Here is a 117,518-nt window from a genome sequence, read left to right on the forward strand (position 1 = left end):
AAAAATGACTTAATCAAATCGGTTTCCTAGAAATATCCATGACGTTAAGGTGTGGAAATGGCGGTATGCATGTCTAGGATTGGATCCGAAGGGAGCTTGGTACTTAAACAGTCCGATGGACTCACCACCTCTTTTCCGGTTTCCTACCTGGTGCACAGCTTCCATTCACTTTAACCCTTAATGAATTAATCTTTTGAACATCAAGTACGATTTTCTAGACTGAGAATGGAATTTTTTTTAACGTTTTTGATGTGGCATGCCGGATCCGGCCATAACTTCTGGGCCGGGTTTGGGGTGCTACATTTAGTGGTATCAGAGCCTAGGTTGCAACAACTCGGCTGTGGAATGGGTTTACAAAAACAAAGATTTTCGAAAGTGAAAATTTTATAAAGAATGCGAAAAACTCGATTTTCAAAATTTAGATCTTTAGAAGGTGGCATTCCGAATCTCCGGCTCAAGTCTGTAAGTATTACTCTGAACTTTTTTTAGTATTTTCTTGAATTATCTGTCTGTACTGAAACCCTACTAGGACACTCTAGATAGGATGATACTGAAAGTATAGGAAAATCTGATAAGAGACTGAAACTGTAGCTAGACTTCGTTTCTGCGAAAACAAACAATAAACTACTGTTTGATTCATAAAACATCTGTAATAAACACTGGAATATTAATTGATGCATAAAAATTCGTAATCAAGATAATACGATATGAGTACAAGAGGCCGTGGACGGAGCCGAGGAAGTGCTCGAGCGAGATCTTCGTCTTCGAGACATATGCCGGCGGTGGATGCACCGGTACCACCGGCAACAGAGGTAGAGTCTCATGACCGCGGTGCCGAGGATAATGCCCTATCACAGGTAATGCTTCGTGTTCTGAAAAGGGTTGCTGGAGCAAGTTCGGGCAATGAAATTCAGGGATCTATTTCTGAATGACTTCGGGACTAACGAAACGGAGATCTTTAAGGGCATGTCTGGTATAGCCTCGAATGTGGCGGAATATTGGTTGGAGGCCACAGAACTGATTATGGATGACTTGGACTGCTCTGAGGAGATTGTGAGTGGGGTATCTGTACTAAGTCCCTTGGGTCACTCGGTTAGGGTAGACAAAGCGTATAGGAATGTACCCTTAGAAACTCAAGGCAATGTTTTTCTGAAGATCGATGGAGTTACTGTTCGGAGAGTTTGACCTCATTCTAGGAATGGATTGGCTTGTTAAGCATAAAGGCGACTCGGATTGTGCTTCTAAGCGAATGGTGTTAAGAACTACAAAGGATGAGGAGGTTATGGTGATAGGTGAGAGAAGGGATTATTTGTCCAATGTGGTGTCGGCATTAAGAGCCGAAAAGTGGATTCGAAAAGGTTGTGAGGCCTAATTGGTATTTGTAAGTCGATCGGAAGAGGAGGGATGACGGTGGATAAGGTTAGGACCGAAAAGGAGTTCCAAGATGTTTTTCCGAGGAGCTTCGAGATTGCCTCTGAATCGAGAAGTTGAGTTTGGAATAGACTTGTTGCACGGAATGGCGCTGTGTCTATCGCACCGTATAGGATGGCACCGAAGGAGTTAATAGAGTTAAATGCTCAAATTCAAGAGTTGTTGGATAGGGGCTTTATTAGGCCAAGCGTGTCTCCATGGGGAGCACCAGTGCTATTCGTGAAAAAGAAGGATGGTACGATGCGAATGTGCATTGATTATCGCCAGTTGAACAAACTGACGATTAAGAATAAGTATCCACTGCCAAGGATTGACGATCTATTCGACCAACTTAGAGGAGCTTCTGTATTTTCCAAGATCGACCTTCGATCTGGATATCATTAGTTAAGGGTTAAGGAGGCAGACATCCAAAAGACGACATTCAGGACTCGGTATGGTCATTACGAGTTTCTGGTTATGCCATTTGGACTAACGAACGCTCCTGCAGCGTTTATGGATCTGATGAATCATGTGTTCCAACCATTTTTAGATCAATTCGTAGTCGTCTTTATTGACGATATCTTGGTATATTCTGAAACTAAAATGAAACATGATGAGCATCTCCGTATAGTGCTGTAAGTATTAAGGGAGAAGGAACTCTTTGTGAAGTTCAGCAAGTGTGCATTTTGGTTGAGGGAGGTAACTTTCTTAGGACATGTGGTCTCTGCTGAGGGGATTAAGGTGGACCCTCGGAAAATTGAAGCGATTTTGGAGTGGAAGCCGCCTAGGTCGAGGTCGAAATACGGAGTTTTCTAGGGCGGCATGATACTCTGAAGGTTTGTGGAAGGTTTTTACGTGATGGCAGCACCTCGACAAAACACATAAGGAAAGGAGTACCGTTTGTATGGACTAAGAAACAGCAGGAAGCTTTTGAGAAGTTGAAGAAAGTTCTGACTGAAGCACTTGTGTTAATTCAGTTGGAGTCTGGGAATGATTTTCTCGTATGCGATGAACGCATCACACGTGAGTTTGGGCTGCGTGTTAATGCAAGAGGGTAAGGTGGTTGCATATGCATCATGATAGCTTAAGCCTCATGAGGAAAACTATTTTACTCATGATTTAGAGTTGGCGGCGATGATATTTGCACTTAAGATTTGGAGACATTACTTGTGCGGAGAAAGGTGTATTATATACACCGACCATAAGAGTCTTAAGTATTTATTGACTCGAAGGAGCTGAACCTTAGGCAAAGGAAATGGATTGAGTTGCTTAAGGATTATGGCTGTTCGATCCAGTATCACCCAAGCAAGGCTAATGTGGTAGCCGATGCTCTAAGTCGTAGAGTTGTATCTGATCTGAGAGCAATGTTTGCTCGTCTGAGTCTGTATGATGATGGAAGTCTGTTGGCTGAGTTGCAAGTGAGGCCAACCTGGGTGGATCAGATTAAGGAAAAATAGTTGAACGATGAGTCTTTGGTCGCTCGTTTTCAACAAGTTAAGGAAGGGGAAACTTCTGAGTTTGAGAGCCAGAAGAGACGTTGCAATAGCAATACCCTCATCTGTTTGGATTACGTAAATTTCGAGGACGAAATTTCTTTAATGAGGGTAGAGTTGTAACACCCCAATTTTCTGGAATCCTGTGAATGTTGGCATAGGTTTAATTATGTTAGTGGGCCTCTAGAAAGCCTAAGCTTAAGATAGAACCCGATAATTTTAGTTAATTTTTGTTCCATAAGAAAAAAGGGGTGAAATTATGAAATAGGACCTATGTGAAAATGTTTGAAAATGCTATAGGCTAAATTGAAGTGGCCAAATAAATAGGAGTGCAAAATAGGAGGATTTGCATGACAAACCTCCCATTTTACATGAAGTGGCTAGCCATCATGTTGTTGTAGACAAAATGAACACTTGATATCCATAATTTATGGTACAAATTGATACAAATTGATAATAGGTTAGGTAAATGTTTCATGATAATAGGTTAGGTAAGTGTTCCATGATAATAGGTTAGGTAAATGTTCCATGATAATAGGTTAGGTAAATGTTCCATGATAATGGGTTAGGTAAATGTTTCATGATAATGGGTTAGGTAAATGTTTCATGATAAGAATTTCATGTCTTTTGTATTAAAGAATTAAATGGATGAAATATGAAGTTTTATTAAAAGAAAAAGGGTGAAAAGAACAAAGTTTTGTCCATCTTTGTTCATCATAGCTGAAAGTTAGAGAAGAGAAAAGAGAGAGAAAGCTCTTGAGTATTTGGTCATTAGGAGGAGGAAAATTGAAGGTAAGTTCTTGGTACCTTGCTTCTATCTTAAGGTTCATGAGTTCTTCTTGATTCTACCTTAACTCTTGAAGTATATTTTGATTTTTAGTTGTGTTGTGAGCATTTAGTCATGAATTAAAATGAAGGAAATGATTGCTGTTTCATGTTCTTTTGATGAAAAATGGAAGATAGGTGAAGTTGAGCCAAACAAATGAGCATGCATGTGCCTTAGATGTTAAAGGGAAAAATCAGCTAACATGTTGTGCTTTAAAATGATGAAATGGAGATTATACTTAAGTAAAATCATAGATATGTGATTATTGATCGGTGATATACATGTTTAAATAACAAGCATGCAAGTTAGGCGTGAAAGAATGATTTGGTAATAAATCTGCTTGGGACAGCAGCAGCAGTAACGTGACTTTGGAAAATCAACATAAATTGTGGGAGATGAGTTAGAAGATGCATAAATTATGTAATTAAAGCTTAATGAGTTTAGTTTCAAATGGAATAAATGAGAACATATTTTGAATTCTGTACAATGAGAAATTTGATTCAGATCTTGAAGAGTGGTCGATTAGTCAAACAGTGAAACATGGGAAAGTTTGAGAAAAATCTGGTATTGATTGGCTAAACCAAAATTCTGAAACTTTTATGGATAGAAGATATATGAGTCTATTTTCAGGAAAATTAACAGAACTTGATTTGGAGTTTCGTAGCTCAGTTATAAATAATTTAGTGACTGTTGCTCAGGAAGACAACTTGCAGTGAAATTATGATTATGTGGTAAACATTGACAAAATTTGTTAATGAGTTGCTTATTGATTTCTTATAAGCTTACTATGATCTGTAGGGTGGTTGGCGAATATTATAAGGGGTTAATCGTAGTTCGTATTTGAATAGTTAGATTAATGTGTTAGTAATCCAATTGTAGGCGGTTCGTGTGTGGATCTCGTCAGCATATCGTCGCAAACAGGTGTGTAACTAACACCCTCTTTCTTAGTTTGGATCGGCAAAAGTCGAAAAGCCTAAATGCCGAAAACCGGTATTTTGTAGATTTACGAGTGTGTGAATGCTCGTGAGGTAAATCGATTAAGGGTTTTGGTAAGCTGCAAAATTTGGGCTGCAAAGTGCATGATTTCTGTGCCTTAGATATTTTTGGGCTTAATGGGCCAAAATTGGAATGGTGGGCCAACGGGCCCAATTCAGTAAGAACCCTCGGTACGTGATTCTGTTAGTACGTGAAAAGTAGGAATTTGCATGAAAAACCCTAAAATAGATAAATTACTGAAATACCTTTAAAAGTGGAAAATTTATAGTTTTACCCCTAGTAGATAAATTATCGAAATACCCCTAGGGTTAAATTGACCTAAATGCATGTTTGGCTGTTGTTATTTACTGTATGCCATGTTCTTATTATCTGATGCATGGGACTGGGATATTGATGGAGGAAGTACTGAAAGTGGCTTGTCCACGTCTTGGAGGCTTTGCCTTAATTTACTATTAACTGAGCGACAAAGCTGCAATCAGGAGTGTTAAAATGGGGTGGGTTGAGCTATTCCCACATGGAGTGTATGGCTGGTACGGGTGGAGTGTAGTGGTTGGTGGGCTGAGTAGTCTCCCAAATGGGCTTGCATATGTTATTGATGTTGCATGTATTTTGAAATGGGCCTATGGGCCATCTTTTATCTGAATAAGGGCTAAGGCCCGGTTTATTGTAATCTGAAAAGGGCTCGCCCAGACCATTGTTACTGAATGGGCTTAGGCCCAATAGGCTTGAGTGACTTGGGCTTTGAATGGGTTTTCCTTACACACCGAGTTTCCCAAACTCACCCCTTTTATTTTTTCATCCACGCAGAAATCCCCAACCATAGTGGGCTTGGAGTGAGGGAATTCTTGAGTGGCCACCGCTCGAAAGTTTGATTTTCTTCGGTGAATGGACATCCTTTTATTTACGTTTGAAGTTTTGGGTTTTAAATGTAATAAGGCCGCTTAATTATTTTTTATGGTTTTAATATGTATTACTAAGATAGGTATTACTTATTTTAACTATTGAAATTGGATAGCTTTAGGGCGCGTTTTCAAAAAAACAACAATTGATTTCAAAATAACACGACAACAAGCAAAGCTTCTGCAGTGAAAGTATTTTCCAAAATTAATCACTTTTTCCTAAAAATGACTTAATCAAATCGGTTTCCTAGAAATATCCATGATGTTAAGGTGTGGAAATGGCGGTATGCATGTCTAGGATTGGATCCGAAGGGAGCTTGGTACTTAAGCAGTCTGATGGACTCACCACCTCTTTTCCGGTTTCCTACCTGGTGCACAGTTTCCATTCACTTTAACCCTTAATGAATTAATCTTTTGAACATCAAGTACGATTTTCTGGACTTAGAATGGAAATTTTTTTTAACGTTTTTGATGTGGCATGCCGGATCCGGCCATAACTTCTGGGCCGGGTTTGGGGTGCTACACCTCAAGGCTACTTGTGCCCTTTTGTATTACTCTTTTAGATCATCTCGATCTTCCTCCATCTTTCTTTTTTCTTTCCTCTCTTTCTCGACTTTCATCATTTGAACATCAAACTCAAGTACATCTTTTCTTCCTCGAGCTTTGCTACCCTCCTCTCGAATTCCAAGCTTTGTCTCTCGAACTCCTGCTTTATAATTTCTAACTCTGAGGGCCTTACTTGCAAATATTCTTCCATTGGTCGAGCTCCTTCCATACTTGGCTTAGGGATATTATCATTAACCCTTCTACCTCTCTATTTTACGTATTCTGGTGTCGTAGCGGGGCTAATAGCTACTCCTCTCAATCGACAAGTCTTCTTCCAAGCACTAGAAACTTCACTAACCCTCCTCTTGTAATCGGCTCCTCTATATACAAACTCACTTTGAGCCAACCCCTGAGTCGCTGGTATGAACTGTCTCAATCCATGCTGCCTCAGTACGAGCAAAGGGGCATAGCCAATGGCACCCCAAATTCCCAATAGGGGTACCCAATCAAAACTACCGCATCGGTAAAGAACCTCATCAGGCGTCATCCACGGAGCCTTCCACTCGACATCTTTCGACTGAAGGTTCTGAAGTAGCACTGTCCAATTCTCTTTTGGAACATCAACTCTCCTGGTTGAAGCTACTATATCTTTCAACGGTGAGTAATCCTCAAAGAAAACTCGACAAACCACCCTATCTATCAACCGGAAATGACTGTAGAACCAAGCCAAAAGCAATTGAACATACCCTATGAACCTGCCAGCACCAGCCCTCCTACATGCACCTAAAGACCTAAATGTTTCCGCCAAAATTGCAGGGACAGAAGTGACCTTTTTACTGAGTCGATGAAAAAGATCTGTGGTTGCCTCATCCACATATCCCAAAGCCCTAGGGAAAACCATCAATCCATATAAACTTAAGGTAAAAACATCTACCTTCTTTGTCTCATCAGGGTGTGTCAGAATCAAATCTTTTAAAGCGTCCCACGAAATGTACTTGCACTCACCCTTTTCTTTAATTCGGGCTGTGGCCCACTGCTCGCTCATCCCCGTAATAATCATCAATTTCTTCCAAAAGGTAGGGACACAAGGAGCTCGGCAATAGATCGTATCATTCTGAAACCGGAGACAACGAAGTAAAGCAATGTACTCTTCCATAGTAGGTACCATGTCTACTTCCCCAAAAGTGAAGCAACTGTACGCCGGGTTCCAAAACTGAGCAAGGGCTCGGAATAAGTGCTCGTCTATCTGAACATCAAGCAAGTAAGGTAAGTCTCCATAGTTACCGTAGAATAATTGCTTGGTCCCATTGCCCCACTGATCCTAAATTTCCTTAAGCTCTTGGAGATTATTCTGCGTGACGCTAATACGAGTGTAATCTAACAACTCCGATATGTATCCCTTAGCTATACTATCTCCCTTTTCTAGTTGAGTTTGTTCGGACCATCTATGGACGTTAACATTGCCTTCCACTCTATCAAGAAGTCCGTTCTCCATAATAAAACTTCCTAACTTAGAAACTGACCGTGAATTGATACCTTTATAAATGTAAAATGACATGCAAGCGAAAGAAAAAAAAATAGTCAGTATCACATGATATCAATAAATTTCAACGATAACTTATAAGGGTAATGTCTAAAGTTTAAACCTAACTAAATTGGGCTTATACGGTCCTTCAACATGGGGTGGGTTCTAAAGTTTGAAGTACCCGAACCAGCAGATTCCTCAATTCTCACCCATTATAGGCTCATTTGAATCGAGTTCGGTTCAGGGGAATACATTTCCCTATGGCTACACGGAGATGAAAATCTCACGAAACCATAGGTACGGATGTATCCCGAAAGTGATCCACTATCCTGCAGGGAGGCGAAAACCTCACAAAGGCATAGCTTCTCACTCCCACTTAAGGGTGTGACTACAACGGTCATGCAAATGCAATGCGTATCAAGATATAGCAAAACATGCAATAATACAAACAAATGTAATGCAAAGGGAATTAAATTTTAAAATTTTTAATTTTTGACATTAAGACAAGAGATAATCATTTACACGGCTTGACTCTCTTATTAGTCCCCAGTGGAGTCGCCATGCTGTCTAAACCATTTTTAAATCGAGTTTTAGGAAAATGGGAATCGACTTTAAAAAACAAAAACGGGAGTCGCCACCAATCTTTTTAGGTGTGATTGGATCACCTTTAAAACATTTGTTTTAAAATCATTAGTTTTGGCCCACAAAATGAAAGAACGGGTTCGGGAGTCGGTTACGTACGAGGAAGGATTAGCACCCCCGTAACGTCCAAAAATTGGTACCTAATTGATTATCAAATGTCTTTAATGTCGAAAATTTAAAAATTTTTAAGATGTAGTCCTCTTTAAAATATTTTAACTTTGAAAATTGGGATTCACTCGCGTCAAAGTATTGACATTAAGTTAACCTTTTTTGAAATTCCTATCTCGAAACAGCAAAACGCTATATCCAATAAGTTGGGACATATTGCTTTGAAATTCCAAGATAGTGGCTTGCATTTAGAAAACCTTTTAAAAAAAACTTAGAAGGGTATTTAATTATTCGAATTCAACGAGAAAAGTGGCAACCCAATAAGTTAGGGCACTACTTTCTCGAAATTTTTGAACACCAAGCATTGCCTTATTTGCAAAAAAAAATCTTATCTCGAGGTAATAAGATGTCATATCCAGTGAGTTAGGACACAACACCTCAAACATCAGAGAGTAAGTATTTTATTTAACACTCGTATCATGATTTAAGAGAATATGCCGTTATTCAGGTTAAACGCGAAAAAAAATCGAAACCCAGTAAGTTAGGGTATGATTGTCTCGAATTACCAAATACGGAATATTCATTTTTGTGAAAGAATTACTATCGGGTTGGATAAAACCTAAATTCGTAATGAAACTAGATAATAAAGAATGCATAACAAATAAAAATCGATAACCATAACAGGATAAACATAAACACAAATGAGAATGATAACGATAAAAACGAAGATAAAATAAATCGTCAAACGAATAATAAGAAAGGAAATAATAAATAAGCTAAATGTTAGAGATTATTTTTAAAAAAACTATAAATCGAATAGATGATGAAATAATAATAAGAGTAAATGATATATAAATAAAATAAATGTGCTAAAATACATATATATTAAATTAGTTAATGTAAAAAAATAATAACTTAGAGTAAATAAAAAAGGAAAATATAATAATAATAAAGAGGTATTATAATATAATAATAATAATGATGATAATAGTGATATTAATAATAATAATAAAAGTAAAATGGAAAAAGCATTGTGGGTACCAAATTTTGCCCGGGCCCATTTACCTTTAAAGCCCAAATTTTTTAAACCAAAAATAAACCCCCAAAGATCAAAAATAAAACTAAAATTAAATTAAAAACAAAATGAAAACAGATCCAATTTTGAAGCCCAAATACTTAACCCTAACCCACAAACCCCAAAACGTCTTCAGCCAAGACCCTAGCCTCCAACTGCCTCCATGCTTCTATTACCCACGTTCTCCACCACCAAGCACGACCCACGTCCGTTATACCTGTGACTTGAGCAAAGAGATAAGAAGAAACTGTTTGTATTTTGGCTATAAAGCCTTCATTTTTTTGTAACCGGGGGGGGGGGAACTTTTTTTTTGGATATACAAAAAGAAACACACAATCAGTGAGAATAACTAGAAGATTTTTTTTTTGAAGGTGAGTTTTTGCTGTAATTTATTTCTGTTTTTTTCCTTGAAAAATAGAAGATAAAAACAATATCAACACATACAAAGAGATATAGCAACGATTTTTGTTGAAGGTGATTAAAAGCCTCATTTTTCTTTTGATTTTATTTGCCCTTTTCTTCGATTTTTTTTCCCTATTGTACATAAATAATAAGAGAAAGGAGGAGAAGCTTACCGGAGTCACTGTCGGAGGCTTTGCTGGACGCGAGCGGAAGGCCGGGGTGCTAGTATTTCGGCGAGGAAGCAAGGGGAGAATGAGAGATTGGAGAGCATGAGGTTTTTTTAAGAAAAAACAAAAAAAAAAAAACAAATGGGTTTCAAGATAGTTTTTTTTAGAGTAGTAAATGTTAAACAGTAGCATTGGGAAGGGAAAAGTCAGTGGCTAGCTTGGTCCACGCGCATTTGCTTTTTAAATGGGGAATTTGTACTTTTAATCCCTCTCCTTTGAGTCCACTCCTAAATTGGCCTAATTCATATTTTATTGTCTTTTAAAATTTTTCCTAAAATTTGCATACTGTTTTAATTTGGCTCGTGCATGGGTGAAGTGTTTTGGAGCATGGTTTATTTGCTTTTTCAGTCCTTATGAATTTACGCGCTCTACATTTGGATCCTGATTTTGGCTTCAACTGCTTATTTTGTTTATTAATTGTCCCTTTTATTTTATTTTATTTTAATTATTTTGTTATTATTATATGTATAATTTAGTATTTCTTTAATTTATTTAGCATTCAACTTTTAAAATTTATTTAAACATATGTTTTGGATTACTTCATTGTGATTATTATTATTATTATTATTATTATTTATTTTATTTATTTTATTTATTTGTTTCAATTGTAAAGAATATTTAAAAAATTCTATTTTATGTAGTATTATTCTAAATTTTTGTATAATATTTAATTAAAATATTTTATATATTATTTTTGTACATTATTATTATTTTGGGTTTTTATTATCTTTATATGATATTCATTTTTTATCTATTTTATTGAAAGTTAATTATTTTAAATATAGTTTATTATACTCATTATTATTTATTATTTATCATTATTGTTAGCTTAGCATCGTTATTATTTTAATTTTACTATTGTTACTATATTTAGTAATACTATTGATATATTGCTATTATTGTCATGTTTATTATATTATCATATTTATGACTATTGTTGTTTCCATTTTAATTTTTTTGATTAATATAGGATTAGCATGATTCTCATATTATCATTTTATGTCATCCATCATTATTTATCATTTTTTTCTCCCCAAATTTTAATCGTTTTAGTTCTTTTATTCCATAATGTATTCTCAACTTGTTTTAACATAAAACAATTTTCTATATTAATCGTTTTAAAAAACGAGCCCTACCTTATTGGGTTCGTTTTTTTATTCGATTTAAGTATTTTATTCAACGTCTTATTCCCAAATAGTTTTTAATAAAGGCAATTTTCTATACTTAATCGTTTTAAAAAACGTGCCCTACCGTACTGGGTTTCGTTTTTTTATTCGATTTAAGTATTCGAATATCCTTCTTAATCAATTTATTCTTTAAATTTTCTCCTAAAAAATGGTAATTTTCGATATTTGGAAGCTCGGAAAATTGTACCCTACCGTATTGGGTCTCGATTTTTGTTCGATTCAAATATTCGAATATCCTTCTTATTAAATTTCTACAAGTTTTGAAAAGTGGAGGCAGTGTTCTGTAAAATTCGAAAAATTATGCCCCACCATACTGGGTTGTGGCTTTACGTTTGATTTAAATATCCGAATACCCCTTTTTAAAAAAAATAAAAGTGCTCGAATTTTTAAATAAAAGACAAGCTCATAATCGAAGGTCAAAAACGATATGTCCTACTGTACTAAATGTGATGTTTTACCTTGAAGCGAGATGGTCTTTAACTCATGTTTAATTTACTCAAATATTTCAAAAAGGATTATCGTACTTTAAAATATTTTCAAATCTTTAATTTTCGACATTAAGACATAAATTAATCAATGAAGTACCGATTTTGGGCGTATTGGGAGTGCTAATCCTTCCCCATACGTAACTGACTCCCGAGCCTTTTTTCTCAAAATTCGTAGACCAAAATGTTTATAAGGTGGCCCAATCACACCACAAAAAGGATTGGTGGCGACTCCGAATTTTCGTTTTCAAAAGTCGATTAATCGTTTTAAAAAAATGGTTTCGACAGCTTAGCGACTCCACTGGGGACATATAAAGAGAGTCGAGCTGTAAATTGATTATTTTCTGTCATCTTGTCGAAATTTGAAGTTTGTTTTTCTAAAATTCCACGATTTTTGCATTGCATCTTCTGTGTCCTTGTTGATTTTACTTTTGATATGCTTTCGCACCATATTGCATGACCGTTGGGATCGCACCTCTTAAGTGGGAGTGAGAAACTACGCCTTCGTGAGGTTTTCACCTCCGCATGGGCTAAGGGATCGCTTTCGGAATACATCCGTACCTATGTCTTCGTGAGGTTTTCACCTCCGCATGGTCATAGGGAAATGTATTCCCCTGAACTGAACTTGGTCCGTATGAGCCTATAATGGGTGAGGATCAAGGAATCTGTGGGTTCAGGTACCTTTATTCTAGAACCAACCCACATATAGTATGCCTTAGGAGCCTGCCTTAGGTAGAACTACACCGAGATATAGCGGTTGCCGAAGTAGGTGCTTGATTGCTTTGATTTTTATATACATGATTCTGACCTGTTTTTTATTTTTATTTTTATTTTTTAACAGTGATTGCATATCATTTTCACCATAAAAGAAGGTGTCGATTTACGATTCAGTTACTAAATAGAAAGTTTTGCCATGGAGAGCGGATTCTCTGATAAAGTGGAATATAATGCGTTTACCCAGAAATGGTCAGAGAATATACAATTAGAGAAGGGTGACAGTTTGGCGGAGGGGTATACATCAGAGTTTTGGGACTTTACCCATATTAGTGTAGCACAAAATGATCTTAGAGAGCTGAAAGAGATATAGAGTCATTGGGATGGTGAGATGAAGCAGTTATTCTATCATAATAATGGTGATATGTCTTATCTTCTTGATATTAAGGTAGATAAGCATTTGTTCCGAGCCATGGCTCAATTCTGGAATTCTGCTTACAGCTGTTTTACTTTTGGAAAGGTGGATTTAACACCAACTATAGAAGAATATACGGCTTTGCTGCGATGTCTGAAGTTTCAAACCGACAAGATTTATTCTAGAATCGTAAATATAAATATCCCGACTTTCGTCAAGAGATTGATAAATATTACCGGGATGAGTGAGCAGTGGGTTGTGGCTCGAGTCCAGTAGAAGGGGGATGGGAAGTGTATCCCTTGGGTAAGTTTGAGAGAGCTGATTCTGACGCATCCTGATATGAAGAGAAGAGTTGACGTCTTTGCTTTGAGTGTTTATGGGTTGGTGGTTTTCCCTAAGGCTTTAAGGCATATAGACGAAGCAGTTACCAATTTATTTGACCAACTTGGTAAAGGGATCACACCTGTTCCTGCAATATTAGCTGAGACTTTCAGATCCTTGAATGCATGCCGAAGAGCGGGCGAAGGCAGATTTATTGGATGTGCACAGCTTTTATTAGTTTGGTTCAATAGCCATTTCTGGAAGGCGGAGAAGGTCTCTTATCAACCCTTCCTCCAAAATTTCTCTCATTTGAAGGAAATTGCGGCTACGTTGAGGAGGGACGATATATCAGAGGAGAGATGGATGGCGATACTGCAAAATCTTCAAGAGGAGGACATCGAGTGGAGAGCCCCTTGGATGGTTCCCGGTAAGATTCTTTTTAGGTATGGAGATTATGATTGGGTTTATTTGTTAGGGATTTGGGGGGCATTGGTTATGCCCCTCTCCTCGTATTGAGGCAATACAGGTCGAGGCAATTCATACCTGCAACACAGGGGCTGGCTCAGAGCGAGTTTTGTTATAAAGGGGATAATTACAAGAAAAAGGTTAGAGAGATTTGTAACACCTAGAACCGAACCTACCAGATGGAAGGAGTTGCTGTAAACCCGATGGTGACCCTTGAGTATAACGGGTGGCGGAGAAGAAGGGTTAATGATAACATTCTGAGGCCAAACCTAGAAGATGCTGGACCGTTAGAGGAATATCTACGAGTGGTTCCCTCTGAGTTGGAAATTATAAGGCAAGACTTCAAAAAGAAAAGTTCAGAGTTAGAAAAGAAAATAGAACGGTTGGAGCAGGAAAAGGTATACTTGAAGTTAGATGTTGATGTCCAGAAGTCGGAGGCCGAGAATTTAAGAAAAGAAAAGAGAAAAGTTGAAGAGGATCTTGCTAGCTTGAAGGAATATTACAAGAAGTATCGAGCTTCAATAAAAAACGCTGGTTTAGGTAAGACATCTGAACAGTGGAGGCAAGAAATTCAAGAAGAAAAGGCTAAAACTGATCAGTGGAAGAAGAAGTTCCATGATACTAAGGCACGAGAGGCTGGGTTAGAGAAGAGCTTGGATGATAGTCAAAGTGAAAAGGAGGTGTTAAGGGCCCGGGTAGCTGAGTTAGAGAAAACACTACACCAGCATCGAAGTCGTAACTCGGTGATTGAATTAAAGGCCAGTTTAAGCAAGATCGAGGATCTGAAAAGAAAAGTAGAAGAGCTTGAGTCTACACTTCAGAATTGTGAGCTCCGAATTGAACGACTGGAGGCAAATAACGGTCAATTAAGCGAGCAGCTTCATTGATCTCAAGATCAGGTTCGGGATAGAGATTACCTAATGGGCGAAGCTATAATCCAAATACAAGAAGTGGCTGATTACTTACAGACTCTGGCAGTTCAGGCAGATGTGCTGAGTACCAAATATGAGTTAGTGTCAGAACGAGGGCAGGAGTTAGCCTCCCTTCTTAGGAAAGTGAAGACTTTGAGCATTAGGGCTAAGCCATATATGTAATCCGTTTTATGTAAGGGATTTTGTTTTCTGAAGTAAAGTTTTCTAAATGGAATTGAATCAGAATTGACGTCTTCTTTTTGCATTCATCTCATGCATTTGCATTTACACCATATCATATGCATTAGCTTTCATAAAAAGATCTCTAATTGATTAAAATTTATTTTAGTTAATCTGGAAACTAGCGAAAGTTCACCGATTAAGCACCACTATAATACGCGAAGGAAAACGAGAGCTATGGACCAAAGATTAGAGAAATTGGAACAGATACAGAAGGAAATACGAGAGCAACTACATATACAGATGCAAGAGCAGTTAGCTAAAATACAACAAGACATGAGAGATCAGATGTTAGAATCCCAGGAAAACATGATGAGCCAATTTGCACAAATGTTGGCTGGAGCTTCGAATAAAGGAAAGAGTCCTATAATTGGAACCGGAAACAATGATGAGGACCCTTCTATTCCCCCAGGCTTTACCCCGGTGTGCATTCAAACGCCACAACCTAGGGTATCTATTAACATTAAACCTCCATGTCAAACTGGTACTTCAGCCCCTATAAATTTCCCAATAGGCTCAAGCTCTAACACCGAGGATAATTTGGTGAATCCTAGGGTCCCCGATTTCGATGAGGCAGTAGAAGTGGAAAAGGCGAGAATGGAGATCCCAAAGCAGCTAGAGGACCGTTGCAAGTGGCTTGAGGAGAAGTTCAAAGTATTAGAGAATGCTGATTATCACGGTGGGATTGATGCTAAGGATCTGAGCCTGGTCCCAGACCTAGTACTTCCTTCAAAGTTCAAGATGCCGGAGTTTGAGAAATACAACGGGACCAGTTGTCCTGAGTCTCACATTACAATGTTCTGTCGAAGGATGACAGGATATATCCATAATGATCAGTTATTAGTCCATCGCTTCCAAGATAGCTTTGGTGGGCAAATGCCAAATGGTATAACCAATTGAATCGAGGCCAAATTAGTTCATGGAAAGACTTGGCACAAGCTTTTATGAAGCAATATGGTCACGTGACGGATATAGCACCTGATAGAATCACTTTACAAAGTATGGAAAAGAAGCCGAACGAAAGTTTCAGGTAATATGCCCAAAGATGGAGAGAAGTCGCTATGCAGGTTCAACCGCCACTGCTTGAGAAGGAAACGACTATGTTGTTTATCAATACCCTGAAAGCACCTTTCATCAATCACTTGCTAGGAGGCACAACCAAGAGTTTTTCGGATATAGTAATATCCGGTGAGATGATAGAAAATGCAATAAGGTGTGGAAAGATAGAAGCGGGGGAGAGCACCAAGAAGTCAGTCCCACGAAAGAGAGAAAATGAAGTAAACAATGTAAGTAGGAGTTATGCAACACCGATCACTGTGAATCAACCGAGAATAGTAAACGCGAGTCAGCAAGCCTCATCAAAGCAAGAGTCTGATACAAAGCGGAATACAGAAAAACTCCAGTTTACGTCCATTCCAGTGTCGTATAAGGAGTTATATCAAACTTTATTTAATGCATATGTTGTATCCCCGGTTTATCTGAAACCGATGCAACCTCCGTATCCCAAGTGGTACAACGAAAATGTCCAATGCGAATACCATGCGGGAATCACAGGACATGCGATAGAAAATTTCACCACATTTAAGAGGTTAGTGGAAAAGCTCCTTGAAATGGGCATCATAAAATTTGATGAATCATCTAGCGGGGAAAATCCGTTACCCAATCATGCCTACAAGGGGGTAAATGAAGTAATTGAGAATACCGGGAAGAGATTTAGAATGACTGTGGCTGAAGTAAGAACACCATTGAGAGAGGTTTGGAAGGAAATAATGAAGAGAGGGTTAATCACGCAGAGTTCGGGAAATAGATCTCAGAAAATGGGGAACTATTGTGAGTTCCATGATGAGAAGGATCATGAGATCCAAGAATGTGATGAATTTAGGGCCCTAATACAGGAACTAATGGACAACAAAGAGTTGGAATTCTTTAAATATGTATAAGAGAGAGATGTATGCACCTCGGAAGGAGGGTCGTTAGGAAAAGACTGTGAGATTAATCGGCCAAAAGTAATTATTTCACAGCCAAAGATTAATGAAGTTGGATTGAAAATGGCACCAAGAATAGTGATACAGAAACCCGTTGCTTTCCCTTATAAGAATAGCAAGAGGGTACCTTGGAGCTATAATTGTAATGTGACAATCCCGGGAGGGAAGAACCAGGTCAACACGCAAGGGGAAGCCCAGAATGTAGGTTTCTATACTAAAGCCGATTTAGTAAAAGGGAAATCTTTATTGAAGCAAGGGGATGAGCTACCTGTTAAGGAGCCAATAGCTGAGAATGAGGCAAAGGAATTTTTGAAATTCCTAAAATACAGTGAATATAGTGTCGTGGAGCAGCTACACAAACAGCCAGCTCGCATCTCGGTACTAACCTTGCTTTTAAGCTCAGAGATACACCGGAACGCATTAATGAAGGTGTTAAATGAGACCTATGTTGCGAATGACATCACATTAAACAAGCTAGACCGTCTTATCAATAACATAAGCGCAGACAACTTCATCTCATTCAGCGACGATGAAATACCATCGGGGGGTAGGAGATCTACTAAGGCCTTACACATCACTACCCGTTGTAAGGGGTATACTGTGCTGGGGGTTCTAATTGATAATGGGTCAGCGCTGAATGTTTTACCCTTTTCTACATTGAATAGGCTACCAATAGACAACTCTCACATGAAGATGTGTCAGAACATGGTGAGAGCATTTGACGGGACTGAAAGAAAGGTGATGGGAAGGATCGGAGTACCTCTTTTAATTGGTCTGAATACATACGAGGTAGATTTCCTAGTAATGGACATTAAACCCTCCTATAATTGCCTGTTAGGGAGGCCTTGGATTCATGCAAAGGGAGCGACCGTCATCATTGCATCAAAAGTTGAAATTGATAATGGAGGGTCGATTGATAACAATAAATGCTGAAGAAGATATTATTGCGTCTGTTACCAGTGATGCACCATACATTGAGAAGGATGATGAGGCGTTGGAGTGTTCTTTTCATTCGTTGGAGTTTGTGAATGCCACTTTTATTATGTAGGGAAGTAAGATCTTGATACCCAAAGTGTCCAGTGCTACGAAAATGGGTTTACAACTGATGGTTGGAAGTAGAGCATTGCCTGGAAGAGGACTCGGAAAGTATCTACATGGACGGGTCGAGGTACCAGTCTTGACTGATAAGTGGGATTGCTTTGGCTTGGGATATAAGCCGGATGCAAAACAAAAAAGGAAGGAAGCAGAGAAGAGACAAGAGAGACGAAGAGCACGTTTAAGTGGGGCAGAAATCAAATGGGAGCCGATGAGCTTTCCCCACATATCCGAAACTTTTGTGTCAGGAGGAATGATTTATCTGGAGAGCGGGATGACAAGGGAAGAATATTTTAAAGACATGTTCGATAGCCTGAGCATTAATGCTATATTTGGAGAGAACGTGGAAGAAGGAAATTTACTAGGTATTTGCCCTTACGTGCCTGGAAATGTGCTGAACAATTGGACTGCAGAAGAGATTTCTGTAATTTTTAAAGCAAATTCAAAGTAATGTTCAGAACATACTTATTGTTTTGGCCTAGAGCAATAAGAATTTTTCGTGAAATAGGCTCATGTTTAAACATTGTTATTTCAATAGAGAAATCCATTTTCATCACTCTTTGAGCAAATATCTGGTTCTATTTTTCATTCATTGTCGTGTTACAAATAAACTATTCTTAGATTCATTTTTGGACATTCTTTCATATTTGTAACAGGTCCCCAAATATCAATGACACGAGTAGTATTGATATGGACCCTGAATCTCTTTTTGAGCAAGGGTTGTACTTAGAGGGATCTCTGGATTTTGAAGATGACGAGGATTATAGTTTATCTCCAGACTTGTTGAGGATGGTAGAGCGGGAAGAGGAACAGATTCTGCCTTACCAGGAGACAATTGGAAGCGTGACCTTGGAAGAAGGAAAGGAGGTGAAAATTGGCATTTGCATCAATGAGAAAACAAGACAGGATCTTATCGAATTATTGCGAAAGTTCAAAGATGTCTTCGCATGGACGTATCAAGATATGCCAGGTTTAAACCCCGATATTGCGGTACACCGTGTCCCTATAAAAGAGAAGTGTAAGCCCGTACAGCAGAAGCTCTGAAGGATGAGACCCTATGGCAGTGAAAATAAGGGAAGAGGTCAAGAAACAATTTGATGCTGGCTTCTTACGAGCGGTTAATTACCCAGAATGGGTAGCTAATGTTGTCCCCGTCCCTAAAAAGGATGGAAAAGTGCGGATGTGTGTGGATTACAGAGATCTAAACAAAGCTAGTCCAAAGGATAACTTCCTTTTGCCTCACATTGATACCCTAGTAGATAATACGGCAGGCTACTCACTATTCTCTTTTATGGATAGATTCTCGGGGTATAATCAGATTAAGATGCATCCTGAAGACATGGAAAAGACTACGTTCATAACCCTGTGGGGAACGTTTTGTTACAAGGTGATGCCATTCGGTTTGAAGAACGCAGGAGCAACGTATCAAAGGGCTATGGTAACCCTCTTTCATGACATGATGCATAAAGAGATTGAGGTTTACGTTGCCGACATGATTGCAAAGTCTCGAACAGAAAATGAGCACTTACAAGTCTTAAAGAGGTTATTTCTGAGGTTCAGGAAATTTCAACTTAAACTCAATCTGACGAAATGTACTTTTAGAGCCAGGTCAGGAAAATTACTGGGTTTCGTTGTCAGTGGAAAGGGAATTATAGTTGACCCGGACAAAGTCAGAGCTATACAAGAACTGCCTCCACCCCATACTCAAAAAGAAGTTCGTGGTTTCCTAGGAAGATTAAACTACATTGCCCGGTTCATTTCACAACTAACAGAGAAATGTGACCCTATATTTCGTCTCCTTAAGAAACACAATCCAGGTATATGGGATGATGAGTGCCAAAAAGCTTTCGACAAAGTTAAACATTATTTGTCCAACCCTCCAGTGCTGACGCCGCCTAGTCTTAATAGGCCACTGATATTGTATTTAACAGTATTTGACAGTTCAATGGGATGTGTGCTTGGGCAACATGATGAGACCGGAAGGAAGGAAAAGGTGATATATTACCTCAGTAAAAAATTCACTGAGTGTGAAATGAGATACTCGTCAATTGAAAATTTATGTTGCACTTTGGTTTGGACCACTCGGAGATTAAGACAGTACATGTTGTACCATACGACGTGGTTAATTTCGAAGTTAGATCCTTTAAGGTACATGATGGAATCAACTGCGTTGAGTGGAAGGATGGCCCGATGGAAAATTCTGCTTTCTGAGTTTGACATAGTCTACGTGAACCAGAAGGCTATTAAAGGAAGTGCCATAGTAGATTTTCTGGCTAGTAGAGCCCTAAAAGATTATGAGCCTCTGAGCCTTGATTTTCCCAATGAAGATTTAATGTATGTGGCAACTACCGAGGAAGACACATCCGAAAATTCTTCTTGGAAACTGAATTTTGATGGAGCATCAAATGCAGTTGGCAATGGAATTGGGGCAGTTCTGATATCCCCAAATGGAGATCATTATCCGTTTACTTGCAGGTTGGATTTTGACTGCACAAATAATATGGCAGAGTACGAGGCATGTATCATGGGAATTCGTACGGCCATAGATCGTAAAATCAAGGTGCTCGAGGTATATGGAGACTTTGCATTGGTGATCTATCAGCTCAAAGGGGAATGGAAGACGAGAGATCCCAAATTGATCAGTTATCGAAAGTTAGTTTTGGAATTAATTGAGCAGTTTGATGATGTCACTTTCTTTTGTCTCTCACGTGATGAGAATCAGATGGCCGATGCCCTGGCTACATTAGCTTCTATGATCAGAATAAATAAACAAGATGATATGAAGCCAATTCAGATGAGTATTTGTGATGCTCCAGCTCATTGCTGCAATATAGACGAAGAAGAGGAGAGAGATAACCATCCTTGGTATCATGACATTCTGCGATATGTGAAGAATCGTGAATACCCCGATCAGGCTACTGAAAATGACAAGAGAATGTTGAGAAGGCTCGCTAATGATTATATCTTAGATGGAGAGATCCTGTATAAAAGGAGGAAAGATCAGATATTGTTAAGGTGCGTTGACGCTATGGAAGCGAAGAAGATTCTGGAAGAAGTCCATGAAGGTGTTTGTGGAACGCACGCCAATGGGTTTACAATGGCTAGGCAGATCATGAGATTTGGGTACTACTGGTCTACGATGAAGGGAGATTGCATCAGTTACACCAAGAAGTGCCATAAGTGCCAAATTTATGGAGATAAAATCCATGTGCCTCATTCCCCGCTTCATGTTATGATTTCCCCATGGCCTTTTTCAATGTAGGGCATGGATGTCATTGGACCAATCTCGCCAAAAGCCTCTAACGGTCATCGGTTCATTTTTGTGGTCATTGATTATTTCACCAAATGGGTAGAGGCTGCTTCATACGTCAATGTCACAAAGTCAACAGTTAGCAGGTTCTTAAAGAAGGAGATTATATGTCGATATGGCATGCCAGAAAGGATCATATCGGACAACGTGTTGAATTTGAATAATAGCATGATAGCAAGGGTCTGCAGTCAGTTCAGAATTAAGTATCATAACTCATCGCCGTATCGCCCGAAGATGAATGGTGCAGTTGAGACAGCTAATAAAAATATAAAGAAGATTGTGGGGAAATGGTTGAGACTTATCGGGATTGGTATGAAAAATTACCATTTGCTCTTTTTGCTTATCGTACATCTGTCAGAACTTCTACTGGGGCAACGCCTTTTTCATTGGTTTATGGAATGGAGGCAATTTTGCCTATTGAGGTTGAAATCCCCTCCCTTCGAGTGTTGTCGGAGTTAAAATTGGATGAAGCAGAATGGGTCCAATCCAGATATGATCAGTTGAATTTGATCGAGGAAAAGAGGCTAAAAGCCATACATCATGGACAAGTGTATCAGAAGCGAATGATGCGAGCTTACAATAAGAAGGTTCGTCCTAGAGTGTTCCATGAGGGGGACTTGGTGTTAAAAAAGATTCTTCCTATACAAAAGGATTTTAGAGGGAAATGGATGCCAAACTGGGAGGGACCGTATGTGGTAAAAAAGGCCTTTTCTGGAGGAGCGTTGATATTAGCTGAGATGGATGGCGGGAACTTACCTAACCCAGTCAATGCAGATTCAGTTAAGAAGTACTTCGCTTAAAAAAAAAAAAGAGAAAAGAAAAGGGGGAGAGGCCAAGGTGAAAACCCGCAAAGGGCACCTTGTGACCAATGAGGTTTTGAATTGAAAACTCGAAAAGGGCAATTCAAATTTTGATCGAAGGTAAAGGCAGATGGTATTTTCGCTATGCTTGAATTGTCAGAGAAGAGGTATGCTACATCTTGGGGCATCGATAAAGTACCCTAGATCTCCTAGACACATGCTGAGTTCAAAATAGGCCTCAAGGTGTCCGTATAGAGAAGCTCAGACTGTGATATCTAGGGCACCTAGTTTCATATCTTACCCATGCTGTATTTATTTTTTGACTCTATTTTTCCTGAGATATGGTCTCAATAAATTTTCTTCTTATGATATTTGCCATATTGGATTAACATTTTTTTTTGGAGCTATGTTCCTAAACAATTTTCTATTAGCCTATTATTTTTTTCTTTTGAGCATTTTTTGCATTGAAATGACGATTAATAGACTAATAATACTCTCTCAAAATAGATTTTGTATATTATTTTGGAAGCTTCTAATGTTACAAGAACCGGAAACAGGACTATTGTTCAGAACTCTCCAAGCCTAAGTACGGGGAATATGGATAGGAGGGGTCTAAGTTAGTACACTTCTCAGGATTTTGTTTATCAGAGGTACCTCGATGAATAACGAGCAATGTCAACCCAAGTTTGAAGAGGGGCTTATTCTCGAGAGAAAAATGATATTCAGCGTCCATACAAATATCAGACCTACACATCTGAACATGACACCCAAGAAATGGTGTGACAAATCAAATTAATGGAGGAAGATTCAGATCTTATACCCTTAAATTGCGAGGGGAATGGTTGAAGAGGAATCATATTATATTCCCCTGAGTTGCAGTGAGAGAGTTTGAAGATGGTGCCAGCCAGAAGTATGATGGACTAGACCTTGAAGTTATATTGGGGTAAGCCAGTTGAAAAAATGGGATTGTTTCTACGAGTTCTCTATCGTAAAGTATCAGCTGAACGAGAAGACCCATGTCAGTGAAGTGATAGCCTTAACAGACAACGAGTAATGTCAGCCCAAACGTGTAAAAAGGGATCATTCTCATAACATTCTGCATTCATACAAATGTCATTCATAATACATTTAGTTAGGAGCATTTGATTTATATTAATCATGACATCCTAATCATTTGACTTAAGCATACCCTAGGAAATCAATTCTACAGACAGATTCCCCAATGGACAATTTAGCAAAATTGAAAACTACAAATCGATCTTATTTGAGAGGAGCGGAGCAGATCAAATTTTGGTAGATTTTATCTTCATTGAAAGCGAGAGCGGAGCAGATCAAATTTTAGCAGATCTCATCGCGCTGGCAGGAGTGGAACAGATTAAATTTCGGTAGATCCTATCTCCCTAAGCAGCAGTGGAGCAGATCGAAGACGATGAGCCTTAATCTCCTAAGCAGTAGGGTAATAGGCGAGAAAATGACAGATCTTTATCTCCCTAAGCAATAGTGGAGCAGATCAAAGATGGTGAGTCTTAAACCCTAGGCAGTAGGGTAACTGACTGAAAATACAGATCCTATTTCCCTAAGCAATAGTGGAGCAGATCGAAAATGGTAAGCTTTATCTCCCTGAGCAGCAGTGGAGCAAGCTGAAGATTACAGATCTTATCTCCCTAAGCAGCAGTGGAGCAGATCGAAGATGATGAGCAGGCTTTAACTCCCTAAGTAGTAGGGTAAAAAGCTGGAGGATTACAAGATCTTGTCTCCCTAAGCAGTAGTGGAGCAGATCGAAGATGGCAAACCTTATCTCTCTGAAGTTGCAGAGAGCAGGTTGAAGTTACAAGTCTTATCTCCCTAAGTAGTAGTGGAGCAGATCGAAGATGGCAAACCTTATCTCTCTGAAGTTGCAAAGAGCAGGTTGAAGTTTCAAGTCTTATCTCCCTAAGCAGTAGTGGAGCAGATCGAAAATACCAAAACTTGTTTCTCTGAAGTTGCAGAGAGCAAGTTGAAGATACAAACCTTGTGTCCCTAAGCAGTAGTGGAACAGGTTGAAGTGACTTGTTATTATCTTTTTCATGTGTCAGTAGAGTAGATTGAAGATACAAATCTCTTCTCTCTGAAACTTATTGGAGTATATCGAAAATGTTAATTCCTATACCCCTGAAGATGCAGTGGGATGGAATATGGCTACTTGAGCAAGATGAACAACAAGGAGTTAGGAATCAGCAAGATCGGGCAAAATTGGCTCCTTAATGTCTTTGCTTCGTTCTTGTTACACAAACAACGAGCAAAGAGGGGTAGCTGTGGGTACCAAATTTTGCCCGAGCCCATTTACCTTTAAAGCCCGAATTTTTTAAACCAAAAATAAACCCCTAAAGATCAAAAGTAGAACCAAAATTAAATTAAAAACAAAATGAAAACGATCCAATTTTGAAGCCCAAATACTTAACCCTAACCCACAAACCCCAAAACATCTTCAGCCAAGACCCTAGCCTCCAACTGCCTCCATGCTTTTATTACCCATGTTCTCCACCACCAAGCACGACCCACGTCCGTTATACCTGCGACTTGAGCAAAGAGATAAGAAGAAACTGTTTGTATTTTGGCTATAAAGCCTTCATTTTTTTGTAACGGGAGGGGGGGAACTTTTTTTTTTGGATATACAAAAAGAAACACAAAATCAGTGAGAATAACTAGAAGATTTTTTTTTTTGAAGGTGAGTTTTTGCTGTAATTTATTTCTGTTTTTTTTCCTTGAAAAATAGAAGATAAAAACAATATCAACACATACAAAGAGATATAGCAACGATTTTTGTTGAAGGTGATTAAAAGCCTCATTTTTCTTTTGATTTTATTTGCCCTTTTCTTCGATTTTTTTCCCTATTGTACATAAATAATAAGAGAAAGGAGGAGAAGCTTACGGAGTCCTTGTCGGAGGCTTTCTTTGACGCGAGCGGAGGGCCGGGGTGCTAGTATTTCATGAGGAAGCAAGGGAGAATGAGAGATTGGAGAGCATGAGGTTTTTAAGAAAAAAAAAAAACAAATGGGTTTCAAGATAGTTTTTTTTTAGAGTAGTAAATGTTAATCAGTAGCATTGGGAAGGGAAAAGTTAGTGGCTAGCTTGGTCCACGCGCATTTGCTTTTTAAATGGGGAATTTGCACTTTTAATCCCCCTCCTTTGAGTCCACTCCTAAATTGGCCTAATTCATATTTTATTGTCTTTTAAAAATTTTCCTAAAATTTGCATCTTTTTTAATTTGGCTGTGCATGGGTGAAGTGTTTTGGAGCATGGTTTATTTGCTTTTTCAGTCCTTACAATTTCGCGCTCTACATTTGAATCTGATTTTGGCTTCAACTGCTTATTTTGTTTATTAATTGTCCTTTTATTTTATTTTTATTTTAATTATTTTGTTATTATTATATGTATAATTCAAGATTTCTTTAATTTATTTAGCATTCAACTTTTAAAATTTATTTAAACATATGTTTTGGATTACTTCATTGTGATTATTATTATTATTATTATTATTATTATTTATTTTATTTATTTGTTTCAATTGTAAAGAATATTTAAAAAAATTCTATTTTATGTAGTATTATTCTAAATTCTTGTATAATATTTAATTAAAATATTTTTATATATTATTTTGTACATTATTATTATTTTGGGTTTTTATTATCTTTATATGATATTCATTTTTTATCTATTTTATTGAAAGTTAATTATTTTAAATATAGTTTATTATACTCATTATTATTTATTATTTATCATTATTGTTAGCTTAGCATCGTTATTATTTTAATTTTACTATTGTTACTATATTTAGTAATACTATTGATATATTGCTATTATTGTCATGTTTATTATATTATCATATTTATGACTATTGTTGTTTCCATTTTAATTTTTTTATTAATATAGGGTTAGCATGATTCTCATATTATCATTTTTATGTCATCCATCATTATTTATCATTTTTTTTCTCCCAAATTTTAATCGTTTTAGTTCTTTTATTCCATAATATATTCTCAACTTGTTTTAACATAAAATAATTTTCTATACTTAATCGTTTTAAAAAAACGAGCCCTACCGTATTGGGTTCATTTTTTTATTCGATTTAAGTATTTTATTCAACGTCTTATTCCCAAATAGTTTTTAATAAAGGCAATTTTCTATACTTAATCGTTTTACAAAACGTGCCCTACCGTACTGGGTTTCGTTTTTTTATTCGATTTAAGTATTTGAATATCCTTCTTAATCAATTTATTCTTTAAATTTTCTCCTAAAAAATGGTAATTTTCGATATTTGGAAGCTTGGACCTGATTGAAACGAAAATAAAGTGAAAAGGATAATTTACAAGCAAATAAAACTACAAAACATCATTAAGGACCACAATAAAAAGTGCGCAAACATACAAGGATTAAAACCATAAATAACCCAAATCCCCAAAACACGGTGCTTCAATACGGACTAAAATGCAACTGGTACAAAATTCCTGGGCAAAATGTTTAAAAAGTAAAAAAAAAGGGATAAACAGGGTCTAAATGAACAGTAGCACAAATGAAGAGGGTTGGTCACTTTAGGCTGAAATGCACAAACCCTACCCCTTTTACCCAAACGGTGCCGTTTAAACAAGTTTATGTAAACCAGATTTTTTTTTAAAACTCATTTCTGCACCCTTTTTTTTAAAAAACAATCAGAGAGCTTTTTGCTCTCTCCCTTACCCTTTCTATTTCCTTTGCTTGGCCAACTCAAGGGCCTCATCGGCGTCCCGCGCGCCTCCACGCATCGTGGCTCATGGCTCGGGAATGATGAGAACAAAAGGCGTCCCTTGGCCCGATATGCACGCCGGAGAAAGGAGGCTCCGATGACGGAAAGGTACTTTTTTTTTCCTTTTTTATTTATTTTGTTTAACAGATTTAAAAAATGAAAATAAGAAACAATAATATCAAATATAAAATGAAATAACAAAAAGACTAGGAAACAATAGAAAACGAAAACAAGAAATCGATCTCAACCTTTTTACTTGTATATTGTTTTTTTGATTGCTTAACATGCGTTTCAATCTCCTTTTTTTTCAAGAAAAAGAAAAAAAAGACCCCCCTTTTACACAAATGATAGATTCGGGCTTTTTAAAGCCGATCTACCAAACATTCATTCTATATTTTTTGTTTTTTGTTCCTTTGTTTATTTTTTTCCCATCATTCGCATGCTTTCTCTTGCCCTTGTATTTGTTTCTGTTGCAGGTGCCATGCGACGCGTGGAAGAGGCGACGGTTAGGGGCGTGGTGGCCGAGGCGGCATGCGTGGGAAGGCCAATGGTGGAAGCGGTGGCTAAAGAAGGGGGAGCGGCTGGAGGCTTGGGGCTTGCTGAAAATTTTTAAGATTAGCTGGGTTAGGGTTTAGTTTTAGGCCTATTGGGTTTGGGCTTGTAAAATTATTTGTTGGGCTGTTATATTTTATTTGTTTATGGGCCCGGGCAACATTGGGCTTGTACATTTTTAATCTAATTTTTTTAATTCAATTTAATTTTAGTTAAAACGTTTAAAAACATTTATTTAATCTAATTTCTTTAATATATTAAATAAATTGGATTAGAGAATATATTGAATATGGATGAATCTTGTATCATATTAATTTTATTTCTCTAAAAATTAATAAGGTGTCATTATTTTATTGGTGCTTAAAATTTAAAATTTTAGAATCATCCTAATATAAGTTATTCTCTTAATAATAATATTTGGTACTTTCACGAGCAAGTTCAATGATTGACATATATCCTATAAAAGTATAGTAAAATATTAAAAATATATATTATTTAGTGATTTAGTTTTTAAGAACATTTGATAATTCATAAAGAAAACAAATAATAATTTTTTCAATAAAAAGGTGTGAAAATGATAAGTAACAACTTATCACTTATAGTATGTTTGGATTAAATAGAAGAAAAACGAGGAAAGATTAAGTAAAATGATGGAAAGAAAATTCGGCTTCTTTGTTTAAGTTGAGTAAAGTTGTTTATTTTTATCGTATCATTAGATTTTATATTTTAGATTATTATCTCTTCTTTTTAAACTTGTAAAAATCTTATTTTTATTTTGTATTTTTAGATTACTAGAAATATTTAATTTTAAATTTGTTTGATATATATTTTTTGAATTATTAGATCTCAATATTTATTTTAAAAATTTTAACAATATTTTTATTAACTATTTTGTTAAATTATTAGGAATCCTTCATTTATAATTTGGTTAATTAAGATTTTTTTTTTTACTTTCATCAATGTAACAACATCGATTGCACTGTATTATACATAATCGACATAAACTAATTATAATAGCCAACATTCTATTGATCGAAGAGGGTATCTCAAGGTATTACCATCACTAATGAAAGCATTAATACCTATAAATAAACTATAGCATACAACTAAACTGGCTCATTTCTCGAATTCATCATATAAAAAAAGGATAACACCAACCTCTTGAGATAGATTTAGAAAGACTGTACTTATACGGACAAAACCACCATAATCTCTCTTGAATCATGCACTCGTTGTAACGCCCCAATTTTCGAGAATCTTGTGAATGTTGGCATAGGTTTAATTATGTTAGTGGGCCTCTAGAAGGCCCAAGCTTAAGATAGAACCCGATAATTTTAGTTAATTTTTGTTCCATAAGAAAAAAGGAGTGAAATTATGAAATAGGACCTATGTGAAAATGTTTGAAAATGCTATAGGCTAAATTGAAGTGGCCAAATATATAGGAGTGTAAAATAGGAGGATTTGCATGACAAACCTCTCATTTTACATGAAGTGGCCAGCCATCATGTTGTTGTAGACAAAATGTACACTTGATATCCATAATTTATGGTACAAATTGATACAAATTGATAATAGGTTAGGTAAATGTTCCATGATAATAGGTTAGGTAAATGTTCCATGATAATGAGTTAGGTAAATGTTTCATGATAATGGGTTAGGTAAATGTTTCATGATAAGAATTTCATGTCTTTTGTATTAAAGAATTAAATGGATGAAATATGAAGTTTTATTAAAAGAAAAATGGGTGAAAAGAACAAAGTTTTGTCCATCTTTGTTCATCATAGCCTAAAGTTAGAGAAGAGAAAGGAGAGGAGAAAGCTCTTGAATGTTCGGTCACTTGGGGAAGAAAATTGAAGGTAAGTTCATGGTAGTTTGCTTCTATCTTGATGTTCATGAGTTCTTCTTGATTCTATCTTAACTCTTGAAGCATATTTTGGTTTTTGGTTGTGTTGTGAGCATTTGGTCATGAATTAAAATGAAGAAAATGGTTGTTATTTCATGTTCTTTTGATGAAAAATGGAAGATAGGTGAAGTTGAGCCAAACAAATGAACATGCATGTGCCTTAGATGCTAAAGGGAAAAATCGGCTAACATGTTGTGCTTTAAAATGATGAAATGGAGATTATACTTAAGTAAAATCATAGATATGTGATGATTGATTGGTGATATACATGTTTAAATAACATGCATGCAAGTTATGTGTGAAAGAGTGATTTGGTAATAAATCTGCTTGGGATAGCAGCAGTAATGTGACTTTGGAAAATCACCATAAATTGTGGGAGATGAGTTAAATGCTGCATAAATTATGTAATTAAATCTTAATGAGTCTAGTTTCAAATGGATAAACGAGAACATATTTTGAATTCTGTACAATGAGAAATTTGATTCGTAATGAAGAGTGGTCAGATTAGTCAAACAGTGAAACATGGGAAACTTTGAGAAAAATATGGTATTGATTCGCTAAACCAAAAATTCTGAAAATTTTATGGATAGAAGATATATGAGTCTATTTTCAGGGAAAATTAACGGCACTTGATTTGGAGTTTCGTAGATCCAGTTATAAATGATTTAGTGACTGTTGCTCAGGAAGACAGCTTGCAGTGAAATTTTGATTATGTGGTAAACATTGACAAAAAAATTGTTAATGAGTTGCTTATTGATTTCTTATAAGCTTACTATGATCTGTAGGTGTGGTTGGCCGAACATTGTAAGGGGTTAATACGTAGTTCATATTTGAATAGTTAGATTAACGTGTTAGTAATCCAATTGTAGGCGGTTCGTGTGTGGATCTCACGAAGATATCGTCATAAACAGTGTGTAACTAACACCCTCTTTCTTAGTCCGGATCGGCAAAAGCCGGAAAGCCAAAATGCTGAAAACCAGTATTTTGTAGATTTGCGAGTGTGTGAATGCTCGTAAGGTAAATCGATTAATGTTTTTGGTAAGCTGCAATATTTGGACTGCAAAGTGCATGATTTTTGTGCCCTCGATATTTTTGGGCTTAATGGGCCAAAATTGGAATGATGGGCCAACGGGCCCAATTCGGTAAGAACCCTCGGTAGTGATTCTATTAGTACGTGAAAGGTAGGAATATGCATGAAAAACCCTAAAATAGATAAATTACTGAAATACCTTTAAAAGTAGAAAATTTACAGTTTTACCCCTAGGAGATAAATTATAGAAATACCCCTAGGGTTAAATTGACCTAAATGCATGTTTGACTGTTGTTATTTACTGCATGCCATGTTGTTATTATCGATGCATGGACCGGGATATTGACGAGGAAGTCTTGAAAGTGGCTTGTCCACGATTGGAGGCTTTGCCTCAATTCTATGATAATCGAGCAGCAAAGGTCAAAGCTGTGGAGTGTTAAATGGGTGGGTTGAGCTATTCCCACATGGAGTGTATGGCTGGTACGGTGGAGTGTAGTGGTTGGTGGGTTGAGTAGTCTCCCAAATGGGCTTGCATATGTTTACTGATGTTGCATGTATTTTGAAATGGGCCTATGGGCCATCTTGTTATCTGAATAAGGGCTAAGGCCCGGTTTATTGTAATCTGAAAAGGGCTCGCCCAGTACCACTTTATACTGAATGGGCTTAGGCCCAATGGGCTTGAGCCGACTTGGGCTTTGAATGGGTTTTCCTTACACACCGAGTTTCCCAAACTCACCCCTTTTATTTTCATCCACGCAGAAATCCCCAACCATAGTGGGCTTGGAGTCGTGAGGAATTGAGTGGCCACCCGCTCGAAAGTTTGATTTTCTTCCGTGAACTGGACATCATTTTATTTACGTTTGAAGTTTTTGGGCTTTTAAATGTAATATGGCCACTTAATTATTTTTGATGGTTTTAATATGTATTACTAAGATAGGTAATACTTATTTTAACTGTTGAAATTGGATAGCTTTATGGCGCGTTTTCAAAAACAACAATTGATTTCAAAATAACACGACAACAAGCAAAGCTTCCGCAATGAAAGTATTTTCCAAAATTAATCACTTTTCCTAAAAATGACTTAATCAAATCGGTTTCCTAGAAATATCCATGACGTTAAGGTGTGGCAATGGCGGTATGCATGTCTAGGATTGGATCCGAAGGGAGCTTGGTACTTAAGCAGTCCGATGGACTCACCACCTCTTTTCCGGTTTCCTACCTGGTTTCACTTTAACCTTTAATGAATTAATATTTTGAACATCAAGTACGATTTTCTGGACTTAGAATTGAATTTTTTTTTTACGTTTTTGATGTGCCATGCCGGATCTGGCCATAACTTCTGGGCCGGGTTTGGGGTGCTACACTCGTCGAAAGCAGCTCTCACCCATAATAATGCCGTCATCTTGGAATGAAAGATCAGCGTACCCATTGACAACACTTTCTTTTTAAACACCATCTCATTCCTTGCAAACTAAATAGACCAACAAGACGCCTCAATTGCAATCAACCACAAACTCTTGCAAGAACCAACAAACTTCACTTTGAAACATGACGAGTAAAATTCTTCAAAGTTGTTCACCACTTTCCATCCAACGTCCCACCAATTAAAAATCCTCCTCTAAAACCCATCAATAAAATTACAATTAAAAACAAATGGTCCGCCCTCTTGAGTTCCGAATTACATCAAGGACACGCATTCAATATGGCTTGTATTTTTACCCCTCTCTTTATAAAGAAATCCTTTGTAGGTACTCTATCAAAAGCTAGCAACCAAAGAAAGTTACGCACTCTAGGAGGGACTTTTAATTTCCATATTTTATCAAAGGCAAAAATGGAATCATCCCCATCTCCCTCAAGCAGTAGTTTAGATACTTGCTTCACTGAGAACTCACCTTTAATATCGTGCGCCCATAATATCTAGTCCTCCACCTCCGGAATCAAGACCTCACAACTCACCTTTTCAATGAGACGACAAAGAATCTTCAATTCCCAATCCAACAGAAATCGTACAAATAGCTCTTCCCATTTAACATTACAAAAACCATTATTGAACGAGTAATCAAAAACCAAACCATTTTTTATTTTAGGTAAATGAAAAAGTCTAGGGAAATCCTATTTTAAAGGAACATTACCACACCATTTATCCACCCAAAACAACGTAGCCTTTCCATTTTCTATCTTCCAACTAAAATCTTTATCCCCCATCCATGTAGCCACCCTAGCATCCAACGAATTCTCCACTATCCCTCTCCAAATCGTCGACATTTCTTTCAATTTACTCTCACTAAATCGCCATTGTTTCACATTAGTGCCATACTTAGCTAAAATTACTTTTCTTCACAAAGCCTTTTTATCAACCGCAAGACGCCATCTCCATTTTGCTAACAAGGCTTTGTTCTTTATTACAAGATTAACCACTCCGGCTCCACCATTTTCTTTTGGGTTGCATATCTATTTCCAACTAACTTTCTCCATTTTTCGTTTGCCATCAAAGCTACCCTGCAGAAAGCTTCTCCTTATTTTATCTATTTTTTTAATTACTGACACCAGTGCCTGAAATAGTGACATGAAGTAGATGGGCAGAGTTGATAACACTGCATTTATCAATACTATCCTAGCAGGCCACGACATAGCTCTACATTTCCAACCTGACAATTTCTTTCTAAATCTATCAACCACAACCTCCCAAGTAGCAACTCTCCTCGGATCTGCTCCTAACAGTATACCCAAATAACGAATAGGTAATACCCCAATCTTGCATTTGCAAATAGCTGCCATGCGATAAAGAAATTCCTCATTCACACCAAACCCATAATACACGATTTTTTGAAATTTATACTCAAACCCGAAAATATCTCAAAACAACGAAGAATAAATTTCATATTTTCCACCACCTTTTCCTCCGCCTTTAAAAACAAAATCGTATCATCTGCAAATTGTAAATGCTAAATCATTTGATCCGGATTAACACCTTGAACACCTACAATAAGCCCCAACATCTCTGCTTTTTCCAGCAATAAGTGTAGTACCTCCGTTACTAGAATGAAAAGGAATGGTGATCAATGATCTCCTTGATGCAACACTCTGCCAAAATTAAATTCATTTGTAGACTATCCATTTACAAGGATAGCAGTTCTCGCTGTAAAAACACACTCCATTGACCATCCAATCCATCGATCCCCAAACCCATCTTTCGTAACACTAATTCTAAAAAATCCCAACAACGCCTTGGAGAAATCTAGTTTGGAAATCAAATTTCCCCCAATTCCTTCCATTTTCTTTATCGAATGTATCACTTCATTAGCAATTAGGATACCATCAAAAATCTGCCTCCCTCTAATAAAGGCGCATTGTGTCTCACTCACCAATTCTCCTATAACCACCATTAATCTACTAGAGAGAACTTTTGAAAAATTTTATAAAGAGAACTAACCAAACAGATTGGACGAAAATCAGCTATCTCACTCGGATTTTTCATTTTAGGAATTAAAGCAATAAACGAATTATTGATGGATCTTTCAAGCTTCCTAGACCTATAGAAATCTGACATCATTCTAAACAGATCATCTTTAATAGTATTCCAACATTTTTTGAAAAAACACATGTTAAACCCATCCGGACCAAGAGCTTCCGATTCCTCACAACTCCAAATTGCCTCTCTAATCTCCTCTCTTGAAAAAGGTTCCTCTAGCTTCTCTACTTTAGTGTCCTTTAAGCTCTTAAAATTAAGCTCCATCTCCATCCTCCAATTCCTCAAATGCCCCTGGAAATGATTTTAAAAAAATTCATACACTCTCTTTTTTAACTCTCTTCGTTCATTACACCAAAATCTCCCAATTTTCATTCTATATATAATCTTTCTCTTTGCTTTTATCTTAACAGCTCTATGGAAGAAAGCTGTGTTCACATCGCCTTCTTTCAACCATATCATTCTAGATTTCTGATGCCATAACGATTCTTTGAATTTCATTGCGTCCCAAACATCCGAATTCAATCTTTTAAGCTCCTCCATTTCACACTCACTCAGTCTTCTTTGTTCACTAATTTCATCTAACACCTTAATCCTTTCTTCACACTCTACAATTCTATCTTCCAACACATTACAATTATTCTAATTCCACTTTCTCAAGACCCCTTTAAGCTTTCTCAACTTTCTTGCAACTTGACCATTCAAACTGCCCATATTATTCCATTCTGCCTCTATCAAGCCCGCACATTCCTTTTTCTTTAACCACCCATTGATAAACTTAAATGGCCTAGGACCCCAATCGATTTTAGCATCTGCTAACAAAATTGGTATGTGATCAGAAACTGATTTCTTTAAACCCAACTGCTGTAGATCCTTAATCTTAATTAACCAATATTCTTCCAGCAAGAACCTTTTGAGCCTGCTTTTTTTGTTATCCAAGCCGTACTGTCGAAACCATTTTTTTTGAAAGGGTCGTTGACTTAGTTTTAAATTGAAAACAAAAAAAAGGGAGTCGCCACCAATCCTTTTTATTTAGGTGTGATCAAATCACCTAGAAATTCAGTCGTTTTAATAAAATATTTCGATTTACTAAAACAACAGTTTCTTTTTTGGTCTATCAGATTTGAGAAAATGGGTTTGGGAGTCGGTTACGTGCGAGGAAGGATTAGCACCCTCGTCATGCCCAAGATTGATACCTAATTGATTAATTAACGTCTTAATGTCGAGAGTTGAAAAGATTTTGAAATACGATCCCCTTTTTACTAATGTTCATAAAAACAAGCTTGAATTAGGTGGAAACGAGCATCAAAGGCAGATAGCAAGATGCCACATCCCGTAAGTTAGGATGCGACGTTTAAATCTTTGGGAACAAGCTTGCCTTTAATTTTTATTGAAACTTCGTGTGTTTTGAAACATAAAAGAATATTTGGCCATTTAGGTTTAACGATAAAACTGAAACCCGGTAAGTTAGGGTACGATTTCTCGAATTCCTGAAACGCAAAATATTACCTTATTTTGAAGATTTTCCTTTTGAATAATAACAAGCATGACATTTAACGATGTGCATTATTTTGTTTGAACTAAAAACGAAATGATCTATATTGGATGAATACGTTCGAACTTCATACACGATGCAATTTAAGTGATATAAAACAAAAATATAACATAGAGCATGAAATAATAAAACGCGAATTAGATGCAAAGTTAATGAATGTCAACAATATGAGGATGCTAAATAAATAATTTCAATAATATGTAATGGCAATATTCACATGACGTACATCATTTTTAATATCAACATTAATAAACATAGGAATGATATAATAATATAAAACAACTTAAAACAAATAATAAGATAATTTTAAATATAATATATATATATATATATATATATATATATATATAAAGGTTTAGAATAGATACTATAAAAGCAATTTAAAATAAAAATATAAAGCAATTTAAAAATCATTAATATTCAAAACAATAAAATAATATCTAGAGCAACTTAAAATAAAAAAATTCAAACTAACATATAAAAGGCTTTAAAATAAAATAAATTTACAACAAATAGTATATGAAAAATGTGCATAAAATAGTTTAATATAAATAACACATGAAATCTTAAAAAACATAATAATAAAAGGTTTATAATGAATAATTAAAAGTATTTGAAAGTAGTTTACATATAAAATGGTATAACTAAATGACATATAAAAAAATTAAAATAGATCATATATATATAAAAATAGTTTAAAGTAAATAACATATAAAATATCTAAAATAAATAATATGTAAAAGAGTTTAAAATAACTAATACAAAAAACTTAAAATAAAAGTATAAAATAACTTAAAACAATGTATAATACAACAATTTGAAATGAATATTACAAAGCAATTTTAAAATAAATAATACATAAAATAGTTTAAAAGAACTAATATGTAAAAAACCTAAAATAAATAATATATAAAATTGTTTAAAATAATATATATATATATATATATATAATAAGTAGAATATATAAAACAGTTTAATTTTAAAAGGTTAAGGATCGAGTTGAAAAAGGGTCAAAATGTGGGGTATAAATCGTAAATAATAAAAGGGGTGCCAGGGATTGAAATAGAATGCGCTTAAAAGGCAAGGGGCTAATAGGGAAAATGTCCCAAACTTACCAAGGGCGCCATTTACCTAGGTAAATCGAGGGATTGAATTGAATGTAAAATGAAATCAATGGGGTTAAATTAAAAATAAATAAAAAAGGGTTAGACTTAATCAAACACACTGCAAAAACGGAGGGGTCCAATGCGCAAATAGACCAAAAGGTAAAAAAAGTGCGGATGATCCCCTTCGGTTATGGGTCGGGTCGCGTGGGTTCCCCCCTAAACGACGCCGTTTTGAGGTGTGTTGGGGGGTGTACAAAATGGCATCATTTTGCATGGCTATTAAAGCCAAAAATTTTTTATTTTTTTATTTCAGCCCTCATTTGAGTAAAAAAAAAAATCAAAAACCCCCCATTTCTTCTTTGCTTGGGTTTCAAAAACCCTCTTAAGCCGCTATCAGTAGCCCGCCACTCCTCCACCATGGACGATGGTCAGAGCGGCATAGGACGGGCTTTTCAGCCCCGCTTCCAAAATATTCAAGGGCCACGCCCTTTTCAGCCCAAAAAAAAAAGAGAATGAGGCCCTCTTACCCCGCTCTTGGATTCGATTCCGGCGACAGAGAAAAGGCTCCGACGACACAACCTCGGGGTGACTCAGGTAAATATCTCATTCTCTTTACTTTTATTGTTTAAAATAGATTTATAAATAAAAAAATAAAAAGATAAAAAATAACAATAAAAAGGAACCAAAAGAACTCGATAAATGGAAATCAAAATCAACCTTTTGCTTCTTTTTTCTTTTTTTGATTGCGTAACATGCGTAAGAAAATAAAAAAGATCGGTTGTGGCTCTTATAGCCGAATACAACTTTTTGTTTCTTCCTCTCTTTTTTTTTTGTTTTTTGTTTTTCTCTTTATTTGTTTCTCTGTTGTTTCTATGTTGTTTGTATTGCTTGCATGTGGATTTTGCCTTGGCACGTGTCAGAGATGTCAGATGCCTGCGATGAAGCAGCGTGCGTGGTGGCCGTGCTGGTGAGGAGCGGCGGCTGAAAGTTGGGGCTAGGGTTAGGTTTCCAAATGTTTAAACATTCTGGGCCACTTCGGCCTTCAAATTTTGGGTTGTTTGGTGTAATGGGTTTTAGTTGGGAATTAGATTTAAAGATTGGGTCAATTATCCATTTTGTAATTTGGACACTGGGTTTTATTAATTGGTTATTTATTGTTTTATTTGAGCTAGGCCAAAATTGGCCTATTACACGTGCCATGTGAATTTCTTTCCCAACAAAGGCAAATAAATGAGATTACAATTATTGATAAAATTAACAAACTCTCTATACCCCTTCTTTGCACCCAAACAACTGCTCATTTCACTTCTGCAACATACCACATTAAAGTCTCCTCCCACGATTCAAGGGCTTGCAAACTAATTTCTTAACTCTGTTATCACCCCCATGAAATTAATACTCTGTTCCGACACAAAGTTAGGAGCATAAACGTTGATTAAGACAACATCTAAATCCTCCTTAACCCATTTATTAAAATTTTATATGCATCCAACTAACAATTGTTAATGTTTACATTTAATATGATATATTACTATAGATTAAATTTTAAAGTGTTATAAATTGCATATTATATAAAAATAACATAATATAATATATTAAAAATTATAGAAAATGAATCGGACTAGTTGGGTTTAGAAGGTTAAGCCTTGAATATTTGAGCTCAACCCCGACACACTTTAAACATATTTTTTTTCCCTCAAACCTATTTTTGTACCGTTAAAAATTTTGAGTAAATCTTTTAGCTTGAATATATAATTTAATCTTTGAACAACTCTTTGTTTTATCTAAATTTATTTTTACTTAAATATGGTTATGTGTGAATCAAGTCTAGAATTATTCAAATCTAGATTATATTTCATCTGTACTTTATGATTTGAATGTATTGTCTATTCTTTTTAATATCAGTTAGTATGATCGTATTTGCACCGTTTCTAAAATTTTTTGAATTTTATAGTAATTTATCTATACAATAATGACACTATTTGGATTTTATAAAAGCTAAACTATTATTTTAATAAATATAAAATTGAAGGTAATTTTCTTTCACTTGAAATAATAAGCAATTATATATTTTTAAAATGTTTGTACTTAACACATTATAAGTATATAAATCTATAAATTAATAATTAACCACACAATCACATCTCTTTAAAAAAACCCTTAAAATTAATATAAACAATTAAAATTTTAACTTATAATATTGCATAATGAATTTCGTAGAAGTGTTCATCAATTGAATTTGGTCGGGTTAAGTGAGCATTAAAAGTATTAGGAAAGTTTCGTATTTAAGGATGGATTACATTTTAGTCTATTTATTGAAAAATTATTTAATTAATCTTTATACATTTTTAAATGTGCAAATTAATTTCTTCGTTAAATTGATGACATGATACACGTTAATTTAAATGATTAATTACTAATTTAGTCCTTAAATTATAGCTAAAATATTATTTTGATTTTTAAAAATTAATAATAATTCTAAAAATAAAAAAAGTTGAAACCATTAAATTTTTATGTTAAATGATGATGTGGCAGTGGTGGACCAATCAACATCGGACACATGTTGATTTCTTTCATAATCTTCTATTTATTTCTTATAAGCTCTAGCCCAATGACATGTTGACATGTGGTAATATATATTTTTAAAATAATTAAAATTTTAAAATAAAAATAAAATCTAAAATATGTTTAAAATATAAAATATACTTTTTAATATTTTTAAATTTTAAAAATAATTTTTACAACACCTCAATCTTCTTCTTGAAGTACTCACGAAAAACATTGGAAAGCAAGAACAATAGTTGTCTGTAAGAATTTTTTATTCCCTAATATTTGGAGTGTTTTCGCCAAATCTATGACTCTGGCTTTGGTTTCGATTTTATTCTTGAAATAGGAAAGAAATCAAAATATAAACAAATTACCATGTATTAGGGGTGTGCAAATTTTGGGTAAAATCAAATTAATTCGGTTAACCAACCGAATTAAGTTAATCGGTTGATTAACCAAATTAATTCGGCTGGGGTCGGTTAATAATTTTTTAGAAGTTCGGTTAACGATTAATTAAGTTCAAAATCAGTCGGTTAATCGAATTTAATAAAAAATATTATAATATATAAGTATTCAGTCAGTTCGGTTAATTTTATTTACGTTCCAATGCTCGAGCCATATTCATTGCAACTCCAAAGTTTTCTGGTTGTTGCATCTCAATATCAATTCTAAGTTTCTCTACCAACCCGGCAGTAAAGAGGTTTACTTTTTTTCAAGGTTATTAAGATTAGCAGTCCTAGCCAATAGCGATTGAAATTGGTGTTGATATTCCTCTACAATCTCACTTTGTCTCAAGTTGGCAAGTGTAACACCCCTTAACCCTAGACCGTCGCCGAAACAGGGTTACGAGGCATTACAGAACATATCGGATAATTTCCAATTAATTCGAAATAAATGACATACATATCTTGATTTAATCATAAAGTCCCTATAATGGACTCTCGAGGTCCAAATCACACGTTAGAATCGAATCGGGACTTATTCGGGTACTCTGGAAAATTTTCGTAATTTTTTTTTAAAAACTCAATATAACCCTTTTAAAAATATCTAACCTTCCCTGTAAGTTTCAAACTGATACCAATCCAAAACAAATCTTTCGACCAATACATTTGCACACTAAATATACCTAAATTATGCCTATAACTTTGACTTAACCATATAATCAAATTACATTCATAAAATCATATAAAATTTTACTAACTAGCTTTATTCATTTTTCTTCCCAAGTTTAATACTAAACTTACCAAATTTGTCAAACCATTTCATTTAACTTTGTACCAAAACACCAAATATCATTTATTACAACCAAATTTATAAAACATTTTAAAGTGACCATTACAACACTTATGTACATGCCACTTTCATTTAAGGAAGAAAACATCACCAAAATTTTTGTGCTAGAGTCGGGATAGTTCGGATGCTGGACCTGGACATTGGACTCCTATTGACCTGCACATGGAAACAACCGTACGCTGAGTACTTCATACTCAGTGGTATTACCATAATTCAAATAATAATAATAATGGAATATAATTATCAAGTATATAACTATCCAATTTTTCAAATATCAATTCATTCTTAAACTTTCATTAATTAACAATAACAATATAAATTTTTTTAGCTATTCTTCAATTTCATTCACATATCATATGTCTCAATTCCAATCACTACATGAACATTTAGTTCACGCCTTTCATTTCCAATCTCAATTTCAATCCACTATTCAACTTTCTCACATTTTCAATAGTACAATCAATCAAATTCATTTAATTTTTCCCATTTCAGTTATTCACCCTATTAACAAACCTGGACTTTGACGGATACATGGATTCCAACCCAAACACACCAGTACGACACATTGTGCCTAAAATGGTACATAGTACCTGATCAATATACGACATATAAGTGCCTGAAATGACACACGAGGTGCCTAATACGACACGAGGTGTATGATATACGACACATAAAGTGCTTGATCGGCAAAGCCGATAAATCCCGTACTCTTCCAAATCCTATGGCATGCCAACTATATCCGACTTAACCCGACTAATTAATAGGGTATTCCAATTCTCAATTAAATTTCACTTTCATACCAAATTTAAGATCACTATTCAATTTCAATTTCACATTCAAATCAATATACAATTCAATTATACATACACATTCACCGTCCAATTCAATTCCCATTCAACTCAAATATTAATACTTACCTTATACTCATTTATTAAATATAAAATTTATATAAAACATTTAATAAAAAGTAATTTGAATTATATTAATACAAACCCGGATTTGTTCGATTACTCCTCGACAAATTTTCCCTTTCCTTTTGATGCCGATGCTTCGAGTTCTTTTCTAGCTACGAAAATTAAAATAATTATACCATTAATTACAGCACTAATTATAAAAAATAATTGAATTTCTTTTCAATTTACACCTTATTTTCAATTAGGTCCTCTTTACTAACTTAATTCATACTTCATTCTTATTCAAATTCCTATCAAATTCAACCTAACTATCAAGTGTTCATAATAAAACCCTAATTTAAAATTTCTTTCAATTTAATCCCTCAATCACAAAACTTATAGCTTCTTTTACAATTTAATCCATTTATCAATCCTAACTTGAAATTCATTCAATTAAATCCCTAATTCAACAACTTATCCAACATGAACCATGCTTAAAAACCTATAAACTTCCAAGACTTCAACTTAATTTCAACAAAACTTTGTTTTAAAGCTTCTAAAACATAAAAATTAAGTAAAAAGGACTTAATTGACTTACCAATTAAAGCTTAAAGCTCCCAAACCCTAGTTTCTCCTTTTATTTTCTTTCTTTCTTTTCTTACCTCTGTTTCGAAATGTTTCGAAATGCTTCTGTTGTTCTTTTTTTCTTTTGTTTTCTTTATTGATTTCATTTCTTTTATTCTTTTACTTTATTAACTTAATAATAATTATTATAATAATTATAATAAATATCTTATTTAATAAAAATATATATATTTCAATTAGACGCATATATATTTTACACTTACCTATTATCATCACCATCCAATTGTCCTTATTTTATTTATTTTATATAATTTAATATTTTAATATAATAAAATATTTTTACTCAAATAAAAAGTAATTAAATAAATATATTAAAAATGTATAAATATATGCATTACACTTGTATAATTTAATCACAACACATTTGTCTTTATTTTAATTTATTTTTAATAATAATAATCATAATTTAATAATATAAATTATAATTTGATAGAATAACAATAATAATAATGATAAATAATAAATATCTAACTTAAATAAAAAGTAATTAAATAAATATCTTACAAATGTATGCATACTATTATTACATTTGTATATTTTATCATCATACACTTGGTTTTAATTTTATTTAATTCATAATATGATATTTATAATTAATTAATTTAATAATATATTTTATAATTAAATTATATATATTTACATGATTAAAATCTAAAAATATCTTAGATTTTAACATGTTTATGACCTCAACTTATGCTAAATGGATTATTTTCCATTTTAGCTCTTTTACTTTCTATTAATCTATAATTTAATTTTTACCCATTATTCAATTTAGTTTTTTTTCCTAATTTCTCTTAATTAGGCTAAATTCACTTAATTAAAGCATATTTAAACACACAACTAGACTCAAAAATATTCCTAATAAATATTTACGAACTCATTTTGTTAAGACGGAGGCCCGATAATGTACTTTTCCGATGCCCGTGAATTTTGGGTCATTACAGCAAGTTCCCCCAAGGGGTTATTACTCATAGGTAGCCCAAACCTTACATGACAACACTCTTTGAAGCGCCCCCAATCAAGATTTGCCTCCTCTTCTTTCATTTGATCAAACTAAAATTGTGCCACTCCTAAGAGATGAAATGAAGCTAAGCCTACTTTGTCTTCTTCGTTAGTTCGTTGATTGCCAAAAAATTTCACATCTTTTTAACCACCCTAAAGGATCTCCAACACCATCATAAGTGGGAAATTCTATCTTAGAGTATCGTGGCACCATGCACCCACCATGTTGCAAGTCTAAATTCCTTTTCCTGCCTTCGCTGCTGCCCTGTTCTTCATTATTCTTCTCTGAATCTCCTTTCCTTATCTTTTGGGCCGAAAGAGATAATATCGCCACCTGCTCCTCTAATGCTTGTTGCCTTGTAGCCATCTGTTCTATGAAAGCCTCTAGCTTGGCTATCAAAGTCTTTTCGTCACCCATGACAGCTGGCTCTTATACCAAGTTGTTATGTGCATTGGCATAGGATCTAGTCACAGGTCTAGACGAGAAGAATTCTTACTTTAACCTATGGTTACTCAAAAGCAAATTCATCCTTGACTGAACCCCCTCTCAAAATAACGTTTCTTTTTTACAGAATAATTGCTCTCTTTATTTCATAGTAGCACCCTTTTGTAGATTGTTAATAACAAAGAAAAGAGTCCTAATAGAATTCCTAATTTAGAGTTTATAAAGGAAATAAAAACCTAATATAATAGAGAAAATAAGTAAAACTAAAACTCTTAATAAAACCTAATATAATAAATAAATAAAACTAAAAACTCCTATTGCAACAAAAGCCTCCATACCACCCACTTACAATGTTTACTAGAATGAGTGAAGACTTAGGTGCTCTGTCAAATGAAGTAGGTCAAGACTTCGCTGCAGCGTTGTTTATAAAGAAAGCATAAAAAGGAAGCCTTCAATTCCTCGTGCTTATTATTATTAAGAAAGTTACATTTGGCCAAATTTTAATTGATATACTTGCCATTTGATGTTGTTTTAATTCAGCTAAGCTACCTCTCAGATTATTATTTATGTTATAAAACCTGTTAACACAGATCAGTACTCAACAATTTTGTTCATATTATAGTTTTATTTCTTTAGGCTCAATCTCCGAAAAGTTCTCACACTTTCAAAACAAATAACCTATTTCCTCTTTTTCATCGGATTGAATTTTTAAATCGAAAAAATGCATCAAATAAACTTTTTAACTCATAAATATATGGTGGTTAAAGGTTGATGAGTCAACCCATTTTGTATATATATCATATGGCCACTCTCCTGACACTATTTTATTTTATATATCATATCATAATAGTTATTTTGGATCACTGGGCGAATTTTAAAAGTTTCAAAAAGACTTTTCACATAAAATTTATTTATTCTTATTTTCTTCTTATTGTTTTGAAATTATTCTTATTACTATTATCGACATCTATATTTTTGGTGATGTGATTTAAACCAACAAAGGAACAATAGAAAAGACAGAAATTGAGGGACAAAGTGTATATTTTTATTATGTTTTTGAAGGTTTCATTAACCTGGAGTTATTATATTATAATGGATGGCTGCATACTTCAAGGTTGAAAAATTGTTTTCATTCATGTGATCATCAATTTTATCCAAAGATAAAACTATGCCTGTTGTATGCCCATACTCCAAATGTAAACAAATAGCATCTACAATAAACTTCATACTTCACTAGTATTGTATATCCCCTCTACCGCCACCCCTGTGGCTATCAATAAGTTGTAGAATTAAGTAGTTGTGGTTTTGTCCTTGTCAGGGTGAGAACACAAGTTTCAATCTAAAAAAAAATAATTATTTATTGGAATGATTTTATAGCAACCAAGTTGAATGAGATATGTTGAAACTTTTTTTTTTAGTTATGAAAAGAAAAATGCACATATTTAGTGAATACAGATAAAAATAGTTTGTAAAAATTATTTAGAAATCTAATCAAATAGATACAAAATATATTGAAGGTGCGAATGAAACCTTAGACTTAGTTTAATTTTCGATTAAAAAATTTGGAATGCTATGGATTAAGGAATTAGCAGCATCCTCAAGCTAAGACCATTGAAACCATTTTATCAACCATAGCAATTGCAACCAAGAAACTATAACCTACACTTAAAATGGTTCCTTTCCGGAACTCATCATATAAGAAATGGAATGACAATAATTCTTGAATTATACCTAAATTTATTTGTAAATTATCTAAAGCCAAAATTGAAGTCCAAGGAAATAATCAACTTCCTACTATTGAAACACTTAATTTTGACAGCTCATATGAACACCATAAAAATGAACGCAATTATTGAAATTATATGGATACCTTTAGATGCTAGATGGGAAGGAGCTATTAAAAATATCAACTGATTGAAACACTTTTACTTTATCCGCAATTGCTACAAACTGAAATTTGTGATTTCATCAAACTTTTCGATATTAAAATTTATTCTCACCATCCCAGAATGGGTTGATTGTAAAATTTGAACCAAGCTCTTATATCAATTTTGTACAAGCCCAATTTTGGACCCAAACCCAAGCCCACTAAATACCCACTGATCCCACTAAGCCTAAAACCCAACTCAAACCTACCCAAAACCCATTACAACCCAAAATAATGTGGCCCAAACCTTTAAAGCAAAACAACAAGAATTTCAAACCCGAGGTGCACCACATCTAGGGTCTTCTGACTCCAACCACTGCCTCAGTGCTAGTGGCACCACCACCACCGTTTGCCTGCCATACAAAGAAGAAAAAAATAGTAAATATGCAGATGATAAGTTTGTAAATGGCTATAAAAAGCCAGGTCTAATACCATTGTAAGGATCGGCATTCTTTTGAAAATAAAAAGTGAACAACATTCGATTTCAAGTAAAAACAGGGACTTTAGCAACATCAAAAGCAGGGAATAGCCCCATATCAGAGACCGGAGAACCGAAAACAGCAAATCTAAGGTCTATTTTCTCTTTTTTTTTTTCGAATTTATTCACATATATTATCCCCATTTTTAATAAAACAACACATATATTAAATAAATAAAAATATATAAAAAAGGAGAAAAATCTACCCACGAGCGATTTCCGGCCACCGTGTACGGTGGCTGGAGCGACGGCGCCGGCGGCGGAGGGCGCGACAGACGGCGACGAGTGCTGGCCGGACCTAGGGCACCTGCAGAGAAAAAGAAGAAAAGAGAAGTTTTTTTTAAAAAGCAAGAAGGAAATGAAAAAAAAAAACAAATGTTTGACTTATATAAGGGTACCAAACGGTACCGTTTTGGCCCTTCCCCCCTAAGGTGCAAAACGGCGCCGTTTAGGGGTGGAGCGGGTCGACCCGACCCATCGACTTGGGATCCGCGTGTTTTTGAAGCGAAGGGGTTATTTGCGCTTTTGGCCCCTCCGCTTTTTTGTGCGTTTACAATCAAGTCTTTTTACTTTAAATTCAGCCCTGAAACTTGTCCCGCTTTTCAAATTGATCCACGGCCACGTGTTACACTTTGAGCCGAGGGGAATATTACACTTTTAGTACCTCTAGGCCGTGTTCCTGTTGCAATTAGGTCGTTTCCTTTTTATTTCTTTTGAAATTTGTCCAAAAATTCGTTTCCTTTTTTATTTTCATCCCTCTTTTACTTTTGCTCATTACTTTATTTCAATTTTAACATTATACATACTATTATATTTCATTATTATTATTATTATACTTATTATTTACTAGCCTTAGTATCATTCTCGTTTAATACTTATATGTATGTATGTTGTATAGTATATTAATAGTTTGATATTATTGTTTTCTTTTATTAATATATTTGTATGTTATGCATGTATATCAATACTACATCATATATACTTCTTCTTCTAAATACAATACAATGCATGTATATATATATATATATATATATTATATTTTTAATACATACATATACATAGATATATTATGTACATATTATCATGTGTTTGTTTTATATATATGTATATAGATATATGTATATATATATATCTATAGTAATTTTATTATTTTAATTTAATATTTAATATATTTGCTTTTCATATTTCTATATTATTATCATTATTATTATTATTTGTTATTTAATATATTATTATTATTGTATTTTTATTACCATCATATTATTATATTGTTACACCTTTTACTATTATTACTATTGTATTTTTACTATTATTGTTATTTATTTTCCTCTTTTATATTTACCTATACGTTATTATTATTTTTTATATATTAACTAATTTAATACATATATTTAGCACATTTATTTTAGTTATATGTCGTTACCCTGTTATTAATATTTCATCATTTATTTTATTTATATCTTTTTAAATAATAATTTTAAACTTTAGGTTATTTATTATTTGTATTTTGTTGTTACTATTTGTATTTACCATTATTATTACTATTATTTTCATTTTTATTACTATTACTAATATCATTCCTTTATTATTTTCTATTATTATTATCACTATTATTAATATAAATATTAATACTCTTATTATTATTTTTATTATTATCATCAATATTATAGTTTTACCACCACTATTATCATTATCGACATTATTATTATTATTGTTTTCATCATTATTGTCATTTTTAGCTATCATGTTTTATATTTCCTTTATTTACTTATGTATTCGATCATTTCATTTTTCTCACATATTTGTTTATATTTACGTATTACTAACCTTACTTCTATGTCATCTTTTCATAATTGCTTGTTATTGTCATTCATTATTACGTTATTATTAATATCATGATCACTTTTATATATTACTATAAATCACATTATGTTTTTACTCAATGACTTAAAATAATTCTTTCATAAAAGTGATATTCAGTATTTGGTAATTCGAGATAATCGTGCCCTAACTTCTGGGTTTGATTTTTCTCATTTAATCTAAATAACGAATACTCTTTAAATTGCTACGAGTTTTGAAAATGCTCATTCTCGAGGTGCGAAGTGTTGTGCCCTAACTTACGGGTATGACATTTCGTCACCTCGAAATATGAATTTGTTTTAAAACAAGGGCAATATTCGGTGTTTGAGAACTCGAGAAAACATACCCTAACTTACTGGGTTTCAATTTTTCTCGTTTACTCTAAATAATCGAATACCCTTCTAACAAATTAAAATACGTAAGTTTTATATAAAAGGCAAGCTCGCTCTCAAAAATTCAAGATGTCGTGTCCTAACTCACTGGATGTGACATTTCATATTTTGAGACTAGAAGGTCTTTAACACTTGAACTTTTTTATATAAAAAAAAAGGATCGTATTTCAAAATTCTTTCAAGTTGTTAAATTTTCGACACTAAGACACTAATTAATCAACTAGGTACCAATTTTGGGCGTATCGAGGGTGCTAATCCTTCCTCTTGCGTAACCGACTCCCGAACCTGTTTTCTTGATTTGCGTAGACCAAAATTGTTGTTTAAATAAATCAAACTATTTATTAAAAATAACCACTTTTACGAGGTGACCCGATCACACCTCGTCAAAAAGGACCCGTGGCGACTCCCTTTTTTTTTGTTTTCATTTTCAAAATCCAAGTCGATTCCCATTTTTCAAAAAAATGGTTACGACAAATTTGTTGGGGGGATCGACCTGTATAAACAACGAAATAGAAAAGTAGAGAAGATCAAACACAAATTTTACGCGGAAAACTCCTCTGAAGAGGACAAAAAGCGCAGACAAATGAGGCTTTGGCTTTTCACTAAATGAGTAAATAAACAAGAGTATAATATGGAGAAAATAAATCTAAATGTACTGAACATACAAACCCGAACCCCGAAAATAAAGTCCTAACTTGGAAACAAAATTCTCTCAATAGTTATCACGAAAAATCTCACAAAAACTCATCTACAACTATATCTTCTTGCCCTCAAAAGAAAAGCTTTGTAGTACTACATCTTTAATTGCCTTATCAAAATAGGAATATAAGGCCCTTTTAAATAGACTAAATTCTAAAATGACTAAAATATCCCTGAAGTAACCAAAGTTAGACCAAGAAAAGATAGCAGAATTTAACTAGGAGAAGAAACTCGGTGTTTGTGGGAAACACGTCACCATGTCGCAATGTCTTCATTCCCACTGTCACGATGTTGTCTGTCGTTGCAACGTTGGGAAGCTTCTCATCGTGTTGTCGCTCGCTGACTTTTGTAAGTGCCTACAAATTGATAAGTGTTAAAAGTGACATATTTAACATTATTCTTAATATGTTTTTGGGTGATTATTTGATGTTAATTGTGAATTTTATACTCCTAATCCTTTAAATTCATATTTTAATGTTTAATAGAGCACTGGGAGTAAAAGGAGTGGAAAACAAGCAAAAACCAGAATTTCAAAGCAAGTTATAGGAGTCACACGGGCTGGACCATTCCACACGGTTGTGTGACCCACACGAGCGTGTGGTAGGCCATGTCATTTTCACGGAATTGCATACCCAATAGCGGAAAATTACTATTTTAGGTTTTTCGGGTATTCTAAAACATATATATGACGAAAATAAGAAGATAGGAGGGAACCGCCATAGAATATTCAAGAAAATAATTTGAAAAACACAATTGAAGTCGACTCTGAAGCAGATTTCCATCAAGATTGAAGATTCTCAGTTGATTTCTTGAGGAGTTATCATGAGTTTCTTTATATCTTTCAGTTATACTGTCTCTTGAATGTTTTTATTTTTAACTATCAACTAATTTTTCAAATGCCTAAGGAGATGAACTCTATGATAGATTCAATCATTTGATTTTTTATTTTACGCAATAAAGACTTAGTTTTTTGTTCTCAATTATGTGTGTTTAATTCTTGGTTTAATATTTCTTGAGTATTGATCCATGATTGATGTGCTTAAATTGGAGGTTGAGTAGACCCTGTTTAAGAGTAAGTCCTGTGTAATTGAATGGAGTTGCATGCAATCCTAGAAATAGGATGACATAAATCTACCGGATTAGAGTCAAATCTAATAGAGAATCCATAGAACGAATTAATGAGATAATAAAGTTTTAATTAGAAAGAAATTTTAATTAATCAACCTAGAGTTAGTTGTTCTCATGCTTGAAAGAGATATTAGCATAAGTTAAGGATTTCTACGGATCAAGGTGCTAAGTAAATAAATTGTGTAATTTAGATTGATAATGACAGATGAAATCTAGGTGGATTCTTTCCTGGGTATTGTTTTGCTTCTTGGTTGTTAATCGATTATTTTCCTATTTTGTTCTTTGTCATGTTCGTTAGTAATTCAATTAGTTAATTTTAGTTTTAATAAACCACTCGAATTATGATGTTAAATAATAGAAAAGACGGTAATTACTAGTACTTTTAGTCTTTGTGGAATGATATATTTGCTCCCCATAGCTATCCATCCTATTAATTGATTGGTGTACTTGCCTTAGTCAAAATTTTAGTTAGTTTCACGACACATAACAAATTGTCTGATAAATGCGAGACACACCCCACATTTTCCATTATCAATTTAACAAATCCAAACGTTAGTGCCTAAATTAAAAACTTTTCAAATTGGGTGACCAAATCAGGAACGAGGACATAGTTGAGTGACCGTTTTTATAGTTTACCCTTAATTTTTTTAAAAAATTTTAAAATATTTTTTTATAATTTTTATACTTTTTAAAATAACTTTAATAGTTTTTAATTTTTAAAAATAATTTTATATTTTTAAAATTTTTAAATTAAAAATAAATTAATTGCTTACATGACAGGTCAATGTATGTCATGTCAACAAAGTTAACAAACGCTAACTTTTCTATACATTTTGAGGTGATTTAATAAATAACACAAATGTAAGGGTTAAAAAAAAATTAAAGGCTAAAATGACTTTTCCTGTAAAGATGGAAAGTCAAAAATCATTATGCCTAAATTTTATTATATAATAATAAATTTTCTTTTATATATATATATATATTTGAGGGAGGAAAATGGAATTACTTAAAATTGAATAAAGATTTTCATATTTACAACATATCACTCTTGCTTAAATTGAAGGGTATAAGAAAGTAGAAAAGGCAGCTTTTTGTTTTGGATATTTGGAGGAGTTTAAGGTTTTCAAAATTTTAAAAATAAATTTATTCGAATAAAAATATTGAATAATTTCGAAATTTATGAAGAACTTTAAGAGAGGATTTCGCTTGGCTCAAATTCTTCTTTTGTTTAATTCTAATATATTTTCAATATTTTATTTCATTAAACATATTTATAGATTTACAAATCCAATGATTTACATATTAAATTTTTTGTATTATTTTATTTTTAATATATATAATTATTCTTTTAATAATTAGTTTTAATTCAAACAATTAGGATTGCTAACATTTTAAATTAATAAATTAATTTTTTAAAATTTTAAAATTATTCAACCAAACACGCTGATTCTTTAAAATATAGTTAAAATATTTAGTATTAATGTTATAAAAATACAATTAAATAAATGAGAAATGATTGTATAAAATTGTAATACAACGCTATTTTTTATCTCTTTCCAATAAAAAAATAGCAGTTACCTTGATTATTATTTGCTAATAAATGGCGGGATAAGACTTAAAATTAATGTTAAAGTTGAAGATATTGAAATCAAAGGGAAGTTTATTTTGGGTTAATTGTAGGTTGGAAAAGTTAGAGTGGTACAACATTTATTAACCTGTTTTATGTATAATGGACAAAAATGAAGTAAAAACCAGCATCCTAGTAATACAATAGGGTATCTGGAGCTAATGCCATCAACACCATTATCAATACCAATGAAAGAATCTATTCTAAAGAATAAACCTTAACCTACAATTAAAATAGTTCCTTTTAAGTACTCATCGGATAGAAAAAGGAACAACAACAATCCTTGAATTACACCTCCAACGATTTCTCCAACTAAAATGGAAAAAAAATATGAAGAAAATATCCAACATCCCACTATTGAAACACTGAATTTTGACACCTGATATGTGATGCACATGAACACCATTAAAATGAAAATAATGGCTATGAAAGATATTGATTGATCGAAACACATTACAAGAAAGGCAAGTATAGTACTTGAAATGCTGTTCTGAAACCATGGGGAAATGGTTTAAGTAGGGCTAGTATTAGGAAAAAAGGTTACTATGAAGACAATATAAGTTGGAATATAGAAATGAAGAAAACTAGATTGATCCATGACTGATTTCCCTGGTACTGTTGAATTATATGGTCCTTTGGACGTTGAGGTATTTTCACCTTACCAAACACCACCAGGGGGGCTTAGACTGGCTTGGTAAGTTGCAGCTAGAAGTAGTCCTAAAATTACTAGTAAGGCATTGCGGTCCTCGCCTGATATATTATCCATATTGTGAAAAATTAGTGATGAGGCCTTTGTCACATGCTTGACGATTTGTTTCTCCAATTTACATTTAAAGTTTGCAACTTCTGGAATAAAGCAACCACGCAGAATGGTAATGCTTTCCCTATTACGTTGTTGTTGTGCTACATCCATTACCGTCCAACCAGCCTGATTGTTGGCATGCTTATCGGCTTTGCAGTTTAATAGTAGTTTAAGCATCTGTTCAAAAAAGCTACATTTAGCTAATCCTATGTAAGAAATACAAAAGAACCTAATCAGTACGGACTGCTATTGAAGTAGATGAGTAAAATCTCGGGTTGATTATGGAAAACAGCTAAGTGCAGTGTAGTGTTTCCATCTTCTGTTGAAAAATATAGACATCATGTATATAATAAGGTAATTACATATTATTATTTACTATTATGATAGGTTAGCCCAAATTAAAAGTGATATAATTTAGTTAAAATTTTATTGGGCTTTAATTATTAAATAAAGTATAGGTCAAATATGTGTAGATACTCTAGTAATTGAATTCTAATCAAATTCGATTAATAATGGGCTAATTAGAATTTGATTAGAACTAATATGTCAATGTTATAAATATTAGGGTTATGGTCTCCAAAATTATACACAATATATCTTTTCTAATATCCCATCATTAAGAAAGAGAGAGCAGATATTCTCTGAATTTCTTGTATGCTAATTTGGAATATCAAATCCCCAAGATCTTGTAAAACTTTAAGAAATTCATGGATTTAGGTACGCTTCCGCATCTAGTTTTGTTCTTGATTTGTTCTTGATGATTTGACATAATAGATCTTGGTTTATTAAGTTTTATTTTAGATTTATTTTACAAATCTAACAAGTAGCAATGAGCCTTGTCATTTTAAATCATTAGGAATTGATTAAAGTTTCTTTTTAAACGATTGATTCATAAAATTTTATGGGTTTTATATTTCAGATATATATTGATCTTTGAAAGCTTATATTAAAGTATATATTTTTTGAATTTATAAATTTTTTAAGGTTTTCCTTTTCTTTTATTTTTTTATGGATTAAAAAAGAGAGTTAACGATAAATAGGCATAACTTAATTCATATATATATATATATATTGATTATATACATATATAATAAATGCATGTTGTTTTGGAAATTTATATAAATATATATAATTATCTTTTGATTTGATTGCAAGATAAAATTAAGGTAAATATTTTGAAACAAATAAATTGATTTTGGCTTTTAATTAAGGATATCTAATATTTTAAATAAATTAATTGAAACAAAATGCCTCCAAAGTGACCTCTTTTATGTAGATTAGTTTATTTAAAATATTAAGATGATTATATATTTTTGTGATTCATGTGTTTATTAATTAACCAAAAGATAAGTTAATATTTGGCAAAATTTCAACAACATCTATAGTGATAAATGTGTGACAATTATAAGGTATTTTATGTGAGCAATAAGTTAGTCCAAAGATTAATTCATTATTTGACATAATTTATTGTCAATGTTTGATTGCTACAACAAGAGTACCGCTTACTGTTAATATTACAGTCCAACGACTTGTTATTAATGTTGTGTTTGGTATCTTGAGATGGGATTAGCCATTATCTTGAATTTATTGTTTACTTATGAATATTAATTTAAGCTTGTTTTTATTCTATATTCAGCTAATTCAACTTTTGCTTCCACAATATCTACTAATATAAATTCTATACCCATGCTTAATAGGACTAATTTTAAGGAATGGAAAAGGCACTTACTTATAGTGTTTGGCTGTATGGACATAGACCTTGCACTAAGGGACGAACAACCTACACCTCTCACTGCGGAAAGCACCCCTGATGTTAAGAGGGATTTTGAGTCTAATGATCATGAAACACAGCATTCCAAAAGCCTTTAGGGGCACAGAATCTAAAGAGATTACTCAGGCTAAGGGTTTCCTTAATGAAATTGAAAAACGTTTTGCTAAAAACGATAAGGTTGAGATGACATCAAATTAACTTCTTTGATGTCTATGAAGTATAAAGTTCAAGGAAATGTAAGGGAGTACATTTTAGAGATGTTCCATATTGCTTCAAGACTTAAGGCACTTAAGATTGAGCTTTCTGAGGAATTGCTTGTTCTTATGGTTTTGGTATCACTTCCTACACAGTTTAATCAATTTAAAGTTAGTTATAACTGTCAAAAGGAGAAATGGACCCTGTTCAGTCCAATTTTGGCCTTGGCCAAATCAAAGCCCAAACCAATCCAAAACCCAGACTTAAAACCCCAAACCCATTTAAACCCAATTACAAAGCAAGGCCCAATTTTAGCTTAACCCTAGCCCAATACATTTATCAGAAAACAAAACAAAAAACCCTAAATTAATCTAAGCTACTGCTAGCCTTCTGACAACGCCATGCTCCACCATTAGAGTCACTTGTTCTGCCACCGCCACTTGCACCTGCAAGGATTTAAAGAAGAAGAGATAGCAAACAATAAAATAATCATGTAAAAATGGCTATAAAAGCCATAAAAAATCCTTTGTAATCTCACTGGACATTCATTGAATACAAAAAAAGGGTTTCAAGTACATTAATAAAACAATAGCGAAGCAGAGCGAAAAAAAAAGTCTGAAAGGTGCAATTTTTTTTTTCGTTTTAAAATAACTGTTTATATTCATTTTTTTATTTTCTTTTTGTTTCCCTTTTTTTTTAAAAAAAAAAGAGACTATGTATATATCCTAAATATAAAAATAAAAAAATATAAAAAATACCCTTTTTTTTGAAGTTTCGTGGTGGCCGGCGACGGTGGCCGACGGCGACACCACAACGGCCCGTTCGCCGGATTCTGGCTCTGGCCAAAGAGAAATAGGAGAGGGGAGGGAGTTTTTTTTTTAAAGCAGGAGAAAATGAATTTTTTTTGGAAAACTTTTGACTTAAATAGCAAAGAAAAACGACGTCGTTTTGGCTTAAGCTCACAAGCCTCAAAACGACGTCGTTTTGCCTCATGACCCGCGCATTGACCTACTTCCAAGATCCGCGTGTTTTCCACAAAGGGGATATTTATGCATTTAGCCCTTCCGCTTTTTTTTTGTTTTGCAATCAGGTTTTCACTCTTTTGATTTTTCCCTGAAATTTTGTTTTGTTTTCAATTAGGCCCACCCTGATGCTGTGCGTTTTGAAGGGAGGGGTTATTGCCCATTTTAGTCCCTCCTGGTTATTTGCGCATGCAATTTAGTCCTTTTCTCTCTTATTTACTTTGGATTTGCCCCAAAACTTTTGTTTCAAGTTCGATTTAATCCCTTTTAGTCATTTTTGCTATTTTATTATCCAAAATTATTATTATTATTATTATTATTATTATTATTATTATTATTACTATAATATTTGCTGCTATTATTAGTATTATTACTTTTATTACTACCACTATTATCATTATATTTTTATGTTTTATTCCTTTTCTATTATTATTTATTATTTTTATATTATTATTATTATTATTAGATTATTATTTTCTTATTAATGCATTATTATTTTCTACTTTATTATTATTAGTATTATCATTACTATTTTCCTTTTTACCATTATCACTATTAACATCTTGTTTTTGTTTTTATGATTCTTAATAATGTATTGATATTTTTGTTATTTTTCTATTTTATTTTTGCATCTTTATTATTAATAATAGATCATTATTATTTGTAAACTATTATCATTTTCTTTTATTTTCATAAATTATTATTATTATCATTATTATTGTTGGTATTATTATTATCATTATTGTGTTTACTATTATCCTCTTTTACTCTTGTATTTATTAGTATTGTTAATATTAATATTTTTAATGTTATTATTATTATAAGTATTATTATTATTTTCAACTATTTCATGTATATACTATTAGGTTTCTTTTTATTTTATTTCTATCATTTTTATCTATTTATTATGTAATTTTACCCATCCTTTTCTACATTGCCTGCTTGGTTTTACTTCTTTATTTCTATTCTTATTATTGTCATTTACACTACATATTTATTATTATCTCGCTATGCTTGTTAATATCGTAATTTATTTTTTTATAAATTTATGTTAAATTAACTTTACACTACAAAAATAATTCTTTCAAAAAAAGCAATATTCCGTATTTAGAAATTCAAGAAAATCGTGCCCTAACTTACTGGGTTTCGATTTTTCTCATTTAATCTAAATAATAGAATATTCTTTTAAAATCGCAATACGAGTTTTGAATAAAATGCTTATTCTCGGAGATACGAGGTGTTGTGCCCTAACTTACTGGATATGACATCTTGTTACCTTGAGATAAGATTTTTTGCAAATAAAGGCAATATTCGGTGTTTGAGAATTCGAGAAAACGTGCCCTAACTTACTAGGTTTTGATTTTTCTCGTTTACCCTAAATGACTGAATATCCTTTTAAAAAAGGGGTTAAAATACATGATTTTTAAATAAAAGGCAAGCTAATTCTTGAAGGCTCAAGAAGTCGTGTCCTAACTTACTGGATGTGACATTTTATTACTTCGAGATGAGAAGGTCTTTAACATCCGTTTCAATTTATTCAATCATTAACGTTAACACAAAGAGGAATCGTATTTTAAATTCTTTCAAGTTTTCAAATCTTTAACACTAAGACACTGATTAATCAACTAGGTACCAATTTTGGGCGTATCGAGGGTGCTAATCCTTCATTGTGCATAACCGACTCCCAAACCCGTCTTTCTAATTTTCATAGACCAAAATCGTTGTTTTGATAAATCAAACTGATTATTAAAAATAACCACTTTTCGAGGTGACCCGATCATACCTCAGTAAAAAGGATTGGTGACGACTCCCATTTTTTTATTTTCATTTTGTAAAATCAAAGTTGATCCCCGTTTTCAAAAAAAAATGGTTCGACAAACCCAAAATGAGTTCATTTCTCATTGTGTGCAAGAGAAAGAAAGGTTGAAGCGTGATAAGTTTGAAAGTGCTCATTTGGCCAATGTCCCTAAAGATAAGGGCAAGAAAAGAAAATATTAGAATGAAGTTGTTAAGGGTCCAGCTCAAAAGAAACAACAACAAGCTACAGAGAGTTGTTTCTTTTATAACAAATATGGATACGTAAAGAAAGATTGTACCAATTATCATGCTTGGCGTGCAAAGAAAGGTATAATTCTTAATTTAGTCTGTTCTGAGATTAATTTAGCTTCAGTACCTAGAAACACTTGGTGGATAGATTCTGGTGCTAAGATTCTGGTGCTATTAATAACATAAGTGTTTCTATGCAGGGTTGCCTGAGTTACCAAGAGCCAAGTGATGGTGAAAGACACATCTTTATGGGCATGAAAAATCGGTAGAAGTGGAAGCGATTGGGCATTTTAGGTTGTTATTAGGAACTGATTTTTATTTGGATTTAAAAGACACTTTTATTGTACTGCCATTTAGACGAAATTTAGTTTTTGTTTCTTCGTTGGACAAATTTGGATATTATTGTTCATTTGGAAACAATCAATTTAATTTGTCTTTAAATTCAAATGTTATTGGAACTGGTTATTTAAATACTTATGACAACCTTTATTTGCTAGAAACAGTTGCATCCTATAATGAAACCTTATATGTGGAATCACGTGGTATTAAACGCAAATTAAATAAGGAAAATTCAGCATCATTATGGCATAAGCGCTTAGGTCATATCTCAAAAGTTAGAATTGAACGCCTTGTGTCTGATGATATTTTAGAGTCCATTGACTTCACAGACTTTAATGTCTGTGGCGATTGCATTAAGGGAAAATAGACCAAAACCAAGAGATTGGGTGCCAATAGATCTTCAAACGTCTTAGAATTAATTCATATAGATATTTTTGGGTTATTCCCTACAGCATCCTAGAATAGTCAGTAATATTTCATAACATTCATAGACGATTACTCACGTTATGGGCACCTATATCTCATTCATGAGAAATCTCAGTCTTTGGACATGTTCAAAGCTTATAAAGCTGAAGTTGAGAATCAACTCAACGAAAGGATTAAAAATGTCAGATCTGATCATGGTGGTGAGTACTATGGTAGATATGATAGCTCAGGTGAACAATGTCTAGGACCATTTGCAAAATTCCTAGAGGAATGCGGCATTGTCCTACAGTATATAATGCCAGGATCACCTAATATGAATGGAGTAGCTGAAAGACGAAATAGAACTCTTAAGGATATGGTAAGGAGCATGATTGTTCATTCTACCTTACCTAAGTCCCTCCGAGGAGAAACATTAAAAACAATAGCTTACATTCTGAATAGAATACCCAATAAAGTAGTTGCAAAAACACCTTATGAGCTTTGGACAGGTCAAAGGCCTAGTCTAAAGCACTTTTACATTTGGGGATGTTCAGCTAAGGTAAGGCCTTATAAGCCACATGAAAAGAAATTAGACTCTAAAACAGTAAACAGTTACTTTATTGGTTATTCTGAGCGATCTAGGGGTTATAAATTTTATGATCCCATAATAAGGAATATTTTTGAGATGAGAATTGCAACATTTTTTGAGGATGCTGAGTTTAGGGGGAGAAATAAGGTTAGAGGCATTGCTTTTGAGGAGGAATTGGATTCTAACTCAATTCCTACTATCACTTTTGATGATGTTCAGGTTCTTATACCTATCATTGATCAAGAAGTGAATCCAAAACCCCTACAAGACAATGTTAAACAACTCCCAGTTCAAAATAAGTTAACTATTCCAGAAGAACAAACTCAACAACCTCAAGAACAAGTGCCATTAAGGAAGTCCACAAGATAAATGAGAAATGCTATTCCAGATGATTATATTGTATTTCTCCAAGAACATGAGGATGATAATGGAATGATGGAAGATGATACAATCAACTTTCATCAAGCCATGAAAATTTCTAATTCTCAAAAGTGGAGTGATGCCATGAAAGATGAATATAAATCTATGCAAGACAATAAAGTTTGGGAACTTGTCCCATTACCTGAAGGTGCAAAACCATTTGGTTGTAAATGGATATTCAAAACCAAAAGGAATGCAAATGGTAATGTGGAGAAGTATAAGGCGCGTCCTGTAGCTAAAGGATATACTCAAAAAGAAGGTATTAATTTTACAGAGACTTTCTCTTCAGTTTCATCGAAAGACTCCTTCAGGATAATCATGGCGCTTGTTGCTCATTTTGATCTTGAGTTACATCAGATGGATGTTAAGACTGCGTTTCTTAATGGCGATATTGAAAAAACAATTTATATGGTGCAACCAGAAAATTTTGAGTCTGAAGACTCAAAGAATATGGTTTGCAAATTGACAAAATCCATTTATAGACTCAAACAAGCTTCCCGTCAATGGTATCACAAGTTTCATCAAATAAATGTTTAGTTCAGTTTTGAGATGAATATTGTTGATGATTGTGCATATCACAAATTCAATATAAATAAGTACATATTTCTGGTTTTATATGTTGATGACATTTTGCTTGCCACTAATGATATAGGCTTATTGCATGAAACTAAGAGATTTTGTAACGCCCCAATTTTCGGGAATTCTGTGAATGTTGGCAAAATTTCATGCTTTAATTTTGTCATTTGTGAGTGAAATTATGAAATAGGACCTATATGAAAATGTTTGAAAATGCTATAGGCTAAATTGAAGTGGCCAAATAAATAGGAGTGCAAAATAGGAGAATTTGCATGACAAACCTCCCATTTTACATGAAGTGGCCAGCCATCATGTTGTTGTAGACAAAATGTGCACTTGATATCCATAATTTATGGTACAAATTGATAATAGGTTAGGTAAATGTTCCATGATAATGGGTTAGGTAAATGTTTCATGATGATGGGTTAGGTAAATATTTCATGATAAGAATTTCATGTCTTTTGTATTAAAGAATTAAATGGATGAAATATGAAGTTTTATTAAAAGAAAAAGGGGTGAAAAGAACAAAGTTTTGTCCATCTTTGTTCATCATAGCTGAAAGTTAGAGAAGAGAAAGGAGAGGAGAAAGCTCTTGAGTATTCAGTCATTAGGAGGAGGAAAATTGAAGGTAAGTTCTTGGTACCTTGCTTCTACTTTGAGGTTCATGAGTTCTTCTTGATTCTACCTTAACTCTTGAAGTGTATTTTGATTTTTAGTTGTGTTGTGAGCATTTAGTCATTAATTAAAATGAAGGAAATGGTTGTTGCTTCATGTTCTTTTGATGAAAAATGGAAGATAGGTGAAGTTGAGCCAAACAAATGAGCATGCATGTGCCTTAGATGTTAAAGGGAAAAATCAGCTAACATGTTGTGCTTTAAAATGATGAAATGGAGATTGTACTTAAGTAAAATCATAGATATGTGATGATTGATTGGTGATATACATGTTTAAATAACAAGCATGCAAGTTAGGTGTGAAAGAGTGATTTGGTAATAAATCTGCTTGGGACAACAGCAGTAACGTGATTTTAGAAAATCACCATAAATTGTGAGAGATGAATTAGAAGCTGAATAAATTATGTAATTAAATCTTAATGAGTCTAGTTTCAAATGAAATAAACTAGAACATATTTTGAATTCTGTACAATGAGAAATTTGATTTGTAATGAAGAGTGGTCAGATTAGTCAAACAGTGAAACATGGAAAACTTTAAGAAAAATCTGGTACTGATTGGCCTTCCAAAAATTCTAAAAATTTTATGGATAGAAGATATATGAGTCTATTTTCAGGGAAAATTAACGACACTTGATTTGGAGTTTCGTAGCTCCAGTTATAAATGATTTAGTGACTGTTGCTCAGGAAGACAGCTTGTAGTGAAATTATGATTATGTGGTAAACATTGACAAAAAATTGTTAATGAGTTGCTTATTGATTTCTTATAAGCTTACTATGATCTGTAGGTGTGGTTGGCCGAATATTGTAAGGGGTTAATACGTAGTTTGTATTTGAATAATTAGATTAACGTGTTAGTAATCCAATTGTAGGCGGTTCGTGTGTGGATCTCGTCAGCATATCGTCGCAAACAAGTGTGTAACTAACACCCTTTTTCTTAGTCTAGATCGGCAAAAGCCGAAAAGCCGAAATGTCGAAAACCGGTATTTTGTAGATTTGCGAGTGTGCGAATGCTTGTGAAGTAAATCGATTAATGTTTTTGGTAAGCTGCAATGTTTGGACTGCAAAGTGCATGATTTCTGTGCCTTCGATATTTTTGGGCTTAATAGGCCAAAATTGGAATGATGGGCCAACGGGCCCAATTCGGTAAGAACCCTCGACACGTGATTCTGTTAGTACGTGAAAAGTAAGAATATGCATGAAAAACCCTAAAAGTAGCTAAATTACTATAATACCCCTATGAATGGAAAATTACTGTTATACCCCTAGGTGCAAAATTACCAAAATACCCCTAGGGTTAAATTGACCTAAATGCATGTTTGACTGTTGTTATTTACTGCATGCCATGTTGTTATTATCGATGCATGGGATTGGGATATTGACAGAGGAAGTCTGAAAGTGGCTTGTCCACGTCTTGGAGGCTTTGCCTCAATTCTTTGATAATCGAGCGTGAAAGGTCAAGCTGTGGAGTGTTAAGTTTGGGTGGGTTGAGCTATTCCCACATGGAGTGTAGGGTGGTGCAGGTGGAGTGTAGTGGTTGGTGGGTTGAGTAGTCTTCCCAAATGGGCTTGCATATGTTATTGATGTTGCATGTATTTTGAAATGGGCCTATGGGCCATACTGTTATCTGAATAAGGGGCTAAGGCCCAGTTTATTGTAATCTGAAAAGGGCTCTGGCCCAGTACCACTGTTACCTGAATGGGCTTAGGCCCAATGGGCTTGAGCTGACTTGGGCTTTGAATGGGTTTTCCTTACACACTGAGTTTCCCCAAACTCACCCTTTTTATTTTCATCCACGCAGGAAATCCCCAACCATAGTGGGCTTGGAGCTACGAGGGAATTCGGAGTGGCCACCCGTTCTGAAAGTTTGATTTTCTTCTGGTGAACTGGACATCCTTTTATTTACGTTTGAAGTTTTGGGTTTTTAAATGTAATAAGGCCGCTTAATTATTTTTAATGGTTTTAATAAGTATTACTAAGATAGGTATTACTTATTTTAACTGTTGAAATTGGATAGCTTTAGGGCGCGTTTTCAAAAACAACAGTTGATTTCAAAATAACACGACAACAAGCAAAGCTTCCGCAATGAAAGTATTTTCCAAAATTAATCACTTTTCCTAAAAATGACTTAATCAAATCAGTTTCCTAGAAATATCCATGACGTTAAGGTGTGGCAATGGCGGTATGTATGTCTAGGATTGGATCCGAAGGGAGCTTGGTACTTAAGTAGTCCGATGGACTCACCACCTCTTTTTCGATTTTCTACCTGGTGCACAGCTTCCATTCACTTTAACCTATAATGAAATTATCTTTTAAAACACTAAGTAGGTTTTTCTGGATCAACAATATAAAATGTTTTTAACGTTTCAATGTGGCATGTCGGATCCAGCCATAACGTCTGGGCCGGGTTTGGGGTGCTACATTTAGTTGTATCAGAGCCTAGGTTGCAACAACTCGGCTGTGGAATAGGTTTACAAAAACAAAGATTTTCAAAAATAAAAATTTTATAAAGATTGCGAAAATCTCGGTTTTCAAAATTTAGATCTTTTGAAGGTGGCACCCGAATCTCCGGCTTAAGTCTGTAAGTATTATTCTGAATTTTTCTGAATATTTTCCTGAATTATCTGTCTGTAATGAAACCCTATTAGGATACTCTAGATAGGATGATACTGAAACCATAGGAAAATTTGATAAGAGACTGAAACTGTAGCTAGACTTGATTCTGCGTAAACAAACTCGAACTCTTATGCGATTCATAAAACATCTGTAATAAACACTTGGAATATTAATTGATGCATAAAATTAAGTAATCAAGATAATACGATATGAGTACAAGAGGTGTGGGCGGAGCCGAGGAAGTGCTCGGCGAGATCTTCGTCTTCAAGACATATGCTTGCGGTGGATGCACCGGTACCACCGGCAATGAGGTAGAGTCTCATGATCATGGTGTCGAGGATGATGCCCTATCACGAGCAATGCTTCATGTTCTGGAAAGGGTTGCCGGAGTAAGTTCGGGCAACGAAATTTAGGGATCTATTTCTGAATGACTTCGGGACTAATGGAACGAAGATCTTTAAGGGCGTGTCTGGTATAGCCCCGAATATAGCGGAATATTGGTTGGAGGCCACAGAACGGATTATGAACGACTTGGACTGCTCTGAGGAGATTGTGATTGGGGTATCTGTACTAAGTCCTTTGGGTCACTCGGTTAGGGTAGACAAACTGTATAGGGATGTATCCTTAGAAACTCAAGGTAAGATTTTTCCTGGAGATCTGATGGAGTTACCGTTCGGAGAGTTTGATCTCATTTTGGGAATAGGCGGCTTGTTAAGCATAAAGCGACTCGGATTGTCTGCTAAACGAATGGTGTTAAGGACCACAAAGGATGATGAGGTTATGGTGATAGGTGAGCGAAGGGATTATTTGTCCAATGTGGTGTCGGTATTAAGAGCTGAAAAGTGGATTCAGAAAGGTTGTGAGGTCTATTTGGCATTTGTAAGTCAGTCAGAAAAGGAGGGACTGACAGTGGATAAAGTTAGGACTGTAAAGGAGTTCCAAGATGTTTTTCCGGATGAGCTTCCAGGATTGCCTCCGAATCGAGAAGTTGAGTTTGGAATAGACTTGTTGCCTGGAATGGCGCCTGTGTCTATCGCACCGTATAAGATGGCACCGAAGGAGTTAGTAGAGTTAAATGCTCAAATTCAAGAGTTGTTGGATAGGGGCTTTATTAGGCCAAGTGTGTCTTCATGAGGAGCACCAGTGCTATTCGTGAAAAAGAAGGATGGTACGATGCGGATGTGTATTGATTATCGCTAGTTGAACAAACTGACGATTAAGAATAAGTATCCACTGCCAAAGATTGACGATCTATTCGACCAGCTTAGAGGAGCTTCTGTATTTTCCAAGATCGACCTTCGATCTGGATATCATTAGTTAAGGGTCAAGGATGCAGATATCCAAAAGACGACATTCAGGACTCGGTATGGCCATTACGAGTTTCTGGTTATGCCATTTGGACTAACGAACGCTCCTGCAGTGTTTATGGATCTGATGAATCATGTGTTCCAATCATTTTTGGATCAGTTCGTGGTCGTCTTTATTGACGATATCCTGGTATATTCTGAAATTGAAACGAAACATGATGAGCTTCTCCGTATAGTGCTGTAAGTATTAAGGGAGAAGGAACTCTTTGTGAAGTTCAGCAAGTGTGAATTTTGGTTGAGGGAGGTAACCTTCTTAGGACATGTGGTTTCTACTGAAGAAATTAGAGTGGATCCTAGAAAAGTTGAGGCAGTTCTGGGATGGAAGCCACCAAAATCAGTATCGAAAATTCGAAGTTTTCTGGGTTTGGCAGGCTATTACGAAGGTTCGTAAAAGGATTTTCTCGATTCTTCGCACCATTGATGGCTGTTAAGAAAGAAAAGGGTAGCATTTATGCGGGTGAGAGTCAACAAAAAGCTTTTGACCATTTGAAAAGGTATTGGTGAAGCACCGGTGTTGATTCAATCGAGTGCAGGAAGGGCTTCACTGTGTACAAGGATGCGTCACAGGTAGGGTTAGGATATATACTGATGCAAGAGGGTAAGGTGGTCGCTTATGCTTCTCGGCAGCTTAAGTCTCATGAAGCAAACTACCCTACGCATGACTTAGAGCTAGCAGCAGTGATCTTCACGTTAAAAATCTGGAGACATTACTTATATGGAGAAAAGTGTATCATATACACGGACCATAAGAGCCTAAAGTATCTGTTAACTCAAAAGGAGTTAAACCTTAGGCAACGAAGATGGGTAGAGTTGCTTAAGGATTACGACTGTTCGATTGAGTACCACCCAGGTAAGGCTAACGTGGTGGCTAATGCGTTGAGTCGAAGGGTTGTTTCTGATTTGAGAGCCTTGTTTGCACGTTTGAGTCTGTTTGATGATGGAAGTCTGTTAGCAGAATTGCAAGTGAGGCATATTTGAACTGAACAGATTAAAGAAAAACAGTTGAAGGATAACTTGTTGGTTCTTCGATTTCAGCAAGTTGAGAAGGGTGAGAATGAGGATTTTGGACTGAATACTGAAGGAGTTTTATGCTTCCGAGGAAGAATTTGTGTTCCGAAAGACTCTGACTTGAGACAGTCAATATTGAAAGAAGCTCATAGGGGACTTTGTGCCATGCATCCTGGAGGGAATAAGTTGTATCACGACTTGCGAGAACTGTACTGGTGGCCTGGGCTTAAACAAGAAGTAACGGAGTTCGTGGGGAAATGTCTGACATACCAGCAAGTGAAAGCTGAACATCAATTTCCTTCTGGATTACTGCAACCGGTGAAAATTCCATTGTGGAAGTGGGAGAGAGTCACTATGGACATTGTGAGTGGGCTACCTTTGACACCCACGAAGAAAGATTCTTTTGTGGGTAGTGGTGGATAGGTTAACAAAATCTGCCCATTTCATACCAGTTCGCACTGATTACTCCCTACAAAAGTTGGCTAGGTTGTATGTGGCAGAGATAGTGCGACTACATGGAGTGCCAGTGTCGATTATTTCCGACCAAAACCCTAGGTTTACATCTTGGTTCTGGAAGAAGTTGCAGGAGGCATTGGATACACGTTTGGATTTCAGTACTGCCTTTCACCCACAGACAGATGGACAGTCGGAGAGGGTTATTCAGATTTTGGAGGATATGTTAAGGGGTTGTATCATCGATTTTTGTGGGAGTTGGGAGGACTACTTGCCATTGGCAGAGTTTGCATACAATAACAGCTACCAAGCAAGTATTCAGATGGCTCCATATGGGGCACTTTATGGGCGGAGATGTCGTACGCCTACATGTTGGACGAGTTGGGTGAGCGACAAGTGCTTGGACCGAGTTGGTGGCGGAATCTGAAAGTAAGGTTAAGTTGATAAGAGATCGATTAAAGGTGGCATCTGATAGACAGAAGTCGTATAAGGATCTAAAGCGCAAAGAGATAGAGTTCACAGCTGGGGATATGGTTTCCTTAAAGGTTTCACCTTGGAAGAAGATCTTGAGATTCGGCAAGAAAGGTAAATTGAGTCCGCGGTTTATAGGGCCTTATCGGGTTCTTAGGCGGGTAGGGCGATGGCGTATCGATTAGAGTTACCACGAGTTAGACAGAATCCATGACGTCTTTCATGTGTCTATGTTAAGACGATATTGATCAGATCCCTCACATGTTGTGCCAGTGGAGGAGATTGAAGTAAGGACTGATTTGACCTTTGAGGAAGAACCCATACAAATTTTAGATCGAGAGGTTAAAGTTTTAAGAAGGAAGTCGGTTCTGTTGGTAAAAGTACTATGGCGTAATCATGGAAGGGAAGAAGCTACTTGGGAATCAGAAGAGACTATGCGTCAACAATACCCTCAACTATTTGGATTAGGTAAATTTCGAGGCCGAAATTTCTTTAAGGGAGGTAGAGTTGTAACGCCTCAATTTTCGGGAATTCTGTGAATGTTGGCAAAATTTCATGCTTTAATTTTGTCATTTGTGAGTGAAATTATGAAATAGGACCTATGTGAAAATGTTTGAAAATGCTATAGGCTAAATTGAAGTGGCCAAATAAATAGGAGTGCAAAATAGGAGGATGTGCATGACAAACCTCCCATTTTACATGAAGTGGCCAGCCATCATGTTGTTGTAGACAAAATGTGCACTTGATATCCATAATTTATGGTAAAAATTGATACAAATTGATAATAGGTTAGGTAAATGTTCCATGATAATGGGTTAGGTAAATGTTTCATGATGATGGGTTAGGTAAAAGTTTCATGATAAGAATTTCATGTCTTTTGTATTAAAGAATTAAATGGATGAAATATGAAGTTTTATTAAAAGAAAAAGGGGTGAAAAGAACAAAGTTTTGTCCATCTTTGTTCATCATAGCTGAAAGTTAGAGAAGAGAAAGGAGAGGAGAAAGCTCTTGAGTATTCGGTCATTAGGAGGAGGAAAATTAAAGGTAAGTTCTTGGTACCTTACTTCTATTTTGAGGTTCATGAGTTCTTCTTGATTCTACCTTAACTCTTGAAGTATATGTTAATTTTTAGTTGTGTTGTGAGCATTTAGTCATGAATTAAAGTGAAGGAAATGGTTGTTGTTTCATGTTCTTTTGTTGAAAAATGGAAGATAGGTGAAGTTGAGCCAAACAAATGAGCATGCATGTGCCTTAGATGTTAAAGGGAAAAATCAGCTAACATGTTGTGCTTTAAAATGATAAAATGGAGATTATACTTAAGTAAAATCATAGATATGTGATGATTGATTGGTGATATACATGTTTAAATAACAAGCATGCAAGTTAGGTGTGAAAGAGTGATTTGGTAATAAATCTGCTTGGGACTGCAGCAGTAACGTGAATTTGGAAAATCACCATAAATTGTGGGAGATGAATTAGAAGCTGAATAAATTATATAATTAAATCTTAATGAGTCTAGTTTCAAATGAAATAAACTAGAACATATTTTGAATTCTGTACAATGAGAAATTTGACTTGTAATGAAGAGTGGTTAGATTAGTCAAACAGTGAAACATGGGAAACTTTAAGAAAATTCTGGTATTGATTGGCCATACCAAAAATTCTGAAAAATTTTATGTATAGAAGATATATGAGTCTATTTTCAGGGAAAATTAACAGCACTTGATTTGGAGTTTCGTAGCTCCAGTTATAAATGATTTAGTGACTGTTGCTCAGGAAGACAACTTGTAGTGAAATTATGATTATGTGGTAAACCTTGACAAAAATTTGTTAATGAGTTGCTTATTGATTTCTTATAAGCTTACTATGATCTGTAGTTGTGGTTGGCCAAATATCGTAAGGGGTTAATACGTAGTTTGTATTTGAATAGTTAGATTAACGTGTTAGTAATCCAATTGTAGGCGGTTCGTGTATGGATCTCAAATCGATATAAATCATAAACAGTGTGTAACTAACACCCTCTTTCTTAGTCTAGATCGGCAAAAGTTTGAAAAGCGAAATACCAAAACCGTATTTTGTAGATTTGAGTGTGCAAATGCTTGTGAGGTAAATCGATTAATGTTTTTGGTAAGCTGCAATGTTTGGACCGCAAAGTGCATGATTTACGTGCCTCGATATTTTTGGGCATAATGGGCCAAAATTGGAATGATGGGCCAACGGGCCCAATTCGGTAAGAACCCTCGATGCGTGATTACATTAGTACGTGAAAAGTAAGAATATGCATGAAAAACCCAAAAGCAGCTAAATTACTATAATACCCTATGTATGGAAAATTACTATTATACCCCTAGGTGCAAAATTACCGAAATACCCCTAGGGTTAAATTAATTGACCTAAATGCATGTTTGACTGTTGTTATTTACTGCATGCCATGTTGTTATTATCGATGCATGGGATTGGGATATTGACGGAGGAAGTCTTGAAAGTGGCTTGTCCACGTCTTGGAGGCTTTGCCTCAATTCTTTCGATAACTGAGCAGACAAGGTCGCAAGCTGTGGAGTGTTAAATTTGGGTGGGTTGAGCTATTCCCACATGGAGTGTAGGGTTGGTATGGGTGGAGTGTAGTGGTTGGTGGGTTGAGTAGTCTCCCAAATGGGCTTGCATATGTTATTGATGTTGCATGTATTTTGAAATGGGCCTATGGGCCATCTTGTTATCTGAATAAGGGCTAAGACCCGGTTTATTGTAATCTGAAAGGGCTCGGCCCAGTACCACTATTACTGAATGGGCTTAGGCCCAATGGGCTTGAGTGACTTGGGCTTTGAATGGGTTTTCCTTACACATTGAGTTTCCCCAAACTCACCTTTTATTTTCATCCACGCAAGAAATCCCCAACCATAGTGGGCTTGGGCTGCGAGGGAATTTGGAGTGGCCACCGCTCGAAAGTTTGATTTTCTTACGGTGAACTGGACATCCTTTTCTTTACGTTTGAAGTTTTGGGTTTTAAATGTAATAAGGCCGCTTAATTATTTTAATGGTTTTAATATGTATTACTAAGATAGGTTTACTTATTTTAACTGTTGAAATTGGATAGCTTTAGGCGCGTTTTCAAAATAACAGTTGATTTCAAAATAACACGACAACAAGCAAAGCTTCCGCAATGAAAGTATTTTCAAAATTAATCACTTTTCCTAAAATGACTTAATCAAATCGGTTTCAAGAAATATCCATGACGTTAAGGTGTGGCAATGGCGGTATGTATGTCTAGGATTGGATCCGAGAGGAGCTTGGTATAGCGGTCAGATGGACTCACCACCTCTTTTCCTGGTTTCCTACGGTGCACGACTTCCATTCACTTTAACCTATAATGAAATTATCTTTTAAAACACTAAGTAGGTTTTTCTGGATCAACAATATAAAATGTTTTTAACGTTTCGATGTAGCATGTCGGATCCAGCCATAATGTCTGGGCCGGGTTTGGGGTGCTACAGATTTTTATCTAAGCATTTTGAGATGAAAGATCTTGGGCACGCCTCTTTTGTTTTAGGAATTCAGGTACATCGAGATCGATCTTGAGGTATTCTTGGATTATCACAAAAGAGCTATATCGATAAAGTACTCAAAAGGTTTGGCATTCAGAGTTGTAGACTAGGTGACACTTCTGTCGCTAAAGGAGACAAATTTAGTCTTACTTAATGCCCTAAAAGTAACTTTGAAATTTAAGAAATGCAAAATATTCCCTATGCATCAGCTGTTGGGAGTTTAATGTATGCTCAAGTTTGTACGCGTCTGGACATTGCGTACATTGTTGGGATGTTAAACAGATATTTAAGAAACCTTGGTATAGACCATTGGATAGCAGCCAAAAAGGTTATGAGATATCTTCAGAGAACAAAAGATCACATGCTTACTTATAAGAAATCAGATCTTTTGGAGGTCATAGGGTATTCTGATTCTGATTTTACTGGATGCCAAGATAGTAGGAAATCTACATCAGGCTATATTTACCTGCAAGCTAGAGAAGCTATATCTTGAAAAAGTGTCAAACAGACACTTGTAGCTTCGTCAACTATGGCAGCAGAATTTGTAGCATGCTATGAGGCATCAAACCATGGAATATGGTTGCAGAACTTTGTCATAGAGTTGCACATTTTAGAGAATGTAGCAAAACCACTCTAGTTATTTTATGACAATAAGTCAGCAGTGCTGTATTCAAATAACAACAAGAGTTCATCTAAGTCAAAGCATATTGACATAAAGTTCCTAGTTGTAAAAGAAAAAGTGCAAAATGGTCAAATATCCATAGAGCACATTGGGACAAACTCCATGATAGCGGATCACCACCCAAGGTCTTTCATGAGCATACTGTTCATATGGGTGTTACATTGTTTGATGATATCATGATTTGTGGGAGTTTATATTTTATTTGTTTTATGTTTGTTTTCAGACATTTATGTATTTTGTTATTTTTTGATAAAAAATAAAGTATTCAGTTTTATTCATTATGTTTATTATTTTGGTACTGACCTCACTTAAGTTTAAAGAGGACTAGTTGGAAATAGACATGTTTAGATCATATTGCACGTAATTTCCATGCTACATATCCATACTTGATCTATGTCATTTGGTTGTGTTAATATACGTGATCATGGATAAATTTAGTTATGATATATGTAATGAAAGTCGCATTGGTTCTATGTTAACATAATTAATGGACGAGATTGTTTGGAATACCTTTTGGATATAATAGTAAAATTTTGAGCTCATAAGGTTATATAATGACATGTAATTATAGAGTAATTAGTATATATATGTGGTCCCACTAGGACATTGTTGGAAAATATAGACATCACATATATAATAAGGGTAATTACATGATATTATTTACTATCATGATAGGTTAGTCCAAATTAAAAGTGATCTAATTTGGTTAAAATTTTATTGGGCTTTAATTATTAAATAAAGTATGGGCCAAATATGTGTAGATACTCTAGTAATTGAATTCTAATCAAATTCTGATTAATGATGGGCTAATTAGAATTTGATTAGAACTAATATGCCAAGGTTATAAATGTTAGGGTTATGGTCCCCAAATTATACCCAATATATCTTTTCTAATATCCCATCATTAGGAAAGAGAGAGCAGATATTCTCTGAATTTCTTATATGCTAATTTGGAAGATCAAATCCCCGAGTTCCGGTAAAATTTCAAGAAATTCATGGATTTAGGTACGCTTCTACATCTAGTTTTGTTCTTGATTTATTCTTGATGATTTGACATGATAGATCCTGGTTTATTAAGTTTTATTTCAGATTTATTTTACAAATCTAACATTTTCATCTATTTGGTTCACCACTTCCCGATAATAGTCTATATTCCAAAGTGTTCGAATTAGGACTTGGAGAACATCCAGTCTGTTGTTTTCTACAGCAATATACAAAGCATTGCGATTCTCAATTGTAACATCTTGTATACATTGAGGACAAATCTCTAAAATTCTATGTGCAAGGGATTCTTACCGTTCTTTCCTTTGATACGAACAAGATCTTTATCCTTTTCCAAGAAACATAGAGCCATCTCTTTATGCCCCTGTTTAACTGCAATGTGAAGTGGGTTCAAGCCCTGTTGGTTTAGTTTCCTAGTAAATGTTGGCTTTAAGTTCATCATTTCCATTTCAAACCTAATGCATCCTTCCTCTGCAGCAATGTGTAAAGGAGTGTCGACAAACTCCACCTCATCAAAGTGCCTCAAAACATTTCCATCTCTTTGAATTAAATTGTACAAATCAGTAACATTTCCTGTACGAGCTGCTGTTCTCAAACTTTCATCCATGTGAGGTGGAAGAACCAATTGACAAAAGAAAATCTGAAAGAGCTTAAGTCCACTTACAATGTTTACTAGAATGAGTGAAGACTAAGGTGGTCTGTGAAATGAAGTAGGTCTTTCACATGTTCATACTCCAAAGTTTAAAATAGGAAACATTTATCACGAATTGTCTGCAGCATTGTTTATAAAGAAAGCAGAAAAAGGAATCTTTCAAGTCCGCGTGGTTACTATTTTAAAGAAAGTTACATTTGTCCAAATTTTAATTGATATTCGTACCCAGTAGGCTTTTTTGATGAATCAACCCATTTTGTACAAATATCATATCACGTGTATTGGATAACTCTCGTGACACCATTTTATTTTATACCTTATATCATAATGATTTTTTATCACCGAATGAATTTTAAAAAAAATTAAGAGAATATCAATTTTTTTTAAAATAAATTCAATTAAAAATGTAGCGACGTAAAAATTTTAGCTTAGCTTGGTCGCTAATTGTGGCGATTTATTGAAAAAAAGTTTAAAATTTGATGTTTGATTTTTGAAATAAACAGGGAGTCGCCACCGATCCTTTTTCCTAGCTGTGATCGGACACCTATTAGATCTCTTATTAAAATAAATAAAAGGCTGAGTTTAGGTCAACATTAAAATCCAGAGAAAATTTAGGGTTCGGGAGTCGGTTACGCGCGAGAAAGGTATTAGCACCCTCGCGACGCCCAAAATTGGTATCTTATAAACACGTGTTGTCTTGATTTTCAAAAAACACGAGCTCAATATAAGATTAAATCGTGATCCGTTTGAAAAGATAAGAATTTTCAATCTTTTTGATTTTTTTTTATAAGGATATACCGTTTTAACACAAGTCGATTGATATTCACCCAGCATAGCGATGAAATTGACGACTTGGTGTTAAACCGATATGTTGCCTTATGCCTCGAAATTAATCGGAAAACAGGAATAAGATTTTCGAAATAATGCAAAGCAAATCGATATGAAATAGAAATAAATAAAAGTGCGGTATATATTGAAACAAATAATAAATAGGATAATAATATTAAAAACAATAATCATGCATGCGATATTAAACGTAAATAATGATAATATTAAACATGAAATAAAAACAACGAATATATATACATAATAATAATATTAAAAGTGTGTACATAAGATATATATATAGTAATGGAGTCATAAATATACTATACATAGTATTTGAAATATATATATAAAATAGGAAAAAGACTAACTAATATAGTAAAAACGCATATACATATGTGATATTAAAATGTATATAAAAGAAAATATGCGTGTAAATATATGTACATAAGACCATATAAAAGTATACAACTATGATACTAAAGTATATATATATATACATATTAGAATATTTATTGAAACTAAAACTAATACTAATAATAGCAAAACTAATAAAATAATATAGTACAAAAATATGTAACTAAAAACACTATAATATGAATACGTACATATAATATAATATTAAAATATACATAACATATACATATATAAAACATGTATTAAGATTAATAATAATAAAGATGATATAAAGATATGTGCATGAAATAAAAAACATATAACTAATAAAAAATAAATAAGGAAATATACGATATAAAACGTTATGTATATATATATACATTAGAAGTGATAAATAAAAATATTTATGCGATAAAAATACGTGCGTATATATAGTAATAACGTTAGAAATACTCAATATATAATATTTAAAATATATATACATAATACAAAACATATATAGCGTAGTATTAAAATATAAACACAATATATACATTTTGAAACTAATAATAATATAAAAAACTATTGATAATACTTCACGAATACATACTTATTAAAAATATACGTAATAATATATATATATATAAATATAATATTAAAAGTACGTAACATATAAATATATATATATACACATAGTACAATACATAATATGGGCACATTAGTAGTAGTAATAATAATAATAATAATAATAATAATAATAATAATAATTAATGAAAGTAGAGTAACGAAAAAAGGTAAAAAAGGACGAAATTGAATTAAAAACTAAATTTTGGGGCCAATTTGAAATAAAAACTAAAGAAAAGGAAGAAATTATAACATGCGCGTAACTTGGAGGGGCTAAAAGGGAAATTTTCCCAAGCCTCCAAAACGCACAGCATTGAATGGGACTAAATCGCAAGGCACGAAAAATTATGGGGCCAAATTGAAAATTAAAAATGACTTAATTGCAAAAGAGTGAAAAAGCGGAAGGACCACGCGCATAAATAAACCATTAATAGAAAACACGCGGATCCTTGGCGGGTTTGGATCGGGTCGGGTCGAGTAGGCTCAAAACGACGTCGTTTTAGAGGGCTATATAAGGCCAATTTTTGACAAAAAAAATCATTTTGAAGAGAGAAAGAAAAAAAAAAGAAGGGAGAAAGAAGAGAGAAGGGAGGGGGGAAAGGAAATCCGGCCAGGGGGGCCGGTCATCGGCCGCCGTCCGTCGCCGGCGCCGGCCATGGCCGGCCACCTGTAACGCCCCAATTTTCGGGAATTCTGTGAATGTTTTAAAAATTTCATGCTTTGATTTTGTCATTTGTGATTGAAATTATGAAATAGGACCTATGTGAAAATGTTTGAAAATGCTATAGGCTAAATTGAAGTGGCCAAATAAATAGGAGTGCAAAATAGGAGGATTTGCATGACAAACCTCCCATTTTACATGAAGTGGCCATCCATCATGTTGTTGTAGACAATATGAGCACTTGATATCCATAATTCATGGTACAAATTGATAATGGGTTAGGTAAATGTTCCATGATAATGGATTAGGTAAATATTCCATGATAATGGGTTAGGTAAATGTTCCATGATAATGGTTTAGGTAAATGTTCCATGATGGGCATTTCATGTCTTTTGTATTAAAGAATTAAATGGATGAAATATGAAATTTTATTAAAAGAAAAAAGGGGTGAAAAGAACAAAGTTTTGTCCATCTTTGTTCATCATAGCCTAAAGTTAGAGAAGAGAAAGGAGAGGAGAAAGCTCTTGAATGTTCGGTCACTTGGGGAAGAAAATTGAAGGTAAGTTCATGGTAGTTTGCTTCTATCTTGATGGTCATGAGTTCTTCTTGATTCTACCTTAACTCTTGAAGCATATTTTGGTTTTTAGTTGTGCTGTGAGCATTTGGTCATGAATTAAAATGAAGGAAATGGTTGTTGTTTCATGTTCTTTTGATGAAAAATGGAATATAGGTGAAGTTGAGCCAAACAAATGAGCATGCATGTGCCTTAGATGCTAAGGGGAAAAATCGGCTAACATGTTGTGCCTTAAAATGATGAAATAGAGACTATACTTAAGTAAACTCATAGATATGTGATGATTGATTGGTGATATACATGTTTAAATAACATGCATGCAAGTTATGTGTGAAAGAGTGATTTGGTAATAAATCTGCTTGGGACAGCAACAGTAACGTGAATTTGGAAAATCACCATAAATTGTGAGAGATGAGTTAGAAGGTGAATAAATTATGTAATTAAATCTTAATGAGTCTAGTTTCAAATGAAATAAACAAGAACATATTTTGAATTCTGTACAACGAGAAATTTGATTCGTAATGAAGAGTGGTCAGATTAGTCAAACAGTGAAACATGCGAAACTTTGAGAAAAATCTGGTATTGATTGGCCAAACCAAAAATTCTGAAACTTTTATGGATATAAGATATATGAGTCTATTTTCAGGGAAAATTAACGGAACTTGATTTGGAGTTTCGTAGCTCCAGTTATAAATGATTTAGTGACTATTGCTCAGGAAGATAGCTTGCAGTGAAATTATGATTATGTGGTAAACATTGACAAAAATTTGTTAATGAGTTGCTTATTGATTTCTTATAAGCTTACTATGATCTGTAGGTGTGGTTGGCCGAATATTGTAAGGGGTTAATACGTAGTTCGTGTGTGGATCTCGTCAGCATATCGTCGCAAACAGGTGTGTAACTAACACCCTCTTTCTTAGTCTAGATCGGTAAAAGTCGAAAAGCCGAAATGCCGAAAACCGGTATTTTGTAGATTTGTGAGTGTGCGAATGCTCGTGAGGTAAATCGATTAATGTTTTTGGTAAGCTGCAAAATTTGACCTGAAAGTGCATGATTTACGTGCCTCGATATTTTTAAATGAATGGGCCAAAATCGAATGATGGGCCAACGGGCCCAATTCGTAAGAACCCTCGGTAGTGATTCAGTTAGTACGTGAAAGGTAGGAATATGCATGAAAAACCCTAAAATAGATAAATTACTGAAATACCTTTAAAAGTGAAAAATTTATAGTTTTACCCTAGGAGATAAATTACCGAAATACCTATAGGGTTAAATTGACCTAAATGCATGTTTGACTGTTGTTATTTAGTGCATGCCATGTTGTTATTATCTGATGCATGGGATTGCGATATTGACGGAGGAAGTACTGAAAGTGGCTTGTCCACGTACTGGAGGCTTTGCCTCAATTTATCGTTAATCGAGCAGCAAAGACCTGAATCGTGGAGTGTTGGGTGGGTGGGTTGAGCTATTCCCACATGGAGTGTATGGTGGTACGGTGGAGTGTAGTGGTTGGTGGGTTGAGTAGTCTCCCAAATGGGCTTGCATATGTTTATTGATGTTGCATGTATTTTGAAATGGGCCTATAGGCCATCTCATTATCTAAATAAGGGCTAAGGCCCGTTTATTGTAATCTGAAAAGGGCTCGCCCAAGATCATTGTTACTGAATGGGCTTAGGCCCAATGGGCTTGAGTGACTTGGGCTTTGAATGGGTTTTCCTTACACTGAGTTTCCCCAAACTCACCCCTTTTATTTTCATCCACGCAGAAATCCCCAACCATAGTGGGCTTGGAGTCGGAGGGAATTCGGAGTGGCCACCCGTTCTGAAAGTTTGGTTTTCTTCTGGTGAACTGGACATCCTATTATTTACGTTGAGGTTTGGGCTTTTAAATGTAATAAGGCCACTTAATTATTTTTGATAGTTTTAATATGTGTTACTAAGATAGGTATTACTTATTTTAACTGTTGACATTGGATAGCTTTAGGGCGCGTTTTCAAAAACAACAATTCATGATTTCAAAATAATACGACAACAAGCAAAGCTTCCGCAATGAAAGTATTTTCCAAAATTAATCACTTTTCCTAAAAATGACTTAATCAAAATCGGTTTCCTAGAAATATCCATGACGTTAAGGTGTGGCAATAGCAGTATGCATGTCTAGGATTGGATCCGAAGGGAGCTTGGTACTTAAGCAGTTCGATGGACTCACCACCTCTTTTCCGGTTTCCTACCTGGTGCACAGCTTCCATTCACTTTAACCTATAATGAAATTATCTTTTAAAACACTAAGTTTTTTTCTGGATCAACAATATAAAATGTTTTGAACGCTTTGATGTGGCATGTCGGATCCGGTCATAACGTCTGGGCCGGGTTTGGGGTGTTACACCACCGCCCATGGTGGCCGGAAAAGGTAAATTTTTTTTTTGCTTAATAATATATGTATATATAAAAAAAAGAAAAAAACAAGAGTACATTAGGGTACAATCTCTTGAATCCACAACAGGAAAATAGGGCTTTAGCGGCGTTTGCAATAAAACGCCGCAAAAAACTGAGCAATAGCGGCGTTTTTGGTCTAAACGCCGCTAAAAACTGAGCAATAGCGGCGTTTTGGTCCAAGCGCCGCTAAAATCGAACAATAGCGGCGCTTTTGCAAAACGCCGCTATAGATCGAGTTTTAGCGGCTTTTGAAAACGCCGCTATAGATCGAGTTTTAGCGGCGCTTTGGAAAACGCTATATAGATTGAGTTTTAGCGCTTTTTAAAAACGCATAAAAAAAGTAATTTAGTTTATGGGTTATGGTTTAGTGTTTAGGGCCTAGAGTTTAGGGTTTGAGGTTTGGAGTTTAGAGGTAAATATGGTAAACTACTTAACTTGTGTTTCTTGGATTTTTTATAATATAAATCTAAATAAGATAAATATAAATTATTATTTTAAAAATATATATATCAAAATGGGTTAAATCCCAAAAGTATACATGAACAATGGTTTAGTGTGCAATGGGTTAAATCCCAAAAGCATAAATTATGAACACAATTATTGATATAACATCATTTTATATTTATATATTGCATACATAAATATTTATATTTATTCAATATAAAAATATATTGATGTGTTTATTTTTTAAAATGTGTATGATAATTAAATCAAAATTAAAGTTTCAATTATACATTTAAACCACAATTAGAATTTCACGTCTACAATTACACATTAAATTGAAATTCATATATAATTCTAAGATGTATCTCTATCAAAATTTAGGTGTATACATATAATTAAATATCTAATTATGGTTTAATGGTTGGGGTTAAGGGTTTATGGTTTATGTTTTATGGTTTAAAGTTGAGGGATAGAGGTTATGATATAATGTTTATTATTTTGGGGTTTAGGATTTATGATTTAAGATTTAAGGTTTAATGTCCATGGTTTAAGGGTTTAAGGTTTATGATATAATGTTTATTGTTTTTGGTTTAGAGTTTTTGGTTTGGGGTTTATGATTTAGAGTTTATGGTTTTTTGTTTTACGGTTAGGATCGTATTATTGTTCATGGTTTTAGGGGTTAGGCTATTAAGGTTTAAGGGTTAGGGTTTTTAATAAGATAACAAAAAATCAAATTAATTTTGGGTTTAGGTAAGTAATAAGATTATTTTTTAATTACTTTTATCCCTTGTAATATATATATTTAGGGTTTAGGATATAGGTTCAGGGTTTAGGGTTCACTGTTGGAAAATTGAAGCAACATTTGGATTTTAATGAGAAAAATTTTGAAAGTAAAAATATAGAAAAATACATGTCAAAAATGAAAAAATAAAATACTATTAATTAAAATAAATTTAAAGTTTTTTTTGGTATATGATTGATTTTTAATTTATATATTAATTTATTTCTTCTATAATTATAAAGAAGATAATATTTATTTTAATATATTAAAATTATTAATATAGTTTAAATTATTTAAGAGATAATGATAAAAGTTTATATATATTAAAACAAAATAAGAAATTTTTAAAGGAGCAAAACGACACCATTTTATGCAAAGTAAAATGACTTTTTGCGGCATTTTTATTAAAAACACCACAAAAGGTAGGCAATAGCGGCGTTTTTATAAAAAATCTTACACAAAACGACGCCGTTTTGTTACCCTTAAGACTTTTTCCCAAAATTGGTTCCCCCTTCCCCCCGAAATCCCAAAATTTGACATGAAATATTTCTTTTTTCCCTCCTTTCTTTTTCCCAAAATCGGTTCCCTCCCCCCTCCCCAAAGAAATCCTAAAGCAATGGAGTTTATGGAACATTCTCTACTTCACTTCTCAAATAGAAAAAGAAAAAACCCTAGCAGCTACACCCTTTCCTCACTTTCTAAACTTGAATCTGTTAATCATTTAAATCAATGGCCGAAGAAGTAGCAGTAGCATCGACGCCGCCTCAATCATCTGTACCACCGTTGGGATCTTCCGTTATACCGCTAGTGAACAAGCTACAAGACATATTCGCTAAACTTGGTAGCCAGTCCACTATAGAGTTGCTGCAGGTGGCAGTGGTTGAAAGCCAGAGCAGTGGCAAGTCCAGTGTGCTAGAGTCGCTAGTTGGCCGTGATTTCTTGCCTCGTGGTTCTGATATATGCACACGTCGCCCTCTTGTCCTTCAGCTTCTCCAGACCAAGCGTAAACCTGATGGTTGTGATGAAGAGTATGGCGAGTTTCTTCACTTGCCCGGCAAGCGCTTCTATGACTTTTCCGAGATTCGCAGGAGATTCGTGTTCATCTTGCTTTTTATGATTGAGAAGAGCGAAGTTAGCAATTTTATTATCATTTTCCCTTTTCAAACTGTTTGTAAGGTTTATTAGAATTGTAAGATAAAACATTGAAGCCGAAACATTTTAATTGGGTGACGTTTGAAATTTCGGTTTCTAGAGGTGCCTCTGCTATTTTTGCTTTCACATAAAATCCGTTGGGTTATAAAAGAAAGATACCCAATTTCTATAGGCTTTAGGTAGATAGTCACAGTGAGCGGAAAATACAACCTCTTAATTTCCATAGGCATTTCTCTGTGTGTGTACATACGTGTGTTTAAATACTACAAAATGAAAAATGTCTAAGTCTCAATTAATTGCAGTTGAGACGGATAGGAGGCCGGAGGAAACAAAGGTGTTTCGACAAGCGATTCGACTTAAGATTTTCTCACCAAATGTTCTTGATATCACTCTCGTGGATTTGCCCGGAATCAAAAGGTTTCGTGGGTGACTAGCCCTCGACATTGAAGCTCGAATAAGAACAATGATCATGTCATACATTAAATGTACCAAGTCATCGATTATAGTCATTACTCCTACAAATTCGACTTAGCAAATTTTGATGCGCTTTAAATTGCTGGAAATGCTGATCCCGATGGTAAATTATATGATCAAAATCCCAACTTCTGCATTCGAGTTGTTGTTTAATATATTTTTTAATTGGATTCTTTAGCAAATTTTCTTTTGGGCATGTTATAGAACCATTGGTGTAATCACAAAGGTGCACATTTGAATATGAAATCTCTTTTAAATTTAATGACGTGACTTATATTAGTTGTTCTAGGTTTCGATTACTTTTGGACTATGAATCGCTTGGATGTAATGGATGAGGTAATGATGCTCGTAATCATGCTTAGGAAAGTGATTCCCCTTCGACTTGGTTACATAGGTGTTGTGAATCATAGTCAAGAGGTAAATATATAACCTTACATAATTGAAGATGTTGTTACTCCTTTTAAATAAATTATTCTGAGTACATTGTTAATGCGTATGATTTATCATTCCTAGAGTTTTCTAAAGTTTATGCCATATTCTTTACTTCAAGATGCTCTAAAGGCTTTTTGGTCTTTCATCATATTGTTTCCTCAAATTAGGAACATATATTGGTTTTTCCTGCGATTTTAGATGGTAGGATCTTCCTAATTATTTACATGTCCTGTCATTTTCTTTTATTGTCATATGCCATACTTCCCTATTTGTTTCAAATGGTGTGTGGTATCCTTGACTTATGTTCTAGGCAACCTTAAGTATGTTTAGCATAGATCAAGGCAGAGCCTTTTATATGGGCTAGTCACTAGATCAGGAATCAATTGAAAAAATGTACACAAGCTTTTTTATGGGCAACTCTCTGTCTCAGAAAACCCTTTTATATCTTTCTCTCCACAAAATTATCATTGTTTTGCTTCTTGATGATCTTTACTTTGATCTTATATTCATATACTGCTTCTCAAGTATCTTATTTTACTAGTGTGCAATTTATTCTCTAAACAGTATATTTTACTCAACCGGAGTATCAATGATGCCCTTGTGGAGAGGAAAAGTGTAACGCCCCAATTTTCAGGAATTCTGTGAATGTTGGCATAAGTTTAATTATGTTAGTGGGCCTCTAGAAAGCCAAGCTTAAGATAGAACCCGAAAATTTTAGTTAATTTTTGTTCCATAAGAAAAAGGGGTGAAATTATGAAATAGAACCTATGTGAAAATGTTTGAAAATGCTATAGGCTAAATTGAAGTGGCGAAATAAATAGGAGTGCAAAATAGGAGGATTTGCACGACAAACCTCCCATTTTACATGAAGTGGCCAGCCATCATGTTGTTGTAGACAATATGAGCACTTGATATCCATAATTTATGGTACAAATTGATACAAATTGATAATGGGATAGGTAAATGTTCCATGATAATGGACTAGGTAAATATTCCATGATAATGGGTTAGGTAAATGTTCCATGATAATGGTTTAGGTAAATGTTCCATGATGGGAATTTCATGTCTTTTGTATTAAAGAATTAAATGGATGAAATATGAAATTTTATTAAAAGAAAAAAGAGTGAAAAGAACAAAGTTTTGTCCATCTTTGTTCATCATAGCCTAAAGTTAGAGAAGAGAAAGGAGAGGAGAAAGCTCTTGAATGTTCGGTCACTTGGGGAAGAAAATTAAAGGTAAGTTCATGGTAGTTTGCTTCTATCTTAATGTTCATGAGTTCTTTTTGATTCCACCTTAACTCTTGAAGCATATTTTGGTTTTTAGTTGTGTTGTGAGCATTTAGTCATGAATTAAAATGAAGGAAATGGTTGTTGTTTCATGTTCTTTTGATGAAAAATGGAAGATAGGTGAAGTTGAGCCAAACAAATGAGCATGCATGTGCCTTAGATGCTAAGGGGAAAAATTGGCTAACATGTTGTGCTTTAAAATGATGAAATGGAGATTATACTTAAGTAAAATCATAGATATGTGATGATTGATTGGTGATATACATGTTTAAATAACAAGCATGCAAGTTAAGTGTGAAAGAGTGATTTGGTAATAAATCTGCTTGGGACAGCAGCAGTAACGTGATTTTGGAAAATCACCATAAATTGTGGGAGATGAGTTAGAAGCTGCATAAATTATGTAATTAAAACTTAATGAGTCTAGTTTCAAATGGAATAAACGAGAACATATTTTGAATTTTTTACAATGAGAAATTTGATTCGTAATGAAGAGTAGTCAGATTAGTCAAACAGTGAAACATGGGAAACTTTAAGAAAAATCTGGTATTGATTGGCCAAACCAAAAATTCTGAAAATTTTATGGATAGAAGATATATGAGTCTATTTTCAGAGAAAATTAACGGCACTTGATTTGGAGTTTTGTAGCTCCAGTTATAAATAATTTAGTGACTGTTGCTCAGGAAGAGAGCTTGCAGTGAAATTATGATTATGTGGTAAACATTGACAAAAATTTGTTAATGAGTTGCTTATTGATTTCTTATAAGCTTACTATGATCTGTAGGTGTGGTTGGCCGAATATTGTAAGGGGTTAATACGTAGTTTGTATTTGAATAGTTAGATTAACGTGTTAGTAATCCAATTGTAGGAGGTTCGTGTGTGGATCTCGTCAGCATATTGTCGCAAACAGGTGTGTAACTAACACCCTCTTTCTTAGTCTAGATCGGCAAAAGTCGAAAAGCCGAAATGCCGAAAACCTGTATTTTGTAGATTTGCGAGTGTGCGAATGCTCGTGAGGTAAATCAATTAATGTTTTTGGTAAGCTGCAATGTTTGGACTGCAAAGTGCATGATTTACGTGCTCGATATTTTTGGGCTTAATGGGCCAAAATTAGAATGATGGGCCAACGGGCCCAATTCGGTAAGAACCCTCGGTAGTGATTCTGTTAGTACGTGAAAGGTAGGAATATGCATGAAAAACCCTAAAATAGATAAATTACTGAAATACCTTTAAAAGTGAAAAATTTACAGTTTTACCCCTAGGAGATAAATTACCAAATACCCATAGGGTTAAATTGACCTAAATGCATGTTTGATCGTTGTTATTTATGCATGCCATGTTGTTATTATCGATGCATGGGACGGGATATTGACGGAGGAAGTACTGAAAGTGGCTTGTCCACGATTGGAGGCTTTGCCTCAATTTATCGTTAATCGAGCAACAAGGTCAAGAATCGTGGAGTGTTAATGGGTGGGTTGAGCTATTCCCCACATGGAGTGTTGGGCTGGTACGGTGGAGTGTAGTGGTTGGTGGGTTGAGTAGTCTCCCAAATGGGCTTGCATATGTTTACCGATGTTGCATATATTTTGAAATGGGCCTATGGGCCATATTATTATCTGAATAAGGGGCTAAGACCCGCTTATTGTAATCTGAAAAGGGCTCGCCCAAGACCACTGTTACCCAAATGGGCTTGCATATGTTATTGATGTTGCATGTATTTTGAAATGGGCCTATGGGCCATACATTATCTCAATAAGGGCTAAGGCCCGCTTTATTGTAATCTGAAAAGGGCTCGCCCAAGACCATCATTACTGAATGGGCTTAGGCCCAATGGGCTTGAGTGACTTGGACTTTGAATGGGTTTTCCTTACACACGAAGTTTCCCCAAAATCACCCTTTTATTTTCATCCACGCAGAAATCCCCAACCATAGTGGGCTTGGAGCTATGAGGGAATTCGGAGTGGCCACCGCGCTCAAAGTTTGATTTTCTTCCGTGAACTGGAGATCCTTTTAATTATGTTTGAGGTTTTGGGCTTTTAAATGTAATAAGGTCGCTTATTTATTTTTGATGGTTTTAATATGTATTACTAAGATAGGTAATACTTATTTTAACTGTTGAAATTAGATAGCTTTAGGCGCGCTTTCAAAAACAACAGCTTGATTTCAAAATAACACGACAACAAGCAAAGCTTCCGCAATGAAAGTATTTTCCAAAATTAATCACTTTTCCTAAAAATGACTTAATCGAATCGGTTTTCTAGAAATATCCATGACGTTAAGGTGTGGCATTGGCGGTATGCATGTCTAGGATTGGATCCGAAGGAGGTTGGTACTTAGCGATCGATGGACTCACCACCTCTTTTCGGTTTCCTACCGTGCATGCTTCTATTCACTTTAACCCTTAATGAATTAATCTTTTGAACATCAAGTACGATTTTCTAGACTTAGAATGGAAATTTTTTTTTACGTTTTTGATGTGGCATGCCGGATCCGGCCATAACTTCTGGGCCGGGTTTGGGGTGCTACATTTAGTGGTATCAGAGCCTAGGTTGCAACAACTCGGCTGTGGATCGGGTCTAAAAAGGGTTTTCAAAACTTTATGCCAAAAAAAAAAACTGACTTTTGAAAATAAATTTTCTGTTTAAAGGAGATAATCTCCGAACTTATTTTTTTACACAAATATTTGGAAAATGGATTTCAAAAAGTTTAAATCTTTTGAGTTTATCTGAAACCGATGAGGTGGCACATCAATCCCCAACCAAGGTCGTAAGTACTATTCTGCTTTTATATACCGAATCTGCATCAGTAGTTAGTACTAAACCTTAGAGATAGTACTATAGATAATATAGCATAAAGGCTACTGGCCCGAGACCGTAGGGTAAACTAAGCCCTAGGAAACTGAGATAGTAGCTAAACCGGTTATGCGAGAACAACTCAAACCTTATCTGCTCATAAGATATTCTATAATAAACAAGGAAACAAGAAACTAATCGCATAAAATTGTGAATCGATAAATCGATATGAGTACGAGAGCTACTCGGGAAGAGGCCGTGGTCGAGGCCGTGGTCGAGGCCGAGGTAGTACTCAAGCCGGATCTTCGTCTTCTGAACACATACCCGCTGGAGTAGCACGACCACCACCGGTGGATGAGAATGGGCCGTATGATCGGGCCGCGGGGATGGCGCCTCGTCCCGTGCCATGTTAAGAGTTTTGGAAAGGGTGGTGGAGCTAATATCGGCCCATGAATAGGGGTCCATTTCGAGCGACTCGCCAACGGAGCGGAAGTTTTAGGGTGTATCTGAGTAGCCCCAAATGTGGTAGTATCGGGTGGAAGCCACGGAGCGGATTATGGATGACTTGACCGCTCAAGAGAGCAAAAGTTAAAAGGAGTAGTATCTTTACTACGGGATGAGGCGTATCAGTGGTGAATCACTGTGAGAGAGGGTACCCCAGCTGAGAGGGTAACCTGAGAGTTATTTAAGCAGTCCTTCAAGGCGAAGTATGTCGGAGCTAGCTATGTGGATGCGCGAAGGAAGGAATTCCTGAACCTGACCCAGGGTGGTAAGACCGTTGCTGAATATGAGGCAGAGTTTCTGCGATTGAGCCGGTATGCTAATGGTATTGTCTCTACCGAATACGAGCGCAGTGTTCGCTTTGAGGATGGCCTCAGGGATGAGCTAAGGGTGCTCATAGCTCCGCAAAGAGAGCGCGATTTTGCTGCACTGATAGAAAAGGCTAAGATAGCCGAAGAGGTGAAGCAAGCTGAACGAGGGAACCGTGACAGGGATCGAAATCGATTCAGGAGAGATGCTGGACCAACTGGTGCTGCAAACCGGAATGTTAAGAGAGCTAGGATGGAAGAACCAGTTCGAGCGGTTCCGGTGAATACTGTTAGACCACAAGCTTGTGGAGATTGTGGTAGAATGCATTTGGGGGAATGTTGGAAACGTTCTGGGGCTTGTCTTCGTTGTGGATCAAAGGAACATAAGATCAGGGATTGTCCTAAGAGGCCAGCTCAGGCTCAAGTGGTTGAACAAAGGGCTGTGCAACCCGTGCAAACAGCGCGAGGTGGACCATCGCCGTTGAGAGGTCATGGCCGAGGTCGCGGTGGCAATGGCCATGGACGTGGGGCACCTGGCAAGGGTACTATTAACACTGAGGCTCGTCAGCCAGCTTTGGTATATGCTGCTCGTCGCCGCGAGGAGGGTGACGCACCTGACGTCATAACTGGTACGTTTTTTATTTTTAGCATGCCGTATACTGTCTTGGTGGATGTTGGATCTACTCATTCCTATGTTGCATGTGCCATATCTAGGTCGTTGGGTGTGCACTCTGAGGAGATTGTGAGTGGGGTATCTGTACTAAGTCCTTTGGGTCACTCGGTTAGGGTAGACAAACTGTATAGGGATGTACCCTTAGAAACTCAAGGTAAGATTTTCCCTGGAGATCGATGGAGTTACCATTCGGAGAGTTTGATCTCATTTTGGGAATGGACTGGCTTGTTAAGCATAACGCGACTCTGGATTGTGTCGCTAAACGAATGGTGTTAAGGACCACAAAGGATGAGGAGGTTATGGTGATAGGTGAGCGAAGGGATTATTTGTCCAATGTGGTGTCGGCATTAAGAGCCGAAAAGTGGATTCGGAAAGGTTGTGAGGTTTATTTGGCATTTGTAAGTCAGTCAGAAGAGGAGGGACTGACAGTGGATAAGGTTAGGACCGTAAAGGAGTTCCAAGATGTTTTTTCGGAGGAGCTTCCAAGATTACCTCCGAACCGAGAAGTTGAGTTTGGAATAGATTTGTTGCCTGGAACGGTGTCTGTATCCATCGCACCGTATAGAATGGCACCGAAGGAGTTAGTGGAGTTAAAGGAGGCTCAAATTCAAGAGTTGTTGGATAGGGGCTTCATTAGGCCAAGCATATCTCCATGGGGAGCACCAGTACTATTTGTGAAGAAAAAGGACGGGACAATGCGCATGTGCATCGATTACCGCCAGTTGAACAAACTGACGATAAAGAACAAATACCCTCTGCCAAGGATTGATGATTTATTTGACCAACTTAGAGGAGCTTCGGTATTTTCCAAGATTGACCTTCGATCTGGATACCATCAGTTAAGGGTAAAGGAAGTGGATATTCATAAGACAAAGATTCGTGACTCGATATGGTCATTACGAGTTTCGGTTATGCCGCTTTGGGTTGACGAACGCACCGCCGCTTTCATGGATCTAATGAATCGAGTGTTCCAACCTTACTTGGACCGATTCGTGGTAGTTTTCATCGATGATATTCGGTATACTCGAAAACCAAGGAGAAACATGAGGAGCATCTACGACAGTCTTTGCAAGTGCTTTGAGAGAAGGAACCGTATGCAAAGTTTAGTAAGTGTGAATTTTGGTTGCGAAGTGGCTTTTCTAGGTCATGTGGTTTCTGCTGAAGGAATTAGAGTGGATCCTCGAAAAATTGAGGCGCTTCGGGATGGAAGCCACCAAAATCGATGATCGGAAATTCGAGTTTTCGGGTTTGGCGTGCTATTACCGAAGGTTTGTAGAAGGATTTTCTCGATTGTCGCACCATTGACTTAAACTCATATGGAAAGGGGTAGCATTTATCTCGACCGAGAGTCAGAAAAGCTTTTGACCATTTGAAAAGGTATTGACTGAAGCACCAGTGTTGATTCAACCGGAGTCTGGGAAGGACTTCACTGTGTACAGCGATGCGTCACATGTGGGGTTAGGATGTGTACTGATGCAAGAGGGTAAGGTGGTCGCTTATGCTTCCCGATAGCTTAAGTCTCATGAAGCGAACTACCCTACGCACGACTTAGAGCTAGCAGCGGTGATCTTTGCGTTGAAAATCTGGAGACATTACTTATATGGAGAAAAGTGTATCATATACACAGCACCATAAGAGCCTAAAGTATCTGTTAACTCGAAGGAGTTAAACCTTAGGCAACGAAGATGGGTAGAGTTTCTTAAGGATTACGACTGTTCGATTGAGTACCACCTAGGTAAGGCTAACGTGGTGGCCGATGCGTTGAGTCGAAGGGTTGTTTCGATTTGAGAGCCTTGTTTGCACGTTTGAGTCTGCTTTGATGATGGAAGTCTCATTAGCGTAATTGCAAGTGAAGCCTATTTGGACCGAACAAATTAAAGAAAAACAGTTGAAGGATAACTCGTTGATTCTTCGGTTTCAAAGAAGTTGAGAAGGGTGAGAATGAGGATTTTGGATGAATATCAAGGAGTTTTATGCTTCCGAGGAAGAATTTGTGTTCAAGGACTCGACTTGAGAAAGTCAATATTGAAGGAAGCTCATGGAGGACTTTGTGCCATGCATCCGGAGGGAATAAGTTGTATCATGACTTGCGAGAACTGTCTCGGTGGCCTGGGCTTAAACGAGAAGTAACGGAGTTCGTGAGGAAATGTCGACATGCCGCAAGTGAAAGTGAACATCAATTTCTTCCGGATTATCGCAACCGGTGAAAATTCCATTGCGGAAGTGGGAGAAAGTCACTATGGACTTTGTGAGTGGGTTACCTTTGACACCCACCAAGAAAGATTCTGTGGGTAGTGGTGGATAGGTTAACAAAATCGCCCATTTCATACCAACAGACCGATTACTCCCTGCAAAAGTTGGCTAGGTTGTATGTGGCAGAGATAGTGCGACTACATGGAGTGCCAGTGTCAATTATTTCCGACCGAGACCCTAGGTTTACGTTTCGGTTCTAGAAGAAGTTGCAGGAGGCATTGGATACACGTTTGGATTTCAGTACTGCCTTTCACCCACAGGCAGATGGACAGTCAGAGAGGGTTATTCAGATTTTAGAGGATATGTTAAGGGGTTGTATCATCAATTTTCATGGGAGTTGGGAGGACTACTTGCCATTGGCGGAGTTTGCATACAATAACAGCTACCAAGCAAGTATTCAGATGGCTCCATATGAGGCACTTTATGGGCGGAGATGTAGTACGCCTACGTGTTGGACAGAGTTGGGTGAACGACAAGTGCTTGGACCGGAAATGGTGGCAGATACTGAAAGTAAGGTTAAGTTGATAAGAGATCGATTAAAGGAGGCATCTGATAGACAGAAGTCGTATGCGGACCTAAAGCGCAAAGAGATAGAGTTCGCGGTTGGGGATATGGTTTTCTTAAAGGTTTCACCTTGGAAGAAGATCTTGAGATTCGGCAAGAAAGGGAAATTGAGTCCGTGATTTATAGGGCCTTATCTAGTTCTTAAGCGGGTAGGGCCAGTAGCGTATCAGTTAGAATTACCACCAGAGTTAGACAGAATCTATGACGTTTTTCATGTGTTTATATTAAGACGATATCGATCGGATCCCTCACATGTTGTACCAGTGAAGGAGATTGAAGTAAGGACTGATTTGACCTTTGAGGAAGAACCCATACAAATTTTAGATCGAGAGGTTAAAGTTCTAAGAAGGAAGTCGGTTCCGTTGGTAAAAGTACTGTGGCGTAATCATGGAAGGGAAGAAGCTACTTGGGAATCAGAAGAGACTATGCGTCAACAATTCCCTCAACTATTTGGATCAGGTAATTTTCGAGGCCGAAATTTCTTTAAGGGGGTAGAGTTGTAACGCCCCAATTTTCAGGAATTCTGTGAATGTTGGCATAAGTTTAATTATGTTAGTGGGCCTCTAGAAAGCCAAGCTTAAGATAGAACCCGAAAATTTTAGTTAATTTTTGTTCCATAAGAAAAAGGGGTGAAATTATGAAATAGAACCTATGTGAAAATGTTTGAAAATGCTATAGGCTAAATTGAAGTGGCCAAATAATTAGGAGTGCAAAATAGGAGGATTTGCACGACAAACCTCCCATTTTACATGAAGTGGCCGGCCATCATGTTGTTGTAGACAATATGAGCACTTGATATCCATAATTTATGATACAAATTGATACAAATTGATAATGGGATAGGTAAATGTTCCATGATAATGGACTAGGTAAATATTCCATGATAATGGGTTAGGTAAATGTTCCATGATAATTGTTTAGGTAAATGTTCCATGATGGGAATTTCATGTCTTTTGTATTAAAGAATTAAATGGATGAAATATGAAATTTTATTAAAAGAAAAAAGAGTGAAAAGAACAAAGTTTTGTCCATCTTTGTTCATCATAGCCTAAAGTTAGAGAAGAGAAAGGAGAGGAGAAAGCTCTTGAATGTTCGGTCACTTGGGGAAGAAAATTAAAGGTAAGTTCATGGTAGTTTGCTTCTATCTTAATGTTCATGAGTTCTTTTGATTCCACCTTAACTCTTGAAGCATATTTTGGTTTTAGTTGTGTTGTGAGCATTTAGTCATGAATTAAAATGAAGGAAATGGTTGTTGTTTCATGTTCTTTTGATGAAAATGGAAGATAGGTGAAGTTGAGCCAAACAAATGAGCATGCATGTGCCTTAGATGCTAAGGGAAAAATCGCTAACATGTTGTGCTTTAAAATGATGAAATGGAGATTATACTTAAGTAAAATCATAGATATGTGATGATTGATTGGTGATATACATGTTTAAATAACAAGCATGCAAGTTAGGTGTGAAAGAGTGATTTGGTAACAAATCTGCTTGGGACAAAGAAGAAGAACGTGATTTTGGAAAATCACCATAAATTGTCGGAGATGAGTTAGAAGCTGCATAAATTATGTAATTAAAACTTAATGAGTCTAGTTTCAAATGGAATAAACGAGAACATATTTTGAATTCTTTACAATGAGAAATTTGATTCGTAATGAAGAGTAGTCAGATTAGTCAAACAGTGAAACATGGGAAACCTTAAGAAAAATCTGGTATTGATTGGCCAAATCAAAAATTCTGAAAATTTTAAGGATAGAAGATATATGAGTCTATTTTCAGAGAAAATTAACGGCACTTGATTTGGAGTTTTGTAGTTCCAGTTATAAATAATTTAGTGACTGTTGCTCAGGAAGAGAGCTTGCAGTGAAATTATGATTATGTGGTAAACATTGACAAAAATTAGTTAATGAGTTGCTTATTGATTTCTTATAAGCTTACTATGATCTGTAGGTGTGGTTGGCCGAATATTGTAAGGGGTTAATACGTAGTTTGTATTTGAATAGTTAGATTAACGTGTTAGTAATCCAATTGTAGGAGGTTCGTGTGTGGATCTCGTCAGCATATCGTCGCAAACAGGTGTGTAACTAACACCCTCTTTCTTAGTCTAGATCGGCAAAAGTCGAAAAGCGAAATGCCGAAAACTCAGATTTTGTAGATTTGCGAGTGTGCGAATGCTCGTGAGGTAAATCGATTAATGTTTTGGATAGCTGCAATGTTTGACCGCAAAGTGCATGATTTCGTGCCCTCGATATTTTTGGGCTTAATGGGCCAAAATTAGAATGATGGGCCAACAGCCCAATTCGGTAAGAACCCTCAGTAGTGATTACGTTAGTACGTGAAAGGTAGGAATATGCATGAAAAACCCTAAAATAGATAAATTACTGAAATACCTTTAAAAGTGAAAAATTTACGCTTTACCCCTAGGAGATAAATTACCAAATACCCATAGGGTTAAATTGACCTAAATGCATGTTTGATCGTTGTTATTTATCGCATACCATGTTGTTATTATCTGATGCATGGACCGGGATATTGACGGAGGAAGTACTGAAAGTGGCTTGTCCACGATTGGAGGCTTTTGCCTCAATTTATCGATAATCGAGCAGCAAGGTCGCAATCGTGGAGTGTTAATGGGTGGGTTGAGCTATTCCTCACATGGAGTGTTGGGCTGGTGCGGGTGGAGTGTAGTGGTTGGTGGGTTGAGTAGTCTCCCAAATGGGCTTGCATATGTTTACCGATGTTGCATATATTTTGAAATGGGCCTATGGGCCATCTTGTTATCTGAATAAGGGGCTAAGACCCGCTTTATTGTAATCTGAAAAGGGCTCGCCCAAGACCACTGTTACCCAAATGGGCTTGCATATGTTATTGATGTTGCATGTATTTTGAAATGGGCCTATGGGCCATATCATTATCTGAATAAGGGCTAAGGCCCGGTTTATTGTAATCTGAAAAGGGCTCGCCCAAGACCATCATTACTGAATGGGCTTAGGCCCAATGGGCTTGAGTGACTTGGACTTTGAATGGGTTTTCCTTACACACCGAGTTTCCCCAAACTCACCCCTTTTATTTTCATCCACGCAGAAATCCCCAACCATAGTGGGCTTGGAGCTATGAGGGAATTCGAGTGGCCACCCGCTCAAAGTTTGATTTTCTTCGGTGAACTGGACATCCTTTTAATTACGTTTGAGGTTTTGGGCTTTTAAATGTAATAAGGCCGCTTATTTATTTTTGATGGTTTTAATATGTATTACTAAGATAGGTAATACTTATTTTAACTGTTGAAATTAGATAGCTTTAGGCGCGTTTTCAAAAACAACAGCTTGATTTCAAAATAACACGACAACAAGCAAAGCTTCCGCAATGAAAGTATTTTCCAAAATTAATCACTTTTCCTAAAATGACTTAATCGAATCGGTTTCCTAGAAATATCCATGACGTTAAGGTGTGGCAATGGCGGTATGCATGTCTAGGATTGGATCCGAAGGAGGTTGGTATTTAAGCAAATCCGATGGACTCACCACCTCTTTTCCGGTTTCCTACCGTGCACGACTTCCATTCACTTTAACCCTTAATGAATTAATCTTTTGAACATCAAGTATGATTTTCTAGACTTAGAATGGAAATTTTTTTTTTACGTTTTTGATGTGGCATGCCGGATCCGGCCATAACTTCTGGGCCGGGTTTGGGGTGCTACAAAAAGTTCTTCCGTAGTCGTCCAGTATGGCTAAACCAACCTTTAACTATTGGTCATGGTTTGATACAGTTTCCAGACAATTTGCTTATTTTTTTGTTATTTGTACGTATGTATATAATGGTTTAGCTGATCGTTGTGGTGTACCTCAGTTGGCAAAGAAGCTGAACCAGGTAAAATATTTGCAAGATGAAGTTTTCATAAACTTTATGGAATATAACTCAATTTCACATGTCAATGCTTTGTTCTAGCTATAAATATTCAATTGCAGTATGAACCTTCTGCTACTTTACCTCACTTCATATAACTATTTACATATCCTGTCCGTATTTATTCCCTTGTTTATGCTACACATTTGGTGGGGAAAAAATCTCAATCAACTTCCAACTAGATTAGAACATGAACCTATTATGAACTTTGGATCGTTACTGCCTACCTAGATCAATACTATGCGGGCTTATTTATATTATCTCAAACATTCCTGCTTTCAGTGTACCTTTTACCTGAATCAAGTCGCCTCCATGCTCATAAGATTTGTTGAAGGGTAGTTCATCATATTATTGTACAAAGTTTGTCATCAATTAATTATTAATATTGACATCATTGTACAAACTGTTGGTCATTAGTTACTATCTTTTATCATTAATATTTCTGTTGTTTCTAGTGATGAGTGTATTTTACTCGCCAATGTGATTGTGCATAAGTTGTCTGCAAGGACATGATGCTTAAAATAAAGATGACAAAACCTGATCAATATAAGTGGTTATCTGGTTTCATGATGTTAATTTCTCACCTTCCCTTTTTTCTGGAAATAAAATAGAACTTTCTAACTTTTATCATGGCATCGTTTATGTAAAACACAGACATTAGTTTTACATTGCAACTCTAGAATTGCTCGACGTGCCTATGAACAAGAGCCTTTATGTAAATACTTTTGCACGATGCTGGTTTTGAGTTTGCGATTAACGATTTTTGTGCAGGAGGTTGATCCATGTGAAGGCTTGACCGACGATGACATTCGAATCTGTTATTCGAGAAGCTCTTCAATTTATTCTTGGTTGATTAGGTGGCTTTTAGAGTATTGAATTTATTCTTTAGACTGAATATAGAAATATTTATTGGGAAATAGATTTTTGTGGATGGTGAGAATCGGAGGTGGAGTCTTCCCTAATATGAAGGTAAGTCATTAATCTGTTTGCTGTTTGAGTTGTTGAGTGTATATAACTTGGTTACTTGAAGAAAACTGAGGTTAAGATACTGATACATCAATCCTTATCTTAAACAATTTGTACGTAGTTTTCATATATAGTTTATTTGAGTGTTGGAGTTTTTGGACTGCTTTCTCAAAATTTTTATTGACTAGAAGTTTTCTAGGAAAATTTGACATCGTCCTGAAATTCAATTTATAATTTGTTGTTAATATTCTTTTATTTTTAGCTGAATTAACTGACCAAATTTGGTTTTTTGGTTAACCATAAAAAATTCAATTTGGTTAACAGAAGAGATTTTAAGAAAATTTGATATTTGAATGTTATTTTGGTTATTAGTTAGGATTAGTCCTGTTAAGTTTCTATACCTTCATTTTATTTGTTTTTAACTTTTAGTATGTGTTAATTTACCTTCATTAATATCTTCACTGTATTATGCTTCTAGATTTTGATTTGTTCTGATATTTTGGTTGGATATGTAGAATTATCCATTGAAAAAATTTTGAAGGTTAATTTTGTTTCGTTAACAAAAACCAACCAAATTAACCTAAATATTAAGTAGTTCTCTCTTTTCCTACAATTTTGTAGTTAACGGATTTGGGTTTCACGTTACATTATTTTGTATGTTGTAGGTACATATTATGCACAGCCTTGTCAACGACTTCTGCATTAACAAATTGGAGTAGTGTACAAAAATTCTTTAGACACTTTCAGACTATTCAATTCTATAATATTTTTTCCCCTCTGTTTGTAGGTTCATTAGCATTTTGTCCTGATGAGAGTGTAGTTTATGAAGCTTTAAACTTTGCATTGTCATCCGAGGTATTAGAATTTATAGTTCAAAACTTAGCAAATTGTCTTTTATAAAAAGACCTTTGCATTTTCAGTGTTGTTTAGGTTCGCAAACAAGATGTTGTATTTGGACTTGTTGTATTTTATTTATATTTATATTTAATCTAATTTTTATTATTTATTTTAGTTTTGATTCTATATTTTTATTTTTATTTTTATTTTTATTTTAAAGGCCATGTTCTTTAGCAGCGTTTGTGATAAAAGCGTCGCTAAAAGCCATGACCTTTAGCAGCGTTTTTGGGAAAAGCGCCGCTAAAGGCCATGTTCTTTAGCGGCGTTTGTGATAAAAGCGTCGCTAAAGACCATGACCTTTAGCGGTGTTTGTGGGGAAAGCGCCGCTAAAGGCCATGACCTTTAGCGGCATTTTTTTAAATAAACGCCGCAAAATTTAGCGGCGTTATCTATAGCGGCGTTTTTTGCCGCGCTTGTAAAAACGCCGCAAATAGTTTTAGCGGCGGTTAAAAGCGCCGCTAAAGGCCTAAAAAACGCCGCTAAAAGTCAGTTTTGCTGTAGTGATCTCTTGGGTTGTTGGGGATGGGTTGAGGTTTAAGTGGGTTAATGGTTTTGTAAAAATGTAAATGGGTCATGGGTCATAGGGTTTAATGTAAATGGGCCAAAATTGGCCTATAACAAAAAAAAAAGTAGATATTAATTTTTTAATTACGTATTGATTAAATAATTATTAAATCACATCTTATAAAAAAATTAAAATACTTAAACTATAATATATAGAGTCTACATTAAAGAATTGAGTTAGTATAGGAAAGGTTATAGCAATGGATGTTTAATCTTTTTGGTGTTGTAATCCGTAACAGGCCAAATTTGCTCGAGCCTAACAAGCCCAAATCAAATACAAAACCAAACCAAATCAAGCCAAAAACAAACCCAAACAAAACAGTCCAAGCCTAATCTAACCCTAGGCCAAAGTTAACAGAAAAAAACAAAATACCAAAACCCTAGGTGCACTGCACCCAGGGTCTTCTAACCAGCACGCCTCCTCCTCCGTTCCACTGCTCACCCACCACCTGCAAAGCAAAAAGAACACGCAACAGCAGCGCAAAAATAGGAAATAGATAGTGTATGGACAGTAGCAAACAGTGTAACAAAATTGACTGTAAAAGCCATCGTTTATCAATGTAAAAGGGGGTTTTTTTTGGAAATACAAAAAAAGAAACAGAGACTTTCAAGCACCAAAAGTTAAAAACACAAGAAGATCGAAAGTTAAGATTGCATTTTTTTTTGCTTAGGTATTCTTATTTCCCTTTTTTTACTTCGCATATTTATTTTTAAACAATGTTTAATATACATATACATTAAAAAAAAGTAAAAAGCTTTTACCTTTTTCGGCAATCGAAAGAGTTTGGAACCGAAGGGCCCTTTGCCTATTTCGATGATTTTCTGCCATTTTTAAGGAAAAAAGCCCAAGATTCGGGTTCTAAGGGGCGAAAAGGAGAAAAAGGGTGACATTTGGACTCTCCGGCCACCGTGGACGGTGGCGCCACCGATGGACGACACGGCGGGTGACCGGTCGTCTGATTGCCGAACATCAAAAGGGGGAGAGAGTTTTTTTTTTGAAAAGTTCTTTTGAGTGAGGGGCTAAAATGAAGATAAAATTTTTTTTTGGGTTTAAATACCCGGTTGAAACAGCGCCGTTTTATTCCCCTCTTTAAGCGTTCAAAACGACACCATTTTGGGGGGAACCGAGACCCGACATGCTCAGGATAGAGGATCCACGTGTTTTACTAAAAGGGTCTATTTACCCTTTTAGTCCTTCCACTTCTTCGGCTAATTTCAATCTTATACTTTTCTTTTCTTTTCTTTTCTTTTTTCCAATTTTGTCATTAGATTTCACTCTGTTTTATTTTAATCCTCTGATAATTTGCTCCTTGGAACGCCACGTTTAAAGGGAGTCTGGGATTAATTTCGCATTTGACCCCCTCTCCTTTACGCCCATTTGTATTTGGTTCCTCTTTCTTTTTTTTATTTATTTTGTAATTTATCCTTTTAACTTCATTTAAGTTACGATTTGGTCCTATCTTCCACTCTTATGTATACTGTTTCTCTTATATTTTCATATTTATTTATTACTCTTTTATTTTATTCATTCATTTGCGTACTTACTTATTTATTCATTTTATTTTATCCTTTATATCATGTGTATGTTGTTCTTTCATTTTTAATATTCACCATTTCATCATCTGTTTATTTAGCTATATATTACTTCTTTATGCATTTTAAAATTTAAATCGCTTACATTTCATCTTTTACTAGTGTATTTATTATTTATTATCAATATTATTATTATCATTTGCTATTTATTATTATTATTATTATTATTATTATTATTATTATTATTATTATTATTATTATTATTTACATATGTTTTATTACAAATTGTGCCTTTAATTTCATTTATCCTTTGACTTGATTCATTATTTTCAATATTTTTTTATAAACTATTTTCCTTATACTTATTTGTACCGTTATTTTATTTGTTTCTTTGTTATATTCAAAATTGGCATTGTCATTTCATTTGTATAATTTATCATTGTTATTATCATCGTCACATTATTTTTTTAGGTTTTTAAATTTTATTTATTTTAATTTGATTCTTTAATTCCAATGGTTTTAAAATTTTTCCTTACATTTATTTGTTTATTATCTTGTCATTATCGTTCTCACCATTATTTATTTATTTTACCTATACTTGTTCACATCTATACATAATATTATTATTGTAATTTGTTTGTCAATACTACTATGACTATTATAGTTCATTAGTATTATCATAACATTCATTTGTTTATCATATACTCGACTTGCCTAGTTGTTTTATATTATTGCATTATTATTCCCCCATGCTATGTTTAAATATAATCGGTTATCTTTGAATCACATTTCGAATAAGCCCATGTCGTATTAGCTTACGTTTGATAATTATTTAAAAAGAAAAATTTTCAAAATAAGGCAATATTTCGTATCTTGAAAATTCAAGAGATTGTACCCTAATGTACTAGGTTTCGATTTTTCTCGTTTGATTCAAATGACCGAATGTCCTTTTAAAATTAAAATGCATGAGTCTTAAAAATTAAAAGACAAACTTATTCTCGAGAGTTTAAAATGTTGTGTCCTAACGCACTAGATATGGCATTTTGTTATTTCGGGATAAGAAAGCCTTTAGCATCCGTTATGATTTACTCAAGCAAATTCTTCGTAAAAATCAACATCAATCAAGAAGGGATCATATTCTAAATTCTTTTTGAGTTTCTAATTTTCGACAATAAGATATTAATTAATCAATTAGGTACCAATTTTGGGTGCATCGAGGGTGTCAACCCTTCCTCGTAATTAACCGATTCCCGAACTCGTTTTCTAGATTTTGTAGACCAAAAATCGTTTTAATAAAATTTAAATTTTTGTTAAAATGACTGAATTACTAGGTGATCCGATCACACCTAAAAAAAAAGATTGATGGCGAATCTATTTTCGTTTTTTAAATAAAAGTCGACCTTTTTTTTTCAAAAAAATAGTTTCGACATGATCTAAGCCAACAAAGGAACAATAGAAAAGACAGAAATTGAGCAAATATATATATATATATATATATATATATATATAATGTTTTTGAAGTTTTCATTAACCTGGAGTTATTATATTATAAAACTTTTGGGTTTATGGATGGCTTCATACTTTAAGGTTAAAAAATTATGTTCATCCATGTGATCTAGTTTTATCCAATGATAAAATTATGCCTTTTGTATGCCCATACTCCAAATGTAAACAAATAGCATCTACAATAAAATTATTTGTTGGAATGATTTCATAGCTATCAAGTTTCAATTAATGAGATCTGTTGAAACTTAACTTTTAATAAAGAGTATAATTATATTTCGAAATTAATTTTAAATTATATAAATATATTTTAATTTTAATTTTAAATTTAATTCTCAAAACTTAACTTTTAATATTTAATTTTTCTATTTATCGAACAACGTTTGAGTATTGCACTCACACTCGTAAATAAATAAATAAATAAAGGCCTTGTGTAATTAAGAAAGTTGAGAACGGGTCACTCCTCACACGGTGGAATTGGCTACAATAATGAAGAAAGGAGAAAAACACCAAGGAATTAGGAATATCCAATAATTGGCAGGCAATGGCATACCCTACACTGCTGCACATACTATTTACTGCAGTACACGTATTTTGTTTTCTTCACTTTTTCTTATTCTGCATTATTTGGATTTGTGAGTAAAACCGATACACTTACTTGAAGAGAAGAGTATGAAGTATCATCTCTGGAGAGAGCACACAAGCTCTTCACAAGTATCACCTAAGGAGAAATGTAGAATTTAGATTACATAAATTTTTATCTTATCCATTATAAAATTTGAAGTTTAGAGATTAAGAAAAATGAAAAATAAAATTTTAATAATTTCTTTATTAGCACGAGTTATATTAAAAAATTATTTATTACACATCCAATAAAAGAGTTAATAAAAGATTTTGAAAATTAAAAATTATTAAAAAGATTGTGAGCTATATTTTCAGTTTCCACATGACGATCATCAAATTCATGCTTATCCACAGGTGGTGTATGCAGAACGATAAAGGTAATCTTTACTGCTAGTCTTTCTTCTTTTTACTTTTGAATACTCTTCTCTTGTTGCTTTCATTGAAATAATGTTGGATTGTACTCTTGAATACCATTTAAATTTTTTAGTATAAATATTAAAATTATAACCAATTTAGTTACTTAATTTAATCAAATTATATATAAAGAAATAATAAAATTTTGTTCAAAATTGTTGAAGGTATAAAATAAAAATCAGTTCAAAATAAAAATCTCTTTTGTTCAATTCTAATTGAACGGGTATCACAAATTAATTGGACATCAATTCAATTAAGAAATTACGAAAATATTTTTATAATTAAAATAATTAATATTATTCGAAGGTATTTTAATTTAAGATTTTCAATAAAAATATGAATATAATGGAATTTGAAGTAAGACTCATCTATAGATGAATTTAAATTTTTTACTCGATTCAATCGAACATTCACCTTTAAATATTACACCTTTTGAATCTTCAATGTCGGTAAAGATAAAAAGGAGAATTTATCTTTTGTGTGTATGTGTGTTTTAGTGTTTCCTTTAATTGTGTGGCTAAATAAGTGCCTTTAATGACTTTTAAGCAGTCATATCCATTTTATTTACAGGCAGGTTGCATGAAGGAACTTTGTGGTCATGATCGGGAGATCCGAATTTAGCAGTTTTACAGAGAAGGAAATCTTGTTTCAGATTTCTTGGCCTATATGGGATCTAGTTCCGGCTTTGATCTAAGTTTACTACGAGAGCCACCTGGAAATGCTCTCTCAACTTCAACTATACTATGTGATGATATTGCTGGTTCTTTGCCCTAGCGCCTGTGCTCGTTTGTGGGTAATTAGTTTTTAAGGCTTTTGCCTCTTTCTTTTATTAAAGAAAAAAAAAGCTTGGCACGATGGATCGACCTTAGCTAGTAAAAAATTCAATCACCAAATTGCACAAAATTCTAACTTAAATTCAAATGCAGCAACCAGTTCATCAATCCACAATATCAACAAATCGATCTCAATTCAAATACAAAAATAACTGGTGAAAAAAATAGTTCAACCCATAAACATTGACCACAAAGGGAAATTTGAAACACTTACCGCCATTCCCCTATCAGAAAGTCTTTCCCACATTCAGCAACTAGAAATCAGAGCTCACCAAAATGTGTAGAACCGATTCTACAATCACTTATTGCTCACGGTCATCAGCCTATAAACCCAGGAGCATTATTAACTTCTAAATCCAAAACACTAATATCAGCATCCAACCCTACAATGATAGTCTTATTGACTCATTTAAACAAGTTTCCTTTGTCAATCTATATTCTGTATTTGGTAATCTCCAATATGAATTCAGAATTTAGGATAGCCGGAACAAGAATAACAGCATAGATGCAAAGGGAAACGACTTGTAGGAGGAGGAAGAACCTTCTTTTGGGTACAGACCTGTATACCATATAATAGGATGTCCTGTATAATGTCACGAGGGCTAGTACCGTTGCGAAGCAGTAATTAGTAATGCTGAGACTAGGATAGGTAACGGATCCAAGAGTCAGATAGTATGGATACTGAAATGCGAGTGTCCGTATGGAAACAGCAACTAAAAGCATGTAACAGGTCCCAAACAAGGAAAGTGTTATGAGAATAAACAAGGAGATTGAACGGCTGGGTAGGAGATAGGCTGTTAAAACAGTTGCTGCCCAAAAGGTTAAAGTGTTGTATAACCAAAACATTGTGGACACGTCTAGTATATTTTTTAAATTTTCTTTTTCAGCGGGTGGAGGACTTGGTACGGGTACAGTGCTGTTTGAACCTAAAAATGCATCATACTTGAGTTGGAAATTCTGGGAATTTGAATTGTTATCAGGCTGCTTTGGAGGATTCAAAGTGGCAGTGTATGTGGCTGTTATAATTAGCACTGTGACTACTAAAAATGTGTTGCGCATCTCATGTGGGATTCCCTTCTTTCCACGACTTGCCATTGTTGCAATTTTTTGAAGAACTGACACCTTTCCTTTTAAAGATTCGACATGCAATGAAGAGATGGAGGTTCTGGGAAGCGAGGAAGAGGAACCACTCAATCCTCCTGCTTTTCTTATCATGTCTTTAATGGACTCCTTATAGTCCACGTTCCCTTCATCCAATGGGTATTGTGATGGGATATCAAGTGCAGTCAATCCCTCCGCATTTTTGGCATTGATATGGTCACGACACAAGCGTTCCAGCACTACTTTTACCACCTGTTAATTAGAATATTCATACAAGTAACCTTTGAGTATATATATACATAAATAATTTCACTAGCAAAATTATCATACCTGAGATCTGTTCCTGATAGCAGCAACATGTAAAACAGTGTTGCCATCAATGTCTGCCCAACTCAGTAGTTCTTTCTCCCAATGGTTGGCAGCTTTATGGCGGCTCCTTATAAGCCACCCCACCAAGACTTGGAAAGCTTCAAACCTGTCATTTTTTACGGTAAGATGGAAAACCGTCTCATCTCTAACAGTCACATCTTCAATTGTAGCACCCCAAACCCGGCCCAGAAGTTATGGCCGGATCCGGCATGCCACATCAAAAACGTAAAAAAAAAAATTCCATTTTAAGTCCAGAAAATCGTACTTGATGTTCAAAAGATTAATTCATTAAGGGTTAAAGAGAATGGAAGTCAGGCACCGTAGGAAACCGGAAAAGAGGTGGTGAGTCTATCGGATCGCTAAGTACCAAGATCCTTCGGATCCAATCCTAGACATGCATACCGCCATTGCCACACCTTAACGTCATGGATATTTCTAGGAAACCGATTCGATTAAGTCATTTTAGGAAAAGTGATTAATTTTGGAAAATACTTTCATTGCGGAAGCTTTGCTTGTTGTCGTGTTATTTTGAAATCAATCTGTTGTTTTTGAAAACGCGCCTAAAGCTATCCAATTTCAACAGTTAAAATAAGTATTACCTATCTTAGTAATACATATTAAAAACCATCAAAAATAAATAAGCGGCCTTATTACATTTAAAAGCCCAAAACCTCAAACGTAATTAAAAAGATGTCCAGTTCACCAGAAGAAAATCAAACTTTCAGAACGGGTGGCCACTCCGAATTCCCTCACAGCTCCAAGCCCACTATGGTTGGGGATTTCCTGCGTGGATGAAAATAAAAGGGGTGAGTTTGGGGAAACTCAGTGTGTAAGGAAAACCCATTCAAAACCCAAGTGAGCTCAAGCCTATTGGGCCTAAGCCCATTCAGGTAACAGTGGTACTGGACCAGAGCCTTTTTCAGATTACAATAAACTTGGCCTTAGCCTAGAACAGAATTCAGAATAAAGCCCATAGGCTCATAGCAGAACAGAACAGATATTACATGTTTATGTAGAAACCCAACCATATCCAACCGTATACACCCCCGTACCAACCTTACACCGTGTGGGGAGACAACTCGACCCACCCAACCGCTACACACCACAGAATTTGCAGCATGGCTGCCAGAACAGATAATGTGACAGAGTCACCAGATATAGATAATCGTGGCAGAGCCACCAGAACAGATATATGTGGCAGAGCCACCAGATCAGATATTTGTGGCAGAGCCACTAGATCAGATATTTGTGGCATAGCCACCAGAACGCTTCCTCCATAATATAACCCATGTCCCCATGCAACAGATATATAATCATGGCATACATCATACAGAATCAGATCGTCATGCTTTTCAGTCAAAATTAACCCTAGGGGTATAACGGTAATTTTACACCTAGGGGTATAACAGTAATTTTCCATACATTGGGGTATTATAGTAATTTAGCTACTTTTAGCGTTTTCATGCATATCCTAACTATTTACGTACTATCGAACACTTACCGCATACTTAAAATTGGGCTGTTGGCCCATGAACCCGATCTTTGGCCCATTAAGCCCAAATTATCAAAATGTACGAAATCGCGTGTACTGCAGTTTATTACTTTAGGTTACCAAATATACAAACCCAACTATTTTACGAGCATTCGCACACTCACAAATTCCCAAAATACCGACTTTTCGGCATTTCGGCTTTTCGGCTTTTGCCAATCTAGTCTATGAGAGGGTGTCGATTACACACTGCTTTGCGACGATATCTTGACGAGATCCACACGAACTGCCTACAATTGGATTACTAACACGTTAATCTAACTATTCAAATACTGAACTACGATTAATCCCTTACAATATTCGCCAACCACACCTATAGATCATAGTAAGCTTATAAGAAATCAATAAGCAACTCATTAACAAATTTTTGTCAATGTTTACCACATAATCATAATTTCACTGCAAGCTGTCTTCCTGAGCAACAGTCACTAAATTATTTATAACTGGAGCTACGAAACTCCAAATCAAGTGCCGTTAATTTTCCCTGAAAATAGACTCATATATCTTTTATCCATAAAATTTTCAGAATTTTTGGTATGGCCAATCAATACCAGAATTTTCTTAAATTTTCCCATGTTTCACTGTTTGGCTAATCTGACCACTCTTCATTACGAATAAAATTTCTCATTGTACAGAATTCAAAATATGTTCACGTTTATTCCATTTGAAACTAGACTCATTAAGCTTTAATTACATAATTTATGCAGCTTCTAACTCATCTCCCACAATTTATGGTGATTTTCCAAAGTCACATTACTGCTGCTGTCCCAAGCAGATTTATTACCAAATCACTCTTTCACACATAACTTGCAGGCATGTTATTTAAACATGTATATCACCAATCAATCATCACATATCTATGAGTTTACTTAAGTATAGTCTCCATTTCATCATTTTAAAACACAACATGTTAGCCGATTTTTCCCCTTAGCATCTAAGGCACATGCATGCTCGTTTGTTTGGCTCAACTTCACCTATCTTCCATTTTTCATCAAAAGAACATGAAACAACAACCATTTCCTTCATTTTAATTCATGACCAAATGCTCACAACACAACCAAAAACCAAAATATGCTTCAAGAGTTAAGGTAGAATCAAGAAGAACTCGTGAACATCAAGATAGAAGCAAACTACCATGAACTTACCTTCAATTTTCTTCCCCAAGTGACCGAACATTCAAGAGCTTTCTCCTCTCCTTTCTCTTCTCTAACTTTAGGCTATGATGAACAAAGATGGACAAAACTTTGTTCTTTTCACCCCTTTTTCTTTAATAAAATTTCATATTTCATCCATTTAATTTTTTAATACAAATGACATGAAATGCCCATCATGGAATATTTACCTAAACCATTATCATGGAACATTTACCTAACCCATTATCATGGAATATTTACCTAATCCATTATTATGGAACATTTACCTAACCCATTATCAATTTGTACCATGAATTATGGATATCAAGTGCTCATATTGTCTACAACAACATGATGACTGGCCACTTCATGTAAAATGGGAGGTTTGTCATGCAAATCCTCCTATTTTACACTCCTATTTATTTGGCCACTTCAATTTAGCCTATAGCATTTTCAAACATTTTCACATAGGTTCTATTTCATAATTTCACCCCCTTTTTCTTATGGAACAAAAATTAACCAAAATTGTTGGGTTCTATCTTAAGCTTGGGCCTTCTAGAGGCCCACTAACATAATTAAACCTATGCTAACATTCATAGAATTCCTGAAAATTGGGGCGTTACATCAATAGCCTCGGGGCAAACCTCAAGGAACTTGATCAAAAAATCAACATTTCCATTTTGAACCACATGATGCAAAGGAGTGAAGCCCTCCCGCCCTTTGACACGAACAAGGCCTTCACCAAACCTGAGGAGTCGAAGCACTGCTTGAGTTTTTTGATTTTGCAGAGCCAAGTGCATGGGGCTAAACCCAGCTTGGTTTAGCTTTCTTGCAAAAGATGGGTTTAACTGTTTAAGTTGATCATCTCCATCATAAAATCAATATGCCCTGCAGAGGCTGCTACATGCAAAGGAGTATGGAAAAAAGGTACATCATCGATACGCTGTAAAACATATGGATCATTCAGAATTAACTCATACAAGATGTTTATGTCTCCTGTTTGTGCAGCAGTTATCATCCTCTCATCCATAGCAAGGTGCGGAAATTTGTAAAATATAGAAATGGAGTGAAGAAAACAGGCTTTAGCAGACGATATGATTATGTTAAGGGTATAATGAAGTGTTTGATTATTTTTTCCAGATGAAGTGTTTGACATTTTATAGCACTTTATTATTATTTTGGATTTATATGTGATGTCAACCTCTACACGTGTACACGTGAATGTCACCTATTAGAAAGAAATAATAATTATATTTAGTAAGTAAATTCATATTTACTATATATTTTAATCTATTTTTTAATTCAATTTAGTTTTAGTTAAAACGTTTAAAAATTAATAAGGTGTCATTATTTTATTAGTGCTTAAAAATTAAAATTTTAGAATCATCCCTATATAAATTATTCCTTAATAATAATATTTGATACTTCCACGAGTAACTTCAATGATTGACAAATATCTCATAAAAGTACAGTAAAAATTTAAAAATATATATTATATAGTGACTTAGTTTTTAAGAACATTTGATAATTCATAAAGAAAACAAATAATGATTTTTTCAATAAAAAGGTATGAAAATGATAAGTAGATAAGAACTAGTTATCACTTACAACATGTTTGGATTAAAAAGCAAAAAAAAAACGAGGGAAAATTAACAAGGTTATTAAAAAAAGAATATACCAAAGTTAACATTTTAATTATTATTTTATATAGAATATTGATATTTTTCTATAATTTTATTTGCTGTGATTTAATTTTGTTATTATATATTATTTATGAACTGTTAAAATTAAAAATAAAAGTAAAATAATTCATTTTCTTTCCTTCTCACAGTTTAGCAAAATAAGTCCACAAGCTCGCCTCATTCAAAAAATTAAATTGTTTAATATATATATATATATTTATATATATGGACTAGTTTTAATAAATGGAAAATATAGAACAACAACATTAAAAAAATGGGAAGGAGAAAAACAGAAGGAGAAATAGAAGAGAATGAAAAATAAAGGAAAGTTAAAAGAACATAAAAAAAATTTTAAATTAAATTGCTCAAAACGAAAAAATATAGAAATCAGTTGTACAAATCACCCTAAAATTTTTGTTTGAAAGATGATTTAACATGTCATATCAGCTTATCGTTACACTGTTAATTGAAATTAATAGCTCAGTGACTAAAATATTATAACGTGATAACGTAAGTGACTAAAATGTAATATTTCAAATATAAGTGACTAAAATGTAAATAAAAGTGACTATTTTAATAATTTATCCTTACATTTATCCAAACATACGCTTAATGTAAACATTTTTCAATTATTTTTATTTTATTTTATTTTCACCATTATCCTTTATCCTTATTTTTAAAAACTATAATTAATAGATAGTATAATTATTTTCAAAATTAATTTTAAGTAATACACTAAATAGATTTTATAACTTAAAATTAATATTTAATTTTATAATATATTTTTTTTATCAAACAACGTTTACTCGTAAGTAAATAAGTAAATAAAGGCCTTGTGTAATTAAGAAAGTTGAGAAAGGGTTAATCCTCACATGGTAAAAACTGGCTACAATAATTAAGGAAAGAGAAAAACACTAAGGAATATCATTAATAATTGGGAGGCAATGCCCCACACATACTACCTTACATGGATTTTGTTTTTCTTTTTTTGTTATTGTCCTGTATTATTTGGATTTGTGATCCCAAGCTATATAAAATTCCAAAGTCACTATGTGTAACGCCCCAATTTTCGGGAATTCTGTGAATGTTGACAAAATTTCATGCTTTGATTTTGTCATTTGTGAGTGAAATTATGAAATAGGACCTATGTGAAAATGTTTGAAAATGCTATAGGCTAAATTGAAGTGGCCAAATAAATAGGAGTGCAAAATAGGAGGATTTGCATGATAAACCTCCCATTTTACATGAAGTGGCCAACCATCATGTTGTTGTAGACAAAATGTACACTTGATATCCATAATTTATGGTACAAATTGATACAAATTGATAATAGGTTAGGTAAATGTTCCATGATAATGGGTTAGGTAAATGTTCCATGATAATAGGTTAGGTAAATGTTCCATGATAATGGGTTAGGTAAATGTTTCATGATAAGAATATCATATCTTTTGTATTAAAGAATTAAATGGATGAAATATGAAGTTTTATTAAAAGAAAAAGGGGTGAAAAGAACAAAGTTTTGTCCATCTTTGTTCATCATAGCTGAAAGTTAGAGAAGAGAAAGGAGAGGAGAAAGCTCTTAAGTATTCGGTCATTAGGAGGAGGAAAATTGAAGGTAAGTTCTTGGTACCTAGCTTCTATTTTGAGGTTCATGAGTTCTTCTTGGTTCTACCTTAACTCTTGAAGTATATTTTGATTTTTAGTTGTGTTGTGAGCATTTAGTCATGAATTAAAATGAAGGAAATGGGTTGTTGTTTCATGTTCTTTTGATGAAAAATGGAAGATAGGTGAAGTTGAGCCAAACAAATGAACATGCATGTGCCTTAGATGCTAAAGGGAAAAATCGGCTAACATGTTGTGCTTTAAAATGATGAAATGGAGATTATACTTAAGTAAAATCATAGATATGTGATGATTGATTGGTGATATACATGTTTAAATAACATGCATGCAAGTTAGGTGTGAAAGAGTGATTTGGTAATAAATCTGCTTGGGACAGCAGCAATAACGTGACTTTGGAAAATTACCATAAATTGTGGGAGATGAATTAGAAGCTGAATAAATTATGTAATTAAAGCTTATTGAGTCTAGTTTCTAATGAAATAAACAAGAACATATTTTGAATTCTGTACAATGACAAATTTGATTCGTAATGAAAAGTGGTCAGATTAGTCAAACAGTGAAACATGGGAAACTTTGAGAAAACTCTGGTATTGATTGGATAAACTAAAAATTCTGAAAATTTTATGGATAGAAGATATATGAGTCTATTTTCAGGGAAAATTAACGGAACTTGATTTGGAGTTTCGTAGCTCCAGTTATAAATGATTTAGTGACTGTTGCTCAGGAAGACAGCTTGCAGTGAAATTATGATTATGTGGTAAACATTGACAAAAATTTGTTAATGGGTTGCTTATTGATTTCTTATAAGCTTACTATGATCTGTAGGTGTGGTTGGCCAAATATTGTAAGGGATTAATATGTAGTTCGTATTTGAATAGTTAGATTAACGTGTTAGTAATCCAATTGTAGGCGGTTCGTGTGTGGATCTCGTCAGCATATCGTCGCAAACAGGTGTGTAACTAACACCCTCTTTCTTAGTCTAGATCGGCAAAAGCCGAAAAGCCGAAATGCCGAAAATCGGTATTTTGTAGATTTGCGAGTGTGCGAATGCTCGTGAGGTAAATCGATTAATGTTTTTGGTAAGCTGCAATGTTTGGACTGCAAAGTGCATGATTTCTGTGCCCTCGATATTTTTGGGCTTAATAGGCCAAAATTGGAATGATGAGCCAACGGGCCCAATTCGGTAAAAACCCTCGGTACGTGATTCTGTTAGTACGTGAAAAATAGGAATATGCATGAAAAACCCTAAAAGCAGTTAACTTACTATAATACCCTATGCATGGAAAATTATCGTTATACCCCTAGGTGCAAAATTACCGAAATACCCTAGGGTTAAATTGACCTAAATGCATGTTTGATCGTTGTTATTTACTGCATGCCATGTTGTTATTATCGATGCATGGGATTGGGATATTGACGAGGAAGTACTGAAAGTGGCTTGTCCACGTCTTCGGAGGCTTTGCTTCAATTTATAATTAATCGAGCAAAGAATGCCGCAACTGTGGAGTGTTAAATGGGTGGGTTGAGCTATTCCCCACATGGAGTGTATGGCTGGTACGGTGGAGTGTAGTGGTTGGTGGGTTGAGTAGTCTCCCAAATGGGCTTGCATATGTTTACCGATGTTGCATGTATTTTGAAATGGGCCTATGGGCCATCTTTATCGAATAAGGGCTAAGGCCCGGTTTATTGTAATCTGAAAAGGGCTCGCCCAAGACCATTATTACTGAATGGGCTTAGGCCCAATAGGCTTGAGCTGACTTGGGCTTTGAATGGGTTTTCCTTACACTGAGTTTCCCAAACTAACCCTTTTATTTTCATCCACGCAGAAATCCCCAACCATAGTGGGCTTGGAGTGTGAGGGAATTCGGAGTGGCCACCGCTTCGAAAGTTTGATTTTCTTCGTGAATGGACATCCTTTTATTTACGTTTGAAGTTTTGGGTTTTAAATGTAATAAGGCCGCTTATTTATTTTTGATGGTCTTTTTTATATGTATTACTAAGATAGGTAATACTTATTTTAACTGTTGAAATTGGATAGCTTTAGGGCGTTTTCAAAAACAACAGTTGATTTCAAAATAACAAGACAACAAGCAAAGCTTCCGCAATGAAAGTATTTTCCAAAATTAATCACTTTTCCTAAAATGACTTAATCAAATCGGTTTCCTAGAAATATCCATGACGTTAAAGTGTGGCAATGGCGGTATGCATGTCTAGGATTGGACCCGAAGGAGCTTATATTAAGCAATCCGATGGACTCACCACCTCTTTCCGGTTTCCTACCGGTGCATGACTTCCATTCACTTTAACCTTTAATGAATTAATCTTTTGAACATCAAGTAAGATTTTCTGGACTTAGAATGGAAATTTTTTTTTACGTGGCATGCCGGATCTGGCCATAACTTCTGGGCCGGGTTTGGGGTGCTACACTATGTCATCATATTTTTTTAAAAAAATATTTATTATCGATTGAGTAATAACTCGATTGATATAAACAACATAATGCAGGAGAACATGGGTTCGAGTGTGCTAAAGTGCATTAGTCTCTTATTTATGAATTGAAAATAAGTTATGGATAGTTCTAGATATTGTCTAAAAAAGAATAGATATGATCAAAATTTATGTTGAGATTTTTCAAAAAATATATTTATTACACATGAATTAAAAGAAATCTCTTTATGGGTAGTTCAAAGTTGTTGAAGCTATAAAATAAAAATTCAATTCTGAAAATAGAAATCTCTTTTGTTTAACAAAATTTAATAATTGATTGAGTTAATATCATGAGTCAACTGAATACCAATTTAATTGAGAAAATACGAAATATCATTCTATAATTTAAATAAATTATATTATTTGAGGATATATTAATCTTTTTATGTCAAAAAATCAATAAAAATATGAATATGATGGGATTTGAAATAAAATCTTGAATTTACCACTCAGCCAAAACTTTATTTTTATTATATTTTATACATTTTTATTTTAATACGCACAATTTATTATCTTCATCAGTTATATATATATATATATATATATTAATAAATTTATTGATTGAGTTGATATCATAAGTCAACTCGACACTAACTCGCAATTGAAGACAACACTTTGATAGATAATTGTAGTGCATTTAATAAATATTTTTAATTTGATGTATTTATGTTTTTAAATTTTATTTCTACTCTCAAATTAATTTAATATTTTATTTTAATGTCGTATATATTTTATATATTCTTATGATTAATTAGCTTCAAACAATATATTTCATTATTTATTTTATTTTATTTTATTTTTAAGCATAAACGATTGATTATGTTAATTAAGGTTACAAATTGAGAAATTTATTAAAACTAATGAAATCTTCACATCTAGCCTGCTTTTATCATGTTGGGAAGATGCTATTGATCTTCTTCAAGTGGTTTTTCACAAATATATTATTCTATCAATTTTCATTAACCAAAAAAAAAGTAATTAAAGTAAAATTTACCTTTGATATATTACTCTATTGAAAGCCCAGATGATTTCAAAGAGAATAATTATAACAATGAGTTTAATAATTAAAATATATATATTTTCAAAGATTTTAATTTTTAAAATTTTATATAAAAATTAAATAAATATTTTAAATGATAATTCGACCAATTTTAATAATTAGTTTATAATTTAGACTTGTATATAATATGGGTGATATAATGTCTTTTGAAGCCTTGGTGAAGTCATGGTTTTATATATGTTTATTTGTGAGCCCTACACTCATATCACAATTAGATATGACAAACATGATTTAAAAGAAAACCATATAATATTACTAGCACCGAGCAATTTCAAGAAATAGAATTTCTTTTTTAAATTTTAAGTTAATCAATTATTTGATTTTTAAAAATTAACTTGAATGAGTGATTATGTTTTTTAAGTTTAAGTCAAGTTGAATTTTACAACTTAAATGTAAATATTTCTTGGGTCATTGATAGTTTTAAAATGTACAAATTGATCCTCTCAAAAATTAAAAAATTCAAAATGATCTTCTAAAACTCACGATATTTATAACATATTTTCCCAAAATTTTATGAATACATATAAATTCAAAGAATTAAAAGCTTAAAATATATAAAAATATTAAATTATATTTTTTTAAAAATTAATAAAATAAATTTGAGGTCCTAAACAAGTAACTTATTAATTCAAGTTTATCATACTAATTATTTTGTATTCCAAGAGTTTTCATATATATCGTATGAAGCTTTAAAATTTTTTAGGGGCGAAATGAATTTTTAATTTTAATAGTCTATATCTTTATATTTTTAAAGGATTAAATTAAATTTTTATAATTTTAGGGAGACCAAAGTGTAATTTTACCTTTACTAAATTAAAATTTTAAAATTTTAAAGGGTCTAAATAGTAATTTTTCATTTTAAGGGGCGAGGCCCTATCAACTTCACATAGTAATTTTTCATTCTAAATAGTAATTTTTTAAAGGGTTTAAACAGTAAGTTTTCGGTTTATCTGGAAATCCAAAAAAGAAAAGTTAAAACTTTGTCATTTTAATAAATGTTTACCTTTTCTAAAGTTAAAAGTCAAAACCATTAAGTTAAAAGGTAAAACTACATTGTTTTAATAAAGGTTTACTCATTAAGTTAAAAGGCAAAACCATTATATTGTTTATGTAGTTAAATAATTTTACACTTCGTTTGCTAGTTAAATAATCGGTTCATGTGGACACAACATTGAGTATAAATAATAAGATTCGTTAACTCGACTTGACTTGACTCGAAAATTTTTTACTTGATTCGATCCGATTCGAAAAAAATTTAAATTGAGTTCGGTTGCTAAAATAGGATTCTTCAACTCGACTAACTCAAAATTTTTTGACTCGATTCAACTCGACTAGATCCAATACTCACCCCTACCTGAGAGGATATAAAGTAAAGCAATAAAGGTCTAAAATATATGAATTAAGAGGACTTATTACACTTGACCAATTGCTTTTCTTCAAACAAAACAAACACTAGTGCACATGAAAATGCAAATTCACATGCAACCTAGATATGCATTCTATATACAATGCAATGCAATGAATAAACAAATAAATAAATATTATTTAACCATGGAGTTGCCTCTCCGTAAGTGCCTTTGTTTAACATCTTTGGCTAGATGTTTTTAAATGTTATTTCACCACAGAATGATTCGAATAACATCTTGACTTAGTCAAATTGAACATTAGGAACAACTTAAAAGTCGAGGCAACTTGAGAGTTTTGATCCCCGTTTGGTTCTTACACCTAATTATAATTCTCATACATTAAAAGTATGTGATTGAGTTGAACGAATGGTGGCTATTTGACATAACCTATAGTGAAAAAATAGTTGAAAATAAATCAAGTATTAAAACTAAAAATTTATGAAAGAAATTCTAGTATTATCGATTTTTCGTGAGGCTCAAAGCTATTTGGAACAAAGATAAAATCAATGTGTATAGGCTTAACAAAATAGCTATCTTGCATTGTTATTTCATCCTAACCTCTTCCCTCGTAACTTCATCTTCTATTTTCTGTTCGACTTTATCAAAAGTCTCAAGAATTTCCACCTCGTCCTTTTTAACTTCAATGAAATTTTCTAGGGAAGGAAGCTCTATCGTGAATGACTTCGGTTCTAGTCAAAGTAAAACATAGTTTTTTTTAGGTTTTTCGACTATTTATGCATCAAACTTTTAGGCCATTTTGGACATCTTCCTAATGTTTTTGGGCTTCAATCTGTGAAACGAATTTAGATAGATCTTTCAAGTTACATTAACATTTCATTAATGATTTAATCAATGAGTAATAAAAGGATTTAGGGTTAATGTGCAAATTTCTCACTATACTTCACTTTGATTGATATTTGAGATTAAACTTTATTGCTTTACTTTAAATTTAATTGAATTTTGCCACTAAAGTTAGATTTTTTTATTGAATTTTCTATTCAATTTAAATTTAAAATAACTTGATGAATTTTCTATTCAATTTAAATTTAAAATAACTTGAAGGCTAAATTGTATAAAAATAGTTTTATATTTCACTTTAATATTTAAAATAATAAGTTAATTAATATAATATTAAATTTAAATAAAATAGTTATTTTATAAAATAAATTTATTTTTCCTCTTTTATGAGATATGGAGTCATTAAAATAGAAATTCTAATTTAATTTGTTAATTTTAATATTTATAAGTTAAATTATTGTTAACTATTAAAATAAAATATTTGAAAGAAATTTTCTTATTATATATATTATGTTTTAAAATCATCAAATTAATATTGAGTGGTAAAAATTAATTAAAAATTAATTTGGTGAAAATTTTAATAAAATTGAAAATTTATATTAAAATTCAATCACATAATAGTTGATTGATAAATTTACACAAAAATTTAAAATATAGCTATGAATACCAATGAAAATAAAGTATAGTGGCAAAATTCAAAGTATATAGATAAACAATATAAGTTCAATGACTAAAAAACGAAAAATATTATATATGATAAATTTTTTTACCGAAATTGAAAGATCAAATAAATCATTATACGTAATATAACCAAAATCACCAGTATCCTTAAACTTGGCTTAATTGTCAATTAGACAATTTAGGATGTTACAACATTGATGCATAATCGACAATTTGGAGATAAAAGGATGAATAACCAAGCTCAAATAACTTCTGTAGGTTTTATTGTAAATAAATTTGTTTTTTTAGAAGAATGGGATGAAATTTAGATTATGAAGAGAAGTAGAGCAGTACTTCTTCCTTCTCCGCATAGTGGTTTTGCCTACAATAATGAAGCAAAGGGAAAAACACGAGGATGAGATGCAGTGAATTCCCCTCCCATACCCAATACGTACTATTTACTATTTCTTTTCCTGCTGAAAAGTTGGTATTTTGGAATTATGGTTTTCAGCTCTGCAGATGTTCTTGGTGCTGTGTCTGTCTCTCTTTGGTGGGTTCTTGGTGGTTAATTTCAGAGTTGATTTGGATAGTTAGGATAGAGAGCTTCAGGCAATTGATGTTCAAAAGGTTCGATGGCATTGGGGATATGATGATTTTAAGTTTATTGTCGCCCCATCAGTTGGTTGTTTGGGTGCACAACTAAATTCGTTTTTGTTTGTTTAAGCGTAGTTTTTACTCGTGTACTATAATTAAATTATCACTTTAATATATTTTTATCAGTTTGATTATGCACTTTCATTCTATATACTTCGCTATCTTATTTATAAAAAAAATTCTCATCCAATCAAATGTTGTCACTTGTAAAAAAAATCCAAAATTCCACTAAAGTATATAAAAAGTTCATAAAATCGTAAAGAAAAATTTAAAAAAAGCATAAAACTCTAAAGAAATTAATAAAATTTTATAAGCATAAATTTCCTAAAATTTTAAATTTTTAAAGTTTCATATATTTATAGTTTAAAAATTATATCATTTTCAAAAATAGATTATGATTTTTTTAGGTTTTATAAATATTTTTCTAAGTCTCAAGATTTTATTTTTGCATTTTATGATTTCTTTTTTGGATTTCTAATGCTTTTTAATTTTTTATAATATTTTCAAAAATGTTGTAAGTATTTTGGTTGTGCGAGGTTTTGTGAATGAAGCAAAAGGTATCTTTATTGTGGTCAACTTTTAATTAGCACAAAATGAAGTGATTTATTAGGTCGTGTGATTTTGCAGATAAGTGTTAAATATGAAATATGAATTGTTGAATTTAAAAACAATGGTGTAATATTACAGGGATTTCCAACATTATTATAAATTTTAGTGAATTTAGAGACGAAATCAGAGGTCCACTGAGTTTTGCTCAAATCTAAGGATTTCATCGTCATATAAGGTCGATTTGGATAGCTAGGATACAAAGCTTCAGATCATTGATGTTCGTTGGCCATGGGTATTCGTTGATTTTGAGTTTATTGTTGCCCCATAAGTTGGTTGCACTAAAAAAATGGGTATTACTGGTGCTAAAAATTGTTACTAAATTTTTTTATTGTAGCAATAAAAGTTGTTGCGAGATTGTTTTGTATATCTTCGTTGTCTAAAATTTATGCAACTCTAGTCAATTACACAATATTTACTTGTAAATATGGTCTATTCAACCACCAATTTAAGCATATCAAACACAAATTAATAATTTAAAAATATCAAACCAAGAATTAAGCACAGATAATTGAGAATAATAAATTAAGTATTTATTGCATAAAATAAAAAACAAATGATAGAATCCATCATAGGGTTCATCTCTTAAGTATTTAGAAAATTAGTTCAAGCTTGAAAATAAAAACATCCAAGATATAGTATAACCGAAAGAAACAAAGAAATTCATGATAATCTCCTAAGAAATCAACTGAGAATCTTCAATCTAATTGACAGAAATTTGCTTCCAAGTTGACTTTAATGGTATTTTTCGAGTTGTTTTCTTGAATATTTTATGATTGCTCTCTCATATCTTCTTAATTTTGTCATATATATGTCTTAGAATACCCAAAAAAACCTAAAAATCATGATTTTACGTTGTTTATGTAGCAATTCCACAAAATAGACACGGCCTACTACACACCAGTGTGGGTCACACGACTGTATGGTTTGCTTGTGTGAAATCTAGAAAATGAAAAGGATTCCCTATGCACTAGCTATTAAGAGTCTAATGTATGCTCAAGTATGCATGCGTCTGGATATTGCGTACATTATTGGGATGTTAGGCAAACATTTAAGCAACCCTGATATAAACCATTGGATAACAACCAAAAGGGTTATGAGGTATCTTTTGATAACAAAATATTACATGTTCACGTATTGGATGTTTGATGAGTTAGAGAACATATCAAGTATACAAACTCTGTAGCACCCCAAACCCGGCCCAGAAGTTATGGCCGGATCCAGCATGCCACATCAAAAACGTAAAAAAAAAAAATTCCATTCTAAGTCTAGAAAATCGTACTTGATGTTCAAAAGATTAATTCATTAAAGGTTAAAGTGAATGGAAGCTGTGCACCAGGTAGGAAACCGGAAAAGAGGTGGTGAGTCCATCGGATCGCTAAGTACCAACCTCCTTCGGATCCAATCCTAGACATGCATACCGCCATTGCCACACCTTAACGTCATGGATATTTCTAGGAAACCGATTCGATTAAGTCATTTTTAGGAAAAGTGATTAATTTTGGAAAATACATTCATTGCGGAAGCTTTGCTTGTTGTCGTGTTATTTTGAAATCAACTGTTGTTTTTGAAAACGCGCCCTAAAGCTATCTAATTTCAACAGTTAAAATAAGTATTACCTATCTTAGTAATACATAATAAAAACCATCAAAAATAAATAAGCGGCTTTATTACATTTAAAAGCCCAAAACCTCAAACGTAATTAAAAAGATGTCTAGTTCACGAGAAGAAAATCAAACTTTGAGCGGGTGGCCACTCAAATTCCCTCACACTCCAAGCCCACTATGGTTGGGGATTTCTGCGTGGATGAAAATAAAAGGGTGAGTTTGGGAAACTCAGTGTGTAAGGAAAACCCATTCAAAGCCCAAGTCACTCAAGCCTATTGGGCCTAAGCCCATTCAGTAACAAAGGTACTAGGCGAGCCCTTTTCAAATTACAATAAACGGGCCTTAGCCCCTTATTCAGATAATAAGATGGCCCATAGGC

General features: G+C 34.3%; 2 protein-coding genes and 5 long non-coding RNA genes across 10 annotated transcripts; 4 read left to right on the forward strand and 3 right to left on the reverse strand.

Moving 5' to 3' along the window:
• Positions 1–9,476: 9,476 nt before the first annotated feature.
• On the reverse strand, positions 9,477–10,253 carry LOC128282261 (uncharacterized). The gene is made up of 2 exons (XR_008272481.1): positions 10,096–10,253; positions 9,477–9,737 (listed from the first exon to the last, which is right to left on the reverse strand). It is a non-coding gene; the product is annotated as an uncharacterized LOC128282261 (long non-coding RNA).
• Positions 10,254–26,745: 16,492 nt separating this feature from the next.
• On the forward strand, positions 26,746–27,609 carry LOC128282262 (uncharacterized). The gene is made up of 2 exons (XR_008272483.1): positions 26,746–26,947; positions 27,316–27,609. It is a non-coding gene; the product is annotated as an uncharacterized LOC128282262 (long non-coding RNA).
• A 9,162-nt stretch (positions 27,610–36,771) lies between these two features.
• On the forward strand, positions 36,772–37,646 carry LOC128282263 (uncharacterized). Its single transcript, XR_008272484.1, has 2 exons — positions 36,772–37,048; positions 37,375–37,646. It is a non-coding gene; the product is annotated as an uncharacterized LOC128282263 (long non-coding RNA).
• A 7,853-nt stretch (positions 37,647–45,499) lies between these two features.
• Positions 45,500–52,369, reverse strand: LOC108488207 (uncharacterized). The gene is made up of 3 exons (XM_017792498.2): positions 52,053–52,369; positions 45,895–45,991; positions 45,500–45,559 (listed from the first exon to the last, which is right to left on the reverse strand). The coding sequence occupies exons 1-3, from the start codon at positions 52,367–52,369 to the stop codon at positions 45,500–45,502; spliced, it is 474 nt and encodes a 157-aa protein (XP_017647987.2).
• A 7,628-nt stretch (positions 52,370–59,997) lies between these two features.
• LOC128282257 (uncharacterized) lies at positions 59,998–62,195 on the forward strand. Its single transcript, XR_008272477.1, has 3 exons — positions 59,998–60,183; positions 61,099–61,140; positions 62,028–62,195. It is a non-coding gene; the product is annotated as an uncharacterized LOC128282257 (long non-coding RNA).
• A 4,811-nt stretch (positions 62,196–67,006) lies between these two features.
• LOC128282255 (uncharacterized) lies at positions 67,007–108,989 on the forward strand. 4 transcript variants are annotated; one of them, XR_008272475.1, is made up of 2 exons: positions 67,007–67,185; positions 108,771–108,989. XR_008272475.1 is itself a non-coding variant. In XM_053020431.1 (2 exons), exons 1-2 carry the CDS (start codon positions 85,934–85,936, stop codon positions 108,818–108,820), a joined length of 426 nt encoding a protein of 141 aa, XP_052876391.1. In that variant the 5' UTR covers positions 85,498–85,933; the 3' UTR covers positions 108,821–108,989. The 4 variants fall into 4 exon arrangements, 1 of the variants encoding a protein (XP_052876391.1); XM_053020431.1 differs by lacking the exon at positions 67,007–67,185 and adding an exon at positions 85,498–86,309; XR_008272476.1 differs by lacking the exon at positions 67,007–67,185 and adding an exon at positions 90,158–90,289 and having other exon boundaries at positions 108,771–108,818.
• LOC128282259 (uncharacterized) lies at positions 102,449–104,708 on the reverse strand. Its single transcript, XR_008272479.1, has 2 exons — positions 104,569–104,708; positions 102,449–102,657 (listed from the first exon to the last, which is right to left on the reverse strand). It is a non-coding gene; the product is annotated as an uncharacterized LOC128282259 (long non-coding RNA).
• Positions 108,990–117,518: the final 8,529 nt, after the last annotated feature.

This window comes from Gossypium arboreum, chromosome 10 (assembly GCF_025698485.1).
Source record: "Gossypium arboreum isolate Shixiya-1 chromosome 10, ASM2569848v2, whole genome shotgun sequence".
In the NCBI taxonomy this organism is placed as follows: domain Eukaryota; kingdom Viridiplantae; phylum Streptophyta; class Magnoliopsida; order Malvales; family Malvaceae; genus Gossypium; species Gossypium arboreum.

Bases quoted from the DNA above. Each gene is read 5' to 3' on its own strand.
- LOC108488207 (XM_017792498.2), bottom strand. From the start codon at position 52,369: ATGCTTAAACTACTATTAAACTGCAAAGCCGATAAGCATGCCAACAAT. The intron at 45,992-52,052 runs GTAAGGTGAAAA...TTTTCTCTGCAG, and splicing joins AGCCCCCCTGGTGGTGTTTG to GTGCCCTAGGTCCGGCCAGC. The intron at 45,560-45,894 runs GTGGGTAGATTT...TTTGTATGGCAG, and splicing joins ACGGTGGCCGGAAATCGCTC to GCAAACGGTGGTGGTGGTGC.
- LOC128282255 (XM_053020431.1), top strand. From the start codon at position 85,934: ATGGAAGAACCAGTTCGAGCGGTTCCGGTGAATACTGTTAGACCACAA. The intron at 86,310-108,770 runs GTACGTTTTTTA...ATCCAATTGTAG, and splicing joins CGCACCTGACGTCATAACTG to GCGGTTCGTGTGTGGATCTC.